The sequence below is a fragment of the Hevea brasiliensis genome, chromosome 9 (genome assembly GCF_030052815.1).
Source record: "Hevea brasiliensis isolate MT/VB/25A 57/8 chromosome 9, ASM3005281v1, whole genome shotgun sequence".
In the NCBI taxonomy this organism is placed as follows: domain Eukaryota; kingdom Viridiplantae; phylum Streptophyta; class Magnoliopsida; order Malpighiales; family Euphorbiaceae; genus Hevea; species Hevea brasiliensis.
In genome coordinates this window covers 78,120,291-78,264,469 of record NC_079501.1, presented here as the reverse complement: position 1 = coordinate 78,264,469, position 144,179 = coordinate 78,120,291, and the positions used below count along the sequence as shown (strand labels likewise).

At 34.1% G+C, this 144,179-nt stretch overlaps 4 protein-coding genes across 7 annotated transcripts; 3 read left to right on the top strand and 1 right to left on the bottom strand.

The window, feature by feature from the left end:
* The first annotated feature begins 43,004 nt into the window (after positions 1 to 43,004).
* Positions 43,005 to 46,362, top strand: LOC131183266 (TMV resistance protein N-like). Of its 2 annotated transcripts, XM_058153815.1 has the most exons (5): positions 43,005 to 43,128; positions 43,270 to 43,686; positions 43,999 to 45,094; positions 45,184 to 45,459; positions 45,551 to 46,362. In XM_058153815.1, the coding sequence occupies exons 2-5, from the start codon at positions 43,283 to 43,285 to the stop codon at positions 45,599 to 45,601; spliced, it is 1,827 nt and encodes a 608-aa protein (XP_058009798.1). In that variant the 5' UTR covers positions 43,005 to 43,128; positions 43,270 to 43,282; the 3' UTR covers positions 45,602 to 46,362. The 2 variants fall into 2 exon arrangements, with proteins under 2 accessions (XP_058009798.1, XP_058009797.1); XM_058153814.1 differs by lacking the exon at positions 43,005 to 43,128 and having other exon boundaries at positions 43,135 to 43,686.
* LOC131182906 (disease resistance protein RPV1-like) lies at positions 45,642 to 46,421 on the top strand. Its single transcript, XM_058152311.1, has one exon. It carries the CDS (start codon positions 45,642 to 45,644, stop codon positions 46,419 to 46,421), a length of 780 nt encoding a protein of 259 aa, XP_058008294.1.
* On the top strand, positions 46,422 to 52,765 carry LOC131183267 (uncharacterized). Its single transcript, XM_058153816.1, has 4 exons — positions 46,422 to 46,644; positions 46,711 to 46,898; positions 50,158 to 50,804; positions 50,990 to 52,765. The coding sequence occupies exons 2-4, from the start codon at positions 46,884 to 46,886 to the stop codon at positions 51,060 to 51,062; spliced, it is 735 nt and encodes a 244-aa protein (XP_058009799.1). The 5' UTR covers positions 46,422 to 46,644; positions 46,711 to 46,883; the 3' UTR covers positions 51,063 to 52,765.
* A 5,131-nt stretch (positions 52,766 to 57,896) lies between these two features.
* On the bottom strand, positions 57,897 to 119,191 carry LOC110638005 (uncharacterized). Of its 3 annotated transcripts, none has more exons than XM_058153811.1 (3): positions 118,913 to 119,191; positions 117,673 to 118,812; positions 57,897 to 58,092 (listed from the first exon to the last, which is right to left on the bottom strand). In XM_058153811.1, exons 2-3 carry the CDS (start codon positions 118,383 to 118,385, stop codon positions 57,993 to 57,995), a joined length of 813 nt encoding a protein of 270 aa, XP_058009794.1. In that variant the 5' UTR covers positions 118,386 to 118,812; positions 118,913 to 119,191; the 3' UTR covers positions 57,897 to 57,992. The 3 variants fall into 3 exon arrangements, with proteins under 3 accessions (XP_058009794.1, XP_058009796.1, XP_058009795.1); XM_058153813.1 differs by lacking the exon at positions 57,897 to 58,092 and adding an exon at positions 58,685 to 58,796; XM_058153812.1 differs by lacking the exon at positions 57,897 to 58,092 and adding an exon at positions 115,864 to 116,164.
* Between the last annotated feature and the right edge of the window lie 24,988 nt (positions 119,192 to 144,179).

The window sequence follows — 144,179 nt, the reverse complement described above, 5'->3', positions numbered from 1 at the left end:
TCTAGTGTCCTGTTTACATCTCTAATCTATTAAAAGGCAGAACTTGAATTTCTAATTAATAGAAAAAGCTTTAGAAACTGTTCAAGGGCTACCATAGGTGTTCTTGGTGTGGACAAGCTAGAGGGACAACATCTGGTGTCCTGAAGACGAATCTCAAAGGCGCAGACACGCTGCAATGCATCAAGAGGTTAGTGTAATCGTTCTTGATTTAATCTAGGGTTCTAAAATTAATCTAATTAATTTTAAAATCTTAAATGGAAAATAAAGATTCAAAAACATGTTAAAAGAGTTTTAATATGTTGTTTATCATTGAAATCAAATAGATAAAAATAAATCTTGCATGATGCATGTGACCTTAGGTGAAAATTTTTGAATTCAATGGTATAAACTTGTGTTTTTTACGCTTCCGTTCCTTCAATTGGTATCAGAGCCACTATATTTGCCATTTAGATTGTTGATTATATGATTTAATTGTGTGATTTGATCATGAGATGATTGATCCATTGCTGGTTGGATCAAGAGGTGTGGCGGCATGCTTGATGAACTCCAACATGGTGTGCATGGCTTGGGAAGATCATGGTGCGCATGGTTGTTATTAAATTCTGCAATTGTTGCATGATGAAAGGTTCATCATATGACTAATTAAAATATTTAATTGGGATTTTTAATCACAGAATTAAATTATGATTCAAATCAGAATTTTAAAAATTGTTTGAATGCGATTCAAATCTGAATTTTAAAAGTTGTTTGAATGTGATTCAAATCTGAATTTTTAAAGTTGTTTGAATCATATTTAAATCTGATTTTTTAAAATTGATTTAATAAAATTTAGATCTGTTTTTTTAAAAAATGTTTGAATGTGATTCAAATCTGATTTTTTTTAAAAAAATGTTTGAATGTGATTCAAATCTGAATTTTTAAAGTTGTTTGAATGTGATTCAAATATGAATTTTTAAATTTATTTGAATGAGATTCAAATCTGAATTTTTAAATTTATTTGAATCATATTCAAATCTGGATTTTTAAGTTGAATATGAGATATTCAATTTAATTTAAGTATGTATGTTTTATTTAATTGTTAAATAGTGATATGCATGATGGATGATCATGGACTATAAAAGACCAATGTGATTGGATTTATTTCTTTTATGTTTCTTTGGGATTGTAAATTAATTAATTTATTTTAATTTATTTTGGGCATGTATTATTAAGTTTGTAATAATTTTTGGGTTGTAATTTCATTTATTTAAGTTCTTGTAAATTCGCCTTGGTATGCCAAGGATTACTATGTAATATTGGATTGCAAGAAGTTCAAGGAGGTCAAGAGCATTGGTGGGACCAGTGGGAGGAATTCAAGATCAAGTGTTGATTATGTACTCCTTCAGCAACTCTTGTAAAATGAATGAATGAAATGCACCTAGGAATGCCTTGATTCAATTCTTGGTGGCTCAGAATTGAATCCCTTAGAAAGTCCATGATCATACCATATTTATTGCTTATCCATGAATGCATGAGATGTATGGGAATGTATGCTATTATATAATATATGCATGCTAATTGGATAATGTGCAAAGTAAGATCTTAATAGTAATTAGAATGACCATAAAATCTTTCAAACAAATGATTAAGTTGGAAATGCTATAATTAAAGTAATTATAACATAGGCCCTCCATTGGGGCAATTATTTTAAGAAATTTTAAATAGTTGCATAAGATGCAATTAATTTAAGAGATTTTCTTAAGAATAATTGTTAAGCATGAGATGTTGTAAATATGTAAATGGTTTAGTGGCCAATATTGGATGTACCTGAGGACAATAAAATTATTTGCATAATTACTGGCTCAATGGGATCAATTTAACTAATGCAAGATAAGTCAATAATGGATGTACCTGAGATTTTGAGCATTAGGGGATAGGTAAAGGATTGAACCTCACATGAGATGTGATGGACAAGGAGTTGCTCACTTATAGTTTATTGTAATTCCAATAATGGATGTACCTGAGGATGATCAATAGAATTATAAGAATTCAATCACCCACTAGAAATCCATCCAACTAGGATTTCCGTTTTCTGCTTTGGAAGTGTAGGATTCGCTAAGTTAGTGGAGGACCAATTTGATTAAAAGACTATAATCATTTTGGTTAATTACATGATACATTTACTAATTAATCTGGTTATTTTTTGCAATTAATTTTCTAATAAAAATGAGCACAAAACAACCACCACCATCCAATATCCTTGCAAGTATACTTGATCACAATAGGTTGACAGGACCTAATCTGTCTGATTGGCTAAGAAATTTGAAACTTGTCCTGAACCTTGAACATATAGGATATGTTCTAGATTCAAATGTTCCTGGTCCCTTACCTCCAGAGGCCACACAAGAGGAACATGAAACTTTGGACAAGTGGAAGGAGCATGATATGAGAGCTAAGTGTTACATGCTTGCTTTCATGAGTAATGAGTTACAGAAGCAACATGAGAACATGAAGAGTGCGAGTGAGATCCTCCTTCACCTACAAGAGTTGTATGGTGAGCACAGCAGGAATGCCAGGTATGAGATATCTAGCCAGCTATTCCGTATGAGGATGTCTGAGGGACAAAATGTTGGAGATCATGTCCACAAGATGATTCGGCTGATTGAGCAGTTGGAACATCTTGACTTCAACATGGATTTCCAACTACAGACGGATTTGATCCTTCAGTCCCTTCCTGAGTCTTTTGGGAATTTTGTGACAAATTTCCATATGACTAAACAGGAATGCACCTTAGCTGGTTTACTCAACATGCTGGCTATTGCCCAAAAGAATATGCCAGGCAATAAAGGAAAAGAGGTAGCATTGGTTGCATCTTCTTCTGCTGGAAAGTCCAACAAGAAGAAGGGCAATAAGAAAAAGAAACCTCAGATTCCTGGTCCTTCCAAGAAAATAGCTAAACAGAAAAGGAAGACTAAAGCTTATGGAGGCAAAGGAAAGTGTTTCCACTGCCAGAAGGATGGGCACTGAAAGGAACCGCCCAGTATCTTGCTTCTCTAAAGGACAAGAAGGATACACCTTGGAAGGTATGTCCATATCTTGTTATTTAGATTCGATGATACTCATAGTTCATCTACAGCTTGGGTTTTAGATCTTGGTGCCGTTCTCACATTTCTAATGATATGCAGAACTAGCAAACAAAGAGCACTTGTGTTCTCAAGATATTAGAGTCCGGATTGGCAATGGTCAACTGTTGAAGCTTTAGCCATAGGATCTAAATCTTTTACATGTTTGGACATGTTTTGTGTTTGGATAATATTTTATATGTACCTGATGCTTTTAAGAACATCATTTCTATATCTAGTTTGACTAGAAATGGCTATGAATTTCAGTTCACATATGATGTTTACAATATTTATTTTGGAAATAAATATGTTGGTTCGGGTTATATGAATGATGGTCTTTATTATTTGGATAATAATGAAAAACAAAAATTGAATGCAAGTGATCTAAAAGAATGCAATGCCATGGTGAAAACCAACTCAAGTTCAAAATATATTTGGCACTTAAGGTTATGTCATGTTGCAGAAGATAGGATTGCAAAACTGGAGAAAATGGGGATTCTATCCTCATTGGGCTCTGAGCCTACTCCAACTTGTGAATCATGCCTTCAGGGCAAAATGACTAGATCACCCTTTGTTGGACAAGGGCTAAGAGTTAAAAATATTTTGGAGCTAATACATAGTGATGTATGTGGTCCATTTAAAGAAATGGCTAGAGGGGGTTTTCATTATTTTATTACCTTTACTGATGATAAATCAAGCTTTGGGTATTTGTATTTTATGAAATACAAACATGAATCCTTTGAAAAGTTTAAGGAATTTAAATCTGAAGTAGAAAATGAAACAGGAAAGAATATTAAAGCTCTTCGATCAGATTGTGGAGGTGAATATTTGAGTACTGAATTTGATGAATACTTGAGAGAGCATGGCATTGTTTCTCAGCTGACTCGTCCAGGAATGCCATAGCTGAATGGTGTATCTGAAAGGAGAAATCGTACCCTATTGGATATGGTACGTAGTATGATGAGCTATACTGATATGCCAATCTTCTTTTGGGGATTTGCATTAGAATCAGCTTTGTATATTCTGAATAGGATTCCATCAAAATTAGTTTCTTCCACACCTTATGAGATGTGGCATGGAAGAAAACCAAGTCATAAGCATATTAAGATTTGGGGTTGTCCAGCTTATATCAAAAAGCTGAACACTGATAAATTGGAGACCAGATCAGAAAAAGGTCGATTTATTGGATATCCAAAAGATAGTTTTGGATATTATTTTTATTTGCCTACTTCACAAAAGGTTGTGATAAGTAGAGATGCCACATTTCTTGAACAACAGTTTATTCAAGAAGGAGGCAAATGAAGGCAAATAGAGTTAGAATTGGAGAATTCTGACCAACCAATAGATCAGATGGATATAGATCCATCTAGTCAACCTATACCCGTTGATGAAACATCTACAGCTGTTCCTCGTAGAACAACCAGGGTATCTCATCCACCAGTGAGATATGGTTTTCTTCATGGAGAAGAACAAGAGTTGTCTACTCATGAAGAAGTAGATCATGGAGATGATCCACTTACCTATGAAGAAGCTATATCAGATATAGACTCTTCAAAATGGATTGATGCTATGAAATCCGAAATTGATTCCATGTATAAGAATCAAGTTTGGGATCTTGTTGACCCACCTGAAGGTATTGTACCTATAGGGAACAAATGGGTTTTCAAGAAGAAAATTAGTTCTGATGGAAAGGTAGAGACCTATAAGGCAAGGCTAGTAGCGAAAGGGTTTCGCCAAAGGCAAGGAATCGACTTTGAGGAGACTTTCTCACCTGTTGCCATGCTTAAATCAATTAGGATTTTATTAGCAATAGCTGCATACTATGATTATGAGATTTGGCAGATGGATGTCAAAATAGCTTTTCTCAATGGATACATTGAAGAAAACATTTTCATGGAACAACCTAGGGGTTTTGAATCCCAAGATGGTTCCAAGGTATGCAAGCTAAAGCGATCCATTTATGGGTTGAAACAAGCTTCGAGAAGTTGGAACATCCGTTTTGATGAAGCCATTAAATCCTTTGGTTTTATCAAAAATGAGGATGAGCCATGTGTATATAAGAAGGTTAGTGACAGTGCTATCACTTTCCTTGTCTTATATGTGGATGACATACTATTGATGGGTAATGACACAGGTATGTTGACGACTATAAAGGTATGGATGTCAAATACATTCTCCATGAAAGACTTAGGGGAGGCAACCTATATTCTTGGGATTCGCATCTATAGAGATAGAGCAAAAAGAATAATTGGTTTATCTCAAAGTCTATACTTGGAAAAGGTGTTAAAGAGGTTTAACATGCTTGATTCCAAGAGAGGATTGTTACCAAAGGAGACATGGTATCCACCTTTCTAAAGAGATGTCTCCAAAGACACCAAGAAAGAGATAAGATGGCCAGATTCCATATGCTTGGCTATTGGAAGTTCAATGTATGCAATGTTGTGTACTAGGCGGATATCGCATATCTCGTTAGTTTGACTAGCGGTATCAATCCAATCCGTGTTTGGAACATCGATAGTCACAAGAATATCCTTAAGTACTTGAGAAGAACTAAGGATTTATTCTTGATTTATGGAGGTGGAGACTTGCAATTGGATGGTTATACTGATTCTGATTTCCAATCAGATATCGATGATAGAAAGTCTACCTCTGGATATGTGTTCATTTGTAATGGGGGTGCAGTCAGTTGGAAGAGTTTCAAATAGAGCACGACTATAGATTCCACTACGAGGTCGAGTATATTGTCGCATCGATGTCGCAAAGGAAGTCGCTTGGATAAAGAAGTTCGTGATAGAACTTACAGTAGTTCCTTCCATTGAGTCAGCAGTTCCACTACACTGTGACAATAATGGAGCAGTCATACAGGCTAAGGAACCAAGGTCTCACCAGAAATCCAAACACGTAGAAAGGCGCTATCACATTATCAGAGAAATAGTTGGGCGAGGTGATGTAGCCATGCAGAAAATAGCATCAGCTGAAAATCCAGCTGATCCATTCACTAAGCCTATGTCACAGACTCAGTTAGACCGACATCTTGAGAAGATAGGTCTAAGATATTGTAATGAATGGCTCTAGTGCTAGTGGGAGATTATTAGTAGTATGCCCTAGAGCATATCATTTAGTATGTATCTTGTACATATTTTTATTAATAAAAGGCATTTCCACTTTTCCATTTACATAATATATTTATGTGTAATAGAAAAGGTCCATTGATATTTTGTTAGAAATATTATTCTTAAGTTGTTAAGAATATGAGTGACAATATTTCTAGCACAAAGTATCATAAATAGGTTCATAATCGAGGATACTTCATAATAAGGACATGACTTATCCAGAAAGATTGTATTCATGTTTGTTCCCAAGTTATTTATATGAGATATAAATAAGATGGAATGGTGAGTCTCAAGCCATATAACAAACATGATAGGCACTTATAAATGATAAGTAGGCCGAACCAGTGACACTTATGACAAGCACATGGAGTTTACTCTTATCAATATTTTGTCATAAATTATATCAGTGCATATAATCTTTAGACCTGAGATAGCAGCTTATCTTGTATATAGGTAGTTTGAGTTTGATCTCGCTTTCATACTTGTACTATGTATGGGTATATGGGCATGTGTTGGCTCCTACTAGTTATATATGGAGGTAGGTGTTGATCAAGATGGAATCTGTTCCTCTAAGTAAATAGAGATAAAATCCTATGTTCATTTAATTGTTCTTGATGTTTCAAGTTCCTGGCCAGGACAGATAGATTTATTCAGAAAAGAGTTTCTGATGAGAAAATCTTTTTAATCAAGAACTGGAATTAAAAGAGAACATAATATTCATAGCAAATGGAGTTTGACATAAACCATGACTCCAGCTTGAGTTGGGATTTTGTAACAGAGAGATTCTAGTGCATGGTAACATATGATTATAGGTTCATTTAAAGTAAACCTTATTACTAATTGGGTGGCCATAGCATGCTATGCTAGGTGTTAACCATGGCCTATGAGGTTCATAAAATGATTTAGAGAAATCATTTATGGTAAGAAAGAGTTCTGATGATATTAAGAGTTGATATCATGTCTCATTGCTAATTAGTGATGAGCCTAGTAAGTCACACATATACACAAGTTATCACATATTTAAATATGATTTAATTAATTAATTAAAGAGTTTAATTGATTAATTAAATAGGTTTGGTTTACAATTAAATTGCAAAGTCCCTAGCATGACTTGAAACCAAATCTAGATTATTGGATGTATAGTATAAGTTAAATTTATATTTAAAGTGTTTAAATATGAATTTAATTAATGACAAATTAATTAATAGAGATTAATTAATTAATTTATATTTGATATAAATTGATTAGAAGAAGAAAAATAATTATTTTGGGTTAAGAACTCAAAATTAAGACACAGGGGCATTTTAGTCATTTCACAGTGTGACACGTGGCACCATGAGATGGTGACACATGGGATTACACATAAGCTTTCCAAATGTTTTTTAATCATGTAAGATGATTAAAATCAAGATTAAATATAGGTTTGACACTTGGCACAATGTGATTGGGTCACTTAAACCTAGAGCTAATTAAAGGGTGACATGTGGCAAGGGTTTAATTTGTTAACCTAGCTATTTAAGTGTTGTTATGAAAAGAAAAAGCAACTAGCAGCCACTCCTCTCCTTTGTCACGCCACTTTGAGGCTTTTCATCTATTCTTCTTCATCTCTCATCAATTCAAAGAGATTAGCCATCAATCTCTTGAATTAAGAACACTAGAAATTGTTTCTAGTGTCCTGTTTACATCTCTAATCTCTTAAAAGACAGAACTTGAATTTCTAATTAATAGAAAAAGCTTTAGAAGCTGTTCAAGGGCTGCCATAGGTGTTCTTGGTGTGGACAAGCTAGAGGGACAACATCTGGTGTCCTGAAGACGAATCTCAAAGGCGCAGACACGCTGCAGTGCATCAAGAGGTTAGTGTAATCGTTCTTGATTTAATCTAGGGTTCTAAAATTAATCTGATTAATTTTAAAATCTTAAATGACAAATACAGATCCAAAAACATATTTAAAGAGTTTTAATATGTTGTTTATCATTGAAATCAAATAGATAAAAATAAATTTTGCATGATGCATGTGACCCTAGGTGAAAATTTTTAAATTCAATGGTATAAACTTGTGTTTTTCACGCTTTCGTTCCTTCAATCCCAAAGTCTATACTTGGAAAAGGTGTTAAAGAGGTTTAACATGCTTGATTCCAAGAGAGGATTGTTGCCAGTGAGACATGGTATCCACCTTTCTAAAGAGATGTCTCCAAAGACACTTGAAGAAAGAGATAAAATGGCTAGGATTCCATATGCTTCGGCTATTGGAAGTTTGATGTATGCAATGTTGTGTACTAGGCCGGATATCGCATATGCTGTTAGTTTGACTAGCAAGTATCAATCCAATCTAGGTTTGGAACACTGGATAGCTGTCAAGAATATCCTTAAGCACTTAAGAAGAACTAAGGATTTATTCTTGATATATGGAGGTGGAGACTTGCAATTGAATGGTTATAATGATTTTGATTTCCAATCAGATGTCAATGATAGAAAGTCTACCTCTGGATACATGTTCATTTGTAATAGAGGTGTAATCAGTTGGAAGAGTTCCAAACAGAGTACGATTGCAGATTCCACTACCGAGGCTGAGTATATTACTGCATCAAATGCTGCAAAGGAAGCTGTTTGGATAAAGAAGTTCATGACAGAACTTGCAGTAGTTCCTTCCATTGAGTCAGCAGTTCCACTTCACTGTGACAACAATAGAGCAGTCATACAGGCTAAGGAACCCCGGTCTCACCAGAAATCCAAACACATAGAAAGGCGCTACCACATTATCAGAGAAATAGTTGGACGAAGCGATGTAGCCATGTAGAAAATAGCATCAGCTGAAAATCCAGCTCATCCATTCACTAAGCCTATGTCACAGACTCAGCTAGACCGACATCTTAAGAAGATGGGTCTAAGATATTGTAATGAATGGCTCTAGTGCTAGTGGGAGATTGTTAGTAGTATGCCCTAGAGCATATCATTGAGTATGTATTTTGTACATCTTTTATTAATAAAAGGCATTTTCACTTTTACGTTTACATAATATATTTATGTATAATAGAAAAGGTCCATTGATATTTTGTTATATTCTTAAGTTGTTAAGAATATGAGTGACAGTACTTCTAGCACAAAGTATCATAAATAGGTTCACAATCGAGGATACTTCACAATAAGGGCATGACTTATCCAGTAAGATTATATTTATGTTTGTTCCCAAGTTATTTATATGAGATATTAATAAGATGGAATGGTGAGTCTCATGCCATATAACAAACATGATAGGCACTTATACATTATAAATAGGCCGAACCAGTGACATTTATGACAAGCACATGGAGTTTACTCTTGTCAATACATTATCATAAATCATATCAGTGCATATAATCTTTAGACCTGAGATAGCACAGTTATCTTATATATAGGTGGTTTGAGTTTGATACTACTTTCATACTTGTACTATGTATGGGTATATGGGCATGTGTTGGCTCCTACTAGTTATATATGGAGGTAGGTGTTGATCAAGATGGAATCTGTTCCTCTAAGTAAATAGGGATAAAATCCTATGTTCATTTAATTATTCTTGATGTTTCAAGTTCCTGGCCAGGATAGATAGATTTAATCAAAAAAGAGTTTCTGATGAGAAAATCTTTTTAATCAAGAAATGGAATTAAAAGAGAACATAATATTCATAACAAATGGGGTTTGACATAAACCATGACTCCAGCTTGAGTTAGGATTTTGTAACAGAGAGATTCTAGTGCATGGTAACATATGATTATAGGTTCATTTAAGGTAAACCTTATTACTGACTGGGTGGCCATGGCATGCTATGCTAGGTGTTAACCATGGTCTATGAGGTGCATAAAATGATTTAGATAAATCATTTATGGTAAGAAAGAGTTCTGATGATGTTAAGAGTTGATATCATGTCTCATTGTCAATTAGTGATGAGCCTAGTAAGTCACACACAGACACAAGTAATCACCAAATTAAATATGATTTAATTAATTAATTAAAGAGTTCAATTGATTAATTAAATAGGTTTAGTTTGCAATTAGATTGCAAAGTCCCTAGCATGGCTTGAAACCAAATCTAGGTTATTGGATGTATAGTATAAGTTAAATTTATATTTAAAGTGTTTAAATATGAATTTAATTAATGAGAAAATTAATTAATAGAGATTAATTAATTTATTTATATTTGATATAAATTGATTAGAAGAAGAGAAATAATTATTTTGGGTTGAGAACTCAAAATTAAGACACAGAAGTATTTTAGTTATTTCATAGGATGACATGTGGCACCATGAGATGGTGACACATGGCACTACACATAAGCTTGTAATATGTCTTTTAATCATGCATGATCATTAAAATCAAGATTAAATATAGGTTTGACACTTGGCACAATGTGATTGGGTCAATTAAACCTAAAGCCAATCAGAAGGTGACATGTAGTAAGGGTTTTAAGTGTTAACCTAGCTATATAAGTGTTGTTATGAAAGAGTAAAACGTGTGGGCTGCTGTTCTTCTTTGGTGCAGCCACCCAAAGAACATCTCTCCTCTCTTCTTCTTCATCTCTCATCAATTCAAAGAGATTAGCCATCAATCTCTTGAATTAAAAATACTAGAAATTGTTTCTAGTGTCCTGTTTACATCTGTAATCTCTTAAAAGGCAAAACTTGATTTTCTAATTCATAGAAAAAGCTTTAGAAGCTGTTCAAGGGCTGCCATAGGTGATCTTAGTGTGGACAAGCTAGAGGGACAAAATCTGGTGTCCTAAAGACGCATCCCAAAGGTGCCAAACACATTGCAGTGCATCATGAGGTTAGTGCACTTGTTCTTGATCTAATATAGGGTTCTTAAAATTAATTTGATTAATTCTAAAATCTTAAATGGCAAATGTAGATCCAAAAATATATTAAAAAGGTTTTAATATGTTGTTTATCATTGAAATCAAATAGATAAAAATGAATCTTACATGATGCATGTGACCCTAGCTGAAAAAATTTTGAATTCAATGATATAAACTTGTGTTTTTTATGCTTCCACTCCTTCAGATATCAATTCAATCATGGGCAAGCACATTGGAAAGCAATAAAAAGTATATTAAGGTATCTTAAAGGCATAATTGATTACTCACTGTGTTATTAAGGAAGTGTTTTGCAATTGAAAGGCTATACAAATGCTAATTGGGAAGGTGATTAAGACGAGAAAATCTAACTCTAGTTATGCCTTCTTACTAAATAATGGAGCCATATGTTAGTGTAGTAAGAAACAATCATGTATAGCTCTATCAATAATGAAAGCCGAGTTCGTAGCATTTTTAGGTACTGTGCAAGAAACTATTTGGTTAAAGCAATTTTTGGTACACTTGGGATTGTCTAACAGTGCTATTAAACCTGTAACTATTTATTGTGATAGTCAAGTAGCAATAGCTTATATAAAAGATCTCTTGTATCATGGAAAAACCAAACACATTAACATTGAGTACAACTTTGTTAAAGATATGGTTGCACACAAAAAAGTGAACATGCAGTATATTTCTACGCATGAAATGATAGCAAATCAATTTACTAAGCCTGTAACAAAAGATGTTTTCTATAGACATGCAAAATCATTAGGATTGCATGGATGTTAAATGTGTTAGTACATTTTTTTTTATGTTCATGTAAGACACATTATTATGGTAATGTTATTAGCACCTAATTCTAATTTGTTGCACAATATACATACATATTTTTATTTATGTTTAAGGACATATATTTTTTTTTATAAGTAGTATGTCGAATAGATAAAAAGACTAGCATTCTCACACAGGCAGTCGCCTTCATTGAGTAAAGAGAAAATGAAGATGAGACAGTATGAAGTTTTATATTATCTGTGAGATAATATTGAGATCTCAAAACTTATAACATGCAAAGTCATCTCAAAAAGTTGAGATCATTGGGTCATTGTAATAAGTGCATTGACATCATATGAATAAGTCACATTATCTATCTTAAATGCCAAATGTGAGTTCTGAATAAACAGAGTAGATAAGGGAACTCAAATTTGGGAATTATGAGTGCCTAAATTATCATATGTACAGTATCTAGAGCAAAGGCATGTGCTCCATGAGAAACGAGTTGATCGTGTAACATGTGATTTATACCACATGTCTCATATGTGCTAGTGTCCAATGAGGGAAATACAAGTGAAGATCTCTACTTATAATTGTGTGAGACCTTAAAAGATTATGAGTAAGTTTTGTCCATACCCTCATGACTTCGATTTGTTACTTGAGAGTTAGTTTAATGTTTGATATCTTAGGGTGTTACCAAAGGACTATGAAAGATATAGCCTGGTGGGGCATTCCTAGAAAAGCAAGTTAAATTAAAGTTGAGAGCATCGGGAGAAGAGGAAGATCATTCAGTACTATCATATTAAGTTTGTGTTCATAAATCGGTCAATAATGTTCATCAATGGATATGACATAATTATGAACTCAAAATACATCTAATGAGATCAGAAGAGATGTAATGTGATATAATGATCTAAGGTACTATATACTACATCTATTCCATTTCTACCATTCGAGGAATTACATTATCCTAACAGACATATAGCACTTCAGCTCTTGAAGTGTGTACGGTCATACAGTCTATTTGTTAAGTATGAATATTGCAGTAACTGAGAAAGAAAGCTAATCCCATCATGAGTGAGTGGGAGATGAAGGCATGAACCCCCATGATGGGCTCTATTTAAGTAAGCCCAAAATATAAGGCTTAAAACTTTATTGTTATAAGAGCCCATTATAAGTAGATTTCTTATTGGAATGAGAATTAGCAATTCTCTCTACTTCTGCTATGTGAAGTATTACAATAGGATAATATAAGTTGACACCAAATAGGATAATAGAGTTATATATAAACCAAAGAAAAAGTGCAAAAAAAAAAAAAAAGATTTGCATTCTTTGGCATAATCTCAGCAATATAAAGGAGAGGAAAAAGGTCTTTTCTCTATGGTTCTGTGTTGGTGTTTTTTTTTTCCATTGTGTGATTTTGGTCCGATCAAGGTGCTGTCATCAGATGCTTTATTCTTTATAATTTCTTTGGGAATTAATTATCTACAATCTAGGTACATTTAGACTATGAAATTTATTTTTAATTTGTGGATAACATGTGATTAAATATGGACTAGTGAAACGAGGTTGGTTATGGGTTAATATACTTAATCTAATATGGTTAGGGCCATATTGATTTTTCTAATAGTTATAAATAGCTTGTATGTTAGATAGTAAAAAGAAAAAGAATTCTCACATTGTTAAAATACAAGAAAAGGAAGAAGTGGAAAGAATAAAATATATAAAATTATGTATACTTAAAAATATATATATTATTCTATGATGGCACTTGGTACGTATGCGTATTATTTCAATTTTCATAAATAAATTATAAACAAATGTATTTGTTAACAAGTAGATGTGTCTATTAATAAACAGATGTAGTCATACATGTTGGAAGATGTACTGATTTAAACTAAATAATCATGTTTGTTGGAAATAGATAAATATCTCTGTTTAAAAAAGATGCAAGGATTTTTCATTTTCCATAAATATGGATGAGTTGTTCAAATCATATATACTACCTCTTTTTCTTTTTCTTCTCTTCTAGTCTCTCTAAAATCTGTTTCATACAAATAGTGCTTAAGGAAAATCTTCAAAAGTTGCTATCTGCAGATTTTAGGCTTTATTATATCCTGCAGGTATATTGCCATAACCTTGCAACAATCTAGCGGGAGCAATTAATACCTTAAAGATAGTGATTCATCATGCCTCAAAGCCTATTTAACACCCATTAACTCAATAATTTTAAGATATTAATCGTAATGGAGTCTAAAGCTATTTTTGTGATGAATCAAGAGTTCATGAAACTAAATCATTTTGATGAAACTAATTATGTTTACTAGAAAGATAAGATGCTATTCTTACTTACTATATTAAAGTTTTATTATATATTTAATCCAAGTCTACCTATTTTTTTGCAACCAACACCAGAAGATTCTAAATAAGTGAAAGTAGATCGGGAAATAGTATGAAGAAGATGTATTGCTATGCAGTGGTCATATTCTAAAAAATTTATTAGATAGGTTATATGATATATTTACCTCTGCCAAGTCTCCAAAGGATATTTGGAATTCACTAAAGTTCAAATACAATAGAGAAAAATAAGTTGTGGATAAATTTCTTATCATGAAACATTTTGAATTTCAAATGGTTGATAATGTATCTGTTATGGATCAAGTCCATGAGTTACATATCCTTATTTCAAAGCTTAAGGATTTGAAAGTGGTAGTTCTTGAATTATTGCAAATAGTTGGGATAATAGCAAAACTTACTCCTAGTTTGAATATTTATAGGAAGAAATTATTGCATACCATATAAGATTTTTCTCTTAAATAGATTCAAAAATACTTGCACATTGAAGAAGTTTTTGGTGTGACAATTTGTCTTTATGTTAATGACATGCTTATAATTGGAACAAATACAAAGCTATTATATGGTGCTAAAGCTCACAGTGAATATGTTAATGTATATAAGTCGAAAGACATATTTTGTATGCATAAATCTTAATTCATATTGATTGTGTCTATCATTAACAAAGAGGGGGATATTGTTAGAAATACTTAGTGATAGAAAAAGTTATCCCATATTGAAAGAGTTCTGTTTATTCATTAAAAGGCATCAAAACAAATTGTTTATTACCAATAGTTATATCTATTTTAAGAGGTATAAGTGAACTGATGTAATTATTCTAAGAAATACAAAGTGAACTATTATATCTGTTCTAAAAGGTATAAATTGTTAGTAGTACGCTCTAGAGGATATCATTTTATATGTATCTAGTACATATTTTATTAATAAAAGGCAATTTCACTTTTTCATTTACATAATGTATTTATGTGTAACAGAAAAGGTCTATTGATATTTTGTTAGAAATTCTATGCTTAAGTTGTTAAGAATATGAGTGACAGTATTTCTAGCACAAAGCATCATAAATTGGTTCACAATCGGGAATACTTCACAATAAGGACATGACTTATCCAGTAAGATTGTATTCATGTTTGTTCCCAAGTTATTTATATGAGATATAAATAAGATGGAATGGTGAGTCTCATACCATATAACAAATATGATAGGCACTTATACATGATAAGTAGGCCGAACCAGTGACATTTATGACAAGCACATGGAGTTTACTCTTGTCAATGCATTGTCATAAATCATATCAGTGCATATAATCTTTATACTTGAGATAGCACAGTTATCTTGTATATAGGTGGCTTGAGTTTGATACTGCTTTCATACTTGTACTGTGTATGGGTATATTGGCATGTGTTGGCTCCTACTAGTTATATATAGAGGTAGGTGTTGATCAAGATGGAATCTGTTACCCTAAGTAAATAGGAATAAAATCCTATGTTCATTTAATTATTCTTAATGTTTCAAGTTCCTGGCCAGGACAGACAGATTTAATCAGAAAAGAGTTTCTGATAAGAAAATCTTATTAATCAAGAACTGGAATTAAAAGAGAACATAATGTTCATAGCAAATGGGGTTTGACATTAACCATGACTTCAGCTGGAATTGGGATTTTGTAACAGAGAGATTCTAGTGCATGGTAACATATGATTATAGGTTCATTTAAGGTATTCCTTATTACTGATTGGGTGGCCACGGCATGCTATGCTAGGTGTTAACAATGGTCTATGAGGTGCATAAAATGATTTAGAGAAATCATTTATGGTAAGAAAGAGTTCTGATGATATTAAGAGTTGATATCATGTCTCATTGCCAATTAATGATGAGCCTAGTGAGTCACACACATACACAAGATAATCACCAAGTTAAATATGATTTAATTGATTAATTAAAGAGTTTAATTGATTAATTAAATAAGTTTGGTTAGCAATAAAATTGGAAAGTCCCTAGAATGGCTTGAAATTAAATCTAGGTTATTTGATGTATAGTACAAGTTAAATTTATATTTAAAATGTTTAAATATGATTTTAATTATGAGAAATTAATTAATAGAGATTAATTAATTAATTTATATTTGATATAAATTGATTAGAAGAGGAGAAATAATGATTTTGGGTTGAGAACTCAAAATTACAACACAAGGGTAATTTGGTCATTTCACAGGTTGATATTTGGCACCATGAAATGGTAACACATGGCACCACATAAGCTTGCCATTTGTTTTTCTATCATGTAGGATGATCAAAGTCAAGATTAAGTCTAGCTTTGACACTTGGCTTAATGTGATTAAGTCAATTTAAATAAGATGTAATGAGGTGATGAGATGTGGCAAGGGTTTTAAGTGATTACCTAATTATAAAAGGGAAAAGAAAAGAAAAAACATATACACTCTTATTTTCTCAAAGGTGCAGCACCTTGGTCTCTCCCATCTCCTCTTCATATTTTCTCATCAATTCAAAGAGAATTGCCCAAATTCCTTTGAATTAAAATTGCTAGAAATTATTTCTAGTGTCCTATACACATCTACAACCTCTCTAAAGGCAAATCCCCAATTTATAATTGGTTGCCAAGGCTTGAGAAGCAAGATAAGGGGCTACCCATTGGTGATCTTGGTGTGGACAAGCTAGAGGGATAACACTTGGGGTCCTAGGTGCTTCACAAAGGTACCAATTACATCTACAATGTATCAAAAGGTTAGTACACTATTATTCCTTTAATCTAGGGTTCTAATGAATAAATTTGTTAATTCAAAAATATTAAATGGCAAATGTAGATCCTAATGCATATTAAAAGTGTTTTAATATATAATTTAACATTGAAATTAATTAGGCACATAAAGGATGTGGCATGATGCATGAAACTCTAGAAGAAAATTTTTGAATTCAATGTTCTAATTCACCTACCAACATGCTTCTGCTCCTTCAATTGGTATCAGAGCCACTATATTTACCATTTATATTGTTTAATATGAGATTTAATTGTGTTATTTGATCAAAATTTGATTGATTCATTGCTGGTTGGACCAACAAAGGTGGCGGCATCATGTTCTTGCTCAATGGTGCGCATGGTTTGTGCACTCCAAGTGTGCGCATGGTTGTTGGACTTTAATTGTGCAATTGTTGTATGTTTTGATGCCCATAATTATGCCCATGACTAATTAAATTATTTAATTAGGAATTTTAATCACACAATTAAATTTGTTTGAATGAGATTCAAATCTAAATTTTTAAATTTGTTTGAATGAGATTCAAATATGAATTTTTAAATTTGTTTGAATGAGATTCAAATCTGAATTTTTAAATTTATTTGAATGTGATTCAAATCTGAAATTTTTAAATTTATTTGAATGTGATTCAAATTTGAATTTTTAAATTTTTTTGAATGTGATTCAAATCTGAATTTTTAAATTCATTTGAATGAGATTCAAATCTAAATTTTGTAGTTGAATATGAGATATTCAATTTAATTTTAGTATGTATGTTTTATTTAATTGTTAAATAGTAATATGCATGATGGATGATCATGGACAACAAAAGACCAATGTGATTGAATTTATTTCTTTTATTTTTTTTTGGGTTGTAAAATAATTAATTTTATTTTGGTAGCATGTATTATAAATGTTATAATAATTTTGGGTTGTAATTTCATTTATTTGAGGACTTTAAAGTCCATATTCTCGTAAATTCTCCTTGGTATGCCAAGGATTACAATGTAATTGGATTGCAAGAAGATTAAAGAGGTCAAGAGCATTGGGGGATAGTGAGAGGAATTCAAGATCAAGTGTTGATTATGTATTCATTCAGCAACTCTTGTAAAATGAATGAATGAAATGCACCTAGGAATGCCCTGATTCAATTCTTGGTGGCTCAGAATTGAATCCCTTAGAAAGTCCATGATCGTGCCATATTATTTGAGTATTCATGCATGCATGAGATGTATGGGAATGTATGTAAGTATATGATACATGCATGCTAAATGGATAATGTGCAAAGTGAGACCATAATAGTAATTAAGCCGACCACTAAATCTTCCAAACAAATGATTAAGTTGGAAATGGTATAATTAATGTAATTATATCATGGGCCCTCTATTAAGGCAATTTTTTTAAGAAATTTTAAATATTTGCATGTGATGCATTTAATTTAAGAGATTTTCTTAAGAATAATTGTTAAGCATGAGATGTTGTAAATATGTAAATAAGTTGATGGCCAATAATGGATGTGCCTGAGGACATTAAATTTATTTGCATGTTTACTAGCTTAATGGGATCAACTTAACTAATACAAGATAAATCAATACTGGATGTGCCTAAGATTTTGAGCATTAGGGGCTGGATAAATGATTGAACCTCACAAGAGATGTGATGGGCAAGGAGTTGTTCACTTATAGTTTATTGTAATTCCAATAATGGATGTGCCTGAGGATGATCAATAAAACTATAAGAATTCAATCACCCACTAGAAATCCATCCAACCAGGATTTCCGTTTCCTATTTTGGAAGTGTAGGATTCGCCAAGTTAATCATTTTGGTTAATTACTTGATACATTTACTCATTAATCTAGTTATTTTCTGCAGTTAATTTTCTGATAATAATGAGCACACAACAACCACCATCATCCAATATCCTTGCGAGCATACTTGATCACAATAGGTTGACAGGACCTAATCTTTCTGATTGGCTAAGAAATTTAAAACTTGTCCTGAACCTAGAACGTATTGGATATGTTCTAGACTCAAAGGTTCCTGGTCCCTTACCTCCAGAGGCCACTTAAGAGGAACATGAAACTTTGAACAAGTGGAAGGAGCATGATATGAGAGCCAAGTGTTACATGCTTGTTTCCATGAGTAATGAGTTACAGAAGTAGCATGAGAACATGCAGAATGCAAGTGAGATCCTCCTTCACCTATAAGAGTTGTCTGGTGAGCATAGCAGGAATGCCAGATATGAGATATCTAGACAACTATTTCGAATGAGGATGTCTGAGGGACAGAATATTGGGGATCATATCCACAAGATGATTCGGCTTATAGAGCAGCTGGAACATCTTGACTTTCACATGGATTTCCAACTACAAATGGATTTGATCCTTCAGTCTCTTCCTGAGTCATTCACAAAATTTTCATATGACTAAGCAGGAATACACCTTGGCTAGTTTACTTAACATGCTAGTTATTGCCCAAAAGCATATGCCGGGCAATAAAGGAAAAGAGGTGGCTTTGATTGCATCTTCTTCTTATGTTGGAAAGTCCAAAAAGAAGAAGGGCAATAAGAATAAGAAACCTCAAATTCCTAAACCTTCCAAGAAGATAACCAAACAGAAGGGGAAGACCAAAGCTGTGGAGGCAAAGGAAAGTGTTTCCACTGCCAGAAGGATGGGCACTAGAAAAGGAACCGCCTAGAGTATTTTGCTTCTCTGAAGGACAAGAAGGATACACCTTCAGAAGGCATGTCTATATCTTGTTATTTAGATGCTGATGATACTCACAGTTCATCTACAGCTTGGGTTTTAGATACTAGTACCAGTTCTCACATTTCTTATGATATGCAGGAACTAGCAAACAGTAGTAGCTTGCATGCTCGAGATGTTAGACTCTGGATTGGCGATGGCTCAACTGTTTAAGCTTTAGCCACAGGATCTAAATATTTTTATATGTGTGGACATATTTTGTGTTTAAATAATATTTTGTATATACCTGATGCTTTTAAGAACATCATTTCAATATCTAGTTTGACTAGAAATGGTTATGAATTTCAGTTCACAAATGATGTTTATAATATTTATTTTGGAAATAAATATGTTAGCTCGGGTTTTATGCATGATGGTCTTTATTATTTGGATAATAATGATAAACACAAATTGAATGCAATCAATCTAAATGAATGTAATGCCATGATGAAAATCAACTCAAGTTCAAAATATCTTTGGCACTTAAGATTAAGTCATGTTGCGGAAGATAGGATTGCAAAGCTGGAGAAAATGAGGATTTTATCCTCATTGGGTTCTGAACCTACTTCAACTTATGAATCTTGCCTTCAAGGCAAAATGACTAGATCACCCTTTGTTAGACAAGGACTAAGAGCTGAAAATATTTTGGAGCTAATACATAGTGATGTATGTGATCCATTTAAGGAAATGGCTAGAGGCGGTTTTCATTACTTTATTACCTTTACTGATGATAAATCAAGGTTTGGGTATTATATTTGATAAAATATAAACATGAATCCTTTGAAAAGTTCAAAGAATTTAAATCTGAAGTAGAAAATCAAACAGAAAAAAGTATGAAAACTCTTCGATCAAATCGAGGAGGTGAATACTTGAGTACTGAATTTGATGAATACTTGAAAGTGTAACACCCCTATATTCGGTAGTGCGTTCTACTGTTCCGATGACAGTGTTTGTCCGGACAGCTAGGATGCTTGGAATTATATTTAAATATTAGTGTGGAGATATAAGGTAGTGAAATACAATAGAGGAAGATACAAAAAAAATAAAGGAAAAATAAAAGATAGAAAATGGAACTAAGCTAAACGAATAAAACCGTACCGATGGGTAACCGCACCGCGAAGTTGCGGCGTGGGCCGTTGACTAGCCTTGGACCGTGAGGAACTCTAGAAAATATTTTTGAGACTTAAATAAACATCTATTGAAAAATAAATGATATTAGAAATGTCAAAGAAAAATTAAATAATTAGTACAAAGAAAAAACAAAAAATCGAGAAACTTATGAAAATCGGTGTTACCGAAAAGGCTGAAAAGCAACCCGAATAGGGGTATTGTGGTCAATTGACACTCCAAGTTGCCTTTTGACCTAAATGTCCATTAAAAATAAATAATATTAAACTTTGAAAATACCATGAAAATTAAAATGGTGGCCCATAATTTAAATAGTGAAAGAAAAGAGGTTAAATGTGGGAATTATGAAAATTTTGATTAAACAAATATTAAAAATTATCTTAGTGCTCCACTAATATCTTCAAAGTGGATCATTAATCAGATTTGTGGCAGCAGATTCCTTCATCTGCTTCCTGGAGCCAACCAGCTAAAGTCCCTTGGGAGAAAAACTCCATAGCCAAAATCTTCCAAGCTCCATGCAACCCACTTTGAGCCATCCTTTCCACTAAGTCCCTTCTTTAAAGTTAATCCTCGCCTTCCAAGGAAGATTTTGGTAGCAATTTTAAGGAGGTTTAGTGAAGTTTTGATCAAGCTTCAAAGGTGGTAAGTGTGTATTTTCCATTCTTGTTTCATTAAACTTTGAGTGGATGTTGTGGTGAGTTGTTTTATGGAAGAAGTTTTGAAGTTTGATGATTTAATGGTGGTACAACATTTCGGTAGCCATTGGAACTCAGCATATTTAGTTTGTTTTTACTTGTTAATGATAGTTTAAGATGTTGATGTAAGTGTTTATGTGTATAGAAATGATTTAGACAATGTATATTAAGAGCATGTGTAATGGTGCACTTGATTTTGGAAGCTTGAAAGCAATTTGAAGGAGATATTTTCCATGAGGTGAATTGGCAACTTTAAAGTGTGGTTAGAAATATGTTGTTTCATGGTTTGGTTTATTGAATTATGTTGTTTATGGTGGCAGCATGTATATGTGTATAATAGATTGGAATTGGATATGTAAATGGGGTATGTTCATGTGGTTAAATTATATAAATGGACTTTGGAAAATTCTGAGTTATAATGTGTATGTTGAGAATGGTTACAAGCTATCCAAAAATGACCAAAATGTGTTGTTAAGTGTGTTAATGGTATGGTACAAAACAGAATTGGCATGAAAGAGTTAGCTTAGTAAGTATAGAATGTGCAATTGATAAGTGATGAAGAATGTGTAGTAGGGCAGTGTATATTTTAGCTTAGAACCTTAAGTGTGTGACTCCAATTGGTATGAGACCAATTGGAGGTGAAACTAGGCACAAAATGTGCCAAATTTCATGAAGGAAGCTTACCTAAATTCTGCCTAGAAGGTGACTTGAAAAATGACCAAATCCGGATTAGTGACTTGAAAGCCTGAAAATTATCCATTTGGGCAGTAGTTAGTGTTTTGACCATAACTTACTCAAAACAGGTCCAAATGGCCTGAAATTTTTACCATGAATATTTTAGACATAGATCTACAATTCTTATGAAGACACCAAAGCCCAGAAATAGCCAGAACCAAGCCAAATGGCTTGCACAAGTTTGGATACTAAAACTGACCAAAATGAAAATGACCTAAAAATGACCTAAGCCTACCATTTTAGTGCATTCTGTCCAGCATTGGTAAATTGACCATATCTTGGTCTACACAACTCAGAATGACCTGAAATTTTGTCCCGCGTGCAATAAGACATAGACCTACAAGTTTGTAGTTTGGATCGGAACCCGAAAATTGAGGAAACTAGGTCATCCGGCTAGGTCAAAATAGTATACTGAAATCCGGTAAATTGCAATAAAATGCAATACACTTGGAAATGAAATTGATAACATATACCAACACTAAAGGGCTATAAAATGTGACATATTGGTAACATTAGAATTGACTCACTTAGAGTGCATCAAGAGTCAACATTATAGGTTGACTAATGAAATGAATTGAAGGGAATAGTACCAAGAAAATTTAAATATTGGATTTTATTGTTAGAAACAAGTTCATTGAGTACTAAAGCACTTTAAATTGTGTGTTTCAGTTGAAAAGGATATTGAGAAGCATAAGGAACACTGAGTCAGGGCCAAGAGGCATTTATCGAGGTGCATGCACAATATTTTTATATTCACTACTTTTACCAGAAAATTTATTTGGAGAAATGAGTTATGAATAATTTTTTATTGTTTTGGCTTTGGGAATTTTATTTGAGAATTATTGTGTTGCCTACTTTGCAAATGGAAATTTTGAGTAAAAATATGATTTTTGATTTGTATGAAATGTTTAAATATTGTGATTTGGAATTATTTTGATTCATACTTGGCATGACAATATTACTATTTTTCTCCTCCATTTATGGGGTGAGTATGACATTTTCCTCCTCCATGGGGTGAGTATGACTATTTTTCTCCTCCATTTATGGGGTGAGTATGACTACTTTCCTCCTCCATTTATGGGGTGAGTATGACTATATTCCTCCCTTTTTGACTTGTCAGTCTGAGGTGAGTATAGATGTGTACTCATTAGCTAACTAGCCACCTCCCTCATTGATTTCGATTAATGATGTGAGTATGCCTTGTCGTGGTGTACAACACGGCATATTTGGAAAAGTTTCTGTCATGACCTAAGTTGTGTTATTGATTGGCAATACTGTGTTATTCAATCGTTTGATCAAATTTGTGTTATACGAGCTTTGAAAATTGTGACAGGAAATTGTGAATTATTTGAATTGTAAATTATCAATAAAAGTTTTATATACCACATTTTAAATTGTTATTGTGCACTACTGAGTAAATTTTACTCAGCGATAGCTTTTTCATTGCTGTCGCAGGTAGACGGATGGACAGAGCAGCAGAGTATATAGCGATAGCTTTTTCATTGCTTGTGCTATATTTTGAGATTTCACCAGGTATATTGAGTATACCATATTTTGTAGTTTTTGTTGTAATGTGTTTGCACTGTATATATGTATTGTACTTGGTCTTGAGCAGTTATAAGCTAAAATTGTAAATCATTTTGGCTTGTAAAAATATTGTGGTATATTTATCTTATCTCAGCTTTTGGAAATACTGGAAAATTAATTGTTGAACTGAATTGATAATGTTGAGAAATTTATTGTGCTGAGCAAATTTATTGGAGTTTGGGATTGAGAAATATATTGGAAGTGCTTGTTACAGGTTTTTAAAGAACTGTTTTATTCAAAATACAGATGGCACCCTGTCAAAATTTTTACAAAAATTATTAATACTTTAAATTGTTATTTGGTTTCACTTTATTAAAAGAAAATTTTTAACACCTGTCAATAGTGCTCACCACTGTAAAAAGAAGTAAGAAAAGGTTTAAAATCCCTTGTAGTGTATTTAATAGGTTATCAGTAGACAAAGTTTGGTAATTCATTGGGTATACTACGGGATCATGTCATGCCTTACGGAGGGGTAGGGTGTGACAGAAAGAGCATGGCATTACTTCCTAGCTGACTCCTCCAGGAACAACAAAGCTGAATGGTGTATCTGAAAGGAGAAATCGTACCCTATTAGATATGGTACGTAGTATGATGAGCTATACTGATATGCCAGTCTCCTTTTGGAGATTTGCATTAGAATCAGCTTTGTATATTCTGAATCAGATTCCATCAAAATTAATTTCTTCCACACCTTATGAGATATGGCATGGAAGAAAACTGAGTCTTAAACATGTTAAGATTTGGGATTATCGAGCTTATATCAAAAAGCTGAACACTGATAAGTTAGAAACTAGATCAGAGAAAGGTCGATTTGTTGGATATCGAAAAAAATGTTTTGTACATTATTTTTATTTGCCAACATCACAAAAGGTTGTGGTCAGCAGAGATGCCATATTTCTTGAATAACAGTTTATTCAAGAAGGAGGCAAAGGAAGGCAAATAGAGTTAGAATTGGAGAATTCTGACCAACCAACAGATCAAATGGATATAGATCCATCTAGTCAACCTACACCTGTTAATGAAACATCTAGAGTAATTCCTCGCAGATCAACCAGGATATCTCACCCACCAATGAGATATGGTTTTGTTCATGAAGATGAACAAGAGTTGTTTATTCATGAAGAAGTAGATCATGGAGATTATCCACTTACCTATGACAAAGCTATATCAGATATAGACTCTTGAAAATGGATTGAAGCTATGAAATCTGAAATTGAGTTCATGCATAAGAACCAAGTTTGGGATCTTGTTGACCCACCTGAAGGTATTGTACCTGTAGGGAATAAATAGATTTTCAAGAAGAAAATTAGTTCTAATTGAAAGGTAGAGACCTATAAAGCAAGGCTAGTTGCGAAAGGGTTTCGCCAAAGGCAAGGAATCGACTATGAGGAGACTTTCTCGCTTGTTGCCATGCTTAAATCAATTAGGATTTTATTAGCAATAGCTGCATACTATGATTACGAGATTTGGTAGATGGATATCGAAACAGCTTTTCTTAATGGATACATTGATGAAAACATTTTCATGGAACAACCTAGGGGTTTTGAATCCCAAGATGGTTCCAAGGTGTGCAAGCTAAAGCGATCCATTTATAGGTTAAAACAAGCTTTGAGGAGTTGGAACATCCATTTTAATGAAGCTATTAAGTCATTTGGTTTCATAAAAAATAAGGATGAACCATGCATATATAAGAAGGTTAGTGATAATATTGTCACTTTCCTTGTCTTATATGTGGATGACATTTTATTAATGAGTAATGACATTAGTATGTTGACAATTGTAAAGGTATGGTTGTCAAATACATTCTCCATGAAAGACTTAGGGGAGGTAACCTATATTCTTGGAATTTGCATCTATAGAGATAGAGAGAAAAGAATAATTGGTTTATCCCAAAGTCTATACTTAGAAAAGGTGTTAAAGAGGTTTAACATGCTTGAATCCAAGAGAGGATTGTTACCAATGAGACTTGGTATCCTCCTTTCTAAAGAGATGTCTCCAAAGACACCAGAAGAAAGAGATAAAATGGCCAGGATTCCATATGCTTCAGCTATTAGAAGTTTAATGTATGCAATATTGTGTACTAGACCGGATATCGCATATGCTGTTAGTTTGATTAGTAGGTTTCAATCCAATCTAGGTTTGGAACACTGAATAGCTGTCAAGAATATCCTTAAGCACTTGAGAAGAACTAAGGATTTATTCTTGATTTATGGAGGTGGTGAATTGCAATTAGATGGTTACACTGATTTTGATTTTCAATCAGATATCAATGATAGAAAGTCTACCTCTAGTTTTGTGTTCATTTGTAATGGAGGTGCAGTCAGTTGGAAGAGTTCCAACCAGAGTTCGACTGCAGATTCCATTACAGAGGCCGAGTATATTGCTGCATCAGATGCTGCAAAAGAGGCTATTTGGATAAGGAACCTCGATCTCACCAGAAATCCAAACACAAAGAAAGGCACTACCACATTATCAGAAAGATAGTTGGGTGAGGCGATATAGCCATGCAGAAAATAGCATCAGCTGAAAATCCAGCTGATCCATTCACTAAGCCTATGTCACAAGCTCAGTTAGACCGACATCTTAAAAAGATGGGTCTAAGATTATGTAATGAATGGCTCTAGTGCTAGTGGGAGATTGTTAGTAGTATGCCCTAGAGCATATCATTTTGTATGTATCTAGTACATATTTTATTAATAAAAAGCAATTTCACTTTTTCGTTTACATAATGTATTTATGTGTAATAGAAAAGGTCCATTGATATTTTGTTAGAAATTTTATTCTTAAGTTGTTAAGAATATGAGTGACAGTATTTCTAGCACAAAGTATCATAAATTGGTTCACAATCGAGGATACTTCACAATAAGGACATGACTTATGCAGAAAAATTGTAATTATGTTTGTTCCCAAGGTATTTATATGAGATATAAATAAGATAGAATGGTGAGTCTCATGCCATATAACAATCATGATAGGCACTTATACATGATAAGTAGGTCGAACCAGTGACACTTATGACAAGCATGTGGATTTTACTCTTTTCAATGCATTGTCATAAATCATATCAGTGCATATAATCTTTAGACCTAGATAACACGATTATCTTGTATATAAGTGGTTTGAGTTTGATACTGCTTTCATACTTGTACTGTGTATGGGTATATTGGCATGTGTTGGCTCTTACTAGTTATATATAGAGGTAGGTGTTGATCAAGATGGAATCATACCCTAAGTAAATAGGATAAAATCCTATATTCATTTAATTATTCTTAATGTTAATTCTGCCAGATGCATAAATTTAATCAGAAAAGAGTTTTTGATAAGAAAATCTTATTAATTAAGAACTGGAATTAAAAGAGAACATAATATTCATAACAAATGGGGTTTGACATTAACCATAACTCTAGCTAGAATTGAAATTTTGTAACAGAGATTCTAGTGCATGGTAACATATAATTATAGATTCATTTAAGGTATTCCTTATTATCGATTGGGTGGCCATGGCATACTATGCTAGGTGTTAACCATGGTCTATGAGGTGCTTAAAATGATTTAGAGAAATCATTTATGGTAAGAAAGAGTTCTGATGATATTAAGAGTTGATATCATATCTCATTGCCAATTAGTGATGAGCCTAGTGAGTCACACACATACACAAGATAATCACCAAGTTAAATGTGATTTAATTGATTAATTAAAGAGTTTAATTGATTAATTAAATAGGTTTGGTTTACAATAAAATTGCAAAGTCCCTAGCATGGCTTGAAACCAAATCTAGGTTATTAGATGTATAGTACAAGTTAAATTTATATTTAAAGTGTTTAAATATGAATTTAATTATGAGAAATTAATTAATAGAGATTAATTAATTAATTTATATTTGATATAAATTGATTAGAAGAGGAGAAATAATAATTTTGGGTTGAGAACTCAAAATTACAACACAAGGGTAATTTGGTCATTTCACAGGGTGACATGTGGCACCATGAGATGGTGACACATGGCATCACATAAGCTTGCCATTTGTCTTTCTATCATGTAAGATGATCAAAGTCAAGATTAAGTTTAGCTTTGACACTTGGTTTAATGTTATTAATTCAATTTAAATAAGATGCAATGAGGTGATGACATGTGGCAAGGGTTTTAAGCGATGACCTAATTATAAAAGGGAAAAGAAAAGAAGAAATATATACACTTTTATTTTCTCAAAGGTGCCACCACCTTGGTCTCTCTCATCTCCTCTTCATCTTTTCTCATCAATTCAAAGAGAATTGCCCAAATTCCTTTGAATTAAAATTGCTATAAATTATTTCTAACGCCCTATACATCTACAACCAATTTATAATTGGTTGCTAAGGCTTGAGAAGCAAGATAAGGGGCTGCCTATTGGTGATCTTGGTGTGGATAAGCTAGAGGGATAACACTTGGGGTCCTAGGTGCTTCACAAAGGTACCAATTACTTCTACAGTGCATCAAAAGGTTAGTGCACATATTATTCTTTTAATCTAGGGTTCTAATAAATAAATTCGTTAATTCAAAAATCTTAAATGGCAAATGTAGATCCTAATGCATATTAAAAGTGTGTTAATATGTAATTGAACATTGAAATTAATTAGGCACATAATGGTTGTGGCATGATGCCTGAAACCCTAGAAGAAAATTTTTGAATTCAATGTTCTAATTCACCTACCAACATGCTTCCGCTCCTTCATAAATGATTAAATGTAATTGTTCTAAGAGATACAAAGTAAACGGTTGCATCTATTCTGAAAGGTATAAGTGAACAAACATAATTGTTCTAAGAAATGCGAAGTGAACTGTTATTTTTGTTATAGAAGGTGTAAGTAAATAGATATAATTGTTCTAGTAAATACAAAGTGAACTATTGTATATGTTCAAAGAGATGCAAATATTTTATAAATTATTGTTTGGAATAAACATCTATTAAATTTTCTCTTTTATCTCTTCTCTTCATTTCTACCTACAATCAACATTATTATTCTTTAATTAACTCTTGAGAGAATTCTAAAATTATTGTCTAGAATTCTATTTTGACTTTTATCCTGGAAGGATCTGCCTAAACTATCCAGCAAAAACATAGTAGAGGTTTTGCTCTTTGTCAAATCTCATTATATTGAGAGAAGCAAATACTCCATATGATATTTCTTATAAATTTACTGAAAATTCTAGTAGAGTAGCTTCTTGAACTAAGTATGCTAGTGTTATTAATAGTTGATGTGCCTTGGTGAGGGAGGAAATAACTCAATTGAATTGAACAAAAGAAAATTCGAATTAAGAGAAAGAAATAAGAAAACTAACGTTAAACAAATAGAAAATAAATAAAAATCAAGCAAGAACACTCAAAATACAAGAATTCAATTGTGTCAGATTTTAACTCTTTTGTTATTTTCTGGCTTTACTTGCAACAAAGTAAAAAAAGGAAATGATAAAAGAAAATCTTTTTTGTGGTTTTGATGTATATGAATCAAACAAAGAACAAAATAAGAAAGATAAAAGGATAAGTAGAAGAGAGAAATTCTTTGATAAGTTCATAATGCCACAAAGAACCCGATCTTCAAAGGTAGACGCCACACAAGAAACCTTGTGATAAGTCAAGTAATTCGCCACAATCAAACTAGATTGATAAGAATTGAAATTTGGTAGCACTTATGCTATGCTTTTCTCTTCATTCTCTGAAGTGTCTGAAATCTCTGAATTGTGTTTAAGCATTACATATGTGAGCCTATTTATAGGCAAAGATAAGAAACTAAAGAGGAAAATTACAAAGAAACTAATTAGAAAATAAAGAAATATAGATCCGAATAAATCCTAATAGAAATAGGAAAAGAAAAGTAAAAGATTTCTAAGTAATAAAGTGCTAGCCAAGATCTTCCAAGATGGTAATAATCTCTCAAGATTTTATTCTGAGTTGACAAGTCAAAATTCGTCCATATTATTGCTGGACATAATCTTTGAAGATCTTGAGAATATTTGATGGTCAAATATGCCAAATTGACTCCCAACCCATATAGGAACATAAAAGTCATTAGAAACACTAAAATCTCCTCATTATGGGCTTCCAAAAGTGAATAAATATTACCATATTATAGACCCACGAATTTTGAAGAATTAATGCCCACCATAAGTTAGCCCAATATATGCCCCAATATTTGGGCCTAATTTTCTTAACTCCAAATAGGTTTAACTCTTTTGCTTTCACCAAGCCCATGCAATCATGATGAAATAGTTTCCCATGTTCTTTCCATCTTACTTGCTTATGATGAACATGCTTCAAGGTTTTAAAATTGATGAAAACTCTTTACCCCCTTGTAGGCACATCATACCCCCCTTCTTGAAAAGGATTTGTCCTCAAATCCTCGCCAAGGACACTAAGAACAACATCTGAAAGGTCCACTCCTCTTAATGCTCAGTTCATCATTTGTTTGGACATAAAATGATCTCTTTGGGGTAGAGTAACAAAAGTGCCAAACACTTTTGGTACCTGGACTTGCACCTCTTTTAACATTCAATTTAACTAATTTAATGAAATTTCTTTGTTAATTGTTAGTGATAAAGTCATTAACTCCTCAGGCTCACTATCTTGTGCTATAGAATCCAAGGATAGTAATCCTCCCTCATCAGCATACACAACAATTTCTTCTGTGAGGTCATTTTGCTCCTTCTCCATTAAGACTACTCCATGCTTGTTCTCAATTTCTTCTTGAATAGGTTGCAAGCTTGTCTCCACTTTTAGGTTGGAATTTGATGATGTAGAAGCTAATTTGGTATCACGCACACATTGTCATTCCGCCTCATGTGCAAGTTGCATTAATTCATCCAAAGAATCAAATCATGCAATTCAACTAATCCTGCAATATCATCCCTCAAACCCATAAGAAATCTCACAATTGCTTGCTATTGACAATCATAGCATCCAACGAACTCCATTAGATATTCTTCTACACATTTGTCACCTTATCTCAATTTGTATAGCCTAGTCATTCTGTTCGAAGCTTGAATGATGTTGTGAAGTTGTGACAACACATCTTCATAACCTATTGCAAATAATTTTTTTTTTGTATGGATACCTAAAACACTCCATTAACCCAACCCCTCACCTGTTTTCACTAAGAAGATCACAAAATGCTATCACCTAGGCTCTGATACCAAATTGATGTGCCTTAATGAGGGAAGAAATTACTCAATCGAATTGAACAAAAAGGAAATTTGAATCAAGAGAAAGAAATAAGAAAACTAACAATAGACAAATAGGAAATAAGTGAAAATCATGCAAGAATACTCAAAACACAAGAATTGAATTATGTCAGATTGTAACTCTTTTGGAATTTTCTTGTTTAACTTGCAACAAAGCAAAAGGAAAGGATAAAAGAAAATACTTTTGTACTTTTGATGTCTATGAATTGAAACTAAGAATAAAACAAGAAAGATAAAAGGATAAGTAGAAGAGAGAAATTCTTTGATAAGTTCAGAACATCGCAAAGAACCCAATCTTCAAAGTTAGATGGCACACAAGGAACCTTTTGATGAGTCAAGTAATTCACCATAATCAAATTAGATTGATAAGAATTGAAATTTGATAGCACTTATGCTAAGCTTTTCTCTTCATTCTCTGAAGTGTCCAAATCTCGAATTGTGTTTCAAAGATTACATATGTGAGTCTATTTATAGGCAAAGATAAGAAACTAAAGAAGAAAGTTACAAAGAAACTAATTAGTAAATTAAGAAATACAGATATTTAATAAACCTAACAAAAATAAGAAAAGAAAACTCAAAGATTCCTAATTAGTAAAGTGCTAGCCAAGATCTTTCAAGATGGTAATAATCTCTCAAGATTTTGTTCTGAGTTGACAACTCAAAATTCGTCCATATTATTGCTGGACATAATCTTTGAAGATCTTGGAGAATATTTGATGGGCAAATATGCCAAATTGACTCACAACCCATATAGGAACATAAAAGTCATTAGAAACACTAAAATCTCCTCATTATGGGCTTCCAAAAGTGAATAAATATTACAATATTATAGACCCACGAATTTTGAAGAATTAATGCCCACCATAAGTCAGCCCAATATATGCCCCAATAGTATGCTCCATTTGGGCCTAATTTTCTTAACTCCAAATAGGTTTAACTCTTTTGCTTTCACCAAGCCCATGCAATCATAATGAAATAGTTTCCCATGTTCTTTCCATCTTACATGCTTATGATGAACATGCTTCAAGGTTCTAAAATTGATGAAAATTCTTGACCCTCTTGCAGGCACATCATACCCCCCTTCTTGAAAAGGATTTTTCCTCAAATCCTCGCCAAGGACACTAAGAACAACATCTGAAAGGTCCACTCCTCTTAATGCTCGGTTCATCATTTGTTTGGACATAAAATGATCTCTTTGGGGTAGAGTAACAAAAGTGCCAAACACTTTTGGTACCTGGACTTGCACCTCTTTGAACCTGCAATTTAACAAAGATAATGAAATTTCATTGGGAATTGTTAGTGATAAAGTCATTAACTCCTCAGGCTCATTATCTTGTGCTATAGAATCCAAGGATAGTAATCGTCCCTCATCAGCATACACAACAATTTCTTCCGTGAGGTCATTTTGCTCCTTCTCCATTAAGACTACTCCATGCTTGTTCTCAATTTCTTCTTGAATAGGTTGCAAGCTTGTCTCCACTTTTAGGTTGGAATTTGATGATGTAGAAGCTAATTTGGTATCACGCACACATTGCCATTCTGCCTCATGTGCAAGTTGAATTAATTCATCCAAAGAATCAAACTGCGGCAATTCAACTAATCCTGCAATATCATCCCTCAAACCCATAAGAAATCTCGCAATTGCTTGCTATTGACAATCATAGCATCCAACGAACTCCACCAAATATTCTTCCACACACTTGTCACCTTGTTTCAATTTGCACAGCCTAGTCATTCTGTCCGAAGCTTGAATGATGTTGTGAAGTTGTGACAACACATCTTCATAACCTGTTGCAAATAATTTTTTTTTTTTTGTATGTATACATAAAACACTCAATTCACACACCCCCTCACGTGTTTGCACTCTGAAGATCACAAAATGCTACCACCTAAGCTCTGATACCAAACTGATGTGCCTTTGTGAGGGAGGAAATAACTCAATTGAATTGAACAAAAGAAAATTCAAATTAAGAGAAAGAAACAAGAAAACTAACGTTAAACAAATAGGAAATAAATAAAAATCAAGCAAGAACACTCAAAATACAAGAATTCAATTGTGTCAGATTTTAACTCTTTTTGTATTTTCTAGTTTTACTTGCAACAAAGTAAAAAAGGAAATGTTAAAAGAAAATCTTTTTTTGTGATTTTGATGTATATGAACTGAAACTAAGAACAAAACAAGAAAGATAAAAGGATAAGTAGAAGAGAGAAATTCTTTGATAAGTTCATAACGCCACAAAGAACCCGATCTTCAAAGGTAGACGCCACACAAGGAACCTTGTGATAAGTCAAGTAATTCGCCACAATCAAACTAGATTGATAAGAATTGAAATTTGGTAGCACTTATGCTAAGCTTTTCTCTTCATTCTCTGAAGTGTCTGAAATCTCTTAATTGTGTTTAAGCATTACCTATGTGAGCCTATTTATAGGCAAAGATAAGAAACTAAAGAGGGAAATTACAAAGAAATTAATTAGGAAATAAAGAAATATAGATTTGGAATAAATCCTAATAGAAATAGGAAAAGAAAAGTAAAAGATTTCTAAGTAATAAAGTGCTAGCCAAGATCTTCCAAGATGGTAATAATCTCTCAAGATTCTATTCTGAGTTGACAAGCCAAAATTCGTCCATATTATTGCTGGCCATAATCTTAAGATCTTGGAGAATATTTGATGGTCAAATATGCCAAATTGACTCCCAACCCATATAGGAACATAAAAGTCATTAGAAACACTAAAATCTCCTCATTATGGGCTTCCAAAAGTGAATAAATAGTATCATATTATAGACCCACGAATTTTGAAGAATTAATGCCCACCATAAGTCAGCCCAATATATGCCCCAATAGTATGCTCCATTTGGGCCTAATTTTCTTAACTCCAAATAGGTTTAACTCTTTTGCTTTCACCAAGCCCATGCAATCATAATGAAATAGTTTCCTATGTTCTTTCCATCTTACATGCTTATGATGAACATGCTTCAAGGTTCTAAAATTGATGAAAACTCTTTACCCCCTTGTAGGCACATCATACCCCCCTTCTTGAAAAGGATTTGTCCTCAAATCCTCGCCAAGGACATTAAGAACAACATCTGAAAGGTCCACTCCTCTTAATGCTCGGTTCATCATTTGTTTGGACATAAAATGATCTCTTTGGGGTAGAGTAACAAAAGTGCCAAACACTTTTGGTACCTGGACTTGCACCTCTTTGAACCTGCAATTTAACAAAGATAATGAAATTTCATTGGGAATTGTTAGTGATAAAGTCATTAACTCCTCAGGCTCATTATCTTGTGCTATAGAATCCAAGGATAGTAATCCTCCTTCATCAGCATACATACACAACAATTTCTTCCGTGAGGTCATTTTGCTCCTTCTCCATTAAGACTACTCCATGCTTGTTCTCAATTTCTTCTTGAACAGGTTGCAAGCTTGTCTTGACTTTTAGGTTGGAATTTGATGATGTAGAAACTAATTTGGTATCACGCACACATTGCCATTTCGCCTCATATGCAAGTCGAATTAATTCATCCAAAGAATCAAACTGCTGCAATTCAACTGATCCTGCAATATCATCCCTCAAACCTATAAGAAATCTCGCAATTGCTTGCTATTGACAATCATAGCATCCAACGAACTCCACCAAATATTCTTCCACACACTTGTCACCTTGTTTCAATTTGCACAGCCTAGTCATTCTGTCCGAAGCTTGAATGATGTTGTGAAGTTGTGGCAACACCTTCATAACCTGTTGCAAACAATTTTTTTTTTTTGTATGTATACATAAAACACTCAATTCACACATCCCCTCACGTGTTTGCACTCTGAAGATCACAAAATGCTACCACCTAAGCTCTGATACCAAACTGATGTGCCTTGGTGAGGGAGGAAATAACTCAATTGAATTGAACAAAAGAAAATTTGAATTAAGAGAAAGAAACAAGAAAACTAATGTTAAACAAATAGGAAATAAATAAAAATCAAGCAAGAACACTCAAAATACAAGAATTCAATTGTGTCAGATTTTAACTCTTTTGGTATTTTTTGGTTTTACTTGCAACAAAGTAAAAAAGGAAATGATAAAAGAAAATCTTTTTTTGTGATTTTGATGTATATGAACTAAAACTAAGAACAAAACAAGAAAGATAAAAGGATAAGTAGAAGAGGGAAATTCTTTGATAAGTTCATAACGCCACAAAGAACCCGATCTTCAAAGGTAGACGCCACACAAGGAACCTTGTGATAAGTCAAGTAATTCGCCACAATCAAACTAGAGTGATAAGAATTGAAATTTGATAGCACTTATGCTAAGCTTTTCTCTTCATTCTCTGAAGTGTCTGAAATCTCTGAATTGTGTTTTAAGCATTACATATGTGAGCCTATTTATAGGCAAAGATAAGAAACTAAAGAGGAAAATTATAAAGAAACTAATTAGGAAAAAAAGAAATATAGATATGGAATAAATCCTAATAGAAATAGGAAAAGAAAAGTAAAAGATTCCTAAGTAATAAAGTGCTAGCCAAGATCTTCCAAGATGGTAATAATCTCTCAAGATTCTATTCTGAGTTGACAAGACAAAATTCGTCCATATTATTACTGGCCATAATCTTTGAAGATCTTGGAGAATATTTGGTGGTCAAATATGCCAAATTGACTCCCAACCCATATAGGAACATAAAAGTCATCAGAAACACTAAAATCTCCTCATTATGGGCTTCCAAAAGTGAATAAATAGTACCATATTATAGACCCACGAATTTTGAAGAATTAATGCCCACCATAAGTCAGCCCAATATATGCCCCAATAGTGTGCTCCATTTGGGCCTAATTTTCTTAACTCCAAATAGGCTTAACTCTTTTGCTATCACTAAGCCCATGCAATCATAATGAAATAGTTTCCCATGTTCCTTCCATCTTACATGCTTATGATGAACATGCTTCAAGGTTCTAAAATTGATGAAAATTCTTGACCCCTTTGTAGGCACATCATACCCTTCTTGAAAAGGATTTGTCCTCAAATCCTTGCCAAGGACATTAAGAACAACATTTGAAAGGTCCACTCTTCTTAATGCTTGGTTCATCATTTGTTTGGACATAAAATGATCTCTTTGGGGTAGAGTAACAAAAGTGCCAAACACTTTTGGTACCTTGACTTGCACCTCTTCGAACCTGATAAAGACAATGAAATTTCATTCGGAATTGTTAGTGATAAAGTCACTAACTCCTCAGGCTCATTATCTTGTGCTATGGAATCCAAGGATAGTAATTCTCCCTCATTAGCATGCACAACAATTTCTTCTGTGAGGTCATTTTGGTCCTTCTCCATCAAGACTACTTCATGCTTGTTCTCAATTTCTTCTTGAATAGGTTGCAAGCTTGTCTCCACTTTTAGGTTGGAATTTGATGATGTAGAAGCTGATTTGGTATCACGCACACATTGCCATTCCGCCTCATATGCAAGTTGAATTAATTCATCCAAAGAATCAAACTGCTGCAATTCAACTAATCCTGCAATATTATCCCTCAAACCTGTAAGAAATCTCGCAATTGCTTGCTGTTGAGGCTCTTGACAATCATAACATCCAACGAACTCCACCAAATATTCTTCCACACACTTGTCACCTTGTTTCAATTTGCACAGCCTAGTCATTCTGTCCGAAGCTTGAATGATGTTGTGAAGTTGTGACAACACATCTTGACAACCTGTTGCAAACATTTTTTTTTTTTATGTATACATAAAACACTCAATTCACACACTCCCTCACGTGTTTGCACTCTGAAGATCACAAAGTGCTACCACCTAAGCTCTAATACCAAACTAATTTGCCTTGGTGAGGTAGGAAATAACTCAATTGAATTGAACAAAAGAAAATTCAAGAGAAAGAAACAAGAAAACTAACGTTAAACAAATAGGAAATAAATAAAAATCAAGCAAGAACACTCAAAATATAAGAATTCAATTGTGTTAGATTTTAACTTAAAGTAAAAAAGGAAATGATAAAAGAAAATCTTTTTGTGGTTTTGATGTATATGAACTGAAACTAAGAACAAAACAAGAAAGATAAAAGGATAAGTAGAAGAGATAAATTCTTTGATAAGTTCAGAAAGCCACAAAGAACCCAATCTTCAAATGTAGATGCCACACAAGGATTTTCGTGATAAGTCAAGTAATTCGCCACAATCAAACTAGATTGATAAGAATTGAAATTTGGTAGCACTTATGCTAAGCTTTTCTCTTCATTCTCTAAAGTGTCTGAAATCTCTGAATTGTGTTTAAGCATTACATATGTGAGCCTATTTATAGGTAAAGATAAAAAACTAAAGAGAAAAATTACAAAGAAACTAATTAGGAATTAAAAAAATACAAATCTAGAATAAATCCTAATAGAAATAGGAAAGAAAAGTAAAAGATTCCTAAGTAATAAAGTGCTAGCCAAGATCTTCCAAGATGGTAATAATCTCTCAAGATTCTATTCTGAGTTGACAAGTCAAAATTCATCCATATTATTGCTGGCCATAATCTTTGAAGATCTTGGAGAATATTTGGTGGTCAAATATACCAAGTTGACTCCCAACCCATATAGGAACATAAAAGTCATTAGAAACACTAAAATCTCCTCATTATGGGCTTTCAAGTGAATAAATAGTACCATATTATAGACCCACGAATTTTGAAGAATTAGTGCCCACCATAAGTCAGCCTGTAACACCCCTCACCTGACTACAGTGTAGCCGAGCAAGGCGGGCTACATTCAGTGCCGGAGCACCCTAACTTATCTTACTTTATTTCTTTAAAAATTTTGTTCTCGTTATATTTAATATCGATTATTTTTCGACGAAGAAACTAACGGAATTTTCCCTATTTTATTATCGTTTGATGTGTTTTACTATTCATCTGTTTGAAAATTTCAAGAATATTTTACAATAAAAATCTCATTAATTATTCTCATAATCATTCATAATTCACATCTCATTCATATATCTCAATTTCATATTCATTTCCATGCATTTTCATTCATGCACAATTTATATATATAAATTCTTAAGTTTCATTAATTTACATGATTTACAGACTGATTACATAAATTCATAATTTACATGATCTACAAATTAATTACAGTTCCATAATCTATATTTCAACATACAATTCATAGTTTACATTGCAAATAATAACTAATTATAATGTACAAAATACATAATATGATTTATATGGGGCCTATCTACATGCATTGCTGAGGAGGTGATAACCTTGAACAATCTGCAGATCAGAACTCCAAAATCTCTGTTTGGTATTCGCTGGGCTTTAACTTTTGTACCTGCGCGAGGAAACAAATCCATCGCGCTAAGCATTGCTGCTTAGTGGTGCAATAATATAATAAGAAAATAATATAATAAATAAAAATAATTAGAGCATATTTTCTATATTCAAGAATTTTACTCGGTTCATATGAAATTTTCTATACAATACATTTTCTTTTGTCATTTATGTAGTACATTTTTTTTTATTTTTTTATGTTGCTCTCTAGAATCACTTCTTTCATAAGTTTACAATAATCATTTATATAATATACAAATAAATCTAAAATATATACTTTTCTTATGAAAATCACATTTGTAATATTATTTAAGTTATAATTCTTCTACCAGTTTTTTTATCACTTCTTTGATACTTTCTAAGTTGTTTACAATCATTTCGTAATATTTAAAATTTTTAGAACTAATTTAATTTATTTCATATCATTCTAAGGAACAAATTTTTGGAGCTAATCTAATTTATTTCGGAACTTCTTCTCATTTATTTACTTTCTAGCATTTTTAATTGCTAATATTCATAACTTATTTTAATAAATTAGACTGTCCAAGTAATCTATGATAGGCTGACTAAACTGGATAACTGGTCATTGGCACTGGATATTGCGGTGCCTCGGGCCGTCATACCATGGGACGCAGAACGTCAACCACATACGCTGTCAGTATGGCTAAAAAGCCATGATATCACATAATCAGACATAAAAGTCATGAGTGCGAGCATAAAGTCATGAGTGCGGGCATAAAATCATGAATATGGGTATAAAGCCATGAATATAGGCATAAAGCCTTTCGCAGTACTGCTAAAACAATACCTTATTAGCATGCCAAACTGTCCAATCTGACACATATGTCTAAGCAATATAAGGACACATAATATCATTAACTATTAATATATTGTGTTTTATGACTTTATTATTTCATAATAATTTTCAATTATAATGCATACATTCATTTGATCATATATATGATTACAATTCACATCAATTATCCATTTATATCATTGTACACAAACTACTTTTCCTTTCTACAATAATGAGAACTAATGTCTCATTCATATATTAATATGGTTCATTTATTCATTCATTATGTTATTCATATTGATCACAATTTAAAACAATGGTTCACATTTACCATTGTATTCAAAATAATTTTCCTTTCTCATTTATACATTTTATGAATTCTATTTGTGATGAACATATAAGCCCTAACAATTAAAATTGAAATCAAAATTTAAAAAAGGAAATAATTTGAATATATATATATATTCAAAATAAAAATGAAAAGGAATAAAAATAAAAAGGATAAAATTGCCCTTTTAATGTTTCTTGGATTGTTTGTTTTAGTTATATATAATAATTATATTACAAGCTGCAAATACCCCGCGCGCGTTGCTGCGGATATAATTTTTTATTGTCAAAACTTTTATGGTGTTATAAATAAATAAAATTACATATATTAAATAAAATTCTTATTTATAAATTATTGTAAAATTTATTTAACTATTTTCATTTCTAACATATATATATATATATATATATATATATATATATATATGTTCTTCTAGAGATCATATATATTTTAACATTAGATATTATAACACAAAAATTATAGAAAATAAGATGGTTGAACTAATTGAAATAAGAAGGAAAAGGAAAAACAAAGGTTCCTAATAAAGATTGAGCAATTGTAAGTATGTGTGTGTGTGAAACTAATTATGTAATGTTATAACTTGCGTCACTTTTTAATAATAATAATAACAATAATAATAATAATAATATAGATTATTTTTAACTTTTTATAAATTAAAAGATTGTACTTTTTAAATTTATGCTGATAAAATATTTATTTATAAAAAAATAAAAATATTTTTAAGTCAATTTGTAATTTAATTATGTTTTATTTGAATTATATTAAAATTTTTGAAATTACATTATCTTTTCTTTTATGTAAATATGCAATAAGTTTAAAAATAAAATATTTTAATAACTTAAAATTAGAAAAATTAATAAGAGTTAACGGTTCTAGAGTTTTATTTAAAACTATGACGTTTTAAATTTGAATCATAATCAGAGCTAAATAATTTAAAAATTAATATAAAAAAATAGAATATGAACATATAATAGCTAGAAATAAATTAATATTAATAAAATTACTTTTATAAAAAAATTAATAGTAATATTAGGGCTTTGATTAAAAAAAGCGTGAGTTTGATAGATGAACAGTGCCAACACTTTTTTTTTAAACTGTTGTAGTAATAATTAGTGTAAATCTATTAAAAAAAATAAAATAAAACAAAAATAAAATAGATAGTGTTACTATTTAAAAATAATAATTAGCATAAATATAATAATTAAATATTAAATAAACAATTAAATGAATATAAAAAATAATTTAAAAAAATAATTTTAATTATTATATAAATTATATTTAAGTAGTTGAGGATTTAAAATAAATTAAAATTAAAAAAATTGGAAAATGGAAAAAAGTGAGTAAGTTTTATACGAAAAGAATAAATAATTTTAAAAAAATTTATAGAAATAAAAACATTTTAGAAATAATATTGTAGTTATTGTCAAACTAAAATGATTTAAGAAAAAAAAACTAAATGAAAAAAAGGTGTTTGCAAGTGGAGTGTGACATATGGAGAGTCATGGGAAGTAGGTACTGGATGGATGTTGTAAATAATATTAAAAAATCATAAAAAAATAAAAGCAAAAGGAAAAATATAAAAAAATAAAAAGGAAAAAAAAAGCCAGTAAAATAGCAAGGTTACTCCTACTGTAAGTTTGCAGACAACAAAAGCCAAAAGAAAAGAAAAAAAAAGGCGAAAACAAATAAATATAAAAATGTGTTTAGTTAATGCGATTTTTTCTGTCTGCTTTGCCTTCGGTGCAAAGAAAAGAAAAAAAAAAAAAAGGATAAAATTATATTTTGACTGTTCTTAAAAATAATAAAAATCTGTCCTCTTTTAATTATATAGTATATTATAATTTACAAAGGGGAAAAGAAATACGTAAATTTAGAAGTTTGATAAATTGGTTCATCTCATCCATCTTCTTTCTCTCAATGTGCAAGATTGCAATCTTTACAACCTTCTAAGAAAGCATTGGTGATCTGAGGAGCTCAACAGGTCGGTACTTTTTTTGATTTAGTGGATAGTCAATGATAGGATTATTAAAATGTAATTCATCTTTCGTCCAGGTAGAGTGTAGGATTTTAGAAATTAAGAATTGAAAAAGAAGGCGGCAAACAGCTTTCTTTACCTATACGTGTCAATATTTATTGTAATTTTCCCTGCTGAAGGGAAGAGGATTTAGCACAGCGTAATGCGGTGGATTAAAATGATTTAATAAGAATTCTATTGCATAAATTCAACAACTACAATTATTTAATTTTATTAAATATAAATTGCATCAAAGATTTTATAATTTTATTATCATAAAAAATAAATTTGTTTTCATTTGAAATATTATTTTTAATTATTTATTTTATTATAAATATTAAAATTTTATTATTTTAAATTTTTTAACAAAAAATTAAAATATCAAAACTTAATTTGAGATATTTCTGTAATATATTGATAAAACTTAATAAATATTACTATTGTCAGTATATTTTTAACATACATATATATAATATAATATATTTATGTGCGTATATACACTGCACCAATTGAATCTTAAACCTATGAATCTTTGCCTTTCACCGATTTGAAGGCTGGGTCAGATTTGACAACCAAGGTCTAAGTTAATCTAAAATTAAATTTTATAATTATTTATAGTGAATTTAACCTAATATTTGATAGATCAGAAAAATTGATCTCGTTGTAAATGGCTGATTTAATCCAAAATCAACTGCGATTGAAATCGTTTAATTTAAAATTTCATTATGAATACAGTTCTTTTGTATTCAATACTAATATTGAAGGAGAGGAATATTAACATAGGTAAAATTTAAATTCTGGCAACCATACCTTACTGCTAGATTAAGATACTAGTTGTATTGAATACTATTATCTGTTTGTCATGTTTGTCAAATGTTAACCTAAACATGTCATAAATTTAAAATAGTTGTTAATTAAATTATGAAATTAATTTTAGAGACAAATTGAAATTAATTATATATATATATATATATATATATATATATATATATATATATAAAATCATTAATTTGCATATGGAAAAATTATAGCTCAAAGGCCAAGACATTAGGTATAAAATCTTGGTAATTTTAGAAACAATCAAATTCAATAGATAAAGTTGGCGTTTCTTTGATCTGCTTTGCTTGACATGTCAGTCTGACTGGAAAGAAACATTTTTGGCATTTTCTTGTGCCTTTTTAATTTAGAAAGGGCGTTCAATTTATAATCTGCCAATCAAAGTTGCATGTTTAATAGTACTTGAAGACTGGTAGCTAGGTAAATCTCAAATCACGAGAAAAATTAATTTAGGCCTATTTTATGGTTGCTTGTATGCCGGTTGAGAAACATCTAGCGTGTATATTTTTTTTCTCAGCACTTGTGGTGGTAATTTATCCAATCTTCGGGACAACTTCTGGAGCTAAACATAGTTTGAACGATAATGCAATCTTCTTTGACTTTTTGGTGCATGGCTTGCATGAAACGTCTGGGTAGAAAAATCTGCACTCAGCTTCTAGAAAATGGGCTCAAATTTAATGGACTTTGGCTTGGGCCGAATTAAGTTTAATTTCCAACAAATTCCGCATTCTCTGTAGTAAGTTGACATTATTCAATCGAGTGATGTGACATTAATGCGCTCCAGAGAATCCTGACTTGAAGTTGTAAGTATAATTTCTATAATTCTAAGATTGACAAATGTGAAAGACAGCAAAGCTAATCAATCTCTTCCAATATTCCATGGCTTCAACCTCCATTTTCGTTACTTCATTTTGCAGTACTTACGATGTGTTCTTGAGTTTCAGAGGGAAGGATGTAATGAAAGGCTTCACTGGCCACCTCTACGCTGTTTTGCGTCGGAGTGGAATCAACGCTTATGTAGAGGAGGAAAAGATGGAAGACACAGAGAAAATTGGAGCAGCATGCCTAAATGGTATCCAGCAGTCGAAATTTTCACTAGTCCTTCTCTCAAAAGACTATGCCTCTTCTACTTGGTGTCTGGAAGAGCTTGTCCAAATCCTAAAGTATAAAAAAGCAGATGATGTCTGGCCAATTTTTTATGATGTAGATACATCTCATGTTGAAGAGATCCAAGGAAGCTATAAAGAAGCATTTGTGGAGCATGAAAAGCATTTCAAGGAAGATGTCCTACAGAAGTGGAAGGATGCTCTCCGACAAGTTTCCACCTTGAAGGGTCTTGATCTACCAAAGCGCTTGGATGGGTACATCCGTCATAGATCTAACTATATATGCTTCGATCTGTTACTATTTTCTTTAATTATTTTTTTAGCATTTTTAGTCCTTTGATAAGAATAGATTTAGAACGTCTTACTATACATCTGTGTTGCATTTTGTAATAATCCAATTAAAAATAAAACGAAAACCCCAAATTTTGTGTGTATGGAGGTTTTTGAAGGTAATATAAGATTTATAAAATTTCAAACTTATGATCTCTTGTTTGTGTGATGATACCATTATTATTGGTTTAACTATTATGTATTATATAATATCCACTTCAACTTTTTGACTTGCAGGCATGAGGCAAAAAATATTGATCATATCGTTGAAGAGATTTCAAGAAGACTAAATCGAACAATGCTCAATGTTGCCATCCACCCAATTGGTTTACAATCTCGAGCGGAAGGGATGATTTCTTTGATGGCTAACGAGTTAGAAGACATACGCATAGTTGGGATATATGGGATGGGAGGTATAGGTAAGTCAACCATTGCAAAAGAGGTTTATAATTGTCTGTTCCAGACATTTGAAAGCAGCTGCTTCCTTGAAAATGTTAGAGAAGCTGCCCATTTCAAGGGTATACCCTACTTACAAAGGCAACTTCTGACTGAGACCTCTAAAAAAAAACATGAAAAGATATATAATCCCGAAATAGGACTGAATTTGATCATACAAAAACCACATAACAAAATGGTTCTTCTTGTATTGGATGATGTTGATAAACAGGATCAAATAAATAAAATACTAGGAAAATGTGATTGGTTTTCTCCTGGGAGTAGAGTGATTATAACTACTAGAATGAAGGATTTCCTAAAACCATGTGAGATGTATTGGCAGTATGAGGTTAACAAAATGGGTGACAATGATTCTCTTCAGCTCCTAAGTTTACATGCCTTTGGCAAAAACCATCCCACTGAAGCCTACATGGCTTGTGCTAAAAAAATGGTTCACTATTGCGGGGGAATTCCTCTAGCTCTTGAAGTTCTGGGTTCTTTTTTGAGTGGCCAAAGTGTTGATGTGTGGAATAGCAGGTTGGAAAAACTGAAAGTGATTGCCAATGAAGATATTCACAGCAAGTTTAAAATAAGTTATGATTCTCTTGGTGATTTTGAAAAGTTCATATTTCTTGATATTGCATGTTTCTTCACTGGGTATGATAAGGACTATGTCATAAGCATACTGGAAGAATGCGGCTTCTTTCCGGTTAACGGCATTAATTCTCTGATGAGGAGGTGTCTAGTAAAAGTTGGCTCTAATAACAAGATGTCGATGCATGATTTGCTTCGGGACATGGGAAGAGAAATCGTACGGAAAGAGCATGTTGTAGATCCTGGAGAACGTAGTAGATTATGGCATCATGAAGATGTAATTGATGTTTTAACAAATAAAAAGGTAGGAAAAGTTCACAGTTCCCCCGTTGAATATGCATGTTTATATGTTGTCTTTCTCCAGACACGTGATGAATTGCTCCTCTTTAACAGGGTACAAGAGCAGTTGAAGGCCTTGTTCTGAACATGCCAGGATTAAAACAGTACTCATCGAGTACCAAAACATTCAAAAAGATGAAAATGCTAAGACTGCTTCAACTCAACTATATACACCTGGCAGGAGACTACAAGCATATTTCTAACAAGTTAAGATGGTTGTGTTGGCGTGAATTTCCTTTGGAATCTATACCATTCGATCTCAGTCTGGAAAATCTGATTATTCTTGATATGCGATATAGCAGTCTGAAACATTTTGTGGAGGCAGGAAAGGTAGATTAAGATATCATTTAATTTATGTGTGAATAACTTATTTTGTCGTTTTCAGAAACTGATACATTTTTAACTATTTCATCTGTTGCAGTCTCTAAAGAAGCTGAAATTGCTTAATCTTAACCACTCACAAGCTTATTGAGATCCCAGACTTTGAAGGTTGCCAAAATCTTCAGAAATTGATGCTGAAAGATTGCATTAGATTGGAAAGGGTTGGTGACACCATTGGACTTCTCACTAATCTTGTTTTCCTGAATTTTCAAGATTGCAAGAGCCTTGGGAATCTTCCAGGAAGTGTTGGTGGTCTAAGAACGCTGGAGAAGCTAAATATGTCGGGCTGCTCAAAACTTGAAGAGATGCCCGAGTCCATTGGACTTCTAACTCACCTTATTCTGTTGAATTTGCAAAACTGTGAGAAACTTCAGAACCTTCCAGGAAGCATTGGCAATCTAAAATCACTTCAGGAGCTAAACATGTCAGGCTGCTCCAAACTTGAGCAGTTGCCCGAGTCCACTGGATTTCTAACATGCCTCATTTCATTGAATTTGCATGATTGCGAGAACCTTAAGAGTCTTCCAGGGAGCATTGGTGATCTAAACTCACTTGAGAAGCTAGACATGTCAGGCTGCTCAAAACTTGATGATTTGCCAGAATCCACTGGACATTTTAATTCCCTTGTTTTCTGGAATTTGCAAGATTGCAAGAATCTTAAGAATTTCCCTGCCAAAATTTTTGGTCTAAGATCACTGAAGGAGTTAAACATGTCAGGCTGCTCAAAACTCAAGGAACTGCCTGAGGACCTGGGGGAGTTGAAATCCTTGGTTGTTCTTAATCTTGATGGAACTGGAATAAACATCCTACCTGAAACAATTAGAAATATGAAAAATCTTGAAATTTTGTCTTTATGTGAATGTCCTCTTATCTTTTCACCCGAAAACTGTCCTCAGATCATCAGCATTTAACCTTTTTCTTTAAAAGAGTTGGATATCAGATATTGTAACATATTAGATGGTATAATTCCCCATGCTTTTCGAGGCTTGTCTTCTTTGAACGTGCTGAAATTATGTGGCAATGGTTTCACAAGCTTTCCAGCTAGTATCAGTAGCCTTCCTAATCTTGGAAAGCTTCATTTAAATTCATGCAAAGGGCTTCGATCTATACCCCAACTTCAGTCAAGTGTAAAAGGTTTGTATGCTAACGATTGTTTGTCATTGGAAAGTATTAATCTAACAAATTTTCATGGGGAATCAGCTCTGGAGGTCAAAGGTTGCGTGAATTTAAAAGGAATTGAAGGCTTTTTCAACTTGGAACCGTTAGAAGTTGATATTGCTGGAAAACTTCTTGGAAGCAATAGCTCATTCATCCAGGAATCAGTTACAAACTATTCTGTCCGCAAAATTGACAATCTTGTAGCAGCTAATGCGATGTGTCCACCGCAGGTACTGCCTGCCTCCCTTTCTCCGTTTTTGTTAGAGCGTGCTGCAAATTTCCTTAATTTAATTATTAACTAAGTTAGTTTATTTATTTCACTTTGTGCTTTTTTGGGTTATGCTTTAGGCAGAGCAAGTTGGTCTTAAATGCAGTTTATTTTCTAGGAAAAGAAAGCCACAACGCAGATTACATCTAGGTATCTAAGGAATCTGCAGAGAATGATTAAGTTGATTTGAGAATGGGCAGGTTAAAGTAGTTGATTATTTTTAGTTTTCTTGTGTGTTTAAATGCATGCAACATTTCTTCTCTCTGTCACACCCCTCAGAAATTTAAGAAAAGGCTGACCAATAATCTAGCTGAATTACTTAAACAACTAATGCCCACTCCTCTAATATTATTATGAATCAATCTGTTATTGCTAAGGTATCATAATTCAAACATATTCACAATCCAAAATTAGCAATAAAATAAGTAAAGCAGGATTAAATAAATCATTTTATATAACAAAATTTCTTAATAGTAAAAAACAACAGAATGAAGAACAAAACTCAAAGTAGATAATGAAAAATTCAATTGAAATTTTATTTAGAAAAAGTTCGGGTTGGGCTTGAGGTAAAATTCAATTTGCCTCAAGTTGCCTACGTACCCCTATTAAATGGGAAATCAAACCCACGTAGTTCTTAAAATAAATATTTGATTAACTGTTCAAACTGTTCTAAATTTAAAACAAATGAAATATATTGAGCATATAATCTCAATCATAGTATTAGTATATGTATATATATAATATTCTCAACCATTCACATTCAACCATCATACTAAAATTTAACATTACATTCATGACCATCTAATACTTAACTATTTTTTTTCCCCAATTAAGTATTTATGAAGCTAATAACCTTATAAAAGAATAACTTTATATGCTAGCTAACTCAAACTTATCACTTAGTCTACCCACTTTCACTTATTTAACACAGAGTTTAAATAGAAATCAAGTTTTTATTCTAAGAATCTCAACACAAATTAAATTAGCATATTAATCTAATTATCAAAATATTTAACGAAAATCCAGCAACATCTATCCTGTAACTGAGAGATTCCCCTTGCTAAAAATTAACAGTTCACAATAAATAACAAACTTAGCATTCGTTTTAAATTCACAAACGTGACTCGGATGACAATTCGGAATTGGCAGTTCAATGAATCCAAAATAACCTTCACACACATGAATTCATCCTACAACCAATTCTTGTTCCTAAACTAACAGCTCCATGACAATAATCCAGAGACTCAGTCATTAACTGATTCTTCTTAAAAGCCAAAATGTTAACATAATGAATATTACTAAAATAGTTCCAGCTTAACATTCATCTAATTTAATTATACGTCTTATTCTTTATCTCCTTAATCACTTACCTATTTTTATTTATTTCAACCTCTACTGTACAATTTCAAATATAATATATAAAAAGCATATTCTGCCCTCAAATATCACTACAAAATATGAAATTGTCTCCAACCTTTAGGACACAACTCCTCATAATTAGCCATTTAACAAGATCGATCTAGAAAATGCAAAACATCACATGAATTGATGCACTTCCATTTTTTTACCACTTAATCATAATAACACTATCATTTATAATTTCAATATCATTTATAATTTCAATAATATATCAACATACACATATATGTATATATTCATTTTCAATCAACTGACAATATTAAGCTTCATTTTAATTTATTAAATCTATATTCTTATAAAACTATGAATATCCGCTATCTAATACATCCTTAAAATTTTATTCCCCTAATAATATACCACTTGAAATTAAATTCTAATTTCACCAATATGCTTCAAACCTTACCATATAATTTCTCAAGCACAAAGAATCTTCTAACTTAACCAAAATTATACAGTTATACACAAACTCAGTCTCCAAAAACCAACAATTCTAACTGATAATTCATCATTTGTGAATCTAAAGATATTACCTAATTTTAGTGAGCCAGAAATTGAAGTTTAGCAGTGATTTCTAGCCCATAAAAAATTATCTACCTTTTATTATTATTATTATTATTATTATTATTATTATTATTATTATTATTATCTCCCTAGAATTTTCTACAATATCAAACCTAATATAACCAATCACTAAAAATTTAATCCAATTAAATTCTAAAGCTATTAGTCAACTTAATTAACCAAATATTTTGGCATAAACTGAAATTAAATTTATAAAGACCCTTATTAATCTCTTACTCAAAATTAAATAGAACCTGCTTAATTGTTAGAATTATGACTCAAAATCCTAGTAAAATTTGGATAGATCTTTTCCTAATTTGAGTGAGAGAAATATTCCTCAATAGGATAGAGGAATATTTCCTATATAGAGTAGAACTCCTATTTTAGTGTTAAACCTAAATTGAGTAGGACTCCTAATCAGATCAGGATTGAGGGAATTAACACTATAAATAGGAGAATGATGGAAAAGATTATTTGGCTTTTGCCCATTGAAGACAGTGGCTTTCAGCTCATGGAATGAGGCTGTCGCCCATTGTAGAGAGGGCTTTACTAATTGCTGCGGATTTGGCTCTGCCCATTGATGAGGGGCTTTTGCCCATTGCAGTGAAGAGAGGCTTTGGCCTAAGGTGGATAAAGGACAGAATTCAAGAAGAAGGGATTCTTGTCCATTGGTGAGAGGACTCTTGCTCATATAATAGTTGAAGGCACCACAAGTGTTGTAATAGTAAATATATTGGATTATATCTAGAGAAGACTGAGAGAGACTAACTAATATATTTTCTATGAGCAGGTTGATGTAGTATTGATTCTCTTGAGTGTAATTGGGTTGATGGGTAGTAGAGTTATGAGCTTGTAATGATGATTTATTTATTATTGATAGTGGAAGATTGCATATCCGTGAATGTAGCCCTATGTTGAGAGGGTGAACCACGTAAATATTGGTGTTTTGTGTGTTTGTTTTATTTCTTTGCAGTTTAGACGCTTCCATGATGCACAACATTAATAGTATCCCAAAAATAAAAATTTGCTAAATTAAAATTTTGGGATGTTACACTTTCTTACCAATACCTTGATTCATAAAGCCACCTGTTCACTAAACCATTTTAATAACAATTCCCCAATGTCATGTTTTTAGAGGGAAGTTCTATTCTACGTCCCATTTTATGTTTTTCACTTGAATCAGAACTTGTCCAAATTTGCTTACATTTCTCTTTCACTTTTCCTGACTTTGACTTTCTTAGCAGGCTCTTTCTGAGAGGGGCTTATACAGCATCTTCCTACCAGGAAATGAGATTCCAATGTGGTTCGGCGATCTACATAAAGGCAATATTGTATCCTTTCACGTGCCTCGACTTGATCCAGGTTCAACCATCATTGGAGTTGTTACATATGCTACTTACGCATGGGGAAGATATCAAACGGACCTCCTAACAAAACAGAAATCTTGTTACACTTGTCCTCTTCTCACGATCACTAATAAAACCAAACTGTTTGAATGGATCTATGATCCTCATATCACCTTCTTTTCAAGAGATGTTGAGCAAGATATCAGTTGGTTGTGCTATTGGATATTTGATAATCATAAGAGGGGAACTGATCAATATGATGCGGGTTGGCGATTTAAGGATGAGTTGGAAGAAGGGGATGAAGTGGAATTTTCTATTGACTTGGGTTTTGGAATTAATGTAAAAAAGTGTGGCATCCACTTGCTTTACCAGGCTAAAGACCATGGCTCACAATCAGATGATCTAGCAATCGTTTCTTATGCCTCATCCAGACATCATAGAAGGTTCTTACGATCTCGTCCTCGATTGTTAACAATGAAGAGCAACCAAGAAATAACAGTGAATGATACAGGAACTCCCATCATGGATAAGGAATTTTTGCAGTAAGCACTCTTACACCATTGCTTTTCTTCAGGTCTTTGTCGTGGTTCATTATCTATGAATTCTGTGTGTTTTACTATCTATGAAAGGAAATTAATTATGAAAAAAAAAGGGAATCTGGAAGATTAGTTTTGATGTAAAATAGAATAAAAATAAAATCATTCCATTTCCTTTTGTTCTTTAACAGGTGGACAAAGTATAGGGATCAAAAATCGGACGAGACTATTGCTATGAATAGGACAATATATGAAAGAGGCTAACTGAATAGGCTATCAACCTGAAAATGAGGATCTGGAAGCGTCCTTACCAAGTTTCTCCATTTGGTGGACTTGCAAATACTTCTGGCAAGGGGAATTAGGAAGTTAAACAATTGCTTATTATTCTCTCTATGTGACTTTCTATTTCTCTCTTGTATTAGTGGTTGGTTTGATTTTGATGCTAGACTGCTTGAATTATTTAAAACTAGGGGTGAGGTTTAACTATAATTACTAATACCTCTGCTATTTTCAAATCTAGACGATATGTATTAGTTTAACAACATTTTAATGAAAAGAAAAGAAAAAGAAGGACCATCAATGGCTTATGAAAAAGACTGACAATAGTCTAGAACTAACAAGTTTGATGAAATATAAAAGAGAAGAAAAGGAAGAGAGGAGACGGCAAGGATTTGGAGTATATGTATTTATTTACTTATATATGATTAATTTTACAGGTGTAAAACCTTTTAGGATGCCATGAAAGAAGACAAAATTTGTGAGCAAATGAATTTAGAACTTTTTCTTATCACCATAGATTTAAAGTATAAAATATAATAATGATTGCTAAAAATTAAAAATTAAGAGAAAATATGTTATGCCCTTTTTTATTAATTGATCACAAGTGTACGAATAATTTGCTCACATACATGCATGTTATTGAAGGCTAGTATGTGTGTAAGAGAAAGAGAGAGAGATATGGTCTTGCAGGCAGCTTTATTGCATAATTTTTTGAACAGAATTTGGCTTTTTGTGGTTTATCTTTGCATTAGAATTCGAATGGGACACTGAGCAATGATTTGTCTTCTCATGGATTTAGTTTTTATGCGCAGGCTGAATTTATAAGAGAAAAAATTAAGTTTGTTATTGAGAGGAATGCAGATTTTATTTTTGAAGTCTTGGAGGGAAAGTCAATTTCCATCAGCAAAGCTAGCAGGAAAGGAAAATTTTTGAACAAAAGGAAAAATTTTCCCTTTACCATTTGTCAAATGACAGGAAATGATTACATCAAGTTATATAACATTCATTGCATTTTATTAGCATTTAGTCTCATTTTATATTTATTTTTATGTGTTTTCATTATTATTTTAGAAAATATGTTAATCTAACTCAATTCACTGATTTTTATATTTTATCAGGTATTTTTATGTGGTTCTAGAATCAAAGATGAGTTTGGAAGAGATTTAGATGTCAAAAGGTGAAGAAAACTTGAAAAACGAAGTGGTAGAAAGTTACATGGGACGTGTATCACTACACGGCCTGTGTAAAGTCCCCTAACAACAATTCTGATACAGCTCTTCTTGCTTCCAATCCTACCCGGATGGACCCCTAATGCTTCTAGCACTCTGAAATTAGGGTTTTTACACTAGATACAAATATAACAAGTCAAGAATTGAGAAGAGGAGCCAATTTACATTCAAGGATGCACATCAACTTCAAGGGAGGCAAGGGAGAAACAATATCTGCAAGATTGCTAAAGGAGATTTTCAGCTGAAGTTCCAAAAGTCCAAGGCTGCAACACTCTTTCTGGATTCTTTTACTCTATTTTCTTCTCATGTCTTCTCTTTATCTTTTTATAAACTTGATTGTAAAACTCATAATGTGTGAGTAGTCTCTTTATTCTATGGTTAGGGTGTAGCACTCTTAATTTAATTATGGATATGATTTGATTTTATTTAATATATTGGGGGTTTTGTTCTATGATTCAATCTCTTGTGTTCTTAATGCATGCTATGTGTTGGTACCCACCTAGCTATGATCTAAGATACTAATTGAAGAACTGAAAGACGAAGATTAGTATTAGAAAATCAAGATTTTGAATCTAGGAAATCTGACTTAGAGATAGGCTGATGACCTTTGTAGAGTTTCAAAATTAATCAAAGATCTTAAAGGGTTTTAATTAATTTAATCACCATGAAAGTAGGGTTTAGGTTAATTAATGAGCGCCTTGAGAGAGGATTTAAGATAATATCGGATTAATTTTCATCAAAGTAATAATCTCCAATTTATTGAATGAATTAGATTGATTCTATAATTGATTGAAGTGTGAACGCTTAGCTCTAGAATGCTTTTATCCGTTAATATTCAAGTTTTGTTAATTGTTTTAGACTTTGTTTCTTTCAATTTAGATTTAATTATTATTTCTATACAATTTGATCGTCTAGATAATTAAAATCGCTATAGGTTGGTACTCAATACGGCCTTCGTGGAAACGATACTCTATTCATCACTTTATTACTTGTTAGAGATCCTTACACTTGCGGTGGTTGTAAAATATGCAAACAAGTTTTTGACACCGTTGCCGGGGACCAATACTTGATATTGAACGATTTGTGATTTAATTACTCTAAATATTCTTATTTCTTTTATAATTTATTTTGTCTCATTTTATTTTTACTTGATTTTCTTGTGAGGTACTTTGAGACGTTTCATCAACAAATCTTCACAAGTTTTATTCAGCAACACAATGAACCATTTTACAATGCTCGGAGAAGATTCAATGAATTGGTAGAGCAATTTGCCAGTCATGGTCTTTCAAATTATGAACTCACTCTCAATTTCTATAATGGTCTGGATGAAGTGACAAGGAATTGGATAGATTATGAAGCTTGGACTACCGGTGATCATGTTCTTCAAATAAACCATGATGATGCCATTCACTTGTTGAATGACATGGCAGATTTTGATTACCATTGGCATTGGGATCCTTCACTGTAAGGTTGGAGCCACCAATATCCCCAATACACCTATCATCCTAATATTTCACACCAATCATTCGAGCTGTAAAGAATAGAGTAGGACTTGAAGAGGCAGTAGCTCCATTGGAAAATTTTAACAATCTAATGGTAAACAATGAGCTATCACTTTATAAGGTGGAATCATATGAACAAAGTTGGGAGAATAAAGAAGCTTCATAGGAATTTGAACCTATAAAAGAAGTTGAATCTCAAGAACAAAATTCCTATGAAGATGACTTGTTAATAGAGTTTCCACAAGAGCAGGAGTTACTTGAAAAAGAAATTGAACCTAAAGTTGAAGAAAACAACTCCTTTATTGTTGGTGGGTCATTGGAAGAGTGCTTACATGAAGACAAATCAGAGGTGAAGGTGGTAGATAAAGAAATTGACAAGACTATCAACTTAAGCTCATTAATGATGTTTACACATACACCACTAGAAGACCCTTTTCTATCATGGACACCTCCTAAATCATCACATGTCCTCCATGAGCTAAAGCAATTCTTTTCCCAAGCATATCATTCTAAACTATGTGTTGTTCATGCTATGTGCAATCTTATCCCAAATCTTGCCAATCTTGAGGCTACCACAAATTAAGACCCATATGTAGTGTTACATGACAACTACTATGGGCGAAAATCGCTTTTTGATAAGCAATTCTAAAAGGGGTCAAGCTTAAGACCTTAAATTAGCGCTTCTCGGAAGGCAACCCAAGTTTTAAATTTTGCATTTGTTTATTTCTTTTGTTTTATCACCCTCTCAAACTTGAAGGTGTATGCTACATTAGTGGAGATAGGAAATTGAGATATGCCTATAGAGTTGGAATTAAATCAAACTTCATCACAATTATCCACAATAGAGGCAATTTGGGGGAGTAAGTGTTTCTCAAGTCTATCTTGATAAAACAGGTTATTTGTGACTTATTAATGGTCTTGCATAGAGGAATAATTAGTTGAAGCACCACAAAGGTAGTGAGGTTCTAGTGGGCAACTATTTAGGTCCCTACGCTTTAAAAGTGAGAATTGGTATGAAGGTTGAAGAGCGTCTAATTATGTGTAAATTAAGTTTTTTGTTATATTTCTAAGTATCCATGAGCTTTTATAAAGTTTTATTTTGCTTGAGGATAAGCAAATGTTTGAGTTTGAGAGTATTTGATTACATCAAATTATATAGACATTTAAGATTAACATTCATTGCATTTTGTTAGCATTTAGTCTCATTTTATGTTTATTTTTATGTGTTTTCTTTATTATTTTAGTAAACATATTAATCCAACTCAATTCATTAATTTTTATATTTTATCAGGTATTTTTATGTGGTTCTAGAATCAAAGATGAGTTTGAAAGAGATTTAAAGGTCAAAACGTGAAGAATACAGGGCCAGAAATAGTACACGGGATGTGTAACCTGTCTCATGTAACTTCTTGGACCCTGTGCAACTCTCTGGACTAAATAAAACTTGAAAAATGAAGTGACAGAAAGTTACACGAGGCGTGTATCACTACACTGCCTATGTAAAGTCCCATGACAACAATTCTGATGCGATTTTTCTTGCTTCCAACCTGACCCAGATAGACTCCTAATGCTTCTAGGACTCTGAAATTAGGGTTTTTACACCAGATATAAATATAACAAGTCAAGAATTGAGAAGAGGAGCCAATTTACATTCAAGGATGCACATCAACTTCAAGGGAGGCAAGGGAGAAACAAGATCTGCAAGATTGCTAGAAGGGATTTTCAGTTGAAGTTTCAAAAGTCCAAGGCTGCAACTCTCTTTCTGGATTCTTTCACTCTATTTTCTTCTCATGTCTTCTCTTTATTTTTTTATAAACTTAATTGTAAAACTCATCATGTGTGAGTAGTCTCTTTATTCTAGGGTTAGGGTGTAGCACTCTTAATTTAATTTATTTAATATATTAGGGGTTTTGTTCTTTGATTTAATCTCTTGTGTTCTTAATGCATACTATGGTTAGTACCTACCTAGCTATGATCTAAGATACTAATTGAAGAATTGAAATGTGAAAATTAGTACTAGAAAATCAAGATTTTGAACCTAAGAAATCTGACCTAGAGATAGGCTGATAACTTTTGTGGAGTTTCAAAATTAATAAAAGATCTTAAAGAGTTTAATTAATTTAATCACCACGAAAGTAGGGTTTATGTTAATTAAAATACACCTTGAGTGCCTTGAGAGAGGATTTAAAATAATATCGGATTAATTTCCATCAAAGTAATAATCTCTCATTTATTGAATGAACTAGATTGATTCTATAATTAATTGAAGTGTGAACCCCCAGCTCTAGAATGCTTTTATCCATTAATATTCAAGTTTTGTTAATTGTTTTAGACTTTGTTTCTTTTAATTTAGATTTAATTATTATTTCTATACAATTCAATCGTCTAGATAATTAAAATCGCTATAGTTTGGTACTCAACACAGTCTTCGTGGGAACGATACTCTACTTATCACTTTATTACTTGTTAGCAATCTGTGCACTTGCGGTTGTTTTAAAACATGCAAACAGGAAACTAGCAAACAACAAAAAATTTTCCTCTCGTCTGGAAATCAAGCAACAGTGTTTATGACTATTAGATATTTTGTGTTTAAAAACCAGCCAATCCCATTTTATATGAAGCGAGGCAATGTATAGAGAGGTCAATATGCTTTCGGCCTCTATTTTCTCTCCATTTAGACAAATCAGTTTGTTAATTTTCATTTTATGATCTAAAATTTTGAATGAAACATCATTTTAATGACAAAGCATATCAGGATGAATTATTGCTTCTTTGATTTCTTTATTTCAATTCTACAGTATATAATTTATAATCTTATCCCCTCCCTTCTTACATTGAGTAGAGGGTGGTGTGAACAATTTCATCCATGAAAAGGAGTTTGTATAGGAGTATTGTATATTTGAGGATCCTACCACAATTTGTGTCCAACTCATATATTAGAATCTCAAGCTATGATTTGCCAAAAAAATCCATTAAAAAGAGAATTGTTTGTTTATAAAAAGAAGCTTTTACTTATGGTTATTATTTACTGGTTTTACAACAACCGCAAGTGCACGGATCACTAATAAGTAATAAAGTGATGAGTAGAGTATCGTTCCCACGAGGACCGTGTTGAGTACCAAACTATAGTAATTTTAATTATATAGGCGATCAAATTGTATAGAGAAATAATAATTAAATCTAAACTAAAAGAAATAAAGTCTAAAACAATTATCGAAACTAAAATAGCAATGGATGAAAACAACCCAAAGTTAGGGGTTCACACTTTAATCAATTATGGAATCAATCTAATTCATTCAATAAATGGGAGATTATTACTTTAATGGAAATTAATTCTAAGGTATCCTAGATCCTCTCTCAAGGTATCTAAGGTGTACTTCAATTAGAGCCAAACCCTACTTTCGTTGGTGATTAGTCCTAATCAAAACCCTTTTGAGATCTATGATTAATTTTGGAACTCCATAAAGGTCATCAGCCTATCTCTAGGTCAGATTTCCTAGGTTCAAAATCTCTATTTTCTAATATCAATCTTCACCTTTTAGTTCTTCAATTAGTATCTGTAATCAATACTAAGTGGGTACCAACACATAGCATGCATTAAGAATACAAGAGATTGAATCAAAGAATAAAATACCCAATGTATTAAATAAAATTAAACCAGATCCATAATGAAATTGAGAGTGCTACACCTTAACCCTAGAATAAAAAACCTACTCACCCATGGTGAGTTTTACAATTAAGTTTATAAAAAGATAAAGAGAAGTCATGAGAAGAAAATAGAGTAAAAGAACTCAGAAGGAGAGTTGCAGCCTTGGACTTTTGGAACTTCAACTAAAAATCCCTTTTAGAAATCTTGCAGATATTGTTTCTCTCTTGCCTCTATTGAGTTTGATGTGCATCATTAAATGTAAATTGGCTCTTGAATGTAAATTCTCTTCCCTCTTTTAATTTTTGACTTGTTGTATTTATATCTGGTATAAAAACCCTAATTTCAGAGTCCTAGAAGCATTAGGAGTTCATCCGGGTCGAGTTGGAAGCGAGAAAAGTCGCATCAAAATTGCTGTCAGGGGACTTTACACGGGCCGTCTAGTTATACACTCCCCGTGTAACTTTCTGCCACTTCATTTTTCATGTTTTCTTCAATCCAGAGAGTTTCACTGGTCTAGGAAGTTACACGGGGTAGGTTACACGACCCGTATACTGCTTCTAGCCTTGTATTCTTCACGTTTTGACCTACAAATCTCTTCCAAACTCGTCTTTGATTCTAAAACCACATAAAAACACCTGATAAAATATAAAAATCAATGAATTGAGTTAGATTAACATGTTTTCTAAAATAATAATAAAAAAATATAAAAATAAACATAAAAGGAGACTAAATGCTTAACAAAATGCAATGAATGTTAACCTTAAATGTCTATATAATTTAATGCAATCAAATACCCCCAAACTCAAATCTTTGCTTATCCTCAAAAGTTAATAGAGTGAAAGAACCTAGAAGGAGAGTTGCAGCCTTAGACTTTTGGAACTTCAGCTGAAAATCCCTTCTAGCAATCTTGCAGATCTTGTTTCTCCCTTACCTCCCTTGAGGTTGATGTGCATCCTTGAATGTAAATGGGCTCTCTCCTTCAATTCTTAACTTGTTATATTTATATCTGGTGTAAAAACCCTAATTTCAGAGTCCTAGAAGCATTAGGAGTCCATCCGGGTCGTGTTGGAAGCAAGAAAAGTCGCATCAGAATTGCTGTCAGGGGACTTTACACGGCCCGTGTAGTGATACACGGCCCGTGTAGTGATACACGCCCTGTGTAACTTTCTGCCACTTTGCTTTTCAAGTTTTCTTCAGTCTAGAGAGTTGCACGGGATCTAAGAGGTTACATGGGGTAGGTTACATGGCCCGTGTACTGCTTCTGGCCCTGTATTCTTCACTTTTTGACCTCTAAATCTCTTTCAAACTCATATTTGATTCTAGAACCATATAAAAACACCTCATAAAATATAAAAATCAATGAATTGAGTTAGATTAACATGTTTTCTAAAATAATAATAAAAACACATAAAAATAAACACAAAAAAAGACTAAATGCAAATAAAATGCAATGAATGTTAACCTTAAATGTCTATATAATTTGACTTAATCAGTTATCAAACAAAAAAAAAAAGAAAGGTTTTTCTAGTCAACCTCTTAAATGATACTTCCTCCTTTACATATTATCTGTCACTTTACACAATTTTCTTTTTTTTTTTTTTTTTTAAATGGTTCGTTACTTTAGAAAATCAAGAAAGTATTAATTATTTTTTTGTCAACTTTACCCTTAATCTCTATTAATAGAGTAAATGTGTAACACCCTCCCGGTAGCAACTCCGTACATTCTACTGTTCCGGTGACCGGTGTCGGTCTGGACAGCTAGAACGTTCGGAAAAATATTTAAACTAAAGTGAGGGACCATAATTAACTCAAATATTAATAAGAAAAATTTAGTAAAAATTTTAGAAATAAAATACAACCAAGTTAAACGAGCCGGTGCCCAAGCGATGGGTAACCAGAGGGAAGTTGCGGTTCTCGCAACGAGGAGCCTTAGACCCGGGGAAAAATTCATAAAATAATTATTGGGACTCCAGAGAAGGGTCATTGAGGTTCCTATGGCATTAGAATGCCAAGAAAATATTTAGAAAAATTTTTCAATCAGTACAGACAATTTTGACCCGTTAAGCCAAACGGAGGGCATTTTGGTCATTTCGCCTTCAGAGGTGATTTTTGGCCGACTTGTCCAGTTGAGTAAATAATTATTATGATCTAAAATATGAATAAATATTGCTAAAAATTAAATTAAAAATGAATAGAAAAGAAAGAAAAAGAAAATGACTTAAAGGCTTAATTATGACATCACCATGATGTCATTTAAGTGCCCTCCACTAATCACCATTCAACAACACAATAAAGACTCTTTAAAAAGAGAAAAATGACAAATGAAGAAACAAATTTTCTGGTTCTTCTTCTTCATTTGGACGTGAACCTCTTCTTCCATAGCTAAGTATATTCAAGCTTTTCAAAGCTTGATTCACCAATTTCTACCCAACAAAATCATAACCTAGCTTCATAAAAAATTAACCTAGCAACTTGAGTAACCTCTAGGCAGCCAAAAGAAGAAGAAAGAAGGAGTTTGGGTAGTTTGAAATTCTGCCCTATTCAAGGTTAGTGCCTATTTACACTTAAATCTCTTTTAATCCATGTTAAAGACTTAAAGTGAGTAAGGTTTTGTGAATTAAATGAATGGAAACTCATGTATATGTCTTGTAACACCCTCACTGTAGCAATTCCGCACAGTCTACTGTTCCCGTGACCAGTGTCGGTCCGGACAGCTAGAACGTCCGGAAAAATATTTAAACTAAGGTAAAGAACCATAATTAACTCAAATATTAATAAGAAAAATTTAGGAAAAATTTTAGAAATAAAATACAACCAAGTCGAATGAGCCGGTGCCCAAGCGATGGGTAACCAGAGGGAAGTTGCGGTTCTCGCAACGAGGAGCCCTAGACCCGGGGGAAAAATTATAAAATAATTTTTGGGACTCCAGAGAAGGGTCATTGAGGTTCCTATGGCATTAAAATGCCAAGAAAATATTTAGAAAAATTTTTCAATCGGTACAGACAATTTTGACCCGTTAAGCCAAACGGAGGGCATTTTGGTCATTTCGCCTTCAGAGGTGATTTTTGGCCGACTTGTCCAGTTAAGTAAATAATTAATATGACATAAAATATGAATAAACATTACTAGAAATTAAATTGAAATTGAGTAGTGAAGAAAAGAAAAGAAAAATTAAAGAAAAGCTCATTTATGACATCTTGATGATGTCATTTATAAATTATGACCAATCACAATTAAGCCATCATTTGACTAACTAATAAAGAGACTAAATGAAGACCAAATAACCAAAAATTACAGCAGCTATTCTTCTTCTTCTTCACCAAAACGTGACTTCTCCCCATCTCCCTCCATTGATGCACTCACCCAAGCTCCAAAACCTAGCCAATTACACCATAAAACCCCTATATGCCTTCATAAAACTTGGTCCTCACACCTAGAGCAAGCTTTGGACAGAAAAAAGAAAGGAAGAAAGTGAAGTTTTGAAGTCTTAGAAGTGGCTCCATTCAAGGTTAGTGCACATATTTATTTAAAACACATTAATTCCATGTTAGAGATGTGTAATAGGTAAGAAATTGTGGAATAAATGAACCAAACCCATGTGTATGAATGCCATGAATTTTGGCAGCCATATTGAAGGAATAGAAATGAGGGTTTTGTTGGACTTAGAGTGGATTAGAAATGATGTTTAAGATACATATACACAAGGATAATAAATTGATATGCTAACTAAGGCATCTTGTAGAAAACATAAGGTGAAGCTAGGGTGTTGGGGGAGTGAAAATTGATTTGGCTTATGAAATTGTTAGAGCACATTTTAATGGTCAATTAGTGACCATTTTAGGTAAGTTGACCATATTATGGACTGAAAAATAGGATTGCAAAGTGAAGTTGTAGGCTGCCCTAGGACAAGAGTGCAGAGGGACTGAAAATTCAGTCACTTGCACTGCCATAACTTGGGCTGTGTTGGTCCAATTGGTGTTTGGCCAATTGGACATGAAACTAGGCTTATAATGGCACATTTTTGCTGAAGAAACCATGCCCAAAAGACCAAAGCAAGAGGACCAAAACTTGGCCCCAATCCGGATACCCTGCAAACAGCCCCTGCAGAAATGACCAAATGAACAGTAACTGTTCATTTGGCCATAACTCACTGTAGATATGGTCAATTGACCTGAAAGTTTTACAGCAACAAGTTAAGACATAGACAAATAACTTTCATGAAGAAACCTACCCCAAATTATGACCAGAACCTAATCAAATCATTGAGCAAAGTGAAGTTTACTGTACTGAGATTTCCAGAATTTTCATTTGAGCAGCAATGTTTGGAGGACTATAACTCTCTCTAAAAAATTCGGATTTAGGCGATTCTTGAACCGATGGAAACCTAAGGCATAGTAGAACATTTCATATGAAGAAAGTTAGACCAAATTATGAACTTAACTTGATTAAATTACTGACCAAAGTTGGACCAAAAATCTGCCAGACCCAAAATCTCAGCATAAATAGTGCACGTGAACAGTAAACTTATTTTGGCCATAACTTGAGCTACAAAACTCCAAATGGAGTGATTCAAAAAAGGAAGTTCAACTAGACAAAATAAGGAACAACTTTCATGTTTACCATTTCCTCAAATTCCCACTGTAAAAATAACAAATATAACAGTAAAGATGAAGCACCAAATCTGAAAATTTTGTTCAATTAGCATTAAGCTTAGAAATGGTATTGGCAACCAATACCAACAAGTTTTAAATGCAAAATGTGGTATGTTTGGGGTGTTAAAACCAATACACCTATTTTCTATCCAAAAGTCAACATTTTTGTTGACCAATGAGGTGAATAGTGACACCAAAACCAAAAATTAGCAATTTTGCCAAAATGACCTAAGCTTTGAGAAAGTGACTAAAACCAACAAGTTTTGAATGCAAAATGTGGTATGTTGGGAGTGTCAAAACCAATGTACCTATTGTTTATGCAAAAGTCAACATTTTAGTTGACTAATGAAATGAATAGTGACATGAAAACTTGAAATTCAAAAATTGTGAAACTTAAAAATGCAAAATGCCCTAGTAGGCCTAATGTGATTGGTTTGGATAGTTTGGCATGCCAATAGGGTATTGTTTTAGCAGTACTGCGAAAGGAAAGGCTTTATGCCCTTATTCATGGCTTTTATGCCCGTATTCATGGCTTTTATACCGATTATGTGATATCATGGCTTTTTAGCCATACTGACTGCATACGTGGTTGATGTTCTGCGTCCCATGGTATGACGGCCCGAGGCACCGCGGTGTCCAGTGCCAACGACCCGTTATCCAGTCCAGTCGTCCAGTATAGGTTACTTGGGCATGGAAAAGTATAACTGTGATTGAACTGATTATTAAAGAAAATACGAAAATTAAGAATCAGGAATGATTACAAAAATACAAAGAAGCTCAAGATCATGAAGAAAATAATTAACGAAATGCATGAAGAAGTTAATATCATAAAACATGATTAGCCCTCGACTAAACAATAAGTTAGTAATTATTCATTTCTTATGAACACAATAGCAAGGAAATTATTATTTTTATTTGCATATTATATTTTCTTGTATTATTTGCACCACTAAGCTTTATCCTTAGCGCGTCGCTTTTGCAACGCGTAGGTACTGAAGATTTGGACAGAGGGCCCATGAGACCACGTGATTGTAAGGCCGTTCACATCAGCATAGTGTCCGTGTCACCTCACCATCCACAGTGCATTGGTAGGACACTAGGTTTCATTTTGACATTTTGTAACTAATTTCTATTTTCTCATATGTATTTGAACTTATGGAATGTATTTTGAGGTTCATGTAAATAATGAAAAATCGTATTAATGAATGTAAAAGTGAATGTTTATCTGTGATTTATACATGATATAACATGAGATGAATGATTGAGAAATGAATGGTGAAAAATGTTGAGATTTTGATATTGAAGTTTGAGAGTGATGAGATGATTGAACATGAATATTGGAAGTATTTTTCACAGGTTCCGAAGAACTTTTTTTCTCCATTTTTAGCCAGATCACGGATTTTCTTTAAAAAATTTCGGAACCTCAAATAAATTACAATTTCAATAAATGAATTATATTTCACAAGTTATATTCAAAACCACGATAAAAATGAATTAAGATAAAATAGAGTGCTCCGGCACACTGAGTGGCATAACTTGCTCGGCTACACTGTAGTCGGGTAAGGGGTGTCACATTTAGTGGTATCAGAGCGCGGTTTAGGCGTTTCTGGACCTAGATAGATTGCATATCATGCATTGCATTCATATGAGTCGAGGTGACACTATTGCAGATCTGTATTTCCTGGTTATTTTAGGTTAAGGTATGGAATAAGAGAGTGAAGAGACAATGTGGTAGCGAATGGAGATGAGAAGGCATCAGTATTTAAGATGAAAAAGGATGAGTACAGAACTGTTTAATGATAGGATTGAGACTAAGGAGAAAGTGAAGTAGGATAACACGGAAAGGTAAAGAAATAAAGAGGCAGTAGCTCCTCGGCTATTTACACTGGGTAAATTTCGAGGACGAAATTTAAATGAGAGGGGAAGAATTGTAACACCCTCACTGTAGCAATTCCGCATACCCATCGTTCTCGTGACGATGTCGGTCCGGACAGCTAGAACGTCCGGAAAAATATTTAAACTAAGGTAAAGAACCATAATTAACTCAAATATTAATAAGAAAAATTTAGGAAAAATTTTAGAAATAAAATACAACCAAGTCGAATGAGCCGGTGCCCAAGCGATGGGTAACCAGAGGGAAGTTGCGGTTCTCGCAACGAGGAGCCCTAGACCCGAGGGAAAAATTATAAAATAATTTTTGGGACTCCAGAGAAGGGTCATTGAGGTTCCTATGGCATTAGAATGCCAAGAAAATATTTAGAAAAATTTTTCAATCGGTACAGACAATTTTGACCCGTTAAGCCAAACGGAGGGCATTTTGGTCATTTCGCCTTCAGAGGTGATTTTTGGCCGACTTGTCCAGTTAAGTAAATAATTAATATGACATAAAATATGAATAAACATTACTAGAAATTAAATTGAAATTGAGTAGTGAAGAAAAGAAAAGAAAAATCAAAGAAAAGCTCATTTACGACATCTTGATGATGTCATTTATAAATTATGATCAATCACAATTAAGCCATCATTTGACTAACTAATAAAGAGACTAAATGAAGACCAAATAACCAAAAATTACAGCAGCTATTCTTCTTCTTCTTCACCAAAACGTGACTTCTCCCCATCTCCCTCCATTGATGCACTCACCCAAGCTCCAAAACCTAGCCAATTACACCATAAAACCCCTATATGCCTTCATAAAACTTGGTCCTCACACCTAGAGCAAGCTTTGGATAGAAAAAAGAAAGGAAGAAAGTGAAGTTTTGAAGTCTTAGAAGTGGCTCCATTCAAGGTTAGTGCACATATGTATTTAAAACACATTAATTCCATGTTAGAGATGTGTAATAGGTAAGAAATTGTGGAATAAATGAACCAAACCCATGTGTATGAATGCCATGAATTTTGGCAGCCATATTGAAGGAATATAAATGAGGGTTTTGTTGGACTTAGAGTGGATTAGAAATGATGTTTAAGATACATATACACAAGGATAATAAATTGATATGCTAACTAAGGCATCTTGTAGAAAACATAAGGTGAAGCTAGGGTGTTGGGGGAGTGAAAATTGATTTGGCTTATGAAATTGTTAGAGCACATTTTAATGGTCAATTAGTGACCATTTTAGGTAAGTTGACCATATTATGGACTGAAAAATAGGATTGCAAAGTGAAGTTGTAGGCTGCCCTAGGACAGCAGCAGAGGGACTGAAAATTCAGTCCACTTGCACTGCCATAACTTGGGCTGTGTTGGTCCAATTGGTGTTTGGCCAATTGGAAATGAAACTAGGCTTATAATGGCACATTTTTGCTGAAGAAACCATGCCCAAAAGACCAAAGCAAGAGGACCAAAACTTGGCCCCAATCCGGATACCCTGCAAACAGCCCCTGCAGAAATGACCAAATGAACAGTAACTGTTCATTTGGCCATAACTCACTGTAGATATGGTCAATTGACCTGAAATTTTTACAGCAACAAGTTAAGACATAGACAAACAACTTTCATGAAGAAACCTACCCCAAATTATGACCAGAACCTAATCAAATCATTGAGCAAAGTGAAGTTTACTGTACTGAGATTTCCAGAATTTTCATTTGAGCAGCAATGTTTGGAGGACTATAACTCTCTCTAAAAAACTCGGATTTAAGCGATTCTTGAACCGATGGAAACCTAAGGCATAGTAGAACATTTCATATGAAGAAAGTTAGACCAAATTATGAACTTAACTTGATCAAATTACTGACCAAAGTTGGACCAAAAATCTGCCAGACCCAAAATCTCAGCATAAACAGTGCACGTGAACAGTAAACTTATTTTGGCCATAACTTGAGCTACAAAACTCCAAATGGAGTGATTCAAAAAAGAAAATTCAACTAGACAAAATAAGGAACAACTTTCATGTTTACCATTTCCTCAAATTCCCACTGTAAAAATAACAAATGTAATAGTAAAGATGAAGCACCAAATCTAAAAATTTTGTTCAATTAGCATTAAGCTTAGAAATGGTATTGGCAACCAATACCAACAAGTTTTAAATACAAAATGTGGTATGTTTGGGGTGTTAAAACCAATACACCTATTTTCTATCCAAAAGTCAACATTTTTGTTGACCAATGAGGTGAATAGTGACACCAAAACCAAAAATTGGCAATTTTGCCAAAATGACCTAAGCTTTGAGAAAGTGACTAAAACCAACAAGTTTTGAATGCAAAATGTGGTATGTTGGGAGTGTCAAAACCAATATACCTATTGTTTATGCAAAAGTCAACATTTTAATTGACTAATGAAATGAATAGTGACATGAAAACTTGAAATTCAAAAATTGTGAAACTTAAAAATGCAAAATGCCCTAGTAGGCCTAATGTGATTGGTTTGGATAGTTTGGCATGCCAATAGGGTATTGTTTTAGCAGTACTGCGAAAGGAAAGGCTTTATGCCCGTATTCATGGCTTTTATGCCCGTATTCATGGCTTTTATGCCGATTATGTGATATCATGGCTTTTTAGCCATACTTACTGCATACGTGGTTGATGTTCTGCGTCCCATGGTATGACGGCCCGAGGCACCGCGGTGTCCAGTGCCAACGACCCGTTATCCATCGATCGTCCAGTATAGGTTACTTGGGCATGGAAAAGTATAACTGTGATTGAACTGATTATTAAAGAAAATACGAAAATTAAGAATCAGGAATGATTACAAAAATACAAAGAAGCTCAAGATCATGAAGAAAATAATTAACGAAATGCATGAAGAAGTTAATATCATAAAACATGATTAGCCCTCGACTAAACAATAAGTTAGTAATTATTCATTTCTTATGAACACAATAGCAAGGAAATTATTATTTTTATTTGCATATTATATTTTCTTGTATTATTTGCACCACTAAGCTTTTTCCTTAGCGCGTCGCTTTTGCCACGCGTAGGTACTGAAGATTTGGACAGAGGGCCCAGTAGACCACAGATTGGGTAAGGCCGTTCACAGTCTGCATAGTGTTCGTGTCACCTCACCATCCACAGTGCATTGGTAGGACACTAGGTTTCATTTTGACATTTTGTAACTAATTTCTATTTTCTCATATGTATTTGAACTTATGGAATGTATTTTGAGGTTCATGTAAATAATGAAAAATCATATTAATGAATGTAAAAGTGAATGTTTATCTGTGATTTATACATGATACAACATGAGATGAATGATTGAGAAATGAATGGTGAAAAATGTTGAGATTTTGATATTGAAGTTTGAGAGTGATGAGATGATTGAACATGAATATTGGAAGTGTTTTTCACAGGTTCCGAAGAACTTTTTTTCTCCATTTTTAGCCGGTACTCTGCCGGATTTTCTTTAAAAAATTTCGGAACCTCAAATAAATTACAATTTCAATAAATGAATTATATTTCACAAGTTATATTCAAAACCACGATAAAAATGAATTAAGATAAAATAGAGTGCTCCGGCACACTGAGTGGCATAACTTGCTCGGCTATACTGTAGTCGGGTAAGGGGTGTCACATGTCCACCATAGAATTCGGCAGCCCTATTGAAGGAATAGAAATGGAGTGTTTGATGGACTTAGAGTGAACTAGAGCTTAGGTTTAAAGTGTATATATATATATAGAGAGAGAATGAAAGAGTAAATTAGGGAAATTGTGAAAACTTTGAAATTTAGCTAGGGTTTAGGAATGAAAATTTGACTTGGCTTATGAAATGGTTAAAGAACATTCTAATGGTCAATTAGTGACCATTTGAGGTATGTTGACCATAAATTGGACTGAAAAATGGCATGGCAAAGTGGAATGGTAGGCTGCCTAAAGACAGCAGCATGGTGACTGAGATTTCAGTCCACTTGGACAGGCATATCTTGGGCTGTGTTGGTCCAATTGGTGTTTAGCCAATTGGACATAAAACTAGGCTTATAATGGCACATTTTTGCTGAAGAAACCATGCCCAAAAGACCAAAGCAAGAGGACCAAAAGTTGGCCCCAATCCAGATGCCTTGCAACAGCACCTGCAGAATTGACCAAATGAACAGTAACTGTTCATTTGGCCATAACTCACTGTAGATATGGTCAATTGACCTGAAATTTTTACAGCAACAATTAATAAATAGACAAACAACTTTCATGAAGGAACCTACCCCAAATTATGGCCAGAACCCATCCAACCAAGTGATTCTAGTCACTGTTCATGTTACTGTAGATATGGTCAATTCTGCAGATTGGCAATCCGGCCAGCTGTGGTTTTTGGACCATATCTAGAGCTACAAAACTACAAATGGAGTGATTCAAAAAAAAAATTCAACTAGACAAAATAAGGAACAACTTTCATGTTTACCATTTCCTCAAATTCCCACTGCAACAAGGCTTAATGGAACAGTAAAGTTGGGCTTCAAAAACTAAAATTTTCTGCCCTCTTGGTTTTAAGTTAGAAATGGTAATGGTGACCAATTCCAACAAGTTTTAAATACAAAATGTGGTATGTTTGGGGTGTTAAAACCAATACACCTATTTTCTATCCAAAAGTCAACATTTTTGTTGACCAATGAGGTGAATAGTGACACCAAAACTTGAAATTCACAAATTGAAGAATTTAAAAGTTTCAAATGCCTTAGTATACCTAACAAGATTGGTTTGGATAGTTTGGCATGACAATAGGGTTCAATTAGCAGTACTGCACATGGCAATATGCCATTCTGTGATTTCATGGCTTTTAGCCATTCTGACCTTGCATTGAGATTTGGCCTTGTGCCTGATATTATTTACAGCTTGTTAGCTGTTCTGTTGCACACCGGGAGATGCATACGTGACCGATGGTGTGACGGCCCGAGGTACTAGATACCCAGTGCCAGTTTACCCGTTTATCCAGTCCAGTCGTCTAGTGTAGGTTACTTGGGCAACCAAATGAATAAAAGTGGACAAAGTTAATGATATACAAATTCAAAACAAATGAAACATATACATTCACTACATATCTATTTTCTTGCTATTTCTTTTATTTTATTATTGCACCACTAAGCATTATTGCTTAGCGCGTTGCTTTTGCCACGCGTAGGTTCTGGAGATACAGATCGTGAGCCCAGTAGACCGCAGACTGGGTGAGTTCATCCTGCAGCTCTGCACAGTGTCCGTGTCACCTCACTACCTGCAGTGCATTGGTAGGGCACTAGGTGTCATTTTGTCATTTTGTAATTAAATTTTTATTTTCTCATATATATTTGGATTTATGTAATGTATTTTGAGGTTCATGTAAATAATAAAGATTTATGGTTATGTATGGAAGTAATTTGAGTATTTAATTGTTGTTTATATATGAGAACCCTGAGAAATGATGATTGAGAACTGAAACTGAACAATGTGAGATTTTGATATTGAGATTCTGTTGAAGAATTGAAGTTGGGATTGTTTGGAAATTATTTGGAAGTGTTTTTAACAGGTTCCGAAGAACTGTTTTCTCCATTTTTAGCCGGTACTCTGCCAGATTTTCTTTAAAATTTTCGGAACCTCAAATAAATAATAATTTCGATAAATGGCTTAAATAAATTATATTTCATAAATTATATTCAAAAGCATGATACAAACTAATTAAGGTATATTAGAGTGTGCCGGTACACCGTGTGGCATTACTTATTCGGGTATACTGTACACGGGTAAGGGGTGTCACATTTAGTGGTATCAGAGCACGGTTTAGGCATTTCTGGGCCTAGATTGAGTCCATACCATGCATTGCATTTGTAAGAGTCGAGGTGACACTAATGCAGATTTGTTTATCTTTCTTATTTTGAATAGGATATGGACCCTTCATCACAGAGAGCAGTCGAGGAGGAAGTGGAGAGTCATGCTCCACCTGCAGCAGCTGAGACTGGGGGCATGGGAGACTGCTCACTTGGCTCAGAGCCTACTCAGCCTCCACAGGCCATGTTCCAGCAAATGGCCGATTTCTTTAGACAAATGGCCGGGGTAATGCCAGCACCACCACCACCACCAGCTCCACAGCAGAAATCACACCTGGAAAGGCTAAGAAAGTTTGGAGCTGTGGACTTCTATGGCAAGAGAGAAGATGATTCTGTTGCAGCCGAAAATTGATTGAACAGAACGGGCAGAGTGTTAAAACAACTCCACTGCACTCCAGAGCAAAACCTGGAAGCTGCCATATCTTTGTTGCAAGATGATGCCTACGAATGGTGGGACACGGTGTCCAGTGAAGTGTAGCCAGAAGCTATAACTTGGGACTTCTTTCTCTCCGAATTCAAGAAGAAATATGTGGGTACTGTATACCTGGAAGAGAGAAGAAGAGAGTTTATTAATCTGAGGTAGAGACAGCTATCAGTGGCCGAATATGAGAAGGAATTTGTTCGATTAAGCCGCTATGGAAGGGAGATAGTCCCTAATGAAGCTGAAAGATGTAAGAGATTTGAAGAGGGACTAAATGACAACATCAAGATCCAGCTCACTGCCCTGGGAATCACAGAATTTACCAAGTTAGTGGAAGCTGCAATAAAGGTTGAAAAAGTAAGAATCAGTGAGTAGACCAGAAGGGAGAGACAGCAGAAGAGGGGACCGGGTCAGTCTAGTTCAGCTCCTACATTTGGGAAGAAGTTCAAGGGTCCCCCTGCACAGAGTTCGGGTCAGCCACAAGGTCAGGGTCAGTCTCAGGGGCCCAGGCCACAGTTCACCCCTAGGAGAGGTCAGTCCACACCATCGGTAGGCAGCTCTCCAGGGATGGGGTTCAGGGGACCAGCCCCAGCAACTTCTGCATGTCCACACTGTCAGAAATGGCATAAGGGGGAGTGTTGGAGAGTGACTGGTGCCTGCTTAAGGTGTGGGTCAACAGAGCATCAGTTGAGAAACTGTCCACGTAGAACCACTACAGCTGCTCCAACACAAGCAGACAGACCTGCTCCTGCACCACAGAGGGGTAGGAAATCTGGTAAATCTGAGGCTGTTGGACCATCACAGAGGCCTGCATCTGAGCCAGCAGAGAGGCCTGACAGCAGACCACCTGCAAGAGCTTATGCTATTAGAGCTCAGGAGGAGCAAGATGCCCCAGACGTCATCAGGGGTACGTTCTCCCTCTACAATACTCCTGTGCATGCATTGGTGGATCCAGGATCCACTCATTCCTACATTTGCATCAACTTACCCGTAGAAAGGGGGATACTAGTAGGGGAGAGTGACCAAGACATTCTGGTCACTAATCCATTGGGCCACAGTGTGGTAGTGAACAAAGTGTACAAGGGTTGCCCGTTAAGGATTCAGGGGTATGAATTCTTGGCAGACTTGATTGAGTTGCCCTTTCACGAGTTTGACGTGATTTTGGGAATGGACTGGTTGTCACGTCATCAGGCAATAGTTGATTGCAAATTGAAGAGAATTTCTTTGAAAACCCCTGAGGGTAATGAGATCACAGTTGTGGGGGAAAGGACAGATTTCTTGTCCAATGTCATCTCAGCCACAGTTGCAAGAAGAATGATGAGAAAAGGCTGTGAAGCCTACCTAGCACATGTGGTGGATACTAGACAGGGTAAGCCAAACCTGAGTGATATACCCACAGTAAGAGACTTCCCAGAGTTATTTCCTGAAGAGTTGCCTGGTTTGCCACCAGAAAGGGAAGTTGAATTTGCTATTGAGACACTGCCGGGTACAACACCCATTTCCATTGCTCTTTATAGGATGGCACCCACTGAATTGAGGGAGTTGAAAACTCAGTTGCAAGAGTTGCTAGATAAGGGGTTTATATGCCCCAGTGTGTCACCATGGGGAGCTCCAGTGCTGTTTGTGAAAAAGAAGGATGGGACTTTGAGGCTTTGCATTGATTACCGGCAGTTAAATAAAGTGACTGTGAAGAACAAATATATGTTGCCTAGAATTGATGATCTGTTTGATCAGTTGAAGGGAGCAGGAGTATTTTCTAAGATTGATCTCAGATCAGGGTATCATCAGTTGAGGGTGAAGGATGCAGATGTGCCCAAGACTGCATTCAGGACTCGGTATGGGCATTATGAGTTCCTGGTGATGCCCTTTGGCCTAACAAATGCACCAGCGGCATTCATGGACCTTATGAACCGTATCTTCCATCCATACCTAGATCGGTTCGTAGTGGTCTTTATTGATGATATTTTGGTGTATTCCAAGACCAGGGAAGAACATGATGAGCATTTGAGGATTGTTCTGCAAACCCTGAGAGAAAAGAAGCTGTATGCTAAGTTGTCCAAGTGTGACTTTTGGTTGAATGAGATTGCATTCCTTGGACACATAGTATCAGCTGATGGGATTAGGGTGGATCCCAAGAAAATAGAAGCAGTGATGGAATGGAAGCCTCCCAGAAACACAACTGAGGTCAGAAGCTTCTTGGGGTTAGCTAGGTATTACAGAAGATTTGTGAAAGGATTTTCCTTAATAGCTGCTCCAATGACCAAGTTGTTACACAAGAATGTCAGATTTGACTGGAATGACAAGTGTCAGACCAGTTTTGAGAAATTGAAGGCTATGTTGACAGAGGCACCGGTGTGCACACCGGTGTCAGGAAAGGACTTTGTGGTCTACAGTGATGCCTCACATAATGGGCTAGGGTGTGTATTGATGCAAGAGGGGAAGGTGGTCGCCTATGCTTCCAGGCAGCTAAGGCCACATGAACAAAATTACCCTACCCATGATCTAGAGCTTGCAGCAATTATCTTCGCACTGAAGATATGGAGGCACTACTTGTATGGTGAAAAGTGCTACATTTACACATACCACAAAAGCCTAAAATACTTGCCAACCCAGAAGGAGCTCAACCTTAGGCAGAGGCAATGGATTGAGTTCCTGAAGAACTATGATTGTGTGATTGACTACCATCCTGGGAAGGCAAATGTAGTTGCTGATGCTTTGAGCAGAAAGTCCATCACAACTTTGAGATCATTGAATGCCCGTCTATCTTTGGTTCGAGATGGAGCTATTTTGGCTGAGTTGCAAGTGAGGCCAAACCTGCTACAGCAGATTTTAGATGGGCAAAAGGCAGATGAGAAGCTAATGGCTATTATGAGCAAAATCTCAGAAGGAAAAGCAACTGACTATGAGGTGAAGGCAGATGGGTGTTTGTATTACAAAGGAAGACTGTGTGTACCAGATGATGGGGAATTGAAGGCCAGTATTCTAAAAGAGGCACACAACAGTGTATATGCTATGCACCCAGGAAGTACAAAGATGTTTCATGATCCAAGCTTGGTATTGGTGGCTGGTATGAAGAAGGACATAGCTGACTATGTGACTAAATGCTTGACATGTCAGCAAGTCAAGGCAGAACATCAAGTTCCATCAGGTTTGCTACAGCCTATACGCATACCTGAATGGAAATGGGATCGGGTCACCATGGATTTTGTAAGTGGTCTACCTCTCACCCAGAAGAAACATGATGCAGTATGGGTGATAGTAGATAGATTGACGAAGTCAGCACACTTTCTGCCAGTTAGGACTGACTACTCACTGGAGAAGTTAGCAGAATTGTATATCAGTGAGATAGTTAGACTGTATGGAATTCCACTTTCCATCATATCTGATCGAGACCCAAGGTTTACATCGAGATTTTGGAAGAAGTTGCATGAATCCTTGGGTACACAACTCCATTTCAGCACAGCTTTCCATCCTCAGACGGATGGGCAATCAGAAAGAGTAATCCAGGTAAACAATTGAAACCAATGAAATTGATACAAATATCGAATTGAAATGATAGTAATAACATGAAATATATGTCAGGTCCTTGAGGATATGCTGAGGAGTTGTGTCATTGAGTTTGAGGGAAGTTGGGATAGATACCTCCCACTGGCAGAATTCGCATACAACAATAGCTACCAAGCTAGCATCCAAATGGCCCCATATGAAGCACTGTATGGGAGAAAATGTAGAACTCCAGTGTGCTGGACTGAATTGGGCGAAGACAAACTGGTAGGGCCAGACCTGGTGAAACAGACTGAGGAGAAAGTGAAACTAATCAAAGCCAACCTGAAGGTTGCCTCAGATAGACAGAAATCTTATGCCGACCTGAAGAGAAAAGAAATAGAATATGTGGTTGGCGACAAAGTGTTCCTCAAGGTGTCACCGTGGAAGAAGGTATTGAGGTTTGGAAGAAAAGGTAAGTTGAGCCCTAGGTTCATTGGCCCATATGAAGTCATTGAACGTGTGGGTCCAGTGGCCTATAGGCTAGCTTTACCACCAGAGCTGGACAAGATCCACAATGTGTTTCACGTGTCCATGCTTAGAAGATACCGCTCAGATCCTTCACATGTCATCTCCAGAGAAGAAATTGAAATACAACCGGATTTGACATATGAAGAAGAAACTCTACGGATCCTGGCTCGGGAAGTAAAAGAGTTGAGGAACAAGCAGATTCCACTGGTGAAAGTGCTTTGGAGGCACCACAACACCGAGGAGGCAACTTGGGAAAGTGAAGAGACGATGAGGCAACAGTTCCCTCAACTGTTTGCATCAGGTAAATTTCGAGGACGAAATTTAAATTAGAGGGGAAGAGTTGTAACACCCTCTCGGTAGCAACTCCGTACATTCTCTTATTCGGTGACGGTGTCGGTCAGGACAGCTAGAACGTTCGGAAAAATATTTAAAATAAAGTGAGGGAACATAATTAACTCAAATATTAATAAGAAAAATTTAGTAAAAATTTTAGAAATAAAATACAACCAAGTTAAGCAGTAGGTGCCCAAGCGATGGGTAATCAGAGGAAGTTGCGATTCTATAACGAGGAGCCCTAGACAGGGAAAAATTCATAAAATAATTATTGGGACTCCAGAGAAGGGTCATTGAGGTTCCTATGGCATTAGAATGCCAAGAAAATATTTAGAAAAATTTTTCAATCGGTACAGACAATTTTGACCCGTTAAGCCAAACAGAGGGCATTTTGGTCATTTCGCCTTCAGAGGTGATTTTTGGCCGACTTGTCCAGTTGAGTAAATAATTATTATGATCTAAAATATGAATAAATATTGCTAAAAATTAAATTAAAAATGAATAGAAAAGAAAGAAAAAGAAAATGACTTAAAGGCTTAATTATGACATCACCATGATGTCATTTAAGTGCCCTCCACTAATCACCATTCAACAACACAATAAAGACTCTTTAAAAAGAGAAAAATGACAAATGAAGAAACAAATTTTCTGGTTCTTCTTCTTCATTTGGATGTGAACCTCTTCTTCCATAGCTAAGTATATTCAAGCTTTTCAAAGCTTGATTCACCCATTTCTACCCAACAAAATCATAACCTAGCTTCACAAAAAATTAACCTAGCAACTTGAGTAACCTCTAGGCAGCCAAAAGAAGAAGAAAGAAGGAGTTTGGGTAGTTTGAAATTCTGCCCTATTCAAGGTTAGTGCCTATTTACACTTAAATCTCTATTAATCCATGTTAAAGACTTAAAGTGAGTAAGGTTTTGTGAATTAAATGAATGGAAACTCATGTATATGTCCACCATAGAATTCGGCAGCCCTATTGAAGGAATAGAAATGGAGTGTTTGATGGACTTAGAGTGAACTAGAGCTTAGGTTTAAAGTGTATATATATATATATATATATATATATATATATATATAGAGAATGAAAGAGTAAATTAGGGAAATTGTGAAAACTTTGAAATTTAGCTAGGGTTTAGGAATGAAAATTTGACTTGGCTTATGAAATGGTTAAAGAACATTCTAATGGTCAATTAGTGACCATTTGAGGTATGTTGACCACAAATTGGACTGAAAAATGGCATGGCAAAGTGGAATGGTAGGCTGCCTAAAGACAGCAGCATGGTGACTGAGATTTCAGTCCACTTGGACAGCCATATCTTGGGCTGTGTTGGTCCAATTGGTGTTTGGCCAATTGGACATAAAACTAGGCTTATAATGGCACATTTTTGCTGAAGAAACCATGCCCAAAAGACCAAAGCAAGAAGACCAAAAGTTGGCCCCAATCCGGATGCCCTGCAACAGCACCTGCAGAATTGACCAAATGAACAGTAACTATTCATTTGGCCATAACTCACTGTAGATATGGTCAATTGACCTGAAATTTTTACAGCAACAAGTTAAGACATAGAGAAACAACTTTCATGAAGGAACCTACCCCAAATTATGGCCAGAACCCATCCAACCAAGTGATTCTAGTCACTGTTCATGTTAATGTAGATATGGTCAATTCTGCAGATTGGCAATCCGGCCGGCTGTGGTTTTTGGACCATATCTGGAGCTACAAAACTCCAAATGGAGTGATTCAAAAAAATAAATTCAACTAGACAAAATAAGGAACAACTTTCATGTTTACCATTTCCTCAAATTCCCACTGCAACAGGGCTTAATGGAACAGTAAAGTTGGGCTTCAAAAACTGAAATTTTCTGCCCTCTTGGTTTTAAGTTAGAAATGGTAATGGTGACCAATTCCAACAAGTTTTAAATACAAAATGTGGTATGTTTGGGGTGTTAAAACCAATACACCTATTTTCTATCCAAAAGTCAACATTTTTGTTGATCAATGAGGTGAATAGTGACACCAAAACTTGAAATTCACAAATTGAAGAATTTAAAAGTTTCAAATGCCCTAGTATACCTAACAAGATTGGTTTAGATAGTTTGGCATGCCAATAGGGTTCAGTTAGCAGTACTGCACATGGCAATATGCCATTCTGTGATTTCATGGCTTTTAGCCATTCTGACCTTGCATTGAGATTTGGCCTTGTGCCTGATATTATTCTGACTTGTTAGTCATTACTGCACCGGGGATGCATACGTGACCGATGGTGTGACGGCCCGAGGTACTAGATACCCAGTGCCAGTTTACCCGTTTATCCAGTCCAGTCGTCTAGTGTAGGTTACTTGGGCAACCAAATGAATAAAAGTGGACAAAGTTAATGATATACAAATTCAAAACAAATGAAACATATACATTCACTACATATCTATTTTCTTGCTATTTCTTTTATTTTATTATTGCACCACTAAGCATTATTGCTTAGCGCGTTGCTTTTGCCACGCGTAGGTTCTGGAGATACAGATCGTGAGCCCAGTAGACCGCAGACTGGGTGAGTTCATCCTGCAGCTCTGCACAGTGTCCGTGTCACCTCACTACCTGCAGTGCATTGGTAGGGCACTAGGTGTCATTTTGTTATTTTGTAATTAAATTTTTATTTTCTCATATATATTTGGATTTATGTAATGTATTTTGAGGTTCATGTAAATAATAAAGATTTATGGTTATGTATGGAAGTAATTTGAGTATTTAATTGTTGTTTATATATGAGAACCCTGAGAAATGATGATTGAGAACTGAAACTGAACAATGTGAGATTTTGATATTGAGATTCTGTTGAAGAATTGAAGTTGGGATTATTTGGAAATTATTTGGAAGTGTTTTTAACAGGTTTCGAAGAACTGTTTTCTCCATTTTTAGCAGTACTCTGCGGATTTTCTTTAAAATTTTGGAACCTCAAATAAATAATAATTTGATAAATGGCTTAAATAAATTATATTTCATAAATTATATTCAAAAGCATGATACAAACTAATTAAGGTATATTAGAGTGTGCCGGTACACCGTGTGGCATTACTTATTCGGGTATACTGTACACGGGTAAGGGGTGTCTCAAAAGGAGAGAATTAATAGAGTTATAATTTGAGTACTTCAATAAAGACATAATTTAGTCATAAGGTGTATTTTTTTATTATAATTAATATTGTTCAATCATTTTCTTAATTTTTGTGTAATTGTCCTAACTGACAAACAATATGAAATGGAGGAAGTAGTTTACATCAGAGGTGGGTTGTTTATAATCTTATCCCCTCCCTTCATATATTGAGTAGAGGTGGGTTGTCACACCCCTCCATGAAATCTCAAGGAAAGGCAGCCCTATAAACTAACTGATTTATTCTATGGCTTAAGTAGCTAATGCCCATTCATCTAATAAAATTACAAATCAACTAGTAAGGCTAACACATCATAATTCAAGCAAATATTGAAACAATATTCACAATCTAAAATTTGTAATAAAATGAGTAAAGCAAAATTTAAATAAACCTTCTTATGTAAAAGAAAATTTCTGAACCATCAAAAATAACAGTTTGAAGGACAAAACTCTATAGATAATGAAAATTCAATTGAAAAATTTATTTAGAAAAAGTTCAGGTTGGGCTTGAAGTAAAGTTCAATTTACCTTAAACTGCCTACGTACCCCTATTAAATAAGGGATCGAACCCACGTAGTTCTTAAATAAATAATTAATTAATTAGCTAATTAAAACACTTTGTATGAAATAAATAAAAATTCTACTGAAATTTCTACAGCACTTCCCCCCTAAAATTTAAATATTTTCCCCTATTAAAACATAATAAAACAATAGAGCAATTCATAAATATATATAAACACAGCCCATCCGGGGCATACAATAATACTTTCCATTCTCCATTCTCTCACATTACTCATTGGAAGATTTAAAACAATTACACTAATGCTCAAATAATTTCACCATATCAAAATAATTCAATTAATGGAAACTAAACCTATTTAAATTACACTTGAAAATTGAAGAGTTAAGATCACACAAACATAACTCACACAAACACTTGAAAATTTAAATTACACTTGAAAATGAACAGTAACTATTCATTTGGCCATAACTCACTGTAGATATGGTCAATTGACCTGAAATTTTTACAGCAACAAGTTAAGACATAGAGAAACAACTTTCATGAAGGAACCTACCCCAAATTATGGCCAGAACCCATCCAACCAAGTGATTCTAGTCACTGTTCATGTTAATGTAGATATGGTCAATTCTGCAGATTGGCAATCCGGCCAGCTGTGGTTTTTGGACCATATCTGGAGCTACAAAACTCCAAATGGAGTGATTCAAAAAAATAAATTCAACTAGACAAAATAAGGAACAACTTTCATGTTTACCATTTCCTCAAATTCCCACTGCAACAGGGCTTAATGGAACAGTAAAGTTGGGCTTCAAAAACTGAAATTTTCTGCCCTCTTGGTTTTAAGTTAGAAATGGTAATGGTGACCAATTCCAACAAGTTTTAAATACAAAATGTGGTATGTTTGGGGTGTTAAAACCAATACACCTATTTTCTATCCAAAAGTCAACATTTTTATTGACCAATGAGGTGAATAGTGACACCAAAACTTGAAATTCACAAATTGAAGAATTTAAAAGTTTCAAATGCCCTAGTATACCTAACAAGATTGGTTTAGATAGTTTGGCATGCCAATAGGGTTCAGTTATCAGTATTGCACATGGCAATATGCCATTGCGATTTCATGGCTTTTAGCCATTCGACCTTGCATTGAGATTTGGCCTTGTGCACGATATTATTCTGACTTGTTAGCTGTTACATTGCCTGCCGGGAGATGCATACGTGACCGATGGTGTGGGCCGAGTACTAGATACCCGGTGCGGTTTACCCGTTTATCGATCCGATGCGTCTAGTGTAGGTTACTTGGGCAACCAAATGAATAAAAGTGGACAAAGTTAATGATATACAAATTCAAAACAAATGAAACATATACATTCACTACATATCTATTTTCTTGCTATTTCTTTTATTTTATTATTGCACCACTAAGCATTATTGCTTAGCGCGTTGCTTTTGCCACGCGTAGGTTCTGGAGATACAGATCGTGAGCCCAGTAGACCGCAGACTGGGTGAGTTCATCCTGTGACTCTGCACGATGTCCGTGTCACCTCACTACCTGCAGTGCATTGGTAGGGCACTAGGTGTCATTTTGTTATTTTGTAATTAAATTTTTATTTTCTCATATATATTTGGATTTATGTAATGTATTTTGAGGTTCATGTAAATAATAAAGATTTATGGTTATGTATGGAAGTAATTTGAGTATTTAATTGTTGTTTATATATGAGAACCCTGAGAAATGATGATTGAGAACTGAAACTGAACAATGTGAGATTTTGATATTGAGATTCTGTTGAAGAATTGAAGTTGGGATTATTTGGAAATTATTTGGAAGTGTTTTTAACAGGTTTCGAAGAACTGTTTTCTCCATTTTTAGCCGGTACTCTGCCGGATTTTCTTTAAAATTTTCGGAACCTCAAATAAATAATAATTTCGATAAATGGCTTAAATAAATTATATTTCATAAATTATATTCAAAAGCATGATACAAACTAATTAAGGTATATTAGAGTGTGCCGGTACACCGTGTGGCATTACTTATTCGGGTATACTGTACACGGGTAAGGGGTGTCTCAAAAGGAGAGAATTAATAGAGTTATAATTTGAGTACTTCAATAAAGACATAATTTAGTCATAAGGTGTATTTTTTTATTATAATTAATATTGTTCAATCATTTTCTTAATTTTTGTGTAATTGTCCTAACTGACAAACAATATGAAATGGAGGAAGTAGTTTACATCAGAGGTGGGTTGTTTATAATCTTATCCCCTCCCTTCATATATTGAGTAGAGGTGGGTTGTCACACCCCTCCATGAAATCTCAAGGAAAGGCAGCCCTATAAACTAACTGATTTATTCTATGGCTTAAGTAGCTAATGCCCATTCATCTAATAAAATTACAAATCAACTAGTAAGGCTAACACATCATAATTCAAGCAAATATTGAAACAATATTCACAATCTAAAATTTGTAATAAAATGAGTAAAGCAAAATTTAAATAAACCTTCTTATGTAAAAGAAAATTTCTGAACCATCAAAAATAACAGTTTGAAGGACAAAACTCTATAGATAATGAAAATTCAATTGAAAAATTTATTTAGAAAAAGTTCAGGTTGGGCTTGAAGTAAAGTTCAATTTACCTTAAACTGCCTACGTACCCCTATTAAATAAGGGATCGAACCCACGTAGTTCTTAAATAAATAATTAATTAATTAGCTAATTAAAACACTTTGTATGAAATAAATAAAAATTCTACTGAAATTTCTCTGACACTTCCCCTAAAATTTAAATATTTTCCCCTATTAAAACATAATAAAACAATAGAGCAATTCATAAATATATATAAACACAGCCCATCCGGGGCATACAATAATACTTTCCATTCTCCATTCTCTCACATTACTCATTGGAAGATTTAAAACAATTACACTAATGCTCAAATAATTTCACCATATCAAAATAATTCAATTAATGGAAACTAAACCTATTTAAATTACACTTGAAAATTGAAGAGTTAAGATCACACAAACAAAAAGGAATCAAAGCCCAACAAAAAGGACGATAACACTATCAAAGAATGCAAAAGCTAAAATAATTACAAAGTGCAACATACACTGAAAATATAACAAATAATTAATTACTAAAACAAATTTTAATTAAGAGAAAAATGGTAATATAAATTCATAATGACTTATAAAAGCCTCATATCAAGGCTATCATCTACACCAAAGGAGTGACTCATGCCCCCAATTCAACCTTAACTCTAATCTAGTATATACCTATATTCAACTCAACTAAGCATTTATCCCAAATTTATTGGGGTCGGCTATATGGATTTTCTTTATCCACTCTAAATGATTTTGAGTTAAATCCTCAGAAATATATAATACTTCTAGGTCATGTTGTATTACTCTCCTCCAAGTCAGTCTAGGTCTACCCATTCTTTTCTTTCTATCCTCTAACCTAATATGCTCCACTTGTCTAACTAGAGCTTCCATATGTCTACGCTTCACATGACAAAACCACTTCAATCTCCCTTCTCTCAACTTATCCTCAGTTGGCACCACTCCTACCTTTTCTCTAATACTCTCATTAAGAACTTTGTCTAGTCTAGTATGGCCACTCATCCAACTTAATATTCTCATCTCCGTAACTCTCATCTTAGATACATACGACTCCTTCATTGCCCAACACTCACTACCATATAACATGGCCGGTCATATGGCTATACAGTAAAATTTTCCTTTCAACTTATTGAGAATATTGAGATCACATAAAACTCCTGTGGCACGTCTCCACTTTAATCATCCGACTTTAATTCTATGACTAACATCCTCCTCACATCCTCCATCTACTTGAAGGATTGAGTCGAGATATTTAAAGTGATTACTTTGGGGCAATACCACTCCATCCAAACTAACTCCTTCCTTATCACTAGTTCAGCCTTCACTGAACTTGCAATGCATGTATTCTGTCTTCCTTCTACTTAACTTAAAGCCCTTTGACTCTAGAGTACTTCTCCAAAGCTTTAACTCTCTATTAACTCCTTCATCTATCAGAACTATATCATCTGCAAATATCATGCACCAAGAGATACTCTCTTGTATATGTTTCGTCAATTCATCTAGAACTAATATAAAAAGGTAAGGGCTCATAGTTGAACTTTGGTGTAATCCAACTAGATAGGAAAATCTCTTGTGTCCCTTTTCACTGTGCACATAATAGTAGTTGCTCCTTTATACATATCTTTCAATATTTGTATGTACCTAATAGATACCCTCTTTTGTTCTAACACTCATCATAAGACATCTTTTGGAATATTGTCATAAGTCTTCTCCAAATAGATAAAAATCACATATAGATCTTTCTTCGCATCTCTATATTTCTCCATCAAGCTCTTAATAAGAGAGATCGCTTCCATAGTTGAACGACCGGACATGAAGCCAAATTGATTAGGAGTGATAGAAGTGTCATGACGTAGTCAATGTTTCAAAACTCTCTCCCACAATTTCATAGTATGGCTCATGAGTTTAATTCCCCTATAGTTTAAGCAACTCTGTATGTCTTCCTTATTTTTAAAAATAGGGACTAAAATACTCCTCTTCTATTCATCAAGCATTTTTTTTTAGTCTAGAATCTTATTAAATAATTTAGTTAATCATGCCACTCCCACATCTCCCAAATACTTTCACACTTCAATTGGTATTCCATCAGGTCCATAGGCTTTATCCACTTTCATTCTCTTAAGTGCTTCTTTCACTTCTAAAGATCTAATTATTCTAGTGTAATTCACATTCTTTTCTATTGCTCTTTAATCTATATTCACGCTATTACTACTTTGACTATTATTAAAGAGATCATTAAAATAATTTCTCCATCTTTCTTTAATGTTCTCATCTTTCACCAATATTTTTTCCTTCTTTATCCTTAATGCACATAACTTGATTAAGATGTTAACATTTCTTTTCTCCCCTCCTGGCTAATCTATAAATATCTTTCTCCCATTCTTTAGTTCTAAGTTTCTCATACAACTTTTCAAAGGCCTGCACTCTTGCTTGATTAACCTCCTTTTTTGCCTATTTTTTTGTTATTTTGTACTGTTCATAAGCCTCATTATTACTATACTTAGGTAATTTCTTATACAATTCCCTCTTTCTCTTCACCGCTTTTTGTACTTCCTCATTCACCACCACTCTCTTTTGAGGGTGGTTTATGTCCTCTAGACTCTCTAAGTACTTTTCTAGCTACTTTTCTAATTTGATGTCATTTGTATCCATATACCATTGGTCTCTACATCCAGCTTCTATGTTTTAAACTCGGGAAACTCTTTTTTAAACTTCACTTGCTTTACACCTTTGAACTCCCACCACTTTATTCAAGCTACAATATTTCTTCTAGCCTTACTTGAATTGTTCCTAAACTTGATATTCAAGACCACTAACCGATATTGATTTGTTAAAGCCTCTCCCGAAATAACCTTACAATCCTTACATAAAGCTCTATTTGTCTTCCTAGTTAAGAGGAAGTCAATTTGGCTTCTATGTTGTTCACTTTTAAAAGTCACTAAATGCGACTCCCTTTTTATAAAGTAGGTATTTGCTAGTATTAGGTCATACGCCATGGCAAAATTCATGATGCTTTTCCCCTCATTTTGGCTACCAAAACCAAAACCTCCATGAACATTCTCATAACTTTGCCTATCACTTCCTACATAACCATTCAAATCTCCACCGATGATAACATTCTCTTCATTTGATATACTTTGCATTAGATCATCCATATCTTCCCAAAATCTTTATTTACTTTCACTATCTAATCCTATTTATGGGACATAAGCACTAACTATATATATTGTTTCTTCTTCTAGTACTAGTTTTACTAGTATAATTCTATCTTCTACTCTTTTCACAGTTATTACAACATCTTTCAATGTCCTATCTATGATCATGCCCACTTTGTTCTTGTTCCTCTCTTTTCTGGTAAACCACAGTTTGTATCATGAATTACCCACTTCCTTGCTTTTCTCTCCTACCCATTTAGTCTCCTGAATCCAAGCAATATTCACTCTTCTCTTTTCCAAGGTATCCATAAGCTCCATTAATTTTCCTATAAGTGATCCAACATTCCAAGTACTAACCCTGATCCTCCTCCTATCCAGTTCCTTCCTAATTGATCTCCTTTTATGATATATTCTATTATTCTCTAAGCCTATCTTATGTTCTATTCCACTAACTATTCTACTATCTGTTCTATGGACTAACTTCTTTACCCACACTCGTCTATAATGTGGGAACCCTTGCTCATTTAACACCACACCCATGCGTCGACATAGCGCGTTCCTTTCTGCGAACACCCTACACCCATGCATATTTCTCACTACACCCAGGCTCCAATGTGGCGCGTCATATATAGAGGATGCCCCAACGTTTATATCGTAAGAATCCATATCATGAGGTATGATGAAATTTTTATGCTAGTTGTGACCTACCGCAACCCTCCTCCTTTATTCGGGCTTGGGACCAACTAAGAACAAACTACTTAGATGGAGTTAAGAAGTTGATGTAGAGTATGCAAAATTTCTTGCAATGACTTTTGCCAACAAGTCATCAAAAGCTGCAACTAGAGAAACTTCTTAAGAAGTCAAGCCAATGCAAAATCCTGAAATACCAAAGAAAAAAGAGGGTTCATCAGGAGAAAAATAGATTTAAATATTTAAAAAATCCAAAATATTGGATTTAAAGTATTGTGCTTTATGATGTAATGGACTTTTTAAACTATGAATAAAATAGACTTTTGGATATTAAATGTGCTCAAAAGCATAAAAAAAAAATGTGAGAAAATTAACACGAAATGACCAAAATGCCTCTGCGTATAAGATATGCATGCAGGTCACAGGGACATACGTTCACAAGCATTGACATGTGCGCCCATGTCTCTAAAAATGGTGCAATTTTAAGAGACACGTTAAGTGTAAAAGGGAAAGGTCCCTTTCACTTCCCACACAGCTGCACTCTCTCTCTACTTCTGCCCTTTTTTTGAATTATAAACACTCTCAAACACTCTTCGAACATTCTTAGATCCAAAAACAACAATGGTTCACCCTACTCCCATAAATCATTAATGTTGCGTTGGTCAGCATTTTCTGAGGGTGTCCAGTGCCTCTTCATCCTAACCCAGAGTCTTATTGCTCTTCAACACTGGTAAGCCTCTGATCCAAACTTTTTATTTTTGCCTAAAATACATGAAATTAAAGAAAATGGGTTAGAATTTATAAAATGGCATAATGTAAAAAATAGGGTAGATTTGCATTTATGAGTGTTGTAGACTCCACGTTTAGGTTGTTTGTGTATAAAATATGTTATTTGAACTAAAAGTCGTTAGAAAAACGATTTGAAATAGAGCCAATGGTGAAATGCCACTCACCCTGCGCACACAAATGGACCTGTGTAAGCAGGTCCTGGGACCTGCAAGTCCCACACACTCAGGTTTGGACCACACATGTGAAGGTTTAGTCTTGAACGCGTTCTTCGCAAGTTCTTGACCTGTTCTCCATCCATTCCATGCGTATGAAGATGGTTTGATCCATATTTCAACCCCTACAACTTTTAAACTTGTTAAATTATGTCAAACATCAAGAATTACCATAAACACATTGTTTTTAACTAAGATTAAACAACAAAACCCCGAATTTAATGCAAAATTCAAAAATTCATAATTTGTGACAATCTAATTTTTAAATGCATATCATGACATAGGTGCGTGTATGGGCAATCAGAAGACTTAAATCACTTAAAAATTAATGAAAGCCACATTAATATAAAGTCAAATTAGAATGCCCTAATTATTTCTAGTCTTTTCAATATGCATTGCTCAACCTATTTATGCAGACTTAAAGATCTACACATAAAGACTAATAATTACTTAAATAAAGTTCATTATTATTTTTAGCATAGTTAAACTCTTATTGAAATCTACACAATCTAGAAAATGCATGAGCATATTATTTGAAATGTAGACATAAAAAGGAAAACAATAAACATCAATTATTATAAATTGAAAATTTTTGACTGAGTTTATTTATTATTTCAAATAGGCTAATGTGGCCTTTATTTGGGGTCATGGGAATGTGATTGATATCCACACCTTTTATGAGGGCTTCAGCAGTGCGATGAAGGCTCCCATTACTGTGACTAGTTTTATAAAGTTTGTCTAGATGCTTCCCACCCATTATCGCTTCCACAGTGATTGGTGCATCTTATCTGCCTTATGTGAGAAATGGTGGGAGTCAACACATGCATTCTGCCACCCACGGGTTAGGGAGATCACCTTCACTCCATTAGATTTTGCAGCACTTACTAGCCTTCCCTGCACCGAGGGCATTGTCCCTTTAGACACTGATTATAGGGGCTCTGATGCCCAAGTGCAACACTTTGAGAAGACAGGCATTATTCTCAATTTATTGACCCATTCCTAGGAGTTTGCTAGGACTGAGCTCGCAGGGAAAGATCACATTGTCAAGTGTTTTATTCTATATACTCTTGGGGCCACATTATTCTGTGATCATGGATCCACTATAAATTTGGCCTTTATTACAACTTTGGAGGATATCATCCTCATTCCCACCTACAATTGTTGTGAGGCCTCCCTTGCTTATCTATAAAAAGGTATCGACATGTGTTGCAGGGATATGATTGGTATGGTCAGGTTTTAGCACCTATTGGAGGTATGTTTTCTTTCCCCTTTTTATTTCCAATTTCTTGTCTATTCTAATCCTTATGTTGACTTTATACCTTCTTTATTCTATTATTTTCCTATTATAGATTTGGGAATATGAGCTAAGGATCGTGCCTGATCCTAACATGGTTGATGGATTCCATACCAACTTCCCCCATTTTGGTGCATGGCTTTGGAGGAAAAAGGACAAGAAAGCTAAAGCGCATAGTCTTCCCAGGATGTAGCGATATCTTGACCTTCTTACTTAAGATAGAGTATCCAAGTTCCCATATCCTATTCAACATAAGTTGTTACTATTCTTTCTATATCTAATTCCCCTTTTTATTGCTTCATCTGTTCATATTGATAGGGGATACTAGCTTGAGGCTCTTGATGCATGGCCAGCTAAAATGAGGGCCGCATTCACTTATACCCAGTCGCAGGTTCTTTTTGAGGGTCCATGCTATCAGGTTTGGTATTTGGGGGAGCGCATCCACCATTGGTACCGTGGCATGCAGGAAAGCAAAGTACCATTGGACTCGCCTTTGGACATGTATTTCAGGCATCTCCTTACACAAGACACTTCTGCAGAGGGTCGAGAGGGGACTGACTTTGGAGCATTGTTAGCTGCTGATGGTGGAGACTACGCCACCTTCGTGGAGGGATTTATTGTGAGGAGATTAGTAGCCATTTGTGCTCCTGAGGATCTAATTCACCCAAACCTACTGGCCCTATTCGTAGAGCCTCTAGTTCTATGAGTATCTCTCTATTAATTTTTCTCATTGTCCTTTTCATTTTGACATTGACTGTTCTTTTTATTTTTCTAATTACAGCAGACCACCTACAATAAGGGAAAGAAGAAGAGGGGTGCTAGCGGATCAGCAGCTAATGTGGTGCTTGGTGACCTTTATTCCAGGCAGGATACTTGCATCTTTGCTCACAATGTCTAGGGGCATTTCTTGCAGCTTCACCTCCAGATCAGCCCATCCGACCCTATACTCTTCTCTAGCGATGATATGACTCATGTGAGTATTTTCGAACTACTTTCTAATTTCCCATATTTCATTGTTGCTTGGTACACTTGTTGATTATGTCCATTCTAGTATAGATCCCTTGCGAGACTGGCAAGTACTATTACAAGCATGCTCTTCTGCAAATGAGTCCATCCACTCAAGTACAGCTACATTGTAGATAAGTACAATTTATATAATTATGCATGTATGCATGATTTTACTCACAGTGAACATTTATTTATTGTACAGACTACTTTGGAGGATAACAAGCATGCTTTGGATGACAATAGGCGCCAGTTATAGGAAACCCAACAGACACTAGAGCTCCGAGAGAAAGAGCATGTAGATCTTCGGGCATAGATGGTGAGGACCACTAGTGGAGGTCCGTCAGTTCGAGGTGGGAGAGCACAGATGAGGGAAGCAACCACATTAGGTGCTGCCAGTCCAAAAGACAAATTAGGATATGAGTTTTTGTTGGACGTGTCCGCAAACCTGCAAGTCATATGTCAGTCCTACACACAGAGTTCTTTGAGAGTGATGATGAGGTGACCCAGAGCTCTTGAGCCATAGTTGCTTTTTCCTTCTCCTGAACTTCTGAAACACTTGGTTTTGTTGAGTATAGATTTTACTTCGAGATTTTTTGCATAGTATTTGTTTTTTTGCTACATTGCTGCACGTGTTATTTTGTTTTCGAATAATTTTGGAATAATGAAACTTCATACAAGTGATCGAATGGTTTGCTTTTTTCTTTTTTTTTTTAAGTGCATATGTGAAAATACATCATTAGCAACTGAATACATACATAATTAACAACAAAATACCCAAGACTACTTGAAATTTGGCCTTTACCCTACCTTGCCAGGATCTGCATGCACAAGTGGGTTACTGTTATGCGTAGGTCCTCAAATGTGCACGCATGTTGAGGTCTGGGTTTAAAAGGCAGCCCAACTCTGTCTTTCTCACCTCAAACCCATTTCAAAAACTCCTAAAGCTTTCGCTTCTTCTATTTTTCATCCTAACATGACTGAACAAACCCATAAACTCCTAAAACCTCTAATTTCTTCCATAAATACTAAAAAATGGGAAGATCTAGCTTGGACCAAGCTAGGAGAACTTCGTTATCTTTTTAACATCAACCTCAACTATGCCTTCCTCCATGCTGCAGCAAGCTTATGGTGTTTAAAAGATCATGTTTTTTGCTCCAATGGGAAGGAAATTTCTCCTTTAGTGGAAGAATTTAAAGCCATTTTGGGGATCCCATCTTCTTCCATTACACCCATGGTGATTCCATCTCTCAACTTGCATTTTCTCAATGAGATGGTTGCATTATTTAATTTGAGCCCTGCTAGTGCTAGTTTGTTCGTAATAAACAAGTCTGCCATTTTATATTCCTTGATTCCAGGGTGTGCCTCCATTGATCATTCTATGAAAGCATGGAACTGGGTCTTTTGCTTCTATCTGCTTGCCTAGTATCTTCTGGTCTCTGAAAATGGTAATGGATATTATTCCATCATGGGCATGGTGTCTCAAATGGAATAATGGCATTCACCAATGACTGTTATCGTGGCCAAAACACTCATAGGCTTACACAACTTTGAAGTTAAGCAAATCAAATCGCCTGACTGGGAGCTTGATTCTCCTTCAGGTAACCATACCTTTATTTTCTTTTTCTTTTTGTTATGTTTTGCCTTAATTGTTGCTTGGACTGCCTAAAAATTAAGTTTTTAGCCTAATAGGCTTTTTTGCTCTAACTTTTGCCTAGACTGCCCTTTATTAGAGAACACTATTATTTTTTTACTTTTGCTTTAACTTTTGCTTATATCGCCTAAATGCCTAATGAGCTCTCTCTCTCTCTCTCTCTCTCTCTCTCTCTCTCTCTCTCTCTCTCTCTCTTTTATATAGGTATGGCTATAGGAGAAATTTTGTTTGCTTGCCCCTCCTTCTGTAGACCCTGCTAGGTATTCACCAAAGCATCACCTGGCTCGCATGATTTTAGATCGGTAGATTCTTATGACTAGGGTTAAGCATTTCTCAGTTTGAATTGAGAAACCAAACCAAATTGATTGATTTCGATTCAAATGGTTTGGTTATTCAGTTTTTGGTTTCAATTCGGTTAGTATATTTAGGTGAATTTTGATTTTCGGTCAGTCCAGTTTGATTTTTGGTTATAACCGATAAAATTAAATAAACCAAAATTTAAAGCCCAAAAGTTTAACCTTTACATATACAGGCCCTTGTCCAAGCCAAGCCCAAGAGATAAAAACATAACCCTAAGCCTAAATATAGTCATCTATCCTTATTCCCTCTCGTTACCGTCCTTTCCTCCTCTGACCTCTCTCCTGCTTCTTCTTCTTCTTTTTTCTTCATGTAACATTGCCATCTCATATTCTCATCATATTCATGGCCTTACAACTTGTCAATGGAGTCACCCCTTTGCCTTGCATGTCACTTTGTAGTATGAGATTTAGTCGATCACCACTCATTAACTCACATGTCGCTGTTGCTATTGTTTATAGACTTCTTCTTCATCATCTTTTGTGCTAGAGCAGAAGGGAGATGACTAAAGCAAAGAAGAAAATCTGCTATTGCTCAAGTTCCTTCGGTTTCTCATGTAGGTTTGATTTTTTTTTTTTTTTATAGAAGTTTGATGTATTTTGCTAGGTATTGTTTTTGTAATAGGTATTGCAAAATATGGGCATTTTGTGAGAATTTGTAATTTCTTGCAAAATGTAGGCAAATTGTAAAAGGTGTTGCAAAATTTGTTATTGAAATTTTGTGTAATTTTTAGTTTTTTTTTTTCAATAAATTGATTAATGGGTACTACATCTGGAATTCTATTCTTGCATCTAGAAGATTGAAATTGATTATTGTGTTTTGTTCATGAGATTGTTTGAGACTTTGAGTATTTAGGATTTAGGAACTTGATTTGAAAGTCTTTAATTTGCTGTTGTAGTGTTGGATTTGAGGTTTGTTCTTATTCCTGTTTAAATTGTTTGAGATTTTTGAGTTGCTGGGATGGAATTTATGTGTGTAAAGTGTGTGTGATGTTGAATTTTTGGAAAGTTCAGTTTAATCAATTCTGAATCGAACTGAACCGAATTAAGTCAGTTATTTTGGTTTAGTTCCATCTTAATGTTTGATTCAATTCCGTCTTTAAAAATCCTTAGCTTTGGTTTTCAATTTATTTGGTTCGATTCTATTTGGAACCAAACCGATCATTTGCACACCCCTACTTATGATAGAAGGGTTTAATGGATTGGGACCCTCCCTAATGCAACCATCTAGTGGATGTGCCCTTGGTGCCATATTATTCATGTCACTACCCGTACATATGTCCCATACCTACCACTTGCAAGTTTGCATTTCTCTACTTTCGATACTCCTGACCATCTCTATAAGTAGTTTGGATGCCGACGGGACATCTTATTGCTGATTCCTGAGTTCCAGGGAGGTCCATTGTCCAGACAGTTCCTTGAGCATTGGGAGTACATTTGGCCTTGCTGTACCATTGAGTACCAGATCGAGTCTTCAGCTCATCAGAGCACCAGTGATAAGTATAAGAGATGGGCCTCCCTCATTGATCAGGATGCTTACTTTTTGAGGCAATCCAGGGAAGAATCTTCATCATCTGCATTTAAGAAGCACAAAAAACAGTAGATAGCACAACATAAAGAAGAAACAATTCTATCACTAAAACAATAATGAATGAAACTAAAACATGAATGAATGTTTTTTTTTATTAAGACTTATCTATGTTATGAATCTATTTTTAGAACTGTTTATGTCATTCTTGTAATTCTATATCATGCCACTACATTCAGACTTAAGCAAGATTGGTATCATATTAGTAGCAGCATACTGTACTCTTGTTATTAGCTAGCCTTTACAAGTTTTCCAACTAAATATTTTATTCTCACATGCCTTTATTGTTGCCTAAGCTGCCTTTTCAGTTTTCAATTTAGCAGGCTTTATTACCTATAATTATTTCTTAAGCGGCCCTTTCGAGTTTTCCACTTAGCGAGGATCATTTTTCATTATCCCTAATTTTTGTCTAAGCAGCCCTTTCGGGTTTTTCACGTAATAGGTTTTTTTATGGTTCTATTTTTCTTTTATTTTTCTTTAGAGAAAGTATTTCCTAAGCCTGTCCCTATTGATTGGCTCCATAAACTCATTGCCTTCCATATCAGATAGCTTCACAACACCCTTAGGTAACAGTTTCTTGACAAGATACGATCCTTCCTAGTTTCGTCTGAACTTTTCCCTAGGATCAGGTAGAACAACTTTAGATTATTTCAGCGCCAAATCTCCCACTCAAATCTTTAAAGGCTTTACTCATATATTATAGGCATGAGCTATCCTTCTCTAATAAAGCTGAGTATGAAACATAAACTTAAGTCTAGCTTCATCTAATAATGCTAGTTATTCTTACCTATCCCTCTTTCATGCATAATCAAGAATTTTGGCTTTAAGTGTCACCCTTAAAGATTTGACTTCCATCTCTATCGGCAACACAGCCTCTTTCATTCATAATAAAGAGTAGCCCCTGTTAAGTATCACTCAGTCATCCTGTGCCCCCACAATGCCAAGGGTAGTTTGTCTACCCAATCCCTGTAGGTTTGTGTCATTTTGCTCAAGATCCTTTTCAAATTCTTATTAGCTGCCTCTACTGCACCATTAGCTTGTGGCCTATATGGTGAGGACTTATGATGCTCCACTCCATATTTCTGTAAAAGCTCTCTAGTCTCAGCCTAAAATTGTACACCATTCACCTATTTAGTGACCTATTCTCTAACCTTGTCTGCCCACTTTGCTCTTGGGCACAGGAATTTCTACTTGACAGGCTTAGCATCAGGGTACATGGGAATGTGGTGCTCCACTATGCTCCTACCTGTCCCAGGCATATCGTCATAAGACCAAGCAAATACTTTCTCATGTTTTTTCAAAATTCTCTCAAAATCTTTCCTCTCATCAAGGGTTAGGTCTGCTGCTAACAATATGTTACATGGCTCATCAATTGTGCCTAAATTGAATGGAATGGTATGCAAAGAATCAATGTCAAATATGCTTGTGTATGCCTCATGAATTTCATGCATAGTTTCATCTGTTAAGAATATGAGTAACAGTATTTCTAGCACAAAGTATCATAAATTGGTTCACAATCGAGGATACTCCACAAAGGACATGACTTATCCAGAAAGATTGCAATAATGTTTGTTCCCAAAGTATTAATATGAGATATAAATAAGTTGGAGTGGTGAGTCTCATGCCACATAACAAACATGATAAGCACTTATATATGATAAGTAGGCCGAACCAGTGACACTTATAACAAGCACGTGGAGTTTACTCTCTAAAGGAGCGGAAGTATGTTGGTAGGTGAATTAGAACATTGAATTCAAAATTTTTCTTCTAGGGTTTCATGCATCATGCCATATCCATTATGTGCTTAATTGATTTCAATGTTCAATTGCATATTAAAACACTTTTAATATGTATTAGGATCTACATTTGCCATTTAAGATTTTTGAATTAACAAATTAATTCATTAGAAGCCTACATCATAAGAATAATATGTGCACTAACCTTTTGATGCACTGTAGATGTAATTGGTACCTTTGTGAAGCACCTAGGACCCCAAGAGTTGTCCCTCTAGCTTGTCCACACCAAGATCACCAATAGTAGCCACTAAACCAGCTTTTCAAGCCTTGCTAACCAATTAGAAATTAGGGATTTGCCTTTAGAGAGGTTGTAGATGTGTATAGAACACTAGAAATAATTTCTAGCAATTTTAATTCAAAAGAATTTGGGCAATTCTCTTGGAATTGATGAGAGAAGAAGAAGAAGAGGAGAGGGAGCCAAAGGTGGCGGCACCTTGTGGAGAAAGAAGTGTGTATTTTGTTTTTCTTTCTTTTCCTTTTTATAATTAGGTCATCACTTAAAACCCTTGCCACATGTCATCACCTTATTGCATCTTATTTTTAATTGACCTAATCACACTAAGCCAAGTGTCAAAGCTAAACTTAATCTTGACTTTGATCACCTTGCATGATGGAAAGAAAAATGACAAACTTATATGGTGCCATGTGTCACCATCTCATGGTGCCCCATGTCACCCTGTGAAATGACCTAATTACCCTTGTGTTGTAATTTTGAGTTCTCAACCCAAAATCATTATTTCTCTTCTTCTAATCAATTTATATCAAATATAAATTAATTAATTAATCTCCAATAATTAATTTCTCACAATTAAATTCATATTTAGACACTTTAAATATAAATTTAACTTGTACTATACATCCAATAATCTAGATTTGGTTTCAAGCCATGCTAGGGACTTTGCAATTTTATTGTAAACCAAACCTATTTAATTAATCAATTAAACTCTTTAATTAATCAATTAAATCACTTTTAACTTGATGATTATCTTGTGTATGTGTGTGACTCACTAGGCTCATCACTAATTGGCAATGAGATATGATATCAACTCTTAATATCATCAGAACTCTTTCTTACTATAAATGATTTCTCTAAATCATTTTAGGCACCTCATAGACCATGGTTAACACCTAGCATAGCATGCCATGGTTACTCAATCAGTAATAAGGAATACCTTAAATGAACCTATAATCATATGTTACCAAGTACTAAAATCTCTCTGTTACAAAATCCCAATCCCAGCTGGAGCCATGGTTAATGTCAAACTCCAATTGCTATGAACATTATGTTCTCTTTTAATTCCAGTTCTTGATTAATAAGATTTTCTTATCAGGAACTCTTTTCTGATTAAATCTGTTTGTCCTGGTCTGGAACTTGAAACATCAAGAACAATTAAATGAACATAGGATTTTATCCCTATTTACTTAGGGTAAAAGATTCCATCTTGATCAACACCTACCTCCATATATAATTTGTAGGAGCTAACACATGCCCATATACCCATACACAGTACAAGTATAAAAGCAGTATCAAACTCAAACCACCTATATACAAGATAAATGTGTTATCTCAGGTCTAAAGATTATATGCACTGATATGATTTATGACAATACATTGATAAGAGTAAACTCCACGTGTTTGTCATAAGTGTCACTGGTTCGGCCTACTTATCATATATAAGTGCCTATCATGTCTGTTATATGGCATGAGACTCACCATTCCAACTTATTTATATCTCATATAAATAAATTGGGAACAAATATGATTATAATCTTTCTGGATAAGTCATATCCTTATTGTGAAGTATCCTCGATTGTGAACTAATTTATAATACTTTGGGCTAGAAATACTATCACTCATATTCTTAACAACTTAAGAATAGAATTTCTAACAAAATATCAATGGACCTTTTCTATTACACATAAATATATTATGTAAACGGAAAAGTGAAACTGCCCTTTATTAACAAAATGTGCACTAGATACATACAAAATGATATGCTCTAGGGCATATTACTAATACTCTTGTCAATGCATTGTCATATATCATATCAGTGCATATAATCTTTAGACCTGAGATAACACAGTTATTTAAGTTATTTAAGGTAAATAGGGATAAAATTCTATGTTCATTTAATTGTTAATTGTCACACCTTACCCCTCTGTAAAGCATAACATGATCCCGTAGAATACCTAATGAACTACCGAACTTCACCTACCGATAACTCATTAAGTACCCTGCAAGGGATTTTAAAACAATTTTCTTACTTTTATAAGTGTTGAGCATTTTCTAATAGGTATTAAAATTATTTATTCAAAACTGAAAACTAGTTAAAAATTTTTTGCCCATTTTATTTTTCCCTAAATTTTATAAAAATTTCGACAGAGTGTCGTCTGTATTTTGAGAAAACAGTTCTTCAAATACCTGTAAAAAGCACTTCTAATAATTTACCTCCACAATTTCAACAACTCCACAACAATCCCAACCAATTTCCCAAGTTTCAAAATTTAACAATCATCATTTCTCAATTTCCAAAAATTCAGTAATCATCAAGATACTATCAATCAATTTCATTCAAATTAAAATAAAATATTTCCATTCATATTTCATTAAAGATAAAAACAATTTATATACATCATACTAAAAATTTACATTAGAAAAATCCAAACTAAAATTTATTACAAACTTTATACAAGCTTTATACAAGCTGCTCAAGACCAATTTTACATGTCCATACATTTACGTGCATTACATGCATCAAAATAAATATTTATAGTCAGGGTATAAAATATACCCGATATAACTTCAAGGTAAGTTGCTCCACAATCCTCAGCAGCTCACTCTACTGCTCCTCTAGTCTCTAAATCTGTGACAGCAATAACAGCCATCGTTGAGTACTAGGACTTAATGGTGCACAACATACTAAAATAATCTTTATACTCAACTCAACTCAACTAAGCCTTTATCCCAAAAATTTGGGGTCGGCTATATGGATTCGCTTTCTCCACTTTGAACGATTTTGGGTTAAATCCTCAGAAATGTGTAATGCTTCTAGGTCATGTTGTACTACTCTCCTCCAAGTTAATTTAGGTAAAATAATCTTTATACAGAATTTAAATCACATTTATTCAAAAATTAGACTGAGCATGAGAGTTAAACACGAAACATGAATTATGAGATTTTTAATCCAAATAATTTCATTTTGAAGTGTCAAAACCAATTTCATAAAACCCACAGTTATATTATGCCATTCGAAACAAATATAATCTCAATAGCCAGAGGCTAAGGAGAAGTCACATCACAAGGCTAGCTAGCTCAAATATATGGATATCCATTTAATTTCTTCTTCTACTGGCACACACCTCAACACTTCAGCCAGAGAAGGAATCAAAATTTGAAACTGATTACCCCCACTAGTCATACTAGTAAGGTGTTCAAATATATGGTCATGACACTCTGGTTTCAAAACTTATCTTAACAATTTACTAAACATTGCCAATTCAAATATACACAAATAACTTTCAACAATTTAAATCAAAAGCATCATAAATACTTCATCATAATGATGTCACAATTCAATGTTTCAAATTATTCAAAACAATATGCAGAAGAAAATTTACATAAATTCTACGTTGTGCACAAACCTTAAGCGAGTCGCCTCTTGGCCTTGACTCGATTCCTCGAGTTCTTTCTCGGTGTTCTTTTCCACTGAAACACACAGTTTCATAGTGTTTCAGTATCATAACTTAGCATAAATCCAAAAATAAATTTAATTTCACTTTTACCTAGCTCTAATGTGCTCAACTTGACATTTTTTAAATTTTATGTTTCGGGGTTACTATTCACTACACTATTCAAGTCAATTTGTTGACTTTCTAAGGCTTAATACGTATGGGAATTCTAACTTCACCCACATACCACATTTTGGTCACTAAATTTGTTAGTTTTGGTTGTTTACTGAAATTCTAAGTCTTTTAAGCAAATTTGCAAATTTTCAGTTTTGGTGTCTTAAATTGCACTATTTCATTAGTCATTTTTCTGTTAGAATTTGGCAAAACTTTCTTCATAGAAAATGTTCCCTATTGTCTTAAATTTATTTTCCTTTTTGAATCACTCCAATTGGAGTTTTGTAGCTCAAGTTATAGCCATTTGAATCATGGCTGCCGGATTGGACTTAACCTGATTTACAGGCAAATTCTCGTTCGCGCTTTAGATTACCAACTTTGGGTGGCCAAATGACTTGGTTAATGACATAATTTGGGTTTGTGTTCTCATGAAAGTTTTAGGTCTATATCTCAATTATCCACTGGTAAAATTTCAGGTCATTTAGACCTGCCTAACTCAAGTTATGGCCAAATGAACAAATACTGTTTATTTGGTCATTTTTGTACAGGTTAGACTGAGAAAATCCGGATTTGGTCAATTTGTTCACTAGGTTTTGGTCACTTTTTGGGCATGATTCCTAAATGAAAATTGTGTCATTTTGTGTCTATTTTCATTCCCAATTGGACTTGTAAATTTTCAGTTTTGGTCCCTCAAAGGGACCTTGGTCCTGCTGCCAGCAGCATGACCACATTCAATCCGAATTTAAACTCAATTCCAACACTTCCAACACACTTCATTTGGTTACAAATGATCATTTCTCACCTCAAACTAGGTCAAACACATCATTTCACAATTTCTCACATTTTTTACTCCTAAACCCTAAGTATCCAAAACCCTAGTTCACCAATTCATTGTATTTAGCTAATTCAAAGCATATAACCATAATCATTCAACTACTTGATGTTCATATTCCCCTCTAATTCAATCAAACCATGCAAATCATACCCCCACACATGCTGGCCGAAATTCCTTCTCTTCCTAATCATGTAATTTTTTTCCAATTTCTTCATATAATCTCATCCATTTTTACCCTAAATCCATCATGTATACTAAAAGGAAAGGTTGGATTAGCTTACCTTAAGTGAGCAGAATTTATATCTCCAATTCTTCTAACTTTGCTTGATTTATTTACTCCCAATCTTCTTATCAAAGCTCAAACACAAGTTTTAGTTAAGGGATGTAGGGATTTCATGGCAAAATTCAGGGTTTAAGAGAGCTTTAGGTGGGCTTCAATGGAGGTTTCATGAAGGAAATGAAAGAGATGGGAGAGAGAGAGTGGACGGCTTGAAGATAAGAAGGAAGACCAAATTTTTTCTTTTCTTAATTTGCCTTTTAATTGTTAGAAATTATCCCAAAATTTCAATTTTTAAAAATAAAAATTTATTGCATCATGCTTATGTCACCACATGATGTCATTACTCTTTCAACTTTTCTTCTTTTTTTTTCATTTATTTTTTCATTAGTTCTTTAATTTAATTCCTGACTCCGAAATTTTCTTTTTTTTTTTTTATTTTATTTGACAGTTAGGTCAGGAGTCAGCTCTCGAGGTCAATTGACCAAATTGCCTCTCGCCAGTTCGATCCGGTTTGTAAATAATTCAATATTTCTTCCGGATCTCTGACCTAATTATTTGACCTACTTAACATTTTTTTTTTGTGATTTTCTCTTTTTCACTGTGTTTGTAATAGTCTTAAGGACCGCAGCATCACATTTTACGGTTCGAAATTTGAGTTTAAATCGACTTCGCAGTCCTTCTCGAGAAGGTCACTCATCGCTGTAACTCTCAGCTCGTTAACCTCTTATGTTCTGTTTTTCTTATTTATACTTAACTAATTGACAATTACTAATTATTTGTGTTTGTGGCTTATCTAGTTGTCTCAAGTGTGGTCCTAATCCCCTTAATTGTCTGGACCGACTCCGGTCACCGGAACAGTGAAATATACTAGGCTATACAAATAGGGGTGTTACAATTCTCCCCCCCTTAAATAAATTTCATCTCGAAATTTTACCTGGTATCAATCTCTGAACAATTGTGGGTGCTGTCTCCTCATGTCATCCTCTCATTCCCAAGTAGTCTCCTGGCCCGAATGATGGTTCCACAGCACTTTCACTAACGGTATTTGCTTGTTCCGTAGCTGCTTCACCTCATAAGCCAGAATCTCTATGGGTTCTTCCTCATATGTGAGGTCTGGATTCACTTCAATTTTCTCTACTGATAGTACATGAGATGGGTCTGATCGATACCTCCTCAACATGGACACATGAAAGACATTATGTATCTTCTCCAACTCTGGAGTTAGTGCCAAACAATATGCGAAAGGACCCACTCTTTCCAGAACCTCATATGGCCCAATGAAATGAGGACTCAGTTTCCCCTTTCTGCCGAATCTCATAATTCTCTTCCAAGGGAAAACCTTGAGGAATACTTTCTCACCCACTGCATACTCAATATCCCTTCTCTTCAAATCAAGGTAGGACTTTTGACGGTCTGATGCAGTCTTAAGTCGATCTCTGATCACCCTAATCTTCTCTTCAGTTTGCTGAACAATTTCGTGTCTAATCATCTTTCTTTCACCCACGTCATCCCAACACAACGGGGTTCTACATTTTCTGTCATACAAAGCTTCATATGGAGGCATTCCAATGCTAGATTGGTAGCTGTTGTTGTAAGCAAACTCAATTAAAGGCAAGTGTGTGTCCCAACTGCCCTCAAATTCAATCACACAAGCCCGTAGCATGTCCTCCAAGATCTGAATTACCCTCTCAGACTAGCCATCTGTCTGTCGCAGTACTGAAGTTCAATCTAGTTCCTAGGGCTCTCTGAAGACTACCCCAGAATCTAGAAGTGAACCTAGGATCTCTGTCTGATACAATGGATACTGGCACTCTATGTAGTCTCACAATTTCATCAATGTACAACCTAGCCAATCTTTCTAAACTGTAGTCCATCCGGACTGGCAGAAAATGAGCAGACTTGGTCAGTCTGTCGACAATGACCCATACTGCATCATGACTCTTCTGTGTTCTCGAAAGTCCCATCACAAAATCCATCGTTATTCTCTCCCATTTCTATTCTGGTACTGATAGTGGATGTAACAACCTAGCAGGTACTTAATGCTCTGCCTTCACTTGCTGACAAGTTAGGCATTTGGAAACAAACTCTGCCACATCTCTTTTCATACTCATCCACCAGTAATGCTCCTTTAGGCCCCTATACATTTTTGTGCCATCAGGGTGCATAGCAAAAGGAGACTCATGTGCTTCCTTCAATATGATCTGCCTCAAATCAACATCATTAGGAACACATATTCTGCCCTGGTGTAGTAGTAGACTATCATCTCTGATTGAGAATTCTGATTTCTTGCCCTGCCGGACTTCTTCTAATAATTTCTGATACTTCTAGTCATTCTGAGCAGCCAATCTGATCTGATCAATCAACACTGGCTGTACATGCCATGCAACTGCTGTCTGCCCATCATCATTAATCTCTAAGCTGGCATTCAATGATCTTAACTCATGTACCATAAACAAAGGAGTAATCTGTAGACTTGCCATAGTCTTGTGACTTAAGGCGTTAGCCACCACATTAGCTTTCCCTGGCTGATAGTCTATCAGACAATCATAGTCTTTTATCAACTCTAACCATCTCTTCTGTCTCAAATTCAACTCTTTCTGGGTGCCCAAATACTTTAAACTCTTATGATCTATGTAGATGTAACATTTCTCCCCATACAAATAGTGCCTCCAGATCTTAAGAGCAAACACAATAGCTGCCAGCTCCAAGTCGTGTGTCGGATAATTCCTCTCATACGGTTTTAGCTGGCGTGATGCATAGGCAATGATATTTCGATCTTGCATCAACACACAGCCTAACCCATTGTGAGAAGCATCACTATAAATTGTATATTCTTTACCCGGAGTAGGTAAAGTCAGGACTGGAGCCTCAGTCAAACATCTCTTTAATTCATCAAAACTCTGCTGGCATTTATCCGTCCACTGAAATTTCACATCTTTCCTAAGCAGCTTGGTCAATGGAGATGCCAACATGGAGAATCCCTTCACAAACCGACTGTAGTATCCAGCTAAATCCAGAAAACTGCAAATCTCCGTGATATTTCTGGGTGGCCTCCAATTAAGGATAGCTTCTATCTTACTTGGATCTACCTTGATGCCCTCTTCTGATACTACATGCCCCAAGAAAGATATTTTCTTCAGACAAAATTCATATTTCGACAATTTGGCATATAGCTATTTCTCCCTCAAAGTCTGTAGCACAATCCGCAGATGTCTGTCATGCTCTTCTGCACTCCTTGAATAAACCAATATATCATCTATGAATATCACAACAAACTGATCGAGGTATGGTCTGAAGATAGTGTTAATCAGATCCATAAAAGCAGCCGGAGCATTAGTCAACCCGAATGGCATGACCAAGAACTCATAATGGCCATAGTGGGTTCTGAAGGTAGTTTTAGGAATACTCTGCTCTTGTACTTTTAACTGATAATAACATGATCTCAGGTCAATTTTGGAGAACACAGCTGCACCCCTCAACTGATCAAACAAGTCATCAATGCGGAGCAATGGATATCTATTCTTTATTGTCACCTTATTCAACTGCCGATAGTCAATGCATAAACGGAGAGTGCCATCCTTCTTCTTAACAAACAACACTGGCGCTCCCCAAGGTGACATACTAGGGCGGATAAAGCCCTTGTCAAGTAGTTCTTGCAACTGCACTTTCAACTCTTTCAATTCTACAGGTGCCATTCTATATGGTGTTATAGAGATTGGGTCCACACCAGGCATAACATCAATCTCAAACTGCACCTCTCTTTCTAGAGGTAATCCTGGCAATTTATCAGGAAACACATCCGGAAAGTCACATACTGTAGAGATGTCCTTTAGTGCTGGACTCCCCACTTGGGTGTCTATCACATGTGCCACCCCTTTCTGATCATCCTTCTGGCTAGTGCAACCGAAATAATGTTTGATGGCAGTAAATGCCTCTCCCCATGTATTATCACATCACCATACAGAGGGAGACCAAAAGTGACTGTCTTCAGTCTACAGTCAATCATGGCGTGATGCCTGGCTAACCAATCCATGCCCAAGATGATATCATACTCTCTGAAGGGCATTTCAATCAAATCTGACAGAAAAACATGTCCTTGGATCACTAAAGGACAGTCCTTATAAATTCTGTTGACCCGGACCTCTTGTCCTAACGGACTAGTTACTAGCACTTCAAAACCCATTTGGACACATGGAACAGCAAGTGAACTGACTATGCTAGCACTAATATATGAATGGGTTGAACCCGGATCAAACAACACAAATACTTCTTGATCAGAGATAGAGAATGTACCGGCTACAACATCAGAAGTCTCAGCCTCTTCTCGTTGTCTCATCGTGTAAACTCTGGCTGAAGCACTTCCTTGTGCTGACTGACCAACCGTGCCCTAACTGCTAGAAGCAGTGCCTCTACCTCTGCCAACTGATTGTGAACCTCTGGAAGCAGGACTCTGAATAGATACTTCTGCAGTCGTAGGAGCTGGACCATATTTAGGAGCACTAGTGCAGTTTTTAGCTAAATGGCCCTTGCCTCCACAGTTAAAGCAGGCTTTCATAGCCCAATAGCATTCTCACCCATGAATCTTGCCACAAGTCTCATAGGGGCGGCCAGGATATGAACTCCTGCTCGACTGCTGACCAGGCCTAGGGGGTCTCTGTCCAAAGAATCGACCCCTTCCAAATCTTCCACCTCGACCTCTTCTAGGTCTACCAAATTTCTTTCTCTTCCCAGAAGTACTACCAGAACTTGGCTCTACTGACTTTTCTCCCTTGTCTTTCTCTGATTTCTTAACTTTTTCTAATTTTTCTTTTACAGGTGTTGCTTCTGATTCAATCCTTTCTAGCTCAAGTGCTTGAGAAATGAGCTCTGAGAAGTTGCTGTGCCTGAATCCCCCAACTTGCATCATCAAACTGGGCTTCAAACTAGTCTCAAATCTCTTGCACCTTTCCTTGCTGGTAGAAAGGAGACTCCCAGCATAGTGGCTTAAACGGGAGAACTCCCTCTCATACTTTGCCACTGATCTGTTCCCTTGTTTCAGACTCAGTAATTCTTGTAGCTTCTGATCAACATATGCATCTGGGATATATTTCTATCTGAATTCTCTGATGAAGTCATCCCAGTTTAGTACTGGTGGTTCAGCCAAGCTGTAGGGGATGGTTTTTTACCAATTATACGCATCCCCTTGCAGTAGTGACACAGAGTATTCAAACTTCAATTCACCTTGGCAGTGCAGCTTCTTGAACACCCTATCCATTCTTTCACGCCATTGCTCTGCCTCAAGTGGGTCTACTGTACCCTTAAATTCTATAGCCCCATACTTCAATAACTTATCATACTGTCTGGCTGCAGGCAGTGGTTGTGCCACAGGTGTCTGGGGTGAAGCTTGAGCAGGCAAAGCCCTAGCCATTTGTTGAAATATCGCAACCATCTGCTGTGCAAACTATGCAGGAAACTGCGGCATTTGTGGGGCTGGTGCTACTAATCCACTGACATTCTGTAAAGCTGGGGCTTCCCCTTGTGCCTCAGCTTCAACAGATTGCTCGACTGAGCGATCCCCTTCTTCCATTTCAGTCTGAAGTTAGGGTATCTCCTGAACAAGTAACACATGGAGATTTCCCTTCGTTAGTTCATATTTATGATGTAATACACTGTATGTAACAAATATGGACATTGAGCAGTTGTACTTAATAAGGAAAGACACAAATTCTCAAGTTAAAACATACTTCAAAAAAATTTACTCTGATACCACTAAAACATGTCACATCTTACCCCTTTGTAAGGCATAACATGATCCCGTAGAATACCTAATGAACTACCGAACTTCACCTACCGATAACTCATTAAGTATCCTACAAGGGATTTTAAAATAATTTTCTTACTTTTATAAGTGGTGAGCATTTTCTAATAGGTATTAAAATTATTTATTCAAAACTGAAAACTAGTTAAAAATTTTTTGCCCATTTTATTTTTCAGTAAATTTTATAAAAATTTCGGCAGAGTGCCGTCTGTATTTTGAGAAAATAGTTCTTCAAATACCTGTAAAAAGCACTTCTAATAATTTACCTCCACAATTTCAACAACTCCACAACAATCCCAACCAATTTCCTAAGTTTCAAAATTTAACAATCATCATTTCTCAATTTCCAAAAATTCAGTAATCATCAAGATACTATCAATCAATTTCATTCAAATTAAAATAAAATATTTCCATTCATATTTTATTAAAGATAAAACAATTTATATACATCATACTAAAAATTTACATTAGGAAAATCCAAACTAAAATTTATTACAAACTTTATACAAGCTTTATACAAGCTACTCAAGATCAATTTAACATGTCCATACATTTACATGCATTACATATATTAAAATAAATATTTACAATCAGGGTATAAAATATACCCGATATACCTTCAAGGTAAGTCGCTCCACAATCCTCAGCAGCTCACTCTGCTACTTCTCTAGTCTTTAAATCTGCGACAGCAACAACAGCCATTGCTGAGTACTAGGACTCAGTAGTGCACAACATACTAAAATAATCTTTATGCAGAATTTAAATCACATTTATTCAAAAATTGGACTGAGCATGAGAGTTAAACACGAAACATGAATTATGAGATTTTTAATCCAAACAATTTCATTTTGAAGTGTCAAAACCAATTTCATAAAACCCACAGTTACATCATGCCATTCGAAACAAATATAATCTCAATAGCCAGAGGCTAAGGAGAAGTCACATCACAAGGCTAGTTAGCTCAAATATATGGATATCCATTCAATTTCTTCTTCTACTGGCATACACCTCAACACTTCAGCCAGAGAAGGAATCAAAATTGGAAACTGATTACCCCCACTAGTCATGCTAGCGAGGTGTTCAAATATATGGTCATGACACTGTAGTTTCAAAACTTATCTTAACAATTTACTAAACATTGCCAATTCAAATATACACAAATAACTTTCAACAATTTAAATCAAAAGCATCATAAATACTTCATCATAATGATGTCACAATTCAATATTTCAAATTATTCAAAACAATATGCAGAAGAAAATTTACAGAAATTCTACGTTGTGCACAAACCTTAAGCGAGCCGCCTCTTGGCCTTGACTCGATTCCTCGAGTTCTTTCCCGATGTTCTTTTCCACTGAAACACATAGTTTCACAGTATTTCAGTATCATAACTTAGCATAAATCCAAAAATAAATTTAAATTCACTTTTACCTAGCTCTAATGTGCTAAACTTGATGTTCTTTAAATTTTGTGTTTCGGGGTTACTATTCACTACACTATTCAAGTCAATTTGTTGACTTTCTAAGGCTTAATAGGTATGGGAATTCCAACTTCACTCACATACTACATTTTGGTCACTAAATTTGTTAGTTTTGGTTGTTTACTCAAATTCTAAATCTTTTAGGCAAATTTGCAAATTTTCAGTTTTGGTGTCTTAAATTGCACTATTCCATTGGTCATTTTTCTGTTAGAATTTGACAAAACTTTCTTCATAGAAAATGTTCTCTATTGTCTTAAATTTATTCTCCTTTTTGAATCACTCTAATTGGAGTTTTGTAGCTCAAGTTATAGCCATTTGAATCATGGCTGCCGGATTGGACTTAACCTAGATTTTTGGGCAAATTCTGGTTCTGGCAGTTTTAGGTTACCAATTTTGGGTGGCCAAATGACTTGGTTAATGGCATAATTTGGGTTTGTATTCTTCATGAAAGTTTTAGGTCTATATCTCAGCTGTCCACTGGTAAAAGTTCAGGTCATTTAGATCTGCCTAGCTCAAGTTATGGCCAATTGTTCATTTGGTCATTTTTGTACAGGTCAGACTGAGAAAATCCGGATTTGGTCAATTTGTTCACTAGGTTTTGGTCACTTTTTGGGCATGATTCCTAAATGAAAATTGTGTCATTTTGTGTCTATTTTCATTCCAAATTGGTCTCATACCAATTGGACTTGTAAATTTTCAGTTTTGGTCCCTCAAAGGGACTTTGGTCCTGCTGCCAGCAGCATGACCACATTCAATCCGAATTTAAACTCAATTCTAACACTTCCAATACACTTCATTTGGTCACAAATGACCATTTCTCACCTCAAACTAGGTCAAACACATAATTTCACAATTTCTCACATTTTTTACTCCTAAACCCTAAGTGTCCAAAATCCTAGTTCACCAATTCATTGCATTTAGCTAATTCAAAACATATAACCATAATCATTCAACTACTTGATGTTCATATTCCCCTCTAATTCAATCAAACCATGCAAATCATACCCCCACACATGCTGGCCGAAATTCCATCTCTTCCTAATCATGCAATTTTTTTCTAATTTCTTCATATAATCTCATCCATTTCTACCCTAAATCCATCATGTATACTAAAAAGAAAGGTTGGATTAGCTTACCTTAAGTGAGTAGAATTTATATCTCCAATTCTTCTAACTTTGCTTGATTTATTTACTCCTAATCTTCTTATCAAAGCTTAAACACAAGTTTTAGTTAAGGGATGTAGGGATTTCATGGCAAAATTTAGGGTTTAAGAGAGCTTTAGGTGGGCTTCAATGGAGGTTTCATGAAGGAAATGAAAGAGATGGGAGAGAGAGAATGGACAGCTTGAAGATAAGAAGGAAGACCAAATTTTTTCTTTTCTTAATTTGCCTTTTAATTGTTAGAAATTATCCCAAAATTTCAATTTTTAAAAATAAAAATTTATTGCATCATGCTTATGTCACCACATGATGTCATTACTTTTTCAACTTTTCTTCTTTTTTTTTCATTTATTTTTTCATTAGTTATTTAATTTAATTCCCGACTCTGAAATTTTCTTTTTTTCTGATTTTATTTGACAGTTAGGATAGGAGTCAACTCTCGGGGTCAATTGACCAAATTGCCTCTCGCCAGTTTGATCAGGTTTGCAAATAATTCAATATTTCTTCATGATCCCTGACCTAATTATTTGACCTACTTAACAATTCTTTTTTGTGATTTTCTCTTTTCCACTGTGTTTGTAATAGTCTTAAGGACCGTGGCGTCACATTTTACAGTTCGAAATTTGAGTTTAAATTGACTTCGCAGTCCTTCTCGAGAAGGTCACCCATCGCTGTGACTCTCGGCTCGTTAACTTCTTATGTTTTGTTTTTCTTATTTATACTTAACTAATTGACAATTACTAATTATTTGTATTTATGACTTATCTAGTCGTCTTAAGTGTGGTTCTAATCCCCTTAATTGTCCGGACAGACTCCGATCACCGGAACAGTGAAATATTCCAGGCTATACAAATAGGGGTGTTACATTAATGATGATTCAAGTTCCTAGTCAGGACAAATAGATTTAGTCAGAAAAGAGTTTCTGACAAGAAAATCTAATTAATAAAGAATTGGAATTAAAAGAGAACATCATGTTCATAGCAAATGGATTTTGACATTAACAATGACTCCAACTAGAATTGGGATTTTGTAACGAAGAGATTTTAGTACATGGTAATATATGATTAAATGTTCATTTAAGGTATTCCTTATTACTGATTGGGTGGTCATGGCATGCTATACTAGGTGTCAACTATGGCATATGAGATACTTAAAATGATTTAGAGAAATCATTTACGGTAAGAAAGAGTTCTAATCATATTAAGAGATAATATTATTTCTCATTGCCAATTAGTAATGAGCCTAATAAGTCACACATCTACACAAGTTAATCACCAAGTAAAATGTGATTTAATTGATTAATTAAAGAGTTTAATTAATTAATTAATTAATTAGATTTGGTTTCCAATAGATTGCAAAGTCCCTAGCATGACTTGAAATCAAATCTAGGTTATTGGATGTATAGCATAAATTAAATTTATATTTAAAGGGTTCAAATATGAATTTAATTGTGAGATTAATTAATGGAGATTAATTAATTAATTAATTTATATGTGATATAAATTATTTTGAAGAAGAGAAATAATAATTTTGGGTTAAGAACTCAAGGATATACATAAGGGCAAAATGATCTTTTCACATGGTGACACGTGGCACTATGAGATGGTGACATGTGGCACCTATGTGATTATGCCATTTGTCTTCCCATGATGGAAGACTACCTTTTAGTGATTTAATTGGACCTTGACACTTGGCTTGATGAGATTAAGTCAAACAAAAGTAATATTAAATCATATGGTGACATGTGGGAAGGGAGTAAGTAAAGTTTGACTTATGTAAGTGAAAGGAATAAAGAAAAAGACAACAATTTTTCTTCCTCCTCTTCCATTTGGACGGCAACCCATCCATTTTTCTCTCTCCTTTTATTCTTTCCTTCATTGATACAAGAAGAGGAAGCTTTCTCTTTCTTGAATTAAAACAACTAGGAAGAGTTTCTAGTTTTATACATCCATTCAACCTTCACCAAAGCAAAACCCCTAAGATTTAAGTGGTTGTCAAGTTCTTAAAGGGACATTTAGGGGCTGCCATTAGTGCAAATGGTGAGCTTGTGGTGGACAAGCTAGAGGGACAACAATTAGAGTCCTAAGAGAACCCTAAGGGAGAAAGATTGATTGATTGTGCACCTTGGAGGTTAGTATTCAATAATCCCTCTTTTAGTTAGAGTTTAATGAATTAAATTTCTAAAATTCAATTCTTGATGGAAAATGAACCTTTAATGCATGCTAAAATGAGTTTTAATATGCTTTTGGGTATTGGAAATTGATTAGGCACATAACTCATTAAGTATGTTGCATGCAATCCTAGATTGAATTTTAAAATTCAATGCTCTAATGCCCTTAAATTCATGCTTCCAAGCCTTCACCATCCACAGACACATCACACAAATAAGCAAAAACATTAGGCATTACATTCTTTTTAGTGGTAAAAATAGAGTCTTCCTCAAAAAGTGAGGAGATTATTACATCATCAAGGTTCTCAAAGATTACATCAGAAAGACTCTGGAAAAATATTAAAAGTGACTTTAAGCACTTCAATGGCTTGTTTTTAGAAGGACTCAGTAACATCTTTCTCTGATGTGGCAGGCAGAGTAAGGACAATCTCCATTGCTTTAAGATACTCGTCAATAATGAGTAGCTACTCGGTTAGCCCTTCACCTTTCTTCTCCTCTTTGACCAACTTGACAATGTTTGAGAAAATTTCAAAACTCAGCTCCTCCTTTTTGAGATACCAGATGAGTTCAGGATAGCCATTTAGTGGATGATCCTCTTGATCTTGGACAAATGTTTCATGTAAGGGAGGGATATGATCACCATCTCCTATCATTTTCTCTTCTTTAGTAGCCACATAACATAAGCCACTCTTATTTTATTGACCGTCGAACTCTGGCAAAGTAGTAGCTCTTTTGTAAGTTTTACCTAATCCTGTTCCCTTTGTCCAGTTCATCTTCTTCATCATTACTGAGACTCTCTTCCATGCTCACTTCAACACTTGCTTGCTCGGCCTTGATCATACCAACCATCTGAAAAACCATCTATGTGTTGGCCATGAGCTGCTACAAGGTTTACTACATTGTTCTCCTCAGTAGAAACAATGATTATAGAACTACTCATAGGCAGCTTGATCTTCTAGTGCAGGGTTGATGGAACTCCTCCTAATGGGTGATACCATGGTCGACCCAATAATAAAGCAAAGGTTACTGGTATGTCAATCACGGTGAACTCAACCTCAGTCTCAATTGGCCTAACCTTTATAATGGCATTAAAAGTGCCTTACACTACACGTTTTGTATCATCATATGCTCTTATAATAGTAGAACCTAAAGGCAGGGAAGCATGGATTTGAGGGCATTAGAACATTGAATTTTAAAATTCAATCTAAGGTTACATGCATCATACAAAGTGCTTTATATGCCTAATCAATTTCCAATGCCCAAAAGCATACCAAAACACATTTTAGTATGCATTAAAATTTTATTTGCCATTTAAGATTGTAAATTAAAAAACTAATTCATTAAACCCTGACTAAAAGAGGGATTTTGAGTACTAACCTCCAAGGTACACAATCAATGAATCTCTCTTCCTTAGGATGCTCTTAGGACTCCAATTGTTGTCCCTCTAGCTTGTCCACCACAAGCTCATCAATGGCAGTAATGGCAGCCTCAATTTTAGCTTCCCAAGCCTTGCCAACCACTTGTAATTGGGGTTTTTGCTTTAGTGAAGGTTTGGGGATGTATGGGAAACTAGAAACACTTTCTAGCAATTTTAATTCAAAGGAAATCAACAATTTCCTTTTGAATTAATGAAAAGAAAAGATGAAGAGGGAAGGGAGCAGTGTTGCCGTCCAAATGGGAAGAGGGAGAAGAAATTTATTTTCTTTCTTCCTTTTTCACTTATATACATAAGTCAACCCTTACTAACTCCCTTGCCACATGTCACCTTAGGATCAAATCTTACTTTTGGAAGACTTAATCACATTAAGCCACTTGTCAAAGGTAGATTGAATCTTGACTTTTATCATCTTACATTATTAGAAGACAAATGACAAGCTTTTATGGTGCCATGTGTCACCATTTCATGGTGCCACATGTCACCATATGAATTAATCTTACTTTTAAATTTTAATTTGAGTTTTCAACCCAAAATTATAATTTCTCCTCTTCAAATTAATTTATATCAAATATAAATTAATTGATTAATTAATCTCCATTAATTAATTAATTTCTCACAATTAAATTCATATTTAAACACTTTAAATATAAATTTAATTTATATTATACATCTAATGACCTAGATTTGGTTTCAAGTCATGCTAAGGACTTTGCAATCTTATTGCAAACCAAACCTAATTAATTAATTAATTAAACTCTTTAATTAATCAATTAAATCACATTTTACTTGGTGATTAACTTGTGTAGATGTGTGACTTACTAGGCTTATTACTTATTGGCAATGATAAATGATATTAACTCTTAATATCATTAGAACTCTTTCTTACCCTAAATAATTTCTCTAAATCATTTTAGGCATCTCGTAGACAATGGTTGACACCTAGCATAGCATGCCATGGCCACCTAATCAATAATAAGGAATACCTTAAATAAACCTTTAATTATATGTTTTCATACACTAGAATCTCTCCGTTACAAAATTCCAATTCTAGCTGGAGTCATGGTTAATGTCAAACTCCATTTACTATGAATATTATGTTATCTTTTAATTCCAATTCTTGATTAATCAGATTTTCTTATCAGAAACTCTTTTCTAACTAAATCTATCTATCCTGGCCAGAAACTTGAATCATCAAGAATAATTAAATAAACATAGGATTTTATCCCTATTTACTTAGGATAACAGATTCCATCTTGATCAATACCTATCTCCATATATAACTAGTTGGAGCCAACACATGTCCATATACCCATACACAGTATGAGTATAAAAGCAGTATCAAACTTAAACCACTTATATACAAGATAATTGTGTTATCTCAGGTCTAAAGATTACATGCACTGATATGATATATGACGATGCATTGATAAAAGTAAACTCCATGTGCTTGTCATAAGCGTCACTAGTTCGGCATACTTATCATGTATAAGTGCCTATCATGTTTGTTATGTAGCATGAGACTCACCACTCTAACTTATTTATATCTCATATAAATACTTTTGGAACAAATATGATTACAACCTTTCTGGATAAGTCATGTCCTTTGTGAAGTATCTTCGATTGTGAACCAATTTATGATACTTTATATTAGAAATATTGTTACTCATATTCTTAACAACTTAATAATAGAATTTCTAATAAAATATCAATGGACCTTTTCAATTACACATAAATAAATTATGTAAACAGAAAAGTAAAATTGCCTTTTATTAATAAAAATATATACAATATACATACAAAATGATATGCTCTAGGGCATACTACTAACAGAACCATCATCCACCATTATGCAACTAGTGACTTTCCCTTGAATTTCAACTTTAATGAACAGAGCTCTATTGTGGTTTCTCCCATCTCTCGGCAAATCGGCATCAGTAAATAAAATTCCTTTTTTGTTCCCAATTTGTATAGAGTTTGCTAACTCTTCTGGAGTAGAATCAGTATTCATAGTCATAGGCATCAAGGCAATAACTAAACTTCTTCAATGGACTTTTGATTGTTTCAATAACTTCCAAAGAGACACACTAACGAGAGTCCTCTTTAATTGCTTCACGAGTGAATTTTGCTTTATTGCATAGTCTCTTTCATCTCTTTCCATAGTCTTACTTTCATCTTTCTTTCCATCAGCAGCTTCATAGGCTATTTCTTTACCTTTATCAACATCAATTCTCCCATAAAGGCATCCTCTTTGTGTTACATTTTCCATAGCCAAGTCATCCTCACTAGAATCTCCCCAAACATCAACAGCAGCCTTGCATACTTTGCTCTCAGAATCAGAGCTGTCCCAAACATTAACAGGTCAAACTTCAGCCTATAAGGCCATAATCTCGTACAGGCATTCCTCTCCAATTACCCAATCTTCCCCATTCTCCACTTTCACCTCCTTGATCCCTTCTTCCTCTTCTTTAAAAGAATCCATCACTTCATGATCAGTGAATCCAGACTGGATCATATTGATGTTTGCAGGTGTAGGAACGTGGTTATAGTTAGGTAAAGGTTTGGTTTGGGTATTAGGTTTGGAAAGATCAGTGATTTGACCGCTATCAATCAGGTCATGTACATCATGCTTGAGTGAGTATAGTTGTCTGTTGTATGCCTGACCATTTGGTGATAATGGCAAAAATCATTCATATTCCATTTTTCTAGTGCAAGGTTAGGAATGGGTCTTAGCTCTAAAGGCTTAATGAATCCTATCTTATGGAATTTTATGAAGACATGGGATAAGGGTTTCCTTAGGTTGGTGAATTTTCTAGGTTGTTTAACATTGTAGGTGGGCTTGACTAAGTTGACTTGGGGTTATTCCTTGGTAGGATTGTAGAAGGATGAGCTTGGGTTGAAATTCTTTCTGATCGAGGTATTCTTATCTCTCAATTTCCTCCACTCACACACCTCCATCATATACATCTTTGAAGGTATGGAGTGTCATGTTATCCAGTCTCTTCTTGATATAAGGGAGTGAGCGAATTTGGTGAATCTCTCCCCTAAGAATTTTTTGTTTCAATTCTGTATATCAACAGAGGATATCAAAATTCGCTTATTCTCTCAAAAAGGAAAAAAATCATGGTATACAAACAAGGCGACCTACTATTCTCATAAATACAAATCAAGCTAAATAGTACACAGCCACTCCTTCAAAGTTAGTATAATTGACTAAGGGATGTATGGCGCGCTTACAAGGCCTTGGTTCGTATCGATAAGAATAATGAGTCCACATAACATACAATCATTTGGTAATCTTATTGAGGAGTTGCTAAGTTATTACATGTGGATTTAGTCATGGGCTTATAAGGCTTGGGCTCCCATGAGCGAAGACCTTGTTTAAGGACCTTTTTATACCATACCAAATCATCATAGTCCGTATAATACGTATTCACGAGTGTCATTATCATATATGTTCTTCCCTAAAAAGAGTGGAACTAGGGGATCCTATATATAATAATGAATGAGGGTTTAGGGACTACTATCGTAAAAATGATGCAAAGAACTACCCATGAATAGTAAATAAGAAAACAAGTGATAAAAATGGAATTAACCTCTCATGTACCCAGCGGAATTGCCACTGTGAGTGGGGGAGTTCAAGACCCGTTCCGAGCGAAGCGCATTTGGCAGCACATTGTGAGCTATGTCACTGTTGGGTTCTTCAACCTAGGGATGCACGAGGCAAATCTCGAAGATAAAAGTACATATGACTTCTAATAACTAGTTTCCAAGTTAAATGATCATGTGGCAAATTACCCGTGACCTCTAGTGGTAGGTTTTTCTTCTTCTACTTGCTGGTTGCTAAATGGGCCATGGTAGCGAGGAATTGGAGTAGACTAAGAGGCAGCAATAGACTCATTAGAGGAAGTGGTGGTGGCAACTTGGTCAGTGAGGCTATACGAGGCACACTATTATGGTTGGAGTTGTCATCAGAAGAAACTCAGCCCGCAATCCCAAAAGTCCACAAGTTCATAAACCAAAACTTGAAGTATATCCCAATTGTTTTAAGCACCAATTTAAAACACTTCAATTTCAAAAAATCTTACCTCATTTTGCTTCATAGGTCTAATTGGAGACTGGGAAAACTTGAAGCATATCCTAATCGATTTGAGTGCCAATTTCAAAATGCTAACTTTATTTTTCCTTGAAAAGTCTTGGTTCCTGGAATAGTCAATTAGAGATTGAAAAAATTGGAAAAGCTAAAGTAGAAGATGATGAAGGGTATAACTCACTTATTAAATGCCAATAGTTGATATAAAATAAATAAGAAGACCAACTAGTAAATGAAACAAAAAAGAATGACTAAAAAAATAATTTTAAAAATATAAAGATCAAATTATTAATAACAGTATAATTCAAATCAACAGCTGATAATAACTTAAATATATTAAGTGTTTAATAAAATTATGTATGATTAATAAAAGTATATATTATATTATTTATTTTACTATTAAAATAGACATATAATTACTAATTTATTATAAACATATATAAAAATTAAAAATTTATTTTTTTAAATATAATTATTTTTCAATTCATATACATAATTTTTATCATATAATGACAAACATTTATTACCTAGTTCAATTATTATTATAATATTTTTATGTTTATCCATTATTTATTATAAGCACAAATAACTTGTTGATTTAAACATTAATTTAGAGATATAAAAACTCTTTAAATAATAAATTTTAAAAGGATAATATAATTTAAATTAAAAATAATTTTTTTTTATATATACACATATGATCCAAAGAAATTCATTGCTGCTCCTTTTAATAATAAAATAATTTCTAAGAATTAAATCTCAATTTTCCTTCACAAGTGCAGTAAATTTTACTACTACACTGTTGATAATAAAAAATAAAATATAATCCACTATCAGCAGCAGTTAGATTCATATATTTTATCAAATACATACTATCAACTACCCCAAACCGCTGACCCAAGCAAGACCAATGTGGGCTTTTCTCACAATGTCAATAATTAGGGATGCAGCAAATGTTTTCGAAATATTGTTGAAACGCAACAATTATAAAACCAAACACAAAACAGCCAAAAATTTGTTTCATTTAAACACTCTGATATCAACCAAATAGACAAGTAGGCCAAAAAGACGCCATTATTAAAATGCTGTAAGAACAAACTTTCCAAAAAGAAATGTCTGAGTTACATAGAATTGAAATGCCGAAGGCTTGGACTTGATCCATAAATAAAACTATTTCATTTTAATTAGTCCACTAAATTAACAGCTCCATTAACGTATAAAGGCTCACCTTCCCAAAGTCCACACAGTTCATTTTGATTTAGAGTGAGCCAAGATAAAATAATGCAACAAACCAGCCAAAAGGGAGCTCACACTGAAAAGCAACCATCATTGCCATATCCACACAGAACCTCAAATATGGCCATACAGAAAATCAACATGAAAAAACATATGTTATTTTGCAAGATGATCACACTTCATACAGAAGCTAAATTAGAGTTGCCAGTTTGCAAATCATATGATTTACTTTCTTATTCTAACCAAATTTCAACTAGGTTCCTCCAATTACTCATATGAACTGCCAAAACTTGTAACTTCCTCCAATCACCCGTTTCGTCATTGTTTGTCCCTACCAACTTCTAATTATCAACTCCACTGTCGCAGCTCAAGTCATTCGCCATTGCATCTGAATGTGGATCACTGTAGACATGCACAAATAAGTGAACAATGGACATAAATAAGAAGAATGGCATCAAGGTTGCTGATGCCATTTCAATAGCAATTTTGGACATTTGAACATTGACCCCTATATGCATGCCCAAGGCAAGGATACAATACCAATTTGCTAGCCATTTCTGATTTCGCACAGAAATGAGATACTTTGGCACTGGGGTACTTCCATGTCTTACTGTTACAATTTTATACTCGAAACATAAAAACTAATTGAATTAAAGTTGTTGTTTAGTTAGTAATTACAATATCTAACAATTTTGATCAAATGACCACCAAAGACCCAAATTTCACCAGCAAATCTAAGTATTTCATCCTTTTTTAAATTAAAAATCTATAAAAGTGAAGTTCAAAATAAAATTAAAGACCATAAATGGCAGCATTCATTTTTGTAACAGCAAATATACTAAAAAAAATGGGAAAATACAAAACAAAAACAGAATGTTAACATAACAGAAAATTTTAAAAAAATTCTAGGCCGACTTCAAATGGACTTGATCAAACGGTGTTACCTAAATCACTCCTACTGACCTTGTATCACATTTCTGACTCTTTGTATCCAAACACGATTCTTTTACATGCCTAAACACTTAAATTGGCAAATTCTATAAAAGAATATGCTTTATCACAATAAATTAAAAGTTAAATCACGACGAATTAGAATTACTGAATTTTTTGCTTTTACCATTTGAATTTACATATACATATAATTTAAAGTTTATAAAATAATTGCATTGAATTGTATATTTTTCATGCATATAATTCATAGTGATCCCATATTGCGTGTTAATTAAGTCTATCCTACCTTATCCCGTACCCATATCCACACCATGAAACATTGAGAACCATACCCATACCACGATACATGGCAAACCATGAATCAGGCAATACTGGATCAAGCATAGGCCAAATCATAAAAAGGTTGGAAAGGCAAAATGCCATTTTGTCGGGCAAAAGAGGGTTCACCAGAACCAAAGGAAAGGGCTAAAAGGACTTGGGTGGTTTACTCTAGAAGAAGCAAGAAAGATCTAGAGGCTTCTGGAATAAGCAAGAATGAACTAGAAGATTCCATCCAGTCTAGCAACAATTGGTTAGCTCAAATTCGGGAGGGACATGTGATGCCAGGTGCTTGAGAGGGCTATTAAAAGCATAAGGTATAGTGAGGTAAGGCAGGGAATCTTAAATTGTAATTTTCCAGCTTTGTTTGAGCTTGGAGGCCGTAATCATTACTGCTGGGGTGCGAGAAGAGTGAATTCTAGTTGATTGATCCAGATTACTTGTATCCACCTGGACTCTTGACATCATTTTGAATAAAATCTCTCTTTTTCCCCACATATTCTTTTTCTCTATTCCATTTTTCTGCTTATTTCCCCTGAACAGGTTCCTTACTCTTATCACATTTCAGCTCAATGAATATTGAAGAGATGCCAATCCGGAAAATAACTATGAACGCAAAGAAGGAAGAATAATCAACTTACAGAGTTACAATATTGAGTATTTCGACGCCTCTGATTGGAAAAGCCCTGTTATCCTCAACAGTAGCAGTGGGCTTAGGTAGATCATAAGAAACTGAGAATCTAGTATAATAAATGCATATTTCATTGACATCATAACCATCATCATGCCATATAACGCAGAACCTGTCCTTAGCAAGGACAATGAGCTCGACATCTTCCTGATGACCAAACCAAAAGGATCGGGGAAGATCAACCGAACAAAGTTCTTTTCTGTTTGCAACATCATAGGAATCCAAGCTCATGTGTATAGTATCGTACGTATAAAGAATTCCATCATCTGAAAATGTGATGCAACCGAGAAATGGATAAGAACCATAAGGTAAGTCCTTCTGGTAGACACTCCAAGAGCCATTTGAGCAATCTAATTGATACAAAGTGCGTTCATCCCCCATATAGGCAATGAGTGTACCTGGGGACAAAGATGCTGAAGCAACTGGATAAAAACGAGATAAATGCGATCTGATTATCTTTCTTACTTCGACTTCACCTTTGTTGCTGTCAACAACATTCAAAGCAAAACCCCAAGGGTCCGGGTAGCGAAGACCATCATGGCGGTTACCAGCAAACAGATACAACCAACGACCATCAACAACAGTAGATCTACCTCCACTGAAAGCTAATGGCAAAGCAAAACAAGTCTTCCAACCATCTCTAGCATTTCTCCTTGCAACCATCACCGCCACAGCGCACGCAAAATATGTCAGTCAGGTTACTGCGGCCACCGATGACGTAAATAGAAGAACCAATAACTGCACAATCGGCGTCCACAAGTGCAGGACCTGGGTGGTTTACTTGATTTATATCCTCGAAAACTCTCGAGAATTGAATCTCAACACCATTATTACCATCGGTTTGTTTCAACAAATACCAATCGTTTATTGCGTCCCTATAGCCACTATCTATATCATCTGATTCATACAAAGATTCTCCCAACCTCAAAACGTGAATATAAATCAACTTCTCCATCTCAAATATTGAAGAAAACAATACCAGCAACCAAAAATTCTGCGGTTATTTTTGAGTTATCAAACCTCAGTTTCTGAGAGGTGTTCTCAGATCTGAAAGAAACCTCAACAAATCTTCTCTGAATCAATATTCACCCTGCAGCATTCATACCCAATTAATGACCAAAAAAGAATGTACAGACAGCAGTGTATATCTTCAACAAATTTTCTCAGAAATTAAAAACCAATCAACAAACCCAGATAAAAAAAGGGTTCAGTGCGCAGGTTGCTCTTCGTCTGGCGATCTGGTACTGAGAGGAGATCTGGTATTGCGATGGAAAATTAGGCAGCTGAAAATTAAAAAAAAAAAAAAAGAAAAATTAATCGGACGCTCGGGCATCGCCGATGGTGAGGGACAAGGACGAGGAGACAGACATCAGGTAGCAACTGGTGACTGGATGGCGACGGAGGGAGAAACGGAGAAGGAGGGGGCGCTGCCGTGACAATAAGCAGGCAGCTGGAAATGCAAATCGATTGCAAATAATAATAAATTATATATATATATATATATATATATATATATATATATATATATATATATATATATATATATATATATATATATATATATATTTAATTTATTAAAATGTCCCTATTTTATAAATTAATTATAATTATAATTTTATTATTTAAATTAATTCTAAAGTCTTTATAAATTTAAAATTTTTAATTTTTTTATATTTAATTTTAATCAAATATAAAATTTTATAAAAATTATTTAATTAAAATAAAAAGAAATTAATACATAAAAAATAAAAAATATTATTGATATATTCTATAATAAATTAATGATAAAAATATGCCACAAATTATCTTTAACAATAATAATATCGTCGTTAATAGTTTTAGCAATAAAACTTATTTTATATAAAATTGTTGTAAATACTTTATCCAAACTTATTTATCCCTAATATTTTAAAAAATGAGATTCTATACAAGTTGGTTGCTAATGATTTTTAACGATAAATTATTCATTGCTAATATTCTCAATAATTATCTATTCAATATAAATTTATCGCTAACAATATTAGTGATGACTTATTCATTATTAAATTTATAAATAATTTTAATTTATAATATTACTATAATTAATATTAATTAAAATTTTAATATTGTTTTAATAGTAATTTACTTATAATAAAAATAATATTATAATTCTATATTCTTAATTTTATACGTATTATCAATTCATTAAAAAATATTTACTTTATCATTGATGCTGTCATAGGAATCTTCATGGATACTGATCTGCAAATTAAGAGAGCACCGAATGAGTTAGTTAACCACTGTTATAATGCTCAAGTCAGTGTTGGATTATAGAGAATGATAATGAAGAGCTGAGAGATTAAAAGTCAGATCCCATGTACTTATCAATCCTCCTATATATATAAGCACTGGTTAGACTCCTATTGGGATTAGGAGTGTTATATTGATAGGGGGTTAAAATCAATCCTCATATATATATAAGCATTGGTTAGACTCCTATTGGGATTAGGAGCATTGTATTGATAGGGGGTTAAAATCTCCAGATATCACGAACATCTGTTAGTAAAGTCTTTATTATGTTAGGAGTTATCTTTAAATTAAGATTCTAACTTGTTAGGCGAGTATCAGGGAATCATGTCTAGTATGATCTCCCACTTCTAGATTCTGTGTTCAAATGCCTATTTCTACTATTAAGTGATACGTAAATCACCCACTTGGCGAGCATGGTTTAGGTGAACACCCTTTAGGCGAGGAGCATCATTAGTTCCCCTCATTCCCCCTTGAATGTCCAAATCTTTAGGTTTGATTGTCTTGTTGTTGATTTGAATGACTACAATTATGCCACATCATCTGGAGAAACGACTAGCCATTTTGGCAGACAAAGAGGTACCTTTGAGAGTCTATCGATTTTTATCCTTTGGGCTTCCTGAAGAGACTTTTCAATAACTGAGGCCATTAAATGACTTACCTATATATGCCTTAGGGGGTACTCCCTTCTCTTTTGTTTTTTTCCTTTGGTTTTGTGTTTGAGAGCTTTTTGCCTGTTCTTTGTTATTTCTTCATTTCTCGTTGAAAATCTTCATCATCCTTTTGTCAGAACTTATTTGAGGTAATTTATTTTTACGGCTTATGGATTCTCTCTAGGACTTCTAAGAGACACATTGCAATGCATATGTGGGAACTTCTTTGAGTGATATTCCTAATTTTGATCCTAAGGTTGTAGTGGGCACCCCCGAGCGAGAGACTTATTGTAATATCCATCATTTTTTAGTGTCAAAATTTCTGTCATTAATGGAATATTCTGGAAAAATTGAAGATTCCACATATAAAGGAATGGTGGTGGAAAGTGTATGTATATATGTATGTGTTTATGGCTGTATGTAGGAGTAAGTATGGAAGGTAGGGAGTCCAAATTCATGTGTTGGGTGAGTGGAAGAACTTAAGTTCTCTTTTTTAACAGAACAAATTTCAACGTCTGGAAGCATGACTTTTAACAATCAAAAGTCCCCTAGACAGTAGGGGTATATATAGCCCACTTGGTTTTATTTTTTCAAAGAAAGTCAAATCTCCTCTCCCTCTTTACAGTACTATTACATGCAATGGTATGAGTGAGTCTTTGTTAGGGTAATTATGTGTTTGAAGGCTTGGAATCCTTGGGACGTTTTAAGATCAATGGTGAATTAAAGACTTCATTCATCAATTCTCTTCTTTCTTAAGCTTAAGGGAAAATAAGTAATTCTTCTTTTCTTTTTGATCTTTTAGAAGGATCCAAGCATGTTTATGAGTGTTAGGTTGTATAGCTTTATTTGCATGTAAGGTTTGAGAAGCGTTAATCTTGGTATAATTGAGAGTTGATGCGTGTTGGGGTTTTTGACTTTTTTTTATTGCAATTGTATCATTTATTGTGAGAATTTGGTCAAAGTTCCAAATCTTAAAGGCTTATACTAGTTAGTTCTTACATAGTCTAAAGTAATATAGGTTTTTTAGTTAAGTTTGGTATGTGATCCTTAATGTTTTCTTGAGTTAAGTTAGGAGAAAAATTAATTCTTATCTTTGATGGTTGCATGTAAGCTCAATGAGATGTTTTTAAGTTGTTGTTGTATGCTTTAGAAATTTGCTGTAAGGTTTGATCATGTTTTTGAAGCCTTGAGATTGAGATTAATGTGTTTGTGGGCTGAAGTTCTGCAAAATTCAACTTGAGAATTTTGAACATGCCCAGATTTAACTACTAAAAACCAATGTTTCGGCAACTATAGTAGCTTTTATACATCAAGTGAGTTTGGGGTTCAAGACTTCAATAGCCAAAGTCTAAGACTTCAACTGCTGCAGTAGCTACCACTTGAAAAGAGTAGCCAAAGTCCAAGATTTTGGTCACTGAAGTGGGTTCTGCCAGGCTTATTTCCCCTTCTTTTCTAAGGTTCCAAAACTTTATTTTTGGGTCCAAAAGGATTTAAAATAGATTGTTTAATTTATGTATAGAGCTTTTGTATGTATCTAGTACATATTTTATTAACAAAATGCAATTTCACTTTTCTGTTTACATAATGTATTTATGTGTAATAGAAAAGGTCCATTGATTTTTTGTTTGAAATTCTATTCTTAAGTTGTTAAGAATATGAGTGACAATATTTCTAGCACAAAGTATTATAAATTGGTTCGTAGAGGATACTTCACAATAAGGACATGAATGATCCAGAAAGATTGTAATTATGTTTATTCCCAAGTTATATATATGAGATATAGATAAGATGGAATGGTGAGTCTCATGCCATATAACAAACATGATAGGCACTTATACATGATAAGTAGGCCGAGCCAGTGACACTTATGACAAGCACGTGGAGTTTACTCTTGTCAATGCATTGTCATAAATCATATCAGTGCATATAATCTTTAGACCTGAGATAATACATTTATCTTGCATATAGGTGGTTTGAGTTTGATACTGCTTTCATACTTGTACTGTGTATGGGTATATGGGTATGTGTTGGTTCCTACTAGTTATATATGGAGGTAGGTGTTGATCAAGATGGAATCTGTTACCCTAAGTAAATAGGGATAAAATCCTATGTTCATTTAATTATTCTTGATGTTTTAAGTTCCTGGCTAGGACAGACAGATTTATCAGAAAAGAGTTTCTGATAAGAAAATCTTGTTAATCAAGAACTGTAATTAAAAGAGAACATAATGTTCATAGCAAATGGGGTTTAACATTAACCATGACTCCAGCTGGAATTGGGATTTTGTAACAGAGAGATTTTAGTGCATGGTAACATATGATTATAGGTTCATTTAAGGTATTCCTTATTACTGATTGGGTGGCCATGGCATGCTATGTTAGGTGTTAACCATGGTCTATGAGGTGCCTAAAATGATTTATAGAAATCATTTATGGTAAGAAAGAGTTCTGATGATATTAAGAGTTGATATCATATCTCATTGCCAATTAGTGATGAGCCTAGTAAGTCACACACATACACAAGTTAATTACTAAGTTAAAAGTGATTTAATTGATTAATTAAAGAGTTTAATTGATTAATTAAATATGTTTGGTTTGCAATAAAATTGCAAAGTCCCTAGCATAGCTTGAAACTAAATCTAGGTTATTGGATGTATAATATAAGTTAAATTTATATTTAAAGTGTTTAAATATGAATTTAATTTTGAGAAATTAATTAATGGAGATTAATTAATTTATATTTGATATAAATTGATTAGAAGAGGAGAAATAATGATTTTAGGTTGAGAACCAAAATTACAACACAAGGGTAATTTGGTCATTTCATAGGGTGACACATGGCACCATGAGATGGTGACACATGGCACCATGAGATGGTGACACATGGCACCATATAAGTTTGCCATTTGTCTTTCTATCATGCAAGGTGATCAAAGTCAATATTAAATCTAGCTTTGACATTTGGCTTAAGGTGATTAAGTCAATTAAAATAAGATGCAATGAGGTGATGACATGTGGCAAGGGTTTTAAGTGATGACCTAACTATAAAAGGGAAAACAAAAGAAGAAACAAATATATTCATCTTTTCTTATGTGTGGCAGCACCAATTCCTCTCCATCTCCTCTTTTTCTTTTCTCTTCAATTCAAAGAGAATTGCCCAAATTCCTTTGTATTAAAATTGCTAGAAATTGTTTCTAATGTCCTATACGCATCTACAACCTCTCTAAAGGCAAATTCCCAATTTATAATTGGTTGGCAAGGCTTGAAAAGCAAGATAAGGGGCTGTCCATTGGTGATCTTGGTGTGGATAAGCTAGATGGAACATTTGGGGTCCTAGGTGCTTCCTAAAGGTGTCAATTACATCTATTGTACATCAAACAGGTTAGTGCACAAATTCTTCTTTCAAATTAGGGTTTAATTGAATTAATTTGTTAATTCACAATCTTGAATGGCAAACATAGATCCAAATACATATTAAAAGTGTTTTAATATACAATTGAGCATTGAAATTAATTAGGCACATAATGGATGTGGCATGATGCATGAAACCCTAGAAGAAAAATTTTGAAATTCAATGCTCTAATTCACCTATCAACATGCTTCCTCTCCTTCAATTTATAGGATTGTTTTTTAGGGATTTGGGAAGCTAAGGATCCAAGGCTAGCTATCATTCAAGTGAGGTATGTGATAGGCTACAAGAGGTGAGTAACACTGACTCCAATGAATGTAAATGTATTTAAATGAAACTCATGATTATCCACATGCATCATTTTATTATTTATTAGGATGTATGTATCTAAAACACAAATATGTTGCATTTTTGAATATTTGTTGTTGATGCACGATGGACCTTGGATGACTCACTGGCCTTCCCTATTATATGGATATATTATGTGCTACAAGATGATCATGCATGATATGTGGTGATAAGACCAAGCCTGTGGCTCACTATTTTTAAGTGAAAGTCTTAAGGAGACTCTATATGGGTTGAGCATATTGGATATGTTATTGATTTAATGGAAAGTCCTAAGGAGCCTTTATATGAGCCAAGCAAATTAGATCTAGGAGGCCACTAGTGACAAGTCTATCTTATGTGAAATATTTATGATGTGAAAATTCATTTGGATGATGTATTGCATATAAATGAAATGAGAAAGATGATTGATGTATGATTAGTTGATTTACTCACTGAGCTTTTAGAAGATTACCCCTTTCCCTTTTCCCCAAATGCTAAGTTGTGGGATAAAGATGCTTTCTAGGAGAGCTAGTAGCAGGAGAAGCTATAGAGTTTCATTTGTGTGATTAATGTTTTAGATTAGACATGTAATTTTAAATGGGTAGATACTGTGCATGGTTGTAAGGATATGTACTAGAATTTGTTCAAGTATGTACTTGTTCCCTATGTATGTATGTAAAATCCACACTTGGATTTCTTTTTCGGATGATGAGAAAAGGTTCAAATTCTGAACCATTCTAAAAGAAATGTGTATTATGTTTTAATGTAAATATTCAAATTTTTTTGACTTAAGTTGCTAAATTTTTTTAGTTATTATGAAAAAAGTGTTATGTTTAACAGTTTTTATGCTTGTTACGGGTTCTAACCGTCACACCTTACCCCTCTGTGAGGTATACATGATCCCGTATATGCCTAATGAATTGCCAAACTTCGCCTATCAATAACCCATTAAATATACTATAAGGGATTTTAAACGAATCAAAACATTTTGTTTTATTTTATTTTGCGAAAAAACTACGTGGTGACGGTTAAAACTTTAACAAAACCAAAATTTATAACCTGTTGAAATCATCATATATCATCATTTAAATGTAGTAATATTCAACTAAAAGATTTTATTCATTCAAATTCAAAAGAATAATAATTCTTCATTTACATCTCAAGGAAACATTTGATTGCAAATATACATTCATTGGAGATATTAAAATTAATATTACAAAAATTAAATTTACATAAGTCTCAAAAATAACTTTACAACATTTATCTATAACTCTTTTGATACAACTGCTCAATTTGTCCTCCACATACATATAACATTCATCTACATCAATACTTTACAACTATAACACCCCTATTTGTATAGCCTGGTATATTTCACTATTCCGGTGACCGGAGTCGGTCCGGACAAATAAGAGGATTAGAACCATACTTAAGACAACTAGATAAGCTCTGAACACAAATAATTAGTAATTGCCAATTAGTTAAGTATAAATAAGAAAAACAGAACATAAGAAGTTAAATGAGCCAAGAGTCACAGCGATGGGTGACCTTCTCGGGAGATTGAAGTCGATTTAAACTCAAATTTTGAATCGTAAAATGTGACGCTGCGGTCCTTAGGACTATTGCGAACATAGTAGAAAAGAGAAAATCATGAAAAAGAATTGTTAAGCTAGTCAAATAATTAGGTCAGGGAGCCAGAAGAAATATTGAATTATTTGCAAACCGGGTTGAACCGGCGAGGGGCAATTTGGTCAATTGACCCCGAGAGCTGACTCCTGACCTAACTGTCAAATAAAATCGGAGAAAAGAAAATTTTAGAATCGGGAATTAAATTAAAGAACTAATAGAAAAATAAATAAAAAAAGAAAAAAAGAAAAAGTAAAAAGTGATGACATCATGCATGACCTCATGCATGATGCAATAAATATTATAATTAAAATTTAATTAATTTAATTTATGGTCTTCCTAAAGGATAAATTCATAAAAGAAAAAGAAAAGAAAAAAAAAAGGCTTCATCTTTTTCAAAAACGTGAACCATCTCTCTCTCACCTCTCCATCACCAAAATTCCATGGAAGCTCATTTTGAGCTTGAACAAACCTTAAATTCCACCATAGAAAGTTAAACTTCCATCATTAAATCTTGATTTCAAGTTTTGATAGGGAACTTGACAACAAAAAGAAGAAGAAAGGAAGAGGTTTTGAAGAGGTGAAAATTCAAAGTAAGGTTAGTAAGCAAACTTCCATTTCTTAGTTTAATTGCTATGTTTTTGGTTCAAGTAGCTTAGATTTTAACTTAAAATTAAAAGAAAATAATTGTTGGAGGACAAGAGGAAAATTTGGCCAGCTAGGGTTTTGATGTGTATGTGCATGAATTTGATTGAATTCAAAGTGTAGGTAAGTGGGTATGAGTATAGAAGTGATGTTGGGATGCATTGTAGTAGTTAAATGCAACATATTGGTGAATTAGGGTTTGGCACCTATGGTTTAGAAGGCAAAAATGTGAGAATTGGTCAAATGGTGTGTTTGACCTTGTTTGAGATGAAAAATAGTCATTTGTGACTAATTGAGATGTGTTGGAAGTGTTAGAAGTGAGTTTAAATTCGGACTGAAAATGGCCATGTTGCAGGCAGCAGGACCAAGGTCCCTTTGAGGGACCAAAACTGAAAATTTACAAGTCTAATTGGTGTGAGGCTAATTGGGAATGAAAATAGACACAAAATGGAATATTTTTAATTTAGGAATCATGCCCAAAAAATGACCAAAACCTAGTGAATAAATTGACCAAATCCGAATTTATGCAGTCTGACCTGTACAAAAATGACCAAATAAACAGTGTTTGTTCATTTGGCTATAACTTGGGCTAGGCAGGTCTAAATGACCTGAAATTTTACGAGTTGATAGCTGAGATATAGACCTAAAACTTTCATGAGGAACACAAACCCAAATTATGCCCTTAACCAAATCATTTGGCCACCCAAAGTTGGTGACCTAAAACTGCCAGAACCAGTTTGGTGCCCAAAAATCTGGGTTAAGTCCATTCCGGCAGCTATGATTTAAATGGATATAACTTAAGCTAAAAAACTCCAAAATGGAGTGATTCAAAAAGGAGAATAAAGTTAAGACAATAGGGAACATTTTCTATGAAGAAAGTTTTGCCAAATTCTAACAGAAAAATGACTAATGGAATAGTGCAACATAAGACACCAAAACTAAAAATTTGCAAATTTGCCTAAAAGACTTAGAATTTGAGAAAACAACCAAAACCAACAAATTTAGTAACCAAAATGTGGTATGTGGGTGAAGTTGGAATTCCCATACCTATTAAGCCTTAGAAAGTCAACAAATTGACTTAAATAGTGTAGTGAATAGTAACCCCAAAACACAAGTTTTGAAGAACGTCAAGTTTAGCATATATAAGCTAGGTATAAGTAGATTTGAATTTATTTTTGGAGTTATGATAAATGGTAATATTAAAACACTGTGAAACTGTGTGTTTCAGTGGAAAAGAATACCGGGAAAGAACCCGAGACATCGAGTCAAGGCCAAGAGGCGACTCGTATAAGGTTTATGCACAACTAACTATTTTATTATTTTTCACTTCTAAATTGATTTGAACAAGTTTATTTTATGATTTATAATTTTATTGTGTTGAGGATTTTAATTTTTTGAATGAAATTGTATAAATTAAATGTAAATTTCCTTATGCATTTAAGGATTTATTGCATGGTTTTGATGATTGTAAATTTTAAGTTTGATGTGTTGCCAACCTTGAGCATGAATTTATGATGATTAAATATGTTAATGATTTGTAAACACTTTGTAAATAGAAATTGTTTTGAATATGATTTGAAACCACTGTTGACATGGCAAAATATGTTGTGAATTCTCATTAGCTTGTCTAGTGAGATATCTCCTTCACTAGATGGGGCGAGTTCCTTCCTCTCTGGCTTGTCAGTTGGGGAAGAGTTTGAATGAGTACTCATATATACTAGCTAGTCTTTGTTCCTCCCCTTTAGCCTCGGTTATTGGGAGAGTGTGAAATGTCGTGGTGTACAACACGGCATCTATTTGAATTTTGGGTCGTGGGTTCAACTGTGTGAATTGTTGGCAATGCCCTTTAAATTATGCATAGTTTAATAAATTGTGGTTGAAATAAATAATTTGTCAGTGATTCAAAATATTTTTGTATTGTTTTGGGATTTAAAAGAAATATAGATAAATAGTTACTATTTGATCAAAATGTTATTCAAATGAATAATTTGCATGAATGAAAATATTGATTTCTGAATGTTATGAATTTTGAAGAATTTAGAAATTTTAAATTTTTATTCGTTATGAATTGTCAAGCATAACTTGTATTAAGTTTTAAATTATTAGTTTGTGCACCACTGAGTTCACCACTCAGCGACAGCTTTGTATGCTGTCGCAGGTGAAAGAAAATATAACGTAACTGAGCAAGATTACTGAAAGGCATAGTGAGACTATCTTCGGGTATATCATAGGTATACCCTTGTACTTTAGATTTTGATGTAATTCTGTAATTGTATGTATGAAATTTACTTTGAGCAGTTGTACCAACTCTTTTGTAATATATTTTTGGATTGTAATGAAAAACAAATTATTATAAGGTTATCTTGAGATTTTATGTATTTATAAAGTTTTGCACTACTAAATTTTTTATGATCTCATGAATGTAAATATTAATTTTGTTACCTTAATGAGAGGTTTCAATGTTTGATTTAATTTAAACTGTATATTGAGTTGCTTGTGTTGATTTGTGAAATGATATTGAATAATGGAGTTGTGATTGAGAAAAATATTGGGAGTAACTTTATTTTCAAGTTTTAAAGAACTGTTTTCTCAAAATATAGACGGCACTCTGCCGAAATTTTGTAAAAATTGCGGAGATTTTAAATATCTAAAAATTTGATTTATGTTTGGACTTTAAATAAAGGTTTTTAATATTTGAGAAAATTTTATCCACCAATTTAAAAATGAACGAAAATTGTTTCAAAATTCCTTGTAGTATATTTAATGGGTTACCGGTAGGCGAAGTACGGTAATTCATTAGGTATACTATGGGAACATATTACATCTTACGAGGAGTAGAGTGTGACAACAACAAATTGTAATTACAAGAGTATACCTAAAATATACCCGATGTTTATCCAAAACGCTTCTCCAAAACATAACTACAAGCAGCTCACTCAACTGCTTTATCCTTTCTTTTACCTGCGATAGTATACAAAAGCTATCGCTGAGCGTTGAACTCATTGGTGCACAACTAATTATTTAAAATTCAGTATAAAACACAAGTTACCAAATCATAATAAAGCATTTACAATATTCATATTTTTCTTGAACCATGAAAACAATATAATATTTTTCAACTATTGACAAACATTGGTTTCAATCATTTTTTTATTAAAGTATTCACAATTTAAGGGTATTGCCAACAATTCACACTGTAGGGCCATGACACAAAATTTCACGATCAATGCCGTGTTGTACACCATGACAAAGCAATCTCACCCCAATAACCGTTACTAAAGGGGGACAAAGGCTAGCTAGCAACATGAGTACTCATTTTAACTCAACCTCACTAATCGTTATTAATGAGGGAGGTAATATAATCAAATGTCAAATCCCAATTAGCCATTACTAATGGGAATACCGTAAGGGACTGTCATGCCAACTGTGGTTTCAAAACAATCTCAAAAGATTTTTATTCAATAATCACATCGCAAATTAAATAATTATATCTCATTCATAAAAAATCCTATATAGGATTGGCAACACATAATTTCTTAAAACACTTCTAAAAGCATTTAAAACGGACTCACCCCCTTGGTAAAATAATTTCAAATAGTCTACATCCGCCATTTCACAATTATAAATCCATTTTGCAATTCAAAATTCTTAAAATAATGTAAATAATTCTCAAATGTAAGAGGAAAGTATCATTGGTTCATAAAAATCCATTCAATCAAATTACAAATTTTTTAAAGCAAAAGAAAGAGCTAGTTATGCACAAACCTTCTTTGAATTCTCTTTACTAGGCTTTGTCCTTCCCTTCCTTAGGAGGCTCCTTTTCCTCTAAAATTATAAAATTTTAAAGTCTTAATAGTCATTCTAACATTCACTAATAGCTAATCAAATAAATTCCTAAGTTATCATGCAACTTAATAATTTCTGGGTTTAGGGCAGTTCTGGACCCTGACTTTAGAACCAAATTCTAACCTAGTTCCAATCATAATTTGGGAAGGTGATCTTAATGAAAGTTGGTCCTATATGTTTTAGTTTTATTTTTCTTTTTGAATCATTCAATTTGGAGTTCCGGATCTCAAGTTATGACCAAATTATTAGACACTGTTCCAAGTGCTATATCCTGAAGTTCCATGTTTTCCAGATTTGTGCCTTAAAATTGCATTCTATATCCGAGTACTTTATGCTCAGAATTTGAACTACGTCCCTGAAACAATGTTTTAGGTTTTTGTCTTAGGTTTTCCAAATCATTTTGAATCATTTCAATTAGAATTTTGCAGAGGAAGTTATGGCTGATAACCATCCAGAGGTCACAGGGCAAAATGGCTCAGGTGTAGAAATTCCTGATTTAGAATTCCTGAATTATCCCAACAATTCCCTTACTTTGCCTTAAGAACTGGGTTCATGTCAAAAGCGAAAAGTTGTAGTTCTATGTTTTATGAGAATTTTGGCTTTAGAATTACTACATTTGAAGTTTTGTAGCTTGAGTTATGATAATTTTGCCAAAACTGGTCGGATGCCTAATTGTTCAGGATTTCCAAATTTAGTCAAGAATCAGGGCAGGTGTTCTGAACTAACTTTTTCTAGCAATTTGGTTAAATTAGGGTCATAATTTGACTTTATCTTTTTCATGTGAATTGTTCTCCTATGTCTCAGGATTCCATAAGTTTCAGAATTACCCAAATTAGAGTTTCCTAGAGTGAGTTATGCTTAATTTACTAAGTACTGTTCATTTGGTCATTTTGTTCAGATTCAGAATTACAATTCCAGATTCAAGCCTTAATTAGGGTAACTTATGGTTTAGATTCAAAATTCTTAAAATAATGTCAATAATTCTCAAATGTAAGAGGAAAGTATCATTGGTTCATAAAAATCCATTCAATCAAATTACAAATTTTTTAAAGCAAAAGAACGAGCTAGTTGTGCACAAACCTTCTTTGAATTCTCTTTACTTGACTTAGTCCTTCGCTTTCTTAGGAGGCTCCTTTTCCACTAAAATTATAAAATTTTAAAGTCTTAATACTCATTCTAACATTCACTAATAGCTAATCAAATAAATTCCTAAGTTATCATGCAACTTAATAATTTCTGGGTTTAGGGCAGTTCTAGACCCTGACTTTAGAACCAAATTCTAACCTAGTTCCAGTCATAATTTGGGAAGGTAATCTTAATGAAAGTTGGTCCTATATGTTTTATTTTTATTTTCCTTTTTGAATCATTCAATTTGGAGTTTCGGATCTCAAGTTATGGCCAAATTATTAAACACTGTTCCAAGTGCTATATCCTGAAGTTCCAGGTTTTCCAGATTTGTGCCTTAAAATTGCATTCTATATCCGAGTACTTTATGCTCAGAATTTGAACTAGGTCCCTGAAACAATGTTTTAGGTTTTTGTCTTAGGTTTTCCAAATCATTTTGAATCATTTCAATTGGAATTTTGCAGAGGAAGTTATGGCTGATAACCATCCAGAGGTCACAGGGCAAAATGGCTCAGGTGCAGAAATTCCTGATTTGGAATTCCTGACTTATCGCAACAATTCCCTTACTTTGCCTTAAGAACTGGGTTCAGGTCAAAAAAGAAAAGTTGTAGTTCTATGTTTTATGAGAATTTTGGCTTTAGAATTACTACATTTGAAGTTTTGTAGCTTGAGTTATGGCAAATTTGCCAAAACTGGTCGGATGCTTAATTGTTCAGGATTTCCAAATTTAGTCCAGAATTAGGGCAGGTGTTCTGAACTAACTTTTTCTAGCGATTTGGTTAAATTAGGGTCATAATTTGACTTTATCTTTTTCATGTGAATTGTTCTACTATGTCTCAGGATTCCATAAGTTCTAGAATTACCCAAATTAGAGTTTCCTAGAGTGAGTTATGCTTAATTTACTAAGTACTGTTCATTTGGTCATTTTGTTCAGATTCAGAATTACAATTCCGGATTCAAGCCTTAATTAGGGTAACTTATGGTTATTTTTTGGGCAGGCTCCCTTCATGAAAATTTTAGCATTATGTCTCAGGTTTCATTTCCCATTGGTTTCACACCAATTGGAGTTGTGTAGCTCAACCTATGAGCATTCAAGCACACTGGACACAAGCTGTCCAAATTCCAGCACAGTGACCCCATTCCTATTCTATTAATTTCTTCCACCAACCAACTTCAATTCTCATTAATATACATCAATTGGTTATCATGCAACATTAAAAACATCAATTGCCCTTCATACTACAAAAACCCTAATTCTCCAAAACCCTAATTACTCATCTTTCCAATTCATACAAACTCATGCAAGTTCAACATACAAATCCTACATACCACTTCACTTAAGCTAGAATTCATGCTTAATTTAATTCTCTCCCTCATGGTCAGATGTCATACTTCAAATTTTATGCACGATTTCTTTCATTTTTCATTTAAATTCCCATAATCAACCCTAATTCCATGAATATATAACCATTTCAAGCTTGTAAGATGACATACCTCTAATGATGATTTTTCAATCTTCAAGTTTCTTCAAGATCACTTGTCCTTCTTGTTTGCAATCTTCAAAACAAGGTCCAATTTAGGTTTTTCTACTAATTTTGTATGGAAATTATTGGAGAAAAGTGGGATTTCAAAGCTTGAATCAAGCAAAAATGGAGGAAGAGGGTGAAGAAGTGTGGACGGCCAAGGGAGGTGGAAGAAGAAGAAGACAAGTTTTTAATTAATGAATCTTGTCTTCTTCTCAAATATTATATATATATTTATATTAATAAATTTTAATTTTAATAATAATAATAATTATTATTATTATAACAATTTAATTAATTCCCTTTATGTCCCATTTGATTTTTCCATACACTTCTCCACTAATTTAATTTCATTCTAGTGTTTTAGTCTTACTTATTTTAATTGGACATTTAGGTCAAAAGTCAACTCTTGAGATGAATTGGCCAAAATGCCCCTCATCGGGTTATAGTCCATCTTTTTTAATAACACACACTGAGTCCTTAGGTTTTGATTCACTTAATTGTGCTTATTCTCTTTTCATTTCTGTAATTTTCCAATTTCCAATAATTTCTAAATAACTCCTCAGTCAAGGGTGCTATAGGGTCTCACGCGAGTTTAGGGTAGTAACTGAACTTATAATCACTTCCCGGTTCGGTTACCCTCTTCAGGACTTAAACTTATTTAACCGATTTGTACTTCATTTTTTTTTTATTTTCTTTCAATCTCATTTGATCTTTATCAATTTTATTTATGGCTTTTCTATGTAATTTGGGTATGGTTCCAGTCATTCTAGCTGTCCGAATAGGCATAGTCACCGGAACAGTAGAATGTACGGAACTACTTAGTATGAGGGTGTTGCACTAACAGCTTTAAGTTGACCAGATCTCTAGATCACTAATGGCCCCTATCAGGGTTGTTACATTAACATAGTGAGAGTAGTCTTCCTTGGATGGTGAACTAAGTGTACCCCCCTATGCTAGAAGTTGGGCAAGGAAATGGGTGATCGCTAGGGGCGAGTGGGCTAGGCAGGCTGACCTTAGCTAGAGTGACTAATGATTATGGCCCTATTGCCCTAATTTAGTTGAAAATAAAGAATAGAGCAATTCAATTATTGTTGAAGAAATACGATGTACTAGATGGTTACCTGTTCTGCTAAGCACGAGAAGACTTTCAAGAGCACGACCTTGTGGTTTGCCCCAACTTCTTCATTATTTATGAAGAGACGTTCAAGGCTAGTTTTTGCCTTCCTCTGGACTGCTTTTCTGTTGAAGTATTGGAGTTCTTCAACATTTGTATTGCCCAACTAGATCCTAGTAGCTAGTGGATGCTTGTGGCATTCAAGGGCTTATGTTGCCAAAATAATATTGAGTGCGGGGTGAGCGATCTTACAAGCTTCTTCCAACTATTAGATTGCCTGGGTCATAACTTTAACTATTTCCAAGCCAAAAAGGACAGTCATCTTATCAAGGGTGTAATACCCTCCCTGTAGCAACTTCGTACATTCTACTGTTCCGGTGACCAGTGTCGGTCCGGATAGCTAGAACGTCCAGAAAAATATTTAAACTAAAGAGAGGAACCATAATTAACTCAAATATTAATAAGAAAAATCTAGAAAAAATTTTAAAAATAAAATACAACCAAGTTAAATGAGTCGGTGCCCAAGCGATGGGTAACCTAGTAGGAAGTTGTGGTTCTCGCAACTAGGAGCCCTAGACCTGGGGAAAAATTCATAAAATAATTTTTGGGACTCAAGAGAAGGGTCATTGAGGTTCCTATGGCATTAGAATGCCAAGAAAATGGACTCTAGAGGTGATTTTTGGCCGACTTGTCCAGTTAAGTAAATAATTATTATGACATAAAATATGAATAAATATTGCTAAAAATTAAATTGAAAATGAGTAGAGAAGAAAAGGAAAGAAAATGAGATTAAATGACAATTTTGACATCACATGATGTCATCAACCCTTTCCCCACCAATCCCAATTAAGCTAACCTATTAAAAAGGGATAATTGCGATAAAAATAATCAAAAACAATCAGAATCATCTCCTTCACCCAAATCAGCCGTTTCCTCTCCTCCATACCCAACCACCATTGAAAGCTTATCAAAGCTTCAATTCCCACCTTAAACCACCTCAAAACCCTAACTTGCCTTCATTAAAAATTATCCCTACCACTAGAGCAAGCTTTGGACAGCAATTTAAAAGGAAGAAAGTGAAGTTTTTAAGCCTTGAAAAGTGCCTAAGTCAAGGTTAGTGCCAATTTGTTCTAAAAATTTTGTGTATGGTTGCCATTGAACATGATGTTGGTGTTGTAAACTATGGATTGTATGTGTATGAAAATTTTAGTTGTTGGAGTTAGGTTTTGAGGAATAAAACTTAAATTTTGTTCATGTGTTGGTGAATGAAAGTTTAAATGGTCAATTAGTGACCATTTGGCTGTGTATGATGAGGAAATGAAGAGAGTTGTGGCTTGGTATTTGAGATTGGTAAGCTGCCTTGGCTGACTTGCAGGACTGACCATGAGTCCAGTAGGTTTGGGCAGCCATAAATGGAGTTGTATAGGTTCAATTGGTACAAGGCCAATTGGGCATGAAACTAGACACATAATGGCACAACTTTGGTGAAGAAATCCTGCCTAGAAAACCAAACCAAGTTGGCCTAAAAATTGCCCTAATCCGGGTGACTTGCATTCTGCCTGGGCAAAATGACCAAATAAACAGTGTTTATTCATTTGGTTATAACATAGTGTAGAAAGGTCCAATTGACCTTAAATTTTACCAGCAGAAAGCTGAGACATATACCTACAACTTTCATGAAGAACACAAATCCAAATTCTGACCATAACCTAGTCATATTGCCAACCAAACTTAGGTTACCAAATATGGCAGAACAAGTTTTGCCCAGAATTTTGGATTCTGTCCAATCCGGCCAGTTATGGTGTTTAGGCCATAACTTGAGCTACAAAACTCCAAATGGAGTGATTCAAAAAAGGAAATGTAACTAGACAAAATAAGGAACAACTTTTATGAAGACAATTTTACTAAATTTCTACTGTATAAAAGACCAATGGAACAGTAAATATAAGGTTTGAAATCTGAAAATTTTGAATAATTAACACTAAGCTTAGAAATGGTATTGGCAACCAATACCAACAATTTTAGAATGCAAAATGTGATATGTTGGGAGTATTAGAACCAATGTACCTATTGTCTATGCAAAAGTCAACATTTTAGTTGACTAATAAAATGAATAGTAACTCCTAAACTTAAATTTCAAGAATTGTACAATTTAAAAGTGTAACATGCCCTAGTACACCTAGCAAGATTAGTTTGGATAGGTTGGCATGCCAATAGGGTTCAGTTAGCAGTACTGCATATGGCATTATGCCATTCTGTGATTTTATGGCTTTTAGCCATTCTGACATTGTGTTGAGACTTGGCCTTGTGCCTAATGTTATTATAGCTTATTAGCTATTCTGTTGCACACCGAGAGACACATATGTGACCGATGGTGTGACGGCCCGAGGTACTTGATACCTAGTGCTAGTTTACCCGTTTATCCAGTCCAGTCGTCCAATATAGGTTACTTGGGCAATCAAAAATGAAAGTGGATAAATTTAATAAAATAATGAATATAACAAGTACAAAATAAGTAAGACTACAAATACTCATCGAAAATTTATTTGCAATGAGACATCAATACATTCACTGCATATTTATTTTCTATTATTTCTTTTTATTTTATTATTGGCACCACTAAGCATTATTGCTTAGCGCGTTGCTTTTGCCACGCGTAGGTTCTGGAGAGACCGACTGAGAGCCCAGTAGACTGTTGGGTGAGACCTTCTGCAGCTCTGTATAGTGTCCGTGTCACCTCATCGACGTCAGTGCATTGGTAGGACACTAGGTTTCATTTTGGGAATTTTGTAATTAACTTTTATTTTCTCATATGTAATTGAAACTTATGTAATGTATTTTGGTATTAATGTAAATAGTGGAAATTGTGTTTATGAATGAAAAAGTGAATATCTATTTATGACTTTTACATGATTATCATATGAGATGAATGATTGAGAAATGGAAATGTTGTTAAAAAAGATATTGAGATTTTATTGATGAAATGGAGTTTTGGATTGATTGAAAATATTGGAAGTGTTTTTCACAGGTTCCGAAGAACTGTTTTCTCCACTTTTAGCTAGTACTCTGTCGGATTTTCTATAAAATTTGCGGAACCTCAAATAAATTTATGATTTCAATAAATGACTGAAATGAATTATATTTCACAAATTGTACTCCATAACTATGAAAAAAAAATAGGAAGAATAAAAATGATTGAATTATATTTTGCTCAGCTACACTGTAGACGGGTAAGGGGTGTCACAAAGGGTCTTCCCTCTTCAGTGAAAAGATGGAAAAGTGAATTTTTTCTTTTGGGGCAAGGCATAATTAGCTAGGGCAATTTCCCCCTATCCTGGTCATTAAGTGTGAAATCAAGGAAAGGATAGGCCAGGCTATCAGAGCATTAGTAAATTGCTGTAAAGGAGCTCAAAAGGTTAATTAAAAGGGGTCGCTTTTTGGTAGGCCCTGTGATCACTTGAGAGGTAGAACTCTACTAAGGTGTAATGAAGAGAGGAATTCCTTTAGTAGGAGTGGTGGCAGAGGATACACCTACTAAGGAAATGCCTAGAGAGTTTAGGAGTGATGGTATTTCTTTAAAACATAAGCTTGTGAAAATAGTAACTTACTAATTATCTTTTTATTATACAATTATGGCCAAATTGAGTGAATAAGAAAAGAGATTGTTGGCAGCTCGGGTCTCTCACTAGAGAAAAGCAAGAAGAGCCCCTTTATTAACTAAGCCCCTATCCCAACGGGTCAGGGACAAAGGTGAATCTTCTAATGCACTCGAGGCACCTCAAGCCACTATTGAAGTTGTTGTTTCTCCTAGTGATGATCTCCCTAATTTTTCATTGATGCCTTTACTGCCTTCCTTTTTGATCCCTCCTTATCCCCAAGGTTTGGATGTTGATCTAGCAAGGCATAGGACTATTGAGGACAACTATGCCTTAAACAGTGTTACTTGCTAAGAAGCTACTTCTTTCTGATAATAGTCTTCAATTTGATTGAGAGGATGATAATGACCTCATTTTAAAGATGTTGAGTTACAATCTGGAAGCCTTGTTCACAAATTAGATGATTTAAGAAAATTTCAAATTGTTGAAAGAAAGTTATTAGGTTATGCTGTCTCAGCATTACTTCATTAAGATGGTGATGGAAGATGTAAATCACATTAATCAAGAGTTGAAGAGACTCCTGGAGGCATTTGAAGTTCAAGTAGGAGAGTTAGAGGCTGAGCTCGAGTATATCCAAGTTGCCCATGCCCGTGAAATTGAACAAATGAATACTAAGATGAGGGACTAGGAAAGGGCAGCCATGGATAAACAATGGTTATGGTTGGGCTATCCAAGAAGCATTCGAACCAAGATTTCAGCTGGGTGAAGGACTTACTCCCTAGCAGTGTTGACTTTGTAGCTGTGGGAGATAGCAAGGAATAAAGGGCAGACCTAGATGTTGGTGATACTGGGGATGCTTAAGGCTTTTCAATATATAGGCGATTACCCCTTTATGTTTTGCATTATATATATATATATATATATATATATATATATATATATATATATATATATATATATATATATATATATATATATATATATATATATATATTGTTGAATGAAATTAAATTTTTTCTATGCCATTTCTGTTGATTTTTCTATGCCACTGTCTGACTTGCCTTAAGTATTTACATATTGACTAGACAAGTGAACATATGCTTTAGTTGAGACAGTGGGTGATTAAAACCCCTAAATCGGACATATGTGTGCCTCGTTATGCACAAGAGATAGTTTGTTATCGTTAGGCAAATATACGCTTTAGTTAAGTGAAATTAGCTTGATAGGTAGGCAGATAAATGCCTTAGAGAAGGCAAACAAGTGAAATCGGTTGATAGGGTGCGCGAGTGAAATCGACCAGATAGGTAGTAGATAAATGCCTTAGTGAGGGCAGGGGAGTGAAATTGGCCCGATAGGTAGGCGAATAAATGCTTTAGTTTTTTTATTAAGAAATCATATTTGATTATTCATTAAAAAGAGTAGAAATATGCTATAATTGCCAAATTACAGAATAGAAAAATTGCATGCTAGTAACACCTTTTTTTTGTTATTGGTAAAATTTCTTCAATTTGCTGACATTCTAAGATCTTGATACTGTTTTGCCATTCAGTTCAGTGACCTTATAAGGGCCAGTGCAAATGATTTTAGAGATGATATAAGGCCCTTCCTAATTTGTTTGAAGCTTTCCTAGCCTAGCTTTCCCTTTGGCAGAATTTATTCTCTTAAGAACTAGGTCTCTCACCATGAATGCACATCCTTTAACTTTAGTGTTGAATGCTTAGACCATTTTCTATCTGTACTTTGCCATTTGAATGAAGGCATTGTCTTTCAGGTCTTCTAGTTAGTCAAGTGTGAATTTGAGCTCTTTAGTGTTTGCTGCCTGTTCTGGCTCGATTGTTTTGGTACTAAGAACTTGAAACTTAGCAGGAATGACTGCATCTACCCCATAAGTTAAGGAGACCTGGGGATTGTTCTATAAGCCTATGGCACACTTGGTAGTCCATTTAGGCAGCTCCCTTATTGTGTTATCTAATCTCTTTTTGAGACCCTATAAGATAGTTCTATTTATAACTTCGGTCATACCATTTGTTTGGGGATGGTAGACCAAGCTAAAGTGTAGAGTGATCCTGGAGGATGAATAGAACTCTCTGAACTTTTTGTAATTGAACTGTTTACTGTTATCAATGATTATTATATTGAGAATTCCAAACCTAACAAAAATGCTCTTTTTGCACAAATTAATTTCCTTGTCAACCATTATTCTGGGTGTTGATTTAGCTTCTACCCATTTAGTAAAGTGATCAATTGCAATAATTACATATCTTTTTTGCTTTGCCACTTTTGGGAAGAGCTCGATGATGTCAATACCCCATTGATGTAAGGGCTAATGCTTCCAATGTTTGCTTTTTTTTTTTTTTTTAGCTGGGGAGTGCAGAATGAAGTCGTTTTCTTGGCATTTTACATAAGCTTGTACTATTCCTTGGGTGTCTTCCAATGCAATTGGTTAGAAATGCTCTTGGTGAAATGCTATCTTGGTAATTGTCTTCTCTTCCTCATGATTGCTACATATGCCTTCATGAATGTTTGTTAGGATGGTTACCCCTTCTTACTAAGTGATGAACTTAAGCCAAGGTTGCAAATATAATCTCTTGTAGAGCCATTTATCAACAAGTTCATATCCAAAAGCTTTGTAAACTAGTTTTCTTGCCTCAAAGGGGTCTTTCAATAATGTGCCGTTAGCCAAATAATAAAAGATTTGGTGTAATGCCCTCACTTTAGATAGTTTGTGCATTTTACTGTTCCGGTGACCAATGTCTGTCTGGACAACTAAAATGTCTGGAACTATATTTAAACTAGAGTGAGGAGTCATAAATAACTCAAATAATGGTAAGAAAAATTAAGAAAAAATTTAAGCAATGAAATGCACTGAGGTTAAATGAGCCGTAGCTCCAGCAATGGGTAACCCTAATGGAAAGCGACTGTGAAGACAGTTGCCGACCCTAGACCCATGGGAAAACCCTGTGAAATAATTTTTGGAACTCCAGTGAAGGATTATTGAGGCTTAAATGGCAATATAATGCCAAGAAAATATGAAGAAAATTTTGTAAATCGATACAGACACTTTTAATTCGGTAAGCATAACGAAGGGTATTTTGGTCATTTCACATTTAGAGATGATTTTTTACCAACTTTTCCATTTAAGTAAGTGGGGTATATGACATAAAATGTGAATAAATATTGATGAAAATTTAATTAAAAATGAGTAAAAAAAAGAAGAAAGAAAGAAAAATCGAAAACTCGGTAAGAACAAAATTTGGTCAATGAAATTTAAAGGTCCCACATTGACCAAAAAAAAAATTTATTAAGTTAACAAGCTAAATTAGTTTAATTAATTAAAATTATAAAAATTAAATATAATTATTTAATTAGTCAAACCAAAATGATTAGGAATTTTAATTTAATTACAAAAGTGCTATCTAACAATATTTACAAGTTTGCCATTATAATGATTAAATAATTATAAATAAATTTAAGATATTAAAAAGACAAAAAAAGTGGGCCATTCCAGCAATTTCAGTCGGCACTTGTCTTTTCCTCCTCTCTTTCTCTCTTTTCTTCCATTGAAGCTTAGGAATAAGCTCCTAAACACCCAAAGTTTCCATAGATTTCATAGGGAATTGCAAAAAAAGGTTGTGTTAAGCCTTGAATTGAAGAAACCAAGCAAGAAAAGAAAGGAAGTTGGGAGATTTTGTGAAGATAAAATTCTGCTAGAAAGGGGAACAAGAAGGGATTCAAGCTTTGGTTGATGAGAAGGTTGAATTGAAGTTGAGTGAAGCTAAGGAACATGGTTAGCGCTATCAATTCCCTTGGATTTTGAAGTTCCACCAAATTGATTTAGGATTTGCTAAATTTGGGAATTTTAATTGTTGTGTTTCAATTGATGCAATTATGCCTAAATTAAGTTAATTTGGCACCCAATTGTGGATATGAATTGAGTGAGATGACCAAACTATTGAATGGGTGTGATGTTGTGTGTTGAGGCAGATTCTGAACCTCTGAATCCAGTGTGCTTACATGGCTATAAGTAGAGCTACATAGCTTCAATATGTAAGGCCAATTGGAGGTAAAACTAGGAACATAATGCCACATTTTTCATGAAAAGACCCTACTCAGAAAACTAACCTAAAGTGACCTAAAAATTGCTTGAATCCGGGTAACCAAAATCTGGACCTTTAAAAATGACCATATGAACAGTGATTGTTCAAATGGCCATAACTTTGTGTAGAGAGGTCCAAATGACCTGATTCTTGAACCCATGGAAAGCCTAGACAATATAGAACAACTTTTATGAAGAAGAGAAATCCAAATTCTGATCATAACTTATTCGAATTGCTAGCCAAAATTAGGAGACCAAAACTGCCAAAACCAAAATATACCCAGAAAATCTAGGAATGTACCAATCCGGCCATTTATGGTAAAAATGCCATAACTTAAGCTACAAAACTTCAAATGGAGAGATTCAAAAAGGGAATTAAAGTAGACACATAAAGGAACAACTTTGATGAAGAAAATTTAGCCAAATTCCCACTGTAGATTGGTCCAATGGAACAGTAAACCTAAGTGACCAAATCTGAAAATTTGAAATAACTTCCAATGAGCTTTGAATTGAAATTGGCAACCAATGCAACAACAAATGTAAAACCAAAATGTGGTATTTTAGTGCAATTAGAACTTGCCTGCTTATTAATTATGAAAAAGTCAATATTTTTGCATGAATAGTAGGGTGAATAGTAACCACCAAACCTCAAATGCAAAGAATAAAACCATTAACTTTGTAACATGCCCTAGTATGCCTAGTATGATTGATTTTGATAGGTTGGCATGCCAATAGGGTTTTGATAGCAGTACTACATATGGCTTTATGCCATTTCATGATTTATGGCATTTCGTGCCATTTTGTGATATTATGGCCTATGGCCATTTCGCTATGCTTGACACACTTGGCCTTGTGCCCGATGCTTGTTATGGCTTGTTAGCTGTTCTGTTGTACACTTGGTATACACTATGTGACCGATGGTGTGACGGCCTGAGGTACTTAGTACCCAGTGCCAGTTTACCCATTTATCCAGTCCAGTCAACTGGTACAGGTTACTTGGGCAACTAAAACAAGTCTTAATAATTTTTAACTAAATAATGAACATAAAAAAGTACTAAAATTAATAATAGTACGAATAATTATCAGAAATCCAGTCTGCATAAAATAACAACATAATTTCTGCATAGTTATTTATTTTAGTTTATTTTTATTTTATATTGACACCACTAAGCTGTATTGCTTAGCGCGTTGCTTTTTGCCATGCGTAGGTACTGGTGACACAGAGCGTGAACCCAGCAGACCTCAGACTGGGTGAGAGTTAGATTTGCATTGTGCACAGTGTCACTACATGTACAGTGTATTTTGGTAGGACCCATTAGGCTTGTTAGTAGTTTTGCATTTTTTAGTTATGTATTCAATTGTGTTGTAAATTATGAACTTGTGTAATTATTGTAAATTATGCAAATTAATAAAATTTGAGTATTTCTTTATGAAATTGAGTATAATTATGTGATAGCATGAGATGAATGAAATTATAAGTTTGAGATGAAATATTGAGATATTTTGAAATTGTATTGATTTTTATTGGAGTTGCGGACAATACATATATTGGAAGTGTTTTAACAGGTTTTGAAGAACTGTTTTCTTAGTTTTTAGCCGACACTCTGCCAAATTTTTTGTAAAATTTTTGCAATTTCAAATTAGTTAAAATTTCAATTCATGATATAAATTTCAATTGAAAGCTTTTTAATAAATAAATTAAGATAAGGGGATTGTAATAAGATAAGTTAAAATGCTCCGGCACTGAGTGTGATATGCCTTGCTCACCTATATTGTAGACGGGTGAGGGGTGTCACATTTAGCTCATCCAAGTGTCTCTTATTTTAATAGGGAGGCTTTCCTCCTCATCAATTGTTGGGCTTTTGATTTCTTCAAAAGGGATGGGATGAGTAAAGTGTTATTCTCCCACTAATGCTAGTTTAGCTAGAGTATCAGTTTCATTATTTTCTTCCTGAGGGATTTGGAGAATTATCACTTTCCTTCCTGTCACTTGCATCTCTGCAATTAATTTTTTTAATATGGATTTCATATTTTGCTAAGTTTTGGTCTTTAACCTAAAAACTCCCTTGGCATTGATTAATTACCAGTTGGGAGTCAGAGATATGTGAGGCTTTAACTTCTTTCAAATTTTGAGGGCCACTAGTAGTGCTTTATTGTGACACCCTCACTTTAGGCAGTTTCAAATATTCTACTGTTCTGATGACTTATG

Excerpts from the sequence above, each read along its gene's own strand:
- LOC131183266 (XM_058153814.1), top strand. The coding sequence starts at position 43,205 with ATGGCTTCAACCTCCATTTTCGTTACTTCATTTTGCAGTACTTACGAT. Across the intron at positions 45,095-45,183 it reads ATGTTTTAACAAATAAAAAG|GGTACAAGAGCAGTTGAAGG; the intron begins GTAGGAAAAGTT and ends CCTCTTTAACAG. Across the intron at positions 45,460-45,550 it reads ATTTTGTGGAGGCAGGAAAG|TCTCTAAAGAAGCTGAAATT; the intron begins GTAGATTAAGAT and ends CATCTGTTGCAG.
- LOC131182906 (XM_058152311.1), top strand. The coding sequence starts at position 45,642 with ATGCTGAAAGATTGCATTAGATTGGAAAGGGTTGGTGACACCATTGGA.
- LOC131183267 (XM_058153816.1), top strand. Across the intron at positions 50,805-50,989 it reads ATGGATAAGGAATTTTTGCA|GTGGACAAAGTATAGGGATC; the intron begins GTAAGCACTCTT and ends GTTCTTTAACAG.
- LOC110638005 (XM_058153811.1), bottom strand. The coding sequence starts at position 118,385 with ATGGTTGCAAGGAGAAATGCTAGAGATGGTTGGAAGACTTGTTTTGCT. Across the intron at positions 58,093-117,672 it reads ATACTCAATATTGTAACTCT|GTGTTTTTATGTGGTTTTAG; the intron begins GTAAGTTGATTA and ends ATATTTTATCAG.